The sequence below is a fragment of the Zonotrichia leucophrys genome, chromosome 9 (genome assembly GCF_028769735.1).
Source record: "Zonotrichia leucophrys gambelii isolate GWCS_2022_RI chromosome 9, RI_Zleu_2.0, whole genome shotgun sequence".
Taxonomy (NCBI): domain Eukaryota; kingdom Metazoa; phylum Chordata; class Aves; order Passeriformes; family Passerellidae; genus Zonotrichia; species Zonotrichia leucophrys.
The window spans coordinates 18,583,789-18,692,172 of NC_088179.1; the positions used below are offsets into that span (position 1 = coordinate 18,583,789).

The following is a 108,384-nucleotide window of genomic DNA, read 5'->3' on the forward strand; positions in this document are numbered from 1 at the left end:
CACACAAACATTGCCAACTCTTGTGATCAAAGAACATCAAAAGGCCTAACAGTTAAAAACAAACAAACCAGTCTAACTTAAAACCTGATTTCTATTTTTTGCCATGCTGTATATCCATTCAGGGCTTGGGGATTTTACTTTTTTTTTTTCCTTAAATCCACAGAAGTGCCAGGAGTCACAAGAAATCAAGAGTCTCACAAACCTCTCTATTCCCTATGCAGGGTCTTTCCAAGTAAAACACCAAATGTGAACACAAAGAGTGAGAGGCAGCATCAAAACACATTCTGTCTATTCCTCTCCAGTTCAGACAGGAATAAAGAAGCAAGAATCCACACAGTCACCAGATGTGAGAATATTTCTTTTTAATTTAAAACGGTTGCAACAACGTCATTCACAGCCTTTCTCATCTCAGACAAATACTCTCCAGAAAGTTAACAGTGCTTCAAGCAAACAACTCTGAATGGTGCAAAGTAAACCAGGACAGACACTTCCAGGATACAACAGTAAAACCACTGAAGACTGAGTAGAAATCAGACACCAATCTCAGCCATTGAGGGAGGAAGGGCGACAGGGAAAACAATAAAATGTCCAGTTACATATTTTGCATAGACTTCCAATGCATGAGAACAGCAAAGAGGATAAAAATGGCTGCTGCCAGGATGGAGAACAAAAGGAATCAGTTGGAGAGGTTTCTAAGGAAATCTAATGAGCTCTGGATGCATCCACATTCTGAATGTGTTCTGTGACCTGGTGGAGGCTGTCTGAATCTAGAACTGGGCTGATGTTGGTTTCACTTACACCAAAGTCAGTCAGAGGTAATGGCACTGAACCCAGTGGAGTTACAAGTGATTGGGAGTTCAGAAACATCTACTCTTATTTTAAAACTACAGGTCTAAATAAATTAATTTTTATCCTAATTATATTTTAGCTAGGAAGATTAAATAGGAGTTTGTGTCTACACGTGTTTTGGAGACAGGAGATTGTAACTCAGAATGAGGAGTCTACTGGATCCAGCATACCTCTAGGAATAAGAGAAGAGGAAATCAAGGAAAAGTTATTGAGTTTTTCTTCCTTCCTTTCTCCTAGCCTAAATGTACCATACAAAAAAGTAAAAATAAGTCTGAGAAATAAGAGCTTTATTTACTGCCAGGTCCTGGCTTGCTGTGATTCTCAGGTCAGATTGTCTCTAACAGCTCACAGTGATTTTTCTTCCCCCATTCTTTTTTGTCAGGCAGCTCCCAGCTCACGGAGCCCCCAGCACCCACAGGGAGTGTGCCCAGGCTGTGCCCTGGCATATTCAGCACATTCAGCCTGCAGCAGGCACAGCCTGGCAGATCAGTCATTCCCTCAGTACAGTCTGTTTCAGTGGGGCTTCTGCAATGCTGGAGTTTAAAAAAACCCAAAACTCCTCTGCCCCCCATTAGGCTGAGGAGTCAGGAGTTTTCATCCTGCTCCTCCAGGTTCTTGATGTTCTTCACACAAAACCCATCACAAAAGGGAGACAACTTAACCAGCCACATGAGAAAAGGAGGGAGGCCACTGTTTTGAGAGAGAATAAAGTAATTCCTCAAGCACCTGACTGAAGAACTTCTAATATATTTTTAACTGCTAAATTTTAGAAAACCTGCAATCCTTTCCTCTAAACTGCTCCCTGCACTCCTGACTAACTTTGGTTTGGGCAGGCAAAACACAAAAGGGATGAAATGAGAAGAACCCCAGGACCTGAGCTGCTCCAATTCACTCACCACAGCCAGCCAAGGGCCCTCCCCTTCCAGCCACCATTTCCAGTTTATCATTCTCCAAATGTTCCTCCTGAGCCCAGGCAGCTCCACAGCCATCACAGCTCTGGGATGCACCAAGCACTTTGCAAGATTCCAGCTCCATCCTTGACCCTGCAAGACCAGCCATGCTTCCAGTTGGGCAATGAACATGGGGGTTATTCAGCTGGCCTTTATTTACCCAATATTTCTAAATAAAAAAGGGAGCAGTCACCAGATCTTGTTGGTTTCTAAATAGCCCTTTAAGTTCATGAGGCAAGAGGAAGCTGTTGTGTTGAACCTCTTTGGAATATACATGGGAATTTCAAAAAAAGAATTAAAAATTAAAGGAGGGGAGAAAAAAAGGCTTTTTCTCCTTTTTCTACTGCCAGAATGAAGAAACACACATACATACAGAAGTTTTGCTCTTTCACTTTAAATAGAAGATGTATCACTGCATAATTTGCTGATCCCATTTTCAAACCTGTCACTTTCTGGTGAAGTCCTCAAATATCCAAAATCTGGAAGAAGCAAAGAAATAACTGGCAGCTTTTATTTCATCCAGAGCTGGTGGCTCAAAAAGCACAAGGCAGCTGAATGTCACAGGGGCCACCCATTAATGTGCCAGGACACTGCACTAATGTGTCCACAAGAGCCCTGAGAGCAGGGAGCTCTCCCAGCAAAGAGACACCTTTACACTCTACAGAATTATTGCACTGGAATTTCTCTCACAACCTTTTATGATCCAAACCTGATTAAAATCCTAATAGTGTATTTTGGCTCTATGTGTGGCTTTATGACCAGAGGGAGAATTATTTTTCCCCAGACAATGCAAAAACTAAAATTCCCTTCTCATAAACAGATGTTTAATTTGTGTTATCTTCTGTAGTGTGTAGCTGCCTGAATTTTGCTATTAAAACTTGCAGGCACTAACAGCAGAGAAAATGTAATGACATCTCTCTGGCTCTCCTGCACTCTGCAAAAAAAGTTGGGTTTTTGGGGGTTTTTTTGGGTTGGCTTTTTCACTGCTGCAATTTATTTTGAGGGCTTGGTAATATTGTACAAGGCAACTCCAGCAACAGCCTCTAAGCAGTGTCCAACACTGGGAACCTTTGGGTTATTTTTCCAGAATCATGAAAGGTTTTGCACTCACCATTGTAATTTTTCTAGAATTAGTGTTTTCAAATATAATTTTAAAACCCACATATGCATTCTCACCTGTGAAAAACACTTAAATAACACCATAAAAATTAAAAAAAAGACAGGAAAGGCCAGCCCCTGCCTACCCACCCCATCATCCCTGCCAGAGATATCAGACCCCTTTTAGAAGGTGTCTGTTGGAGAGATCAGATTATTGATGCATTTGCAAGTTTAAAGAAACTGAGAATATCAATTCAAGGGGGTTTTGTTGTGGTTTTTTTTTTTTGTTCCTGTTGGTTGTTGTTATTTTGGTTTGGTTTTTTAACGGAGGAAGAGAGGGGTAAATCAATAAATCAGAAAACTCACTAAGCAATTTCCCGCATTTAGATATGAAAGTCAATATTTAGGCAATCTTTAGCAGAAAGCAGGATTGCACTGCAATACTTTGTCAGGGAGTTGATTTCAGATGGAATATGAGTGGTCTAGATACAAATTTCCCTGACATAAATATAATGGGACATTAAACCCTTCTTTACCTCCTCCATATGAAAACAAAATTTAAATAACAGCCTTGCCTTTCCTGAGGGTGTGCATTTAATTTCATAGTCAGAAAGTCTGCTGCTTTTAGCCATCTGTAATCCTGAATCTGTTGGTAGAACTTACTAAATAAACATTCAAGTGAAGATGAAGAAACCTATGTCTGCAAAAACAAAATTTCTCTTTGGCAAAAAATGTACAGGGCACTGACAGGAGATTGCTCCTGTCTCCATCAGTCTCTTAGGCTTAAGCTGGAAAAGTCAAATCAAGATACTGTACCACAGAATTCCAACAGATACAACTTCAGCTGACTTTTCTCACTGCACTGAAAATAATCTCTGAGAAAGGACATTCTGCTCTGAAGAACAGCCACAAACCCCCTCCCTACAAATGATTTCTCGACATGATCTGGACTCTGGATGCAAACACAGGCTCCCAGTCACCAAGGACACAAAAATCTGTTTGTGCTCTTCAAAGGATGCACGGGCAGGACAGGCAGGAGCTGGGCTGAACTGTTTCTGCTCAACACTGAAGCTTCCATATTCTCCACACACTAGCTGCAAACTCCACCAGAAATCCACATGGCCTGCAAGGTGTATAAATTTAAAACAATGTCCTATACAGCACCTAATAGAAATCTTCCATCTAACACTTAAGGCGGCATCAAATGATTGTTTTTAAATACACTATAAACATCCCATGGTTTCCTTTGCTTTTTGGCAGTCCAAGGGTTAAGGGGTCTTTTGTTGGTTTTAGATTTTTATTGTAGGCTTTTTTTGGGCAGGTTAAAAAGGCTTATGGCTTCTTAAGGCCAGGTGATAGATTTGAGGCCTAACTTGGTATCCTGTGGTAAAAATAAATGTAGCCCAGGTCTTTGGGAGGTCGTTCTGAGGCACAGACTCTAAGGTCGTTGTAGATCACCCATCTGAAAGGAAAACAAGATTGATTACATTCCATGAGTCTAAAAATCACCACAGATTTATCAGAGACTTCTCAGACCCAAACCTCAACGAGTTTAAAATCTAAAATTAGGCATTGCAATGAGAACAAAGGATCAGAGGAACAGCTCAGAGTCAGGAATGGAAAAGGAGGAGGGATGTGCAGAGGAATGTGTAGTTACAGCTCAAATGAAGGAAAATCAGGGATTCCCAATGTCAAATAATGGGAGCATGTCAGAATCACAGCCAAGATCAGCACCACAGTACCAGCAGCACCAATATCAGCCCATGGTTCCATGGCTTTCTATTCATGGCAACAAAAGGAAGTTGGGAAGAGCTCAGACAAACTCAGCCAGATCCAGAACCAATGCCCCAAACTGAACAGAGATTTGGAATGGCCAGCACAGGAGAGCCAATGGTACATTTCACAGACATCAGTGGGATCAGAACTGACTCATCACATCTGTGACAATTTTCATTTTTTTGGTGGGAAGCCTACAAATGGTAACAGCCCATGTTGTCTGCCATGAGCATGCCCTGCTCTGTACAGATTCTTCAGATCAAATCAATTGAAATCAAACATTTGCTGATCCCATGTGTCTCCCCCAGCTGCACTCACCTTCCCTCCTTTCTGAGGTGACAAACGTAGTGGCCACTCATTGTGGATGTTCCCATGTGGCTGATGAACCCAAACAGCTCATACCCTGTTTTAAGAAATACAAATGGCACCCTAAGTATTTCACTGCAACCACTGCAAGATGACTCCAGGGGAAATGTTCTTTCTAATACTGGAGAAGCAGTTAAGCACTCCCAGCACAGACTCTGCAGCCCCAAACTCAGTTTCTGTTAACACTGCAGCATGTTCCCAACTTAACTAGTGGCTCAGATTCACTGTGAAACATCAAACCAATCCAAATCAAACCCACAGAGACCTGTGCACATACAGCAGGGCTGTGATCACAGCCCCTGCTAGGAAAGAAAACAGCAGATTCCTTCCCAGTTCACAGAGAGCACCACAGAAAGTGACAAGCAGGGAGTTCATTCTGCACACAAATTAGCTAGGTCCATATGTGTGATCACAGATCTCCTATAAATCAAAAACCACAGAAGTCTGTATTTCAGCATAGAAGAGGGGACAGGAAAGAAAGCTCTTCCTTTAACACAAGGACAATTTTTATGCTTAAAGTCTCTGGAGAGTTCAGCACTGGTTCTTGATGCCCACCCATGCATGCCATTCACCTGAATTATCACTAAAACTAAAAGGGTTCCTTCTTTCAGGGTATTGTATAAGGACATGGGCCTGGATTTTGCTGAAGAGGGCTTTCTGGAGCTATTTCACAGAATCATGTTTGTTATCACAACTTCAGGCATTCAGTAAAGGGTCTCAGTCTACAAAGGCTAAGTACCACAAAAAATAATTATTCCAAGTTTGGGGGTTTTCTTTAACTTAGCAATAAGCAATGTTTCCAATGTCTCCAAAATATTTAAAGTTGATATTTATAATTTTAATCTAACAGTAGCAACCACAGACACAAAAATCAAATTGCCTGGTAATTTTTTTCCTAGACCTTTACATTCAAGATCAGAAGTAGAAGTTCAGAACATACTACATTAGAACTCATCACTAAAGACCCTTCAAAAAACTTTCTGTGACATCCTTACCACCAGCACTGAGCTTTTGTACTCCAGTGCTGTGACACCTCCAGGAGGTTCTTCTCAACTTTGCCTGCTGTACATCAGCCCCATCTTGTGGTTTATTTAGCAGCAGTGTGACAGAGAATCTCAACCAAAAGAAAACAAAACACGCAGGACACCAACTGTACTTTGTGGTAGTATGAATAAGGAATTTGGTTGAAGGGATTATCAAACTGCCCAGCAGAGCACAGGAGGACAGAAACTCAGGTGGTCTGTAGCAGCAGTGTTGTCTTTAGGATGCTCAGCCTCTGAAGATTTAAATATTCTAGCTTTTCTTTGTCTTTTTTTCTTAAAGCAACAGAACAAAAAGTAAACCTAGGCCAAGAGAGACTTGTGTGCTCTAGTAGTAAAAAATTTTGGGCTCTGGTTATTCAGTGAGTCCAAGCAAAGAGTTTTCTGAGCAAACACAGCCCACAGAACTCAGTGGCCCACAGAGCTGTATCAGCCCCAGAAACAAGACTGCAAGTAAATTGCCTGGATTGTGCCCAAAGAACCCACAATAACTACTTTCAAAACAGAACACAGCTCTATGAACGGGGTGGGTGTGACACAACAGAATGGCAGCCAGGTCTAAGCTGAAGCAGGACTTACTTCCAGGGCCATCTTTGATCCTGGGTCCCTCTGACCCTGGCTCTGCAAGGATATTGGCATTGGCATTGTTCTCCATATCCATGGTGTCCAAAGCAGGGTCACTTTCTTCCTCAGGGTCAGGGTGGCTGAAGATCCACTCCAGTGCACGCTCCAAGTTGTTGTTCTACCAAACAATCAAAAGAGCAGCCTTTAATACACTCTAACATCACACTGTCACTCATCAGCCTTTGAACAGGGTAAGGATCATATTTACTGCATTTAAAAATTATAAGATACCTCCACCTCCGTGGAAAATAGTATTCAGCAAGCACTCTGCAAAAGCTTGACATATAGAAAAGAAATAATCCCACAATTAAGACCCACAGCCCCCTGCTCTTATCTTGCAGACACACACAGTGTCCAAGCATCCAGGTTATTTTTCAACAGGTTGTAAAAGCAGGTAAGTTTTCCTCACTTTACCATTCCACTGAAGTACACCAAGCACCTTTCCCACTCCAGAGAAGTCAGGCATCCCACACCTTGCCAGGATAGCTCCAGGCTCACCATCCATTAACTGGATATTTGCACATTTCAAAGGCATCTGAGCACCCACAAGCACAAAGCACAGAACATGAAACAAAGCCCCAGTGCTACCAATAACTCATGAACTCACTGTTGCCTTCAGCGCCTGAATTGCCACATTCCTCTGGAATCCCATGGAAATGATGATTGCAACCATCTCTTCAGGAGGCTGGTTATCTAATCCTACAGCTCCTAAAGCAGCTGCCCCACTGGAAGCAACTTCTCCAAATGCAGGTATGACCAATGGCTCAGCAAAGTCTGGAACAAACAAACAGTCATCAGTTCCTTCTTTTGCCTCACTTAACCAGGAAGTCAACAACAAACACGAACAAACAACACACAGGACCTCCTGAAATCAATGTAAGTTCATTTCACTGGCATCTAAATTCAGACTTAGATGTGTGGAAAGCCTTGAAAACAACAAAATGAATGTGCACTTTGCAAAATATCTAGGTGCATGTGCTCATACTGAGCAGATTGGAATAAGTCAGCACATTGCAGAAGTGAAACAACTGCAGGAAAGCAGCAAAGATTGGTATGGAAGCAATGATGGCATCAGGATAATAGACAACCCAGTGCACAGATGTAAAATGAACTTATTCAATATCTGAAAATGTCTGCTAAGCCCAAGTGAAACTCATTCCCCATTTACACAAGCAACACAAAAGCTCATGGTGAAGCGTGAACTCAACCAAATCTGGGGTTTCCTGGCAAGGGAGTTGTCAGTGCTGAATCATGAGTCCAAACTTTGCACAGATGAAACACAGGAAGTGGAGAACATCTAGCAGCCCTGTCCATCACCAGACAGCCCAAGTATGGCATGAATGCTCCAGCCTGAGCTAGAGAAGGCTGATATGGAAGGAAAGCATCCAGACCACAGGATTCTTTGTACTTACACTTGGTCACAGGTCAGCTTCCCCCTTAGCAGCACGGACCTAGCCAAAGGGTGGAAACAGAGCTGGCCCACACCAGTGGTGAGGACAGGACTTCTGGTGTAGCTTAGTTTGTTGTCTTCTTCTAGGCAGAGGACACCACATAATGGTCAAGATCTGCACATCCCAGGAGCAGCTTAGGAAAATTCACTCACACCTCCAGGTTTCCCAGGTGGGGAAGGGGGGGCCGTTGTTTCTCTGTCACACATTATAAAATTTCTACTGACTGCCAAAATCCACAACCAGGAGCTGAGTTTAACTTACAGCCTCCAGTGACTGACCTGGCTCTTCCATGTGTGCAATGATCCAGTTGAAAGCAACTTCAGCACCCAGGTTGCCTGTATAGTACACAGCCTTCCGACACGCCTCCAAAGGAAAGCCCATCTCTGCCAGCTGCATTACTGAAGACTCATCGATATCTAGGGCTGCAAGAAAGGACCTTCTAAAATATAAAAGTCTCATTTCATCCATTGCATGATATTTCTTATTGTTACTCACGGTGCCATATGTTAGAGTACAGACTGCTTGGATTTGGTTTAGTACTTCAATAAACCCACAGCCATCAGAAAACAGCCTTGTACAAAGCATTACAGTAGTTATTATGGACTTACTGATAATCTTTTGCCTCAGCAGGGACACAGATCCTCACACAAATCATTAAATATTGATGAATTTCTACAGGATTCTATTTCTTTTAAAACACCTCAGCACTGGATTTTAAGGGGTGAGGAAGTCAGGTGCTGAGCTCAGCTAGAGACAGCCAAAACCAAGCCCCTCTCAAAGGCAGGATCTTGCAGGTTAGAGAAATAGCAGCTGCCAGATGTGGCAGCCTCTGGATGACAGGGTCAGACAGCTTTATCTGAGATCAGAGTGCAGAGGGAGCCAGGATAAAGTGGCTGTGACCCCCAGGACTGCAAGATCCTCCTGAGGAGCAGCAGGCAGAGGAGCAGCTCATTTTCTGGCTATACCAACCCTCAAAGAGAGTCCTGCACACATGGAATAAACACTGAACAAGCACAGAAAACAGCTTTTATTTGGAAGCATGCAGGGCAATGCATCATGCATCATGTCTCCTCATGCATCTCTATGAGGAGACAGAAGCCATTAGCTGAGCAAAAGCAAAACAATTTTTAAGCAGTAGAAAAATGAGATACGTACACTCCACGAAATGGTTCATCATGTGATCTGAAAATTAACAATGGAAAAAAACAGGGAAAAGGCTAAGTAGATCCATATGGGTAAATATGGGTAAAACAATTCCATATTTTTAAAATCATAGAAATATTTGACCTCATGGAGACAGGGCAGTTTCATCCTTGTTTCCCTGATGTTTTTGCCATGAATTAGAGCAGGAATATTTCTGCTCAGTAATTGTTTTTCCCTAACTCAGTTCAGAGCAAAGTGTCACTGATACCATAAACCAGTAGGAAATAAAGCTAATGGCTGACTTAAGCAAGAATCTTTTTAAAAAAGCACCATCACCCATGCATTTACACTAAAACTAGGTCAGTCCATTCAGCAAGAGGGTAAGGAGGTACAGGCCTTTGTGAGGAACTTAGACAGATAAGGATGGAATTAAAACCTTTAGGGAATTGAAGTTTGTCATATCCTTGCTCTGCACACAATTTCAGGTACTAGCTTTCTTTCACATACATACAGTATGGTATTCTGCCACCATTATTATAAATCTCCAAGCAAATGGGGGCACTCATGTCATGAGAGCAGCTGCATTACTGGCTTCATATTAAATACTGAGGCACTCAAACTTCAGTCATCTGGAGAAAGTGCAGCCACCTGGGTCTAAGGTCACACCATAAAAACATGATTTTACTTGCTATAAACCATTTATTCTCCAGGGAAACCCAGGGAATAAAGAAGGAGGATATTTAATATTCTTGTTTCTGAATAAAAGAAACAGTATAAAAGTATTCAAGAAAAAAAAAAACAGCACAGCATTTTAATCACTTCTCTTTCTTTCTTCTCCACAAACATTATAATCAGCTGTTGGCCATCTTCTCCTGGAGATAGAGCTTTTTTAAATGGCAGCCCATATACATTCAGAGAAGAGGACTGTGCATGCAGGCACAGCAGCTAGGGTCGAACAATTCTTGTATTTTTAAAATGAGTAAAATTTAGAGTCTTAGCCTATGCCTGGAAAGCTGTTCTCTTAAGCTGTAGTCCTTTGTGTATTAAGTATTGCTGTGCTGTGCTGGACCTGGGAAGTTCACTTTACTCCAAGGGAGTCATGGGCATGCACTGACGGGTCTCTGGAGAGAGTCAAGGACAGCAACAGCAATTATCAAACCTTCTACGGAAAGGTGTCCCTATCCATAGCAAGGGGTTTAGAACTGGATGATCTTTAAGATCCCTTCCAACCCAAAAAACTCTGTGATTCTATAATAAATCCTCAAAACAGGAAAGCTGGAAGAACTAGAGCTGTCCAGTAGGGAGGAAAAAAGGCTGTGGGGTGTTGTAAGAATCTTCAATGGCAGAAGCACAGGGCTGGGTTTTTGTTCATAGCTCAAGAGAATCCCCATGTGGTAGAAGGAAAGGGGAATACAGGAGAGAGTAAGTCAGTAAATACCTTTTGGGTCATCAGGAATGACAATGGGAGGAGCAATGTCTGGGAGTTCCTCTTCTCCTGGCTGGAGCCCCCTGGCCCGAAGGTGAGTGATATCCAGGAAATCTGGCATGTCAATAGAAACATCTGCAAGAGCAGAGAAATGGGCTAAGCTTCTGCAGCCAGCAAAACGACCTTATGGTGCAACCTACCCCTTCAGAGAGGGGACTCTGGTACTCAAGGTACAGGAACAGCCAGGATTCTCCTTCTGAAAAGAGCTCTTTAAGAAATATGGAATGCCAAAGCACAATTTAACTAGCTCAGATGACGTGAAACTGTGTTTTAACTCCACAGACCTGATGGATTGGTTAGATTTGTTGTAAAAGGGAAAAAGATTCAATTAGGATCTTCACAGTACAAACATTACTTTAGTCAGGTGCACATCTTAATAATTATCTGGGATAGAAAGGTAAATAAAACAAGCACATACCAAGCTTTTTGGGTATCCAGTCAAGGCCAAAGGTGAATTTCTTTATCTGCACCACTAAGTACTCAGGAAAGGAAGCAAAGCGGGAAGTCCTGGGAAGGACAAGAAACAGAATTCATTGAAATCAGGCAACAGAATCCCCAGCAGCACAGATCCCAGTACCTCATGCACACTGAGATGAGCTACTGCTGGTTGATACCAAGGATCCAACCCTACAAGCATTTAAAGTTCAAGTTCTCAACAACCAGACTGAATCACTTCTTGGACTCTGACCATTGAGAACAATAAATTTCCTGCTCAGTTCATCATTACAACTCTTGCAAGGCTGGATCTGCACATCCCACTGATGAGCCCCAACACTAATGTGATGCCAGAGCTCACTGTGCATTTGTGTGTTTCTCTTTGCACCATGCCCAGGTAGCAAGACAAGCACAGAGCACAGTATTTAACAGGCAGCCAGACACATACTTACTTAACTCCAGCAGATTTTGCTTGAAGGGCACTGCTCCAGAAGTCCTCCACATTGCTGGGCTCAGAAAAGGCCTGCAGACAAGCACTAAATGGGATCTTGGCACGGACCAGCTCTGGCAGAGGTCTCCTTGCAGCTTCTGCTTCTCGCCTCTTCAGTTCATAGGCAATTAATTCATCTGAGAAATACACACAACACTAGAAGCTAATGAACATTGTCATGGTTATGTGCTCCTCATCAGGCTTATTTCTGCAAGTTTTAGAAATGCAAAAACCTACTTAGCAATAATAGTTTTGCATACTTTTAACTAGACATCAAATCTTTTTGTCTGCATTGGGGTCAGGAGCTACACTTACAGCCACATCTCTAAGGTTTCTGTTCATGGTAAAAACACAGAACTGGAAATACCAGGACACAGGCAATGAAAACTTGGCCATGACAGCCAGAATCCTGTGTGAACAGTAAGGCCACTCACCCACTTTATCAGAGCTCAATCTGAGTTGGAAAGTTATTGCTGTCTATCTGTGTCATCTGACTATTTAGACAGGCCAGGATTATGTATGATCTAGAAAATATCTTGACACTGGTAAGCTGAGCAGTGCCATATGGTAAATTCACAAACTAATCTGTCTTCTGAGTCATTACCTGGAAATAACATGTTCTTTTATAAGTGACAGAGTCATCACTGAAACTGATGAACAAAGAATGAAAAGTTCCCCTAAACTTCATGTCCAGTGCAAGGAGGTGCAGGCTAGGTAAAAGTCGGTAGAATTCTCTGCCTTGTGGTATTTCATAGCATCTCATCAAACAATCAAAATAGAACCTTCTGGTTTTAAAATACTTTAAATGTTCAGATTATGTAGGAAATCTGAGGCACATCTCCCTTCATGTTCCTGTGATGCCCTCTTCACTTCTACCTCAAGCATGCATTTAATATGTTATTCTGCAAGGCTCTTCATCACTGATGGTGCAGACTGCAGATGCAACCACATCTTGTCAGTGCCTTCCTCCTGCTCGCAAGTGTTCAAGCCTCCTTGGCCATTTTCTCCTTTAAAAACGAGGGTGCTTTTCACAGGTATGAGAAAAACACTCCTGCTTATTAAATAAACATGCAACACTTCATCGTCCTTGCCTCCTCCCCTAAAGCCCAGAACACCCAAATTGTGTATTTTAGATTTATAGATTACAAACTACCTTATACTCCTATTCTCTATTACCACATTAGATCTTATAATATTCTGCTAAAGAACAGAAAGCAGATCTGGGTTTTTGGTTGTTCTTTGTGAGTGTGTGTTTTTAAAAGATATTAATTAGCTGGTATGTTCAGTTCATTTTTATAATGAAGATGCTTTCACAAACTGTTTCACTGTCCAGGACGAAGGCGATTCAGGGCTGGTGGGGACCTCTGGGCACAAAGTGGCACATCCCTGGTCAAGCAGAGCAGTTTGCCCCGTTACCTTTGTTGGTGGCTGCCTCCATGGCCACGGGGAGCTGCATGATGTAGTCCACCCTGTGGGTGTAGCGCACCTTGCGGGACTGGCAGCACTGCGTGCGCTCCTCCACCAGGAACCGGAACACATCGCTGGGGTTCTCCGAGCCCACGGGGTTCCTCTGAAAGGAACAGCACACCAGGTCACTCCTGTGCCTCTTGCAACCCTGGCTGCTGAGGATTTCAGACTTGCTGTGCTGACAGACACTGACCCCCAAGGGAACACTGCATTTGACCTGAAGCCGTAGAGGAAACTTCCAAAATTGAGTGATAGAACTGAGATTATGAGTGTGTAGTTTGGATAGAAGAGTGCAATATCACATGGTAGAAAACACAGATTGTAAGGTTGTAGAATGTAGTAATATATATAAAGCAAAATGAAAGTTTTAAAGCAGAAGCCAGTCCTTTTTCTTTAACTTCTTCTTCACTTTCTTCTCCATAGGTTTAAGTAAGGTTTTAATTAGATTAAAAAGTCCGCATTGTGGAGCATGAGTAGTTAGTTATAAAAGAAAGTATGTTAGTAATAAGTTTAAAAGCTTATAACTTTAGTAAGTTATAAGCTTAAAAGTAAAAGTAATTTAGGTGTCATTTCTTAATTAGACAGTTTATCCTTAAAAAGCCTTGTGCAGAAAAAGATACAATTTCATTTTTACCTTGTTAGAGAGAAGTACTGTAAAAGTCACAACTTGTAAGACTATAATATAGGTAAGAACTAATAAACATCTGAGTCCAAACAAGAAATACCATCTCACAATTTAATCCCAATCTTAGCAGAGAAAGGAAACAAAAGAATCGACATGTGGTGATCACTAAAATGACCAGAAAATCCAAAGGCTGCTGGTTGTTTTAAGGCAAGCACGAAGACACTGATCACAATCACTGGACTGTGTGCAGAGCTCTGTCCCCTACAGAGAGAAAACCACCAAAACCCACAAATTCTGCACTCACAGCAGCATCTTTCTACACACAGAACTTGCAGGGTTTGTTCCTGAGAACATATAAGAACCTGACTGAGTCAAGGTGAGCAGAAGGTAAGAAGGTGCCAAGTTACAGTAAAGACAGCAAGCTCAGATAAATAACATGGAGCATCCTCTCAGCAAACAGAGTTGCTCCTACCACTCTGAATATGCACTGAAACAGAACGAGCAACTTGTAGTTCATTATCCAGATGGGAATGTCATGCAAATAATATACCTCCTCTTTGTTGTTCATGGTAATGCCTGTTATCAGGCAAGAAACAGAAAAGTCTCTTCTAACCACCCTATAATCAGTACATGCATTTAGGGATGTGGAACATTATGCATACAAATGTGAGTAACTTCATCTAGAGACTGAACACATGAATAAATAGCCTTGATTCTTGGGGAAAATGGGAAACGAGGGAGGAAGGGTAGACAAGAAATGCTTTACATCAGAACTGCATGTATTTGTAAATTCCTTTTCAGAAAGACAGCATTAAAATTCACAGTATGATTCCTTCACACACAGCACTGAGCTGGAGCTTGGTGGAACTAAAGCTTTATACAGAAATATTCCACTGACAAACAGCCACTCTGCTTTCAGCAGGGGAATCCTTCCTCCCATGATTCAGTAACATACAGCTGGGATTTGTACAACAGCTGGACAGGGTAATTAATTTGCTCCCAACAATTATATGAATTTGGAACAATAACAATAATGATCATAATACCCAATTCATCTATATTCTCTGGCACACTTCAATATGGTAAGCAGGAACAGCAGTTTAAAAGGTCACATATGTTTATGAATCTTTGTACATTGAAGCTTGACCTCTTTATATTTGTTAGCAGCACCACTGGCCCTGCTCATGGTCATGCAAGAGTCTGAAGCAAAGAAGAGGAAGAATTAAGGAAGCAAATGTTTCTAAAACAAAATACATTGTAATTGGTCCCACCTTCTACATATCTAAGGCTAAAAATAATACAACTAAAATACCAGCCACTCATGTAACAGTTTTGCCTTCATTGTCTAATATAACCAGAAAAAGAAGCAGCAATTCAGGTTTTCTCACCTCTACTAGATTTATTAGATGAAGGAAAAATTCCTGTGCATCTTGTTGTCTGTTAGAGGAAAATTCTGGGTGGCCTTTACTTATAAAAGCCTTGAACATTCGAGGAGATATTCCATTGTGTTGAGGCTAAATAAAAGAGAGAAAAACCATTTAAAAAGTGATTTTTATTCAATCATGAACCAAATATCAAAGTTATTCCACTAAATCTATCTATGGCCCATTTCTGGCACTGGAGGAATGATAGCTTCCATTTCATTATTTTTCCATTTTAATAAAAATGGGAAGGGTCCTGAAACAAGATTTGAGGGAATTTTAGAATATGTTTTATGGCTTAGTTCCTGCAGAACTCACTCTACCTGTCCTTTGGCAATTGGCATTTTAAAGAGATTACTGGAGGTTTTTAAAGGTTAGTAATTTTCAGAAAGGCTGAAAGCCTACATTGTTATATAACATTTGATATTGCTTTCAGAACCCTGTGCCAGAGCATTGAAGCACTTTGGTGTATCAGCTGGCAGCTTTCCTCAGGACAAAACCTTCCAGAGAGCTGTGCAGAACCAAGCAGAGAACATCTAATGTGTGCAGCATGCATTCCCAGGTGAGTTTTTAAGAGCAGACATGAATTTGCAATTTGCAGGTGATGGTCATGTTGAAAAACCATAACTTACTGCCTTTGGCCATTCAGTTACATCTGAGCAAACTGCCCTAAATTAGAAAACCTCTGGCTTCCAGGACAGTCCTGGTTTTGACTTTCTAATCCTTTATACCACTTTAAGAACCTCTCCAACCATTCCAGATCCTCAAGACAACTAGCACTAGCTATTATGCTTTTCAAATAACATTTTTGAACGGGTCAGAATCTATTACTGAGATTTGCCCTTACCTTCCATGAAACCAAATAATTTTTTGCACAATCCAAGCACAAGTATAACCTTTAGGAGCTCTCAGAGGCTGATAAAAACTCAGCCAACTTCATTCTTTACTACACTTGCACTGTTACATGAATTTAAAAATAGAAAAAGCAGCATGAAATGGAGGCCATATAAAATACTGGAAGAGAAATTTTTTTCTTTGCTTTACCAGGATGAAGTATTCCTAGACCCATTGAAATCAGAAGCAGATTCTCATTTTTAAATGCTTTTTTCAATTCTTGGCAGTAGACCACCAACAACATCAGGCTAAGATGATCCCTACAGGCTCCCATCAAGAGACAGAGTCTCTGTATTGCTTGGACAGAGAGATGCTCTGGGGATTTCTGGGTTATGTACTGCTTGAGTGTCCTCAACTGCCTTTCATCCAAACTGGGACTGGGGAGATAAGTGCATAAAGCAGCTCACATTGCAACTTCTTCCTGTGCCAGAAGCAGGAATGTGGCACACTGCTGTACAATGCTGTTTAATGCACTCAGTTTGGAATCAAGCCTTGTTTCCACCTATACACTTTGTACTCAGCCCCTCAAGCAGGAAGAAGAGGAGCATGCCATGAGTGACAGTCTGCAAAAAAAAGGATTGAATCTTGCAATCTCACCTCAAGGACAATAAAAGGGGGGAAAAAAATCTAAACTCAGAAGAAATGTTAAAGCTCAAAGCAGAAAATCAAGCCCTGGCTGATGACCCTTTAGGGTCTAAAGTGGGTCCAAGGAAAATGCTGCCATTTCCAGTCTAAACTTCTGTGGTGAAAAATTTCAACTCCACAGCACCACGAATATTTACTGAATACCTGGCATGCTTTCCCCATCAAGAGTTGCAAAACAGTTTAGCTAAATATAGATTGTGCTGGACCACTGCAGATCTCATATGAATGCTTTTACAGGCAACAACTCCCCAAAACTTTGGATGAATTTCAAAGGCTCAGAAAGACTGAGAACTTTGCATATAGAAGGGGAAAAAAATAAAGGAATAAAAGTTAAATGAATAATTGATATTATAGACACAAAGCAGAAGCACTTCAAAACATTTAAGGCCTAAAATGCTAAGCAAACAAAAGGGGAAAAAAAGCATCCTCAACCTGAAAAAAACATAGATTTTGATTCCAAGAGTGAAGGAATAGAGAAAATATCTATATCTGACTTTTTTCTGTAAATAAATCATCAATAAAACAAGCAAAAAAAGCTGTAAAAGCTGTTTCAAATTCTAATATATGCTCTGAATTGCTTGATAAGGATGCTTCATGCACGTAACTTCAGCTTCATTAAACTGAACTAATGAGCACAAGTACTGTTAAATGTCAGTAGAAGCCTACTGCAACCTGACAGAGTTTCATCCCATCTGTCATTAAAGAGTTCTCAATATCTCATCTAATAGTGGCTGCTGAGCTAAACAAGGAGATGCAGCTTTATTCCAAGGATTCAGATCCCTGAACTTCCAGCACAATATTTTCCAGTCACATCCTGGATGTGTTTAGGAAAGCAGGACAGTGAGTACACATAACTCAATGTATGGAGTTTGATGAAATCTGTCCCACTATTCCTTTGCCCCAGTGTTGATTAGCCTTGAACTTTATTTAATGGGAACAAGTAGGATTCATTTGCTGCTCCAAAACATTGAATTGCCACTGTACAAAGCAATTACTTGGAAGACACATGACTGCCAGGTCATGCAAACTACTCTGTACCAGATGCTCGGTCTGTCCAAAATCTTACTGGCATTCTGATTTCAGGAGAAATTCCTATGTCAATAATTGATAGATGAAGGTAGAGGAAAATATCTGTTTCTTTGGCAACCACCACCATCCCTCAGTGGCAGAAGCATGCATTACTCTTGTGGCTCTGCATGGCTCCTCCACCTCCAAAGCCCTCAGCACCACCTAACCTTGCATTACCTTCTCCTGAAATCAAGTGGAGTATTGTCAGACACTCCCTGCAAACAATTCTTTAGCTATTTATACTTTCAGTAATTTAAAGAGGGTTTAGAAGTTTGCTTCCAGGACTCTCTGCACAACATTGTTTTTGTTGTTGTTGTTCCTCAGAGAAGATAAACATTGGTTGCAAGTTGTGTGAACATTTGTACTCATCACTGGAGCAGCAGAGCACTTTATCAGCAGAACCAGGGCTTGCTTTGATGCACTGCACAAATAGTGCCTGACTAATTTATCCCTGACTTAGTAATCTTCACATTCCACCTTGCTAAGCATCCCATCCATGCTGGACCCACACGTGTTTCTCAAAGCCCAGCACCTGTTCCCTTTGCTCAGGATATCACTTTTACCTAGTTACCAGTGGCTGTACAAACTCAGGCAAATACCTTGTGTTCTTCTTTCATCACCTGCTCAATGAGCTCAGATTTCATGGGTGGCTTAGAGTATTGGCCTGAAAGGAGGCCGTGTCCCAGTTTAGCCCTGTAAGGAAGAAAGTGGAGGGGTGGAAACAAACATGTGAGAAAAACAGAAAATACTTACTTCAAGCTAAAAAAATGAAGCTTACTGCTTTTGACTCCTTGATGAACCATCATTACCATCATTGCAACTAAGTGGTCAAACCTCAATCTCCCTGTGCCATATCTCACTTCTGAGCCCATGAAAAGGTGTTCTTTTGCTCTGCCATTAAATCATTTAGCTCTATTTAACCTGACCAAGTAAATAACTGAGAAATGTCACTTACATCTGAGTATTGAAATCTTGGGTTGGATCAAGAGGGGAGTAGTCAAATATTCGTGGAAGGTTTCCCACATACCTGGGCAGCAAGAACAAAGCAGAAACATTCAAATATTGCAGCTTAATGATTCAATCTATCCTCAATGAGTGCTTCTGTCATGCAAAAATAATAGTAAAGAAATTAAGAAATGGATATGGAGATTTTACTTGGAAGCTTCCAGCTATAAAGAATATTGCTGTGTTGTTCATCTGGAATTTACATTCTATTCCTTACTCTTACAAAAACTGCAGGATGGTGTTGGTCAAAACCACAGAGCTGAGTTAAGGACTAGTGTACATTTTATTCCCAAGCAATGAAACCAAGTAAATTCAGGCTTGTAACAGGACAAAAATATGTAAAAAGAACATTTCTATTGAGTTTCACAAGATAAGCAATTCTGATAACACTGAGGGAAACATTGCTCTAGCCAGCCTATTGGAAAGTGAAGCACTCAGCAGCATTCTCTGAGCATTGGCTGCCCTTAAGCACAGCAAAAAACAGCCTGGGTAGGTATGGCCACGGTGCTGGTCCCTCTCTCATCAAAGATCTCCACTATTTTGATGACACTAAATCCCCCAGGTAACTCCCATGACCATGCTGTGGAAAATTATCTTCCCTAATAAAGTCCATTTTGATATTTTTCAACAGTGGAGGTAGAAGAGGTGGCACTTAATGAACCCACAGACTGTACTCCATATGGCTAACAAAGAAAATAAACACAAGTTTTGTCCCTCTTCCTCTCCAGAAGGCAATTTCTAACATGAAAACCTGGGGGGTTTTCCAAAATCTAAAAACTTCACTTCCAGCACATACACTAGTGCTGCTTTGGAAGGAAAGGGCACAGGCTTCTTTCTCTCCTTGGAGTGATGTGTTCAGCTTTGATCAGTCAGGAGTATTTCATATTTTTCTGTTGTGCTTTTGTCCTTTTAGTTATTCAGTGGAAGAATACATTTATACTATTCTTGCCGCTATTTATTTTTAATTTTAATTAAAATGTCCCTCTGATAGCTTCCCCCCTTAGCCAGACATGCATGCTACAGGTGCAGTGTTTTTCACTAGCATGGATCAATTTCAACATGTCTGTGCCAGTTTTTGGCACAAATCACACAGAATGACTCCTGGCATGGGCCAGTACAAAACCCTTAATGTGATACTGACGATGCCCAGGTAAGCAGAGATATGATCATCTGTACATAAAAAGCAGAGACTCAGACATCAAATATCCAAGGTGGCAAATGATTTCCCATCACTGATGTTGAGACAGTTCATTTTTAATTTGAAGGCAGCTTGGGTTTTACGTTCCAAACCAAAACAGCCACTAAATCCTATAAGCAGTCACTGGACTGACTGAAAGAGACCTGTTTGCAGGCAAGACAAAAATTAAACCACGATTTTTCTTAGAAAAACAACGAATTGATGAATGCAGCAGCTAGTGACCAGAGGTAGTTTGGAGCTACTTACGCTCGCTGGAACTCTGGGATGCTGAAAATGGCTTGCATGACAGCATTGAGGTAGCAGCTATTCCCCAGGTTCTTCATGCCAGTGTATCCTGGCCCATACATGGGCTTGAGTTTCACACCAGCTTCCTGAATCACTTCCCATTCTGAGACTCTTGGCTTTATGTCATTATCTCTTAGCCCGTTGTCTGTCTGAAAGCAACAAGATTTTCATCTTAGTCTCTTTAACTCCTGCCGTAATTATGCTGCTGCCAACTTTGTGAGCTATACTCCAAGAAATGAAGAGCCAAATCAATGGGCAAGGGGAGGCAAATCCTGCATGTAGGGGAAGATGAGGGTCACAAAGCCAGCAGTTTGTTCCTCCAATACACCTTTGCTCTTTAGCACAGCCACTGGCACTGAGTGCTCCCACTCATGACCCCAGTCCCAGCTGGGAGCTTCACTTCTCTCAGGCCTGTGACCTCAGCCTCAGCATCAAACACTGAATCTTTTCAGATTTCCTATTCCATTTGTAATGGTCAGGAAAAGCTGCTGCTGTAGAAGCTGCTGGTAACAAACAAACCACGTGAAAAGCAGCAGATCCAAGAACTCTTCCCTTCTTTCAAATGGTAAAAGCCAATAATTTGTGACACTGAAGTTTCTTCCCTTTACACTCAGCCTTCAGCCTGTAGGTGCAGGTCACCACAGTGTCATTTACTGCTGGCACTGCTCAAAGAATTGTACAGACCAAAGACCAGAGGTGAACCTTTGCAACAGCTAAGACTAGGTTTTCAAGGCTCCTGAGTAAAACAGTCTTTCCAGAATGATTTGGATAAAAGAAACTTTTTATCCATGACCCTGGCAAGGACATTAGTATACCAAAATCATTATTAGTGTCATGAAGACTTTTGAAAATACAGTTTAACTCTTCTCTATAATTTAAATTAATATAATTTTCTTACCACTTGGACAATGAAATACATTTAACCAGTAGCAGGATTTTTCCTTTTTAACATTTTCATGCTCTCCAGGTAATGATACTAGGTTATATGCTTGGGTTAAAAAAATAAAACCAAAAAACAACAAACCAAACCAAACAAAAAACCAATACAACCACAAAAACCACACCTGCCTTTATAAGCATATCCTATTCTGATTTCCCACACCATTTAAAGAGAACTGGAATCAACACCCACTAAACCACAAGTTATTAAAAGCACTTCTTTACTAATACAGATACACACAGAGAATCCTTTTTTTCCCCAGTCCCTTTGTAGCATGTCACACCTTTGACCATGCTGTTTTCTAGACTTGAGAGAATGTATTTTTCTCATTTTCTAATGTATTTATTGACAAAACCTAAACCGAAATTTACATAAATAACTTTCAGCCACCTTTTAACTTATCCATTGCTTAGCTTATTTTTGCTTATGAATTGTATCTGTTTACACGTTCAATAGGCTTTCCTTCACTCTAATTAAATGTTCCAGACATTTTTCTCTGATTCAATAGCGTTTTTCATCTTGAAGTCAAAGGGTACATCAGACAGAAAAAGTGAAAAATGTAAACTAAAGACCAAAAGGTACCTCTTTCAGAAGGCAATTTCTGTATTTGAGAGCAATGAATTTGAGTTTACTCAGAACTCTGACAGTAACCCCCAAATTAGCTGGCTGAACTTTACAAAACTGAATACTGTTGTAACAGTCTGAAGGAATCACAAATAAGCTACAGGTGTCATTCTTCTCCTGTTTCTCTCCCATCCCCAAGTGAACAAAGAAGTGAACAACAAGCTAAATAAAAGATGGATTTCCTACCACTTGCATCTGCAGCATATCAATTCCAAAGTGTGCCAAGTGTTTTGCTATATGTGGATCTAAGACCGGCTCCTCTTCATCAAAGGAATAGACATCTGCAAAAGCAGAGAGAAACCAGTGAGCCCCAGTATCAAATGTGATCCCTTCTCCTTGTTTACCAACACTGCATTCTCAGCACAGGGCTGCCCATACAAAATGCCTTGTTCATATTCCTTGTCCATATTGCATACATACAACGCCTTGTTCATATTCTCCAAGTTTGGTTCTGGCCAGCAGAGAAGTGCACAGACAAACACATAGCTCAGTAAATATCTTAACACAATCACCTCAAGCACTTCACCTCAAAAGAAATGATATGCCTCCACAGCATTAAAACCTAAAAACATTTATAGAGATTACAGTATTTCCTCTCCCCAAAATAAGCAATTTGTAGGGGATGCAAGGAACAGGGCATGCAAAGCCAGCCCACATTTTGAACATGACAACAAGAGATTATGAATTTTTGTAGAGCTACTAGATACAGACAGACCCACGAAAGCTGTGAGTATATCACACCAACTCACTGTTGGCAATAGAATTTTAATTTTTAGTACAGTTTAAGAAATTCTCTTTTGCCTTTTATACACAGAGATGCAGGAAGAACAGAGAAATTCTTTGTTAGAATAAGGAGGGGTTTTTTTTGATTACATACCACTGGACTGGACTTCCAAGATTAATCTAACCTTGTGGATAGGGAGAAAGGCTGATTTTCTGAGTGAGGTGTCTTGCTTTATGGTATGGGAAATTTAGATTTCAGTTCTCTATGACAGACCTTTATAGCCTTAAGGAAAAGCTCATAGACATTCTGGCAGGGCAAAGTTCAGATTGTGAAGGGAAGCAGCATGCCTAATGATGACATTTTCAATATGAAACCAAGTTTAGTAAATCCAAAAGAAGGACAAAAAAATGAGAGTAAAAACATTCTTTTTTAGAGTTTGCCCATCAAGTCCTATAATGCCACTGAGTTCAGAGCAGGTTTCACCTACACGAGCAAATAACAATAAAGCTGTAGGCATCATACAAAGCTAGAAGAGATGCACTGGTAAGACTTGAACATGCTTTCCATCTTTTCTCTGCTCAGGTCTCTACCTCTGTGGTCAATGACTGCTTTGGTGTCTCCTCACACCAAAATCCAGAACCCCTGTGCAACCTCCCTGCATTTCCCTCAGGCACGTTCCCTCCATGCCCAGCAGCTTCTCACAGTGACCCTGCTCTATAAGAACAGACCTAGGCTGGCAGAAAAAGCTTAGCCAGGAGAAAGGAAGAGAAGCAAGCTCAGGAGGAGATAGCAGGAGCACAGTGAAGGCTGTTCACAGCACAAATATCACTTCTGGAAGCTCCTCACCCCAGCCTCTCCTGGCAAGTGCAGACCCTGGCTCTGACTCAGCCCACCCCTTTAACAACAGGCAATGGTGTTTTTAACCCAAAAGACCTCTCCTTGAGGTCTGCTAGTACCAAACCCCCACTGAAATGATGACTGAAGGTTAGCCAAGAACTCAAACACTAACTTTAACATTGACCAGTCCTATGGAAGAACCCTCTGAGCAGGGAGCTGTGCTTTGAGCTGTGCTGCCAGCTGCTGACCAGCCAGCAGATGCCCCACTAACATTGGTGCCCATGACCTTTGTGGCATGTGCATGGCTGTGGCTGCTCATCTGCAGGAATTCCACTGTGTAGTAGCAAATGCACCCAGAAGACATGACTGTTCATCCACACACATGGCATCACAACGTTCCCATAGCATTCTGCTGAGGTCACAGCACAGCCAGAGGATCCCAGAAAGTTCAAACCCCTCATGGAGTGAGATTACACAGCAACAGAGCTTGGGTGACTGCCTGCAGTGTGGAAGTTTTTGATATTGCTTTCCCTCCGCTCTGGCAACTGCAGAGAGCAAATCACCTGGGGCTACTGGCCCAGAGCAGCAGGAATGGAGCACGAGACTAACATTATGCTCAAGCCCAGCTCATGCCTTAATTCAGTGCTTTCTGCTGTGTAGCTTCAATTCATGGGAAAAAGAATTCACTTGTTTCAAAAATCAAACCCAGGTGTGCAATGCTGTCATACCAGACTCGTAGAGGAGGAATGCAGACAAGTCAGCAGATGTGACACACAAGAACCTGGTGTCATTAGAGTGAGAAAGAGGAAAAAGGGAGGAGTGGAAGAGGGGAAAAAACCCACCAAGATAAATCTGAGACAGGCAACACAGAATATTAAACAGAGAAGAAGTCATAGAATATGTTGAGTTCGAAGGACCCATCAGTATCATCCAGTCCAACTCCTGACCCTGTGCAGGATGCACAAAGAATCCCACCACACACCTGAGAGTGATGTCCAAAAACATCTTGAACTCAGGCTTGCTGCTGTAACCAGTTCCTTGGGGAGATTTTTCCAGTACCCAACCATCCCCAGGGTGGAAAACTTTTTCCTGATAATAGTATTTTCCTGATAATAGTCTTTATGATTCTTATTATTTTAAGAAAATAAAAATGTCAATGCTACTTGACTTCATTCTCTTCCACAGCTCAAGATTTACACCTGTTCTGACTGTTCAGACATCTCTCCTTCCTATTTAGATGGTAACAGGCAATGGTAATATTGTCCCTAAAGAAAGAAGTGGCACAGGATATCCCCAAAAATATCTGACAACTGCTAAGATCAGCATCCACAAAGCAGCTCCTTCAAGCACTGATCACAAGGGGTTTGCCACTGCCAGTGCCCAATTCCATGCTCCAATCCATTCCAAACAAGCAACCTCACAGTGACTGGAAATAAAATCCAGTGGCACTGTCAGAGAGGCAGCAGGCAGCACAGCCTGCCCAGTGCTCAGCCTACTGAGGAAAACAACATTTATGACTCCCTGGTGGATCCTGTCCAAGGTACACGCGTGGGGGAGAAGCTTGGTTCAGTGTCTGCCCTGATCCCAGATGTGTCTGCTGACAGAGTGCTACAAAATGGGGCTAACCTCAGGAACCTTTCACAGCACAGATTTCTCAGGGCAAGACAAAGAGCTCTCCTCTGTGTACACATGGGGTGAGTGTCAGTGCAACAGTGGCACCACCTCCTTCTCCTTCCTACTGCTGTGAAAAAGGAATAAATTATGTCAGGACAGTGCTTATTAGTCCTGTACCATCACCCCTTCACCTTTAACCCAGGGAAGCAAAACCAGACAGATTTTGTGTCACCATCAGCCACAGAGCCTCTTTCCTGAAGCTCATCCATCACCCAGCCCCATTGAGGGGTTATGAGTACTACAGAAATACAGATCAGAGACAGAATAATTACTGAGAAGGAACAAGGAAGGTTGGGGGAGGGAAGACTTTTCTATAGGGAAACCAAGTAAACATCATCCAGAAGAACAAAGGTCTGTGGAGAACAGCTGGTGCCTCTCATTCAGAGGGAAGGATGACAGCCTGTCCTTTGTTATCCCAAAGGCCACATAAGAGAGGAAGCAGCTGATCAGTGGGAGGCAGAAGGACAGAAGCCATAAGGAAACAAGTATTGCTGCTAAAGATGGGAAAGCAAAGAAAAAATTCTGAAAAAAAACCCACTACAGAATATCCTGTTTGTTTTGTAGATGCAGTTGAAAGCTACAGCTGGGCAAATCCTAAACACCTTCAATAACTGAGAGATTTGGAGAGAAATCATCCAAGGCCAGGCTCATGCAAGGAAATAAGATTCCATCTGGGAAAGAAAAAAAAATGGTTTTTGCTTAGTGTTTTTGTGGCACAGCTGGTTGAATCTGACTACAGTTGCCTTTCCTCAACACTGAATAGGAGTTAGAAAAGCTCTTAACTGATGCTTGTTAAAAAAATGGGCTGCTCTAAACAGCAATTTTTCATCTCTGTAGTCATAAGCACTAAAGCCAAAATATAATCATGCTATGTGTTCTTCCATTTTTACTTCTCCATGCAGCTGCAACAAAAGATCTCTTTGCTTATGACTCTTTCAGCTCCTCATGTTTTTATTCCATCTAATCCTCACACACCATAATCCCCTCTGCAGCAACACTGCAGAACATCACACTTGGAGAATAAGCAAACAAGGATACAGATACAGCTTTTTTCCCCTCTCAAGATCATCACACATTTTCCAAACGAGCATCACAGCAGCCCCATGAAGATGAGTGTTCATTAGACTGTTTCAGCAACATTTTGTTCAACAAGGAAAAAGAAGAGTTTCCACTATGATTAAAAAACCCATACATGCTGTTACAAACAGACTTTTAAATTTAAAAAGCTCATTACCCTGCTGTTGTTTCTTTGTTACAAAAAAAAATGAACCATTTGTCCTAGGAAGTGTAGCAGAACTAACAAATATTGTTTCTCCAGAGTCTGTTTCAGACTAACACTATTTTTATGTTATTAGCCTAGTATTATGCAAATACTCCAAAAATATTTATAGAAAATATAAAATGAGCAGATAAAGCAGGTATGGGCTTTCTCAGAATGGAGTGTGTGTCACTCCCCTCAACCCCGATCAACATTCACAGACTCACAGAGTTTCCTTCCATATTGCAAATCAGTGGCAACTCCGACATCGGTGAGGGAGAGAGAATGATGCATCTGATTCCATGGATATCAGAAGGCTAATTAATTACTTTATTATACTATATTATTCTATACATTTAAAACTGAATATGCCAAGCACTCAACCCTGCACACACCTCACAGAATCTCGTGATTGTCACCCAACAGTCCCAACTCACACACACACACTCTTGGCCCTGATAGGCCAAGGAAACAAAACACCATCACTTTGGGTAAACAATCTCAATATTGCATTCTGTTTTTGCACAAACACAGGCACAGCAAATGATAAGAATTGTGTTTTCTTTCTCTGAGGTTCAGAGAATGTGAATCCCAGAAATATTCTTGGGAAGATGTGCTACACTTCCACACTCAAACACTTGCACTGAAGCACAAACCCAGCGGGTAACAGACACACGCAGTCAGCCTCACGCACGGGAGGCACCTCATGTCAGAACAAGCACCGTGCTCACCTGCTCCATCAGGAGTGATGGTGCCCAGCTTCACAGCCAGGGGATAGCCCGTGTCCCTGTAGTGCTCCACGGCGTGCCCGTTGCCCCCGCTGCCATCGAAGAACCACTTCCCGCAGAGCACGGAGCCGTCGCTCAGGTTCAGCCACAGGTTCTCCCGCAGGTCACACCTGGAGCACTTCCAACCACTGCCACACACAACAGGGAGAAACAGCAGCAGTCTATAAGGCAGCAGCCAGCTCTGTATCTCCCATGATGGCAGGTCAAACCAACCCACACACCCAGCCCAGAGTCACACAAGGGAACTGTGGACTGAGTTCCTGCCTTTAGTTCAGCTACCCTGGACTGAATTAGAGAGCCTACAGTGAACAAACCTTGTTGCCCTCACCTGGGGGGAATTCTAACACCATTGTCTAACTGTACAAGTGTTTTAGCATGTTTAGATGCCTGCAGCTCTTCTTCCCAGGAGTCAGGTTCCTGTTTCCTGTAGGGTGATTTTGCACTGAGCAGTGCATCACAAGCTATCGTCACCTGGAAGACAAATGGATGTCAGTCAAAGCCTGACACGACTCAGTGACTGGACAGAACCTGGCATTCAGCCTATTGCTAACCACATACAGAACTGCTTATCAGTAGGACTATTTATATACTCAAATATGCATCTAATCTTCTAGACTGTCGTCATTATTTTAGCAGCAGAGTAAGCATGTGTGCTATGTGAGCTTCCCTAGGACAAGCTGGCACCATAATAAGGGAAGAAATATAGGAGATAGAAGAAACAAATGTAAAGATTACTTTTTTAAATTACTGAGACTCTATTATATCTGGTAAAGAATAATATTTATGTCCAAACAAGCACTGCACATAAGAAAACAAGGCACCATCTTGACAAAAACAGAAACAGGAGACAATTCCAATGACCACTTCCACACACCCACTGACCAGTGCTGGTAGCTCTTCTATGTTGGGTAATGAGATTTCATAGTGATCAGGAAAGATAACAAGTTTTGCTTCATCCTCATATTCAAAGTCATCACTGTTGAGATCACTGCTTATCTCCAGATCTGGAAAACAAGATGGGCAATGTTAGGAGATTGTCCCATGATCGAGGCTCCAAAACTGTGACAGGGGTACCACCACAAATACTGCTTGCCTGCCATCAGCCAGTGGTTTCTCTAGCTAGAAATATTTGTGAAAGCCTGATCTAAACTGAAATCTCACCATCCTTCAAGAGAATGTTCTGAAGACCAAAATCTCCACTTAATGCCATCCCCAGTCACAGATATAGTTGGTTTGGCCTCTCTGCAAGCAGTGCACTGTTGCAGACATTGCATTCTGCAAAGCAGCAAACAAAACTCTGCTCCTTTTGAACAAAATCAGGGTGCCATACTGCTGTGCCTTCTATCCAGAAATGCTATAAAGCATGGAGGCCAGGTTGCACTGCACATGCCCAAACTGCAGAGGACAAATAAAAAGAGCACCCCATATTTTCCAGATCACAGACCCATCTGAAACGTGCTGTGGCTCCCATCCATCTTGGACCTGTGGCCTTTCCTCCCAGAAAGATGTCCATGGCTGGAAGTACTCCTGTGTCTCATCCAAAGTCTCAAATAGCTACACCATGTACAGTAACACCAACAATATCCCTCTCTTGCTTACTCCACCCCTTAATCAGGGTAACTATCTGTTTAAAAAGCACTCATTAGCTACTAAAGCTTTCCTTTGAAGATCAAGCCTTCCACAGTGTTTGTGTACATTTTCCTTATAGTGTAAGAATGACTTCTTTTCTTAAACATGAGCCTTGAGCAAGCAACATTAGCCAATGTTTGCCCATAAATATGTGGACCCATAGAAAAGCAGGAGGGTATATTGGGAATTAAATGGCTAGTGTTTGTATCTCTAGCTGCATGAAAAAATATAAATTAATTATCAAATAGTGACAAGACTGAGTAAAACCTTGTTCTGTTCTTCCCAGGACAAATGAAAAATGGAAAACCAAACATGCACATGTCAGAAGTTTTGCAAGATTTGACTGCAAGAATTGCCCAGGCAACAATGGGATTTTCTGGATCCTTCTCCCACTGGACATGTGGGATCCACTGTATTCTGATGTACCAGTCACTGATAGAATAAGGCCCACCCAAAAAAAGAGATGTGTGAGCAGTAGCCAAAGCTGGCTCTTAATTCCTCCCTAGTACAAGCAGATGCTTAATGAGTCACTCGATCCTAAACGAGCATTGGCAGCAACCACTGCACCCTGGGAATGCCTGAAATCTCAAATGTATGTTTGGGACAGAGGTGAGGATGACAGAAGCCAGATTCAGAAAACTGAGCTCCCAGAGAGCAGTAACAGACTGAGCAACCCAAATGATAAAACAAGTATCAAAATATATTTTAGCTTGACCTGGAAAGAACAGCTCTTGAGAGGAACATCAACTCTTGGCTCACCTGCTGCACCAGCAGTCCTGAGGTGACAGCACCCACTGTCAGTGACTTCCAGCACCATGAACTCCCTCTCACCAGCAACCAAAAAAAGCCCTTTTTCATCAGCTCACCACAGACACAAAAGTAAGAACATTGTCTCACACTGAAAGCATGACATTTTTAGAGAACATATTAATTCATTACTAATTCCCCAAATCACACCATTTTCATAATGATCCCTCACTTTACTCCAGGCTTCTTTCTCAGTTTGTATTACAGCTTGATACAAGAGTGAATCTCCACAGCTGCAGTTTTAACAGCTCAGTGGAACAAGGAAACTGAGGATCTCCAAACTGATGGTGCATACAGCAACGCATCTCAGGGGATTTTCATTTAATGCCAGAAATGAGATGGTGGCCAGCACAACAATGCCAAAAGTACTGACCACCTCCTAAACGGGAGAGAGGTTCCTCAGAGAGGATAAAAGCTCAGGTTTGGAGGCAATGAACTGTGGTCACACAGTGCCTCAGCCACCAGAGGGAACCTGGCACCAGCTCACAGCGGCCAGCGGGCTCTGGGGACTGTGTGACACCCACTGATCTTCACTGCCTTGTGCTCTGGATATGAACTTAAAGCACCTGCAAGCCCCTTATAGAAACAGCAATGATATGGTTGCCTGTGTTCAAAATTCAGACACACACTGCAGCTCCTCTGCCCAGCCAGACAGCAGCCAAACAGCAGAGACTCAGCGCTGCTGGCCTGACCTGCATCTGAACCAGTGATCCAGGCATGAAAGACAGAGGATCCTATTAGCAATCATCTGCAGTCATCTAAGGACTTCCCATGCTCAGCAGCACCAGCCTCCTGTGGCAACGGGAAGGGAAGGGAATTTCCTTTTTACTGCTCAGGCTTCAGGCCATTCATACCAGCAGAAAAGCAGAAAAGATGTCCCATCAGCATGGGACTCTTTCTGCCTGACACACCAATATGGCAGCACCCACTTGTTATTTTAAAGGATGCACAAAGCTTCATAACAGTCCTAGAAACACCATGAGTTTCTCAGGGTGCACGTCCAGCACACAAGAGTGGAGTGGACTTCTAAGGTCACAGACTGAAATCCCTCCATATAAAGAAGGTGACCATATAAACTAATTCCTTTCAGGGACACTCAGAGGGACCCCTTTATGATGTCACCTGAAAACACCCAGATCACCACTCATATATTTAAATCTTGGCTTGAGAGACATAGCTGATAAGTCTGGTAAGAAATTGTACCTGCATTATATTTTCTGTGTCTGTGCAAGGGCCAGCAAGGCTAAGAAAGCATGAGGGCAGAAACAAAAAAAAGCAGATGACTGTGACTTTAGAAGGCAATGGAGCCCACACTAAATGTGGACAGAATTTGACCCTGAAGCCACTGGGCATCATGTGCAGTCTGCAGGTAGTTTCTAGTGCAGAATTTTAGGGAGGACTAGGAGTAAGTACAGGAAAGAGGAGTAGGGTGAAATCTGCTTGCAAAAGGAGCATATTTGATTAAAAATTACCACTAAAGACACTGAAAAGCATGAACTTTCAAGCACTATACTTCATCCAAAGTTGTTTCTTGATCAAGGATGATCTTCCAAGATGCACTGTGAGTAGAAGGCAAATAAAAGGACTTTACTCAGTTCTGAGACTGAGCCACAAGACAGCCAGCCAGTCTGTAATCCTTCCAAGGAGTGACAGCTTGATGGTCAAGGCCCACAGGACACTGTTTCCCTTCCAGTGGAGTAACACCTTTCTGGTGCCTGCTGAGAGCCTCAGCTCAGCTCTTTGGCCACCAAAACCAAACATCCACAGATTGTGAGTGCTGTGCTGGGAGGGCAGGCAAAGCAAAGCAGCAGACACCTCAAAGCAGAGGCTCAACTGGCACTGATATTTTGGGTGAGTGGTCAGTAGAGTAAATTTACTGCACCTCACAAGGCATCACTGAGCGACGGTGAGAATGTGCTGCTGCTGAACTGACTGAAAACAGCAGCTGGGAGAGACACTACTGTAATGTAAACCAACCCAGCAGAGGGGAAGAGGAGGAGTGGATGTGTCCAGATCAGATTTAGACAAGTTACCAACTGACTGCACTAATAATAGGGGCATAAAAGACTCCAGACAGGACCCCCAAAGAGGATTTCCTGCGCATGTGGATGTGTCTGTGTGCGTGTGAAAGGGAATGCAAACGTGAAAATTGAATGAGGGTGTTGACTAGCAAGTCTACAACTGATTTTGAAACCCTAGAAAGACATCTTAGGAATCTGGGCTAGATCCTGCTCTTGCTGAAAGCAATAGACAAATTCGTATTGACTTGGGAAACCTGGGTCTTTAAATCAAATTATTTCTTCCTGCCTCTAAATAATAGCGAATTGCAACAGCAGCACTTTGCAAACTATAAGCTACTCACTTAATTTGTTTTCAGGCATTTGTTGTTTTACTCAGTTAATTTTTTTTTAATATTAGCTTCATCAGATGAATTATAAAACAGAAGAATTTTTTTTTTCCAGTCATAACATTTTCCTTTGCAGAAAAATGAAAAGTGAAACTTTCTACAAGGATCATTTGGCTGATTCACTACTTGTAAAGAACATTCAAATTGCTTGCAACATCTCCTAAGCTTTTTTATATTGTTCCTATTGCTAGGTAAGACCTCATCCCTTGCATTTCTAGGATAGTCATATGTTAAGCAAGCAAAATTAAACCATAAAAATTCAAATTCAGAACTGTTTTTGACAGCAGCATTAGCCTGTGTTAATCTAGTCTAATTTTCACAGTTCTACCCAAACCAGCAAGCTATTAAGAATCTGTTAGTGTAAGTATCTGCTCACCATCCTGTACTCAATTCAAGCATACATGGCAAAGCTAAAAAGCAACAACCAATCAGTACTGCTGCTGCTGCAGGGGAATATGCACTATTTTACTGGGCTAAATTGCAGAAATATTGTCAGTGCTTAAGTTCCCCTACATCCCAAGTTTTCATTCACAGATACAGATACTCTATTTCTGCTTACTCACATAAATGTAAACTTTAACCACTCATGGTAAAAGCCCTCTTCAGAAGCTCTCCAAACAAAAACATCCTTACTGCAAACAGGGTTCTGCTCCTGGGAGAGACAAAGTGAAGCTGTGGTCAAATCCAGACAGCCACTCTTAAGAGTGGTCTTTACACTTGGAAACAGTAGTCATGAGTCCATCCTCTGCCATCAGCAGGGAGGTGCCATCCAGGAAAAGCTCAGCAAGTTCACAAGTTCTCCCAGACTCTCCAAGTGGAAGTTTTCCTTTCCAAGGTGTCCTGAGACCCGCTGAGTGTCACAGATACTCTCCCCTGCAGCAATCACAGATCTGCTGACAGAGCTGTTCATCTGAGGACTTCAAAACACTTTTAATTGATGGTCTGAGTTAGTCCTGACTTTGCTCAAAACAGAGCTGCCAGAGCTTGCTGCAGTGGCAGATGATGCTCTGGTAACCAATCTGAGACAGGACATCTGTCTAGGGAGAAGTTTTATGACAGTCACTCTGCCAGCTCTGTATAGTCAGGAGTCCAGGCTCTGGCATGGACCAACAGATGCTCAGGAGGAGGGAACCAGAATCAGGCAAAAATGGGGTGATTCCTCCCCCAATGCAGAGTTCAAATATCTGCCTGAGGTGTTTTGTTTGCTGGGGGGAGGGGGAATGGTGTTTGCTGGTTGGTTTTGGAGAAGGAAATAGGGGGAGATACTGTGTGTAGATGCAGTTTTGCTACTCAAAAGACAGGTTTGCTTTATAAATATGATATGATTTGATATAAATGATAGAGAACAAAATGTAAAGTGTTGCTTTACTGGTGTTCCACTTAAATCTGCCACTGCTGCTGACAACTGAGCTGACATTTCAGAGAACCATTCACCTCATCTCTCTCTCAGAACCACCTCTCTGAGCAGCAACAGCAACTGGGACCACATCCCTGTGCACACACACTCCAAGCACCTCTCTTGTACTCTTTGCATCTTTCAACTGCTTCATCTATTGTTTAGTTAATCAGTAACACCTTAAAAATCACTTTTAGATTTAACTCTAGGTAATTTTAAATCAACCAGAAAACTCTTTTTCTTCAGTTTTCAATCCCTTTCCAGACTATTTACATTGCATTATTCTTCATAATTACAACATTCTGAAAGACTCTGCTGGTAACTCTTGGGATAATATGTTCAGGGGGACTCTGCTGGTAATTATGGTAAAAATTGGACCTCCAATCCCTTCAGCACAAGAATCTTTCCCCTAATTTGGCTACCTCTTTTGACCAGAAGCTCATAAGGATGATCACAGTACACCCTATTGACTGAGTTTTTCTTATCCACACAAAAGGCACTAAGACAGACAGTCTGCTTTAAATATCACCCCAAATTCCCTGAAATACTGTACAGTCTGAGCTGAAGCTGTCATGTCCACACTGTCTAGCAACACCTAAACCAGCCAGATTAAAGGCAGTTCATACATTTCAATAAACAATGCTGTTATGCTTCCTGATGACACAGAATACTCACAGCCAACACCCTTCAGCCTTCTCCAAAGAAAACCAAACCAAAACATGCCCAGAACCTGATGCACATGTGCAAGGCACACACATTTTGCTGTGAATCTTCCCATGTTTAGGGAAAGATAAATATTGCAGCTGACTGGCCCAAGCAGCCTGTGTTTCTATTGCATTTACTAGATAGCAGCAGTGCTAGAAAGTAATCAGTGAGCATCCAAAAGATGTTTTCCTAATACTAAGGAGATTGAAAAGGGTTTAGTATCTTTAATAGTTTTACATCAAAGAGGATTATAACAAGCAATGTAACAAATGCCCAAACTGGATTGACTTTGTACACAAAGCTTAAAGCTCTGGGCCTTCAGGGAGTTATTGATAGATATGTAGGAACAGAGGGATGCTGGAGCTAGGCACTGATCCTTGTCTGATTTTGTCTGCCAGGGCAAGCCCTACCTGGCAGGTCACATACCTGGTGTGATAAATACAGCCAGGATAAATTCACCATGGGCCAGCAATGTGCCCTTGTGTGCTCTAAGAAGGCCAGAGTATCCTGGGGGCATTAAGAACAGTGTGGCCAACAGATCAAAGGGAGATCATCCTCCTCCTCTGCTCTGCCCTGGTGGGGCTGCACTTGGAGTATTCCATCAGTTCTGGGCTCCCCAGCCCAAGGAAGACAGGGAATGCAGAGGGTCCAGTGGGGGGCTGCAAAGATAATTAGGGGACTGAAGCATCTCTCTGATGGGGACAAGCTGGGCCTGTTCAGCCTGGAAAAGAGACTGAGAGGGGATCTTATCAGGGCACAGAACATCTTCAGGGCAGCTGTCAAGAAGATGGAGCCGGATTCTCTCCAGCAGTGCCCAGTGACAGGACAAGCCACTGAAATATGGGAAGTTACATCTAAATATGAAAAAAATCTTCCTTACTTTGAGGGTGACAGAGCACTGGAACAGGCTGCCAGGAGAGCTCATGGGGTGTCCTTCTCTGGAGATATTAAAATATGCCTGGATAGGATTGTGTGCAGCCTGTTCTACATGAACCTGCTCCAGCAGGGGATTGGACATGATGATCTCCAGAGGTCCCTTCCAACCCCAACAATTCTGTGACAGTGCCCAAGGTCACAAGGAGAAAGACAGAATTAAAACAACTTGTTTAGATGAGATGAGCAGTTCTGAACCAATGAAAAATATGTTGGATTAGGAGATAAGACACCAAATTTTGCTAACCACCTCTGCTGGTGTCACATGTGAAATTATCAAATCAGCTACCTCTCTGTGCTTTTGTTTCCTCAGCTGTGAACAAGGACAGGAATAATTCTTTGCCCTTTGCTTTAAGCATGGCCAAAACCAGCAACATCTGCTGATCCAAAGAAGTGGACACAATGCCTTTGGAAGCATGGAAGTACTGTCCCAGGAACAGAGCAGACCTGACACCAGTTCACTCCCAGCCAGCAGGGGCTGCAATGAAGGCTGCAGTGGAACAATAGACCAGATGAGACACATTTTCAAAAGTGCATTTGATTCCAGAAGTGCTGGATGAAATGGTGGTAGATCCATGTCCTAAACCCACCCCAGTGAAACTGCACTGCCCTCAGGAGCTCCCTTGGAACTGCTGCTCAGGACCTGCTCAGAGGGAACAAAATGCTCATGCACAAGGGTGGAATTTGAGGATTTCAACGTGGCACATCAGAGACCCTCTGCTGGTACCCTTTGTGCTGGCACACCTCGGTGACAGGAACCTTCAGGTGTATGCAGAAGATCAGCAAGAACAAAATTTCAATGTGCTTTTGTACTTTGTATTTACACTCACATCGCTAACACTGTGCAACCACTGCTGCACTGCAGACAGCTTTGTTTCTGAACCAATTATTCTGTAAGCATCCAGTGACAAAGATTTTTCAATATAAACTGGCAGTAAATGGCATTCAGAGCAGCATCTGTGATGTAATAGTCTCTTCCTACAAGTTTAACTTTTTTATTACACATTTTCAGTCTTTTTTCTATCTCAGCCCTCCTTGCAAGACTTACTTACATTAACAACAACAATTTAATCAATCACAATCTGAAAAGACCTCTTAGGGACACGTTCCACAGATCAAAGCAATTCCAGCAGAAGGTCACTCTATTGTTTCTCCTTAGCCATAAGAGCTGGCAATTGTAAAGAAAACATTTCACCTTTTCGTTACCTGAAGAAAAATTCACTATTAATACAGAGACAATAAATAATAGATGAATTGGAGAAACACCACAAGCTGTAGAAGAGAGAATCCAGGCTTTTCATCACATTCTCCTCATCCATATTTATGAGTCCCTCAGGTTTTCTGGGTAATCTGAATAAATGGATTTTGGATGATATGGGCATGGTAAGAAAACTGCTTTCCATGAAGCAAGGGAATAGAACTGTGGACATAACAGAATTAGAGATGCTCATAGTGTATGTGCAGTTGTATTCATTACAGGAGAGACCACAACACCACTGAAGAACATTTACCTGTGTAACAAGTTAAAAATGGTAACAACCCTTCCTATGACCAGCTGCTGAGCAGGACAGAGCCACACTGAGGCCCTAATAAATCTAAACATTAAGTATGGGCCAACATTCTAATAAAAGAGTGCTTTTTGGAAATTCCTCAGAGAGAGAATGAACAGAATTAGTAAAAAAGTGCCTTTCAAAGCCTAGGCTATTTTAGAATAGTTGAGGATGTATTTTACATTAAAATGTTTCATGTATATACACACCTTTCAGTATGCACCCCAATGGTTAAGAATTACTCATTTGCCTGGAAAACCTTTAAAATCCAGAACCAGAAGCTAAAAAGAAAACCAAAACAAACAGCAGGAAATGAAAACCCAAAAGGAGCCCCAGAGCCAGACACAATGGTGGGCAGAACCCAAGTCCACATGCAGACAGGGTCAGAAAAGGACTGTGTGAAAGCAGCTGCTCACAATACCTAAAAATAGCTTAGCATTCCTCCTTTTTGGTAAAGCTCCACCAGATGCTCCTGGTACCTTCTGGAAAGAGAGAAAGAAACAATTAAAAATCCATCAATGAGACAAGAGTAAATCTGCATCAACCCCTCCCACCAAACCCCAGCCCCTGGTGAGCAGGGCTGTAAATGCTCTTTGCTCTCCTCTGACTCTGGCACTCAGCAGTGCCCAGGACACCCATGGACAGAGGGAGCCTCCACCTGAGTCCTTCACTCTTGCCTTGCTGGCATTGATCAGAGCGTGTCCCACAGCCACCAGGGGTGGCAGCTCTTCTGTCACCAAGGCAGAGACACCCAGCACCTCTCAAACCTCTCTCTAGATCCCCAACAGTATTTCTTAGCGACTAAAGCTGAGTTAGAGAGAAGACAAGGTGATTATCTGCAAAAAGGATTCAACCCTTCACAACTGATTCCAGTAGGACCACTTTGCTTTCATCTGTTAGTTAGGTTCATTTTCTTCTATCCAGAAAAAAATGCCTTTTCCATCAGGATCTACACCTGCTTCCATTAATCCAAATTACCACCATGTTTTCTAAATACTAGAAAGTATGGAGGAAATTCGACAACACTCAAGCAATTGCTTACTGGGAGATTTGATTGTATTTTTTTAATTTAAGCACCATTGCAGAAAACAGTAACTTCCAAATGAGTTTAAGTTTCACTACTTTTCCAGTTCAGAACATCTCAGACTACAAGGGAAAACACAACTAACTGAGGAAATGTCAAAGCCAGTGCACTCACTCCTTAAAGCTGTTTATTAAACAGCACCATTAAATCAAATTAAATCAAAAAAGCCTCTGTGGCTACTTGGTGCCAACATGATGCATGATGTAGTGTGTAATGTTAGTGTAACTGGCAAGGTTGTTAGGCAACTTTTTTTTTTGTTAATAATAATATTGGGATACAACAGGTGGAGAGAAAGCAGCCAAGAACCTGTCAGCCCACAGGGAAAGTTCATGCTTGCCTCTGCCCCTTCACAGGCAAAAGGGTCACATATTTTGGGTGGTTCCCTTCACCATGTAAACTAAAGCTTTGGCCTCAGCAAACTGCTTTAATCATCAGTGGGTCTTATACATCATAGGAAAATTTTCCATTCTTAGAAAGAGCAGATGCTGACAAACACCCCTTGGCTGCATTTAAGAACAGAATCCATTATCCACATAGAAAAGCCCTAGGGAAAAGTCAGGGTTGCAACTCCAGCAGTTCAAATAAAAATAAAAATTCCTCAATGAACTGAAAAAAGCATGCAGAATATTTCTTTCTGTAATGCTACTGGAATTTAACAAGTGGGAAAGAAGTAGCCAGGAATCTATTTTAAATGTATTTTAAATCTTTTTTAAAAAGCAGCAGCAAGAAACAACATAACCCAATTGCAAATACATTATGAATAAATTACACATTCTCCAAGGACTATATTTCCAGAACCAAAAAAAATGTTTTTTCCAAAACTGGGAAACTCCAGTCAAATTCTGACATCACCAAGTGTGATATTGTGAAAGTTATGAAGACTAGAGATTGCAAAGAGAAAGAATTCACATGGAATACTTATATTTAACTCAGGCTGACAATGATTTCAGCTTGATTTTTCCAAATAAAAATACATCAGAATCAAAGCTGCTCAATACTCCTGAAACACCCACAACCTGACAGTCTTTTTCTTACCTTGTCAGAAATCACTGAAAACATTCTCCATTCACAAATCCTTCTTTTTCTAACAGAAGTGACACACCCAACAAATGGGAGTGACATAAGGCATCAGCAGTGACACTAAATTCCATTTGTGATGCTCCTTGGACAAGGTGACAGTGCAGCCTGTTCTGCTGTCTCTCACTTTTTGTAACACCATCATCCCTGGATAGCATCCAGAAACCTCTCCCTGCAGGAAATCTTTGTGCTTCTCTGCCCAGGGATTTCAACAGGGCTGAGGTATCACTACAGCACCAAGCTGAAGCTCTGCCTGGAAATGAACAGCAGCCAGGCAGTTGTATAAAGTCATGCACTACACAGAGGCTGATTTAAAAATCCTGATGAATGTAATACTGTGGAAAAGGAAAAATAAAAATCAATTTCCTTTATTCAGCTAAGAATTTTACCAGGGGTGCTCCATAACTTGTGCCCATCTCTGATGATTCAGCAGAGGCCTCTGGTGCTGAGCTGCCATGGGCAGATGCTCCAGCTCCACTTGAGCCAGCAGGCTGAAGATGTGACCCTTATTTTCTAATTGAATTGTGACAAGATACACAAATGACATTTATTCCAAACATCTTGGGAAGCAACCCGGGATTTCTGCAGCAATGCAGTGCATTCTGCAAGGATGATGCCAAGGGAACCACAGGCAGGAATAGCAGCCTCACTATAAGAATCTTAAGATAGCACATCCAATGCCTTTGGCTTTACTGTATCCTACACCATTAAAAGCTTGGCTATCAAAACCACAATGCAGCATGTGCCAGACACTTCATAAAACACTTGATGTTTCACATTGCTCAAAGGAAAACATGGATAGCACTTAAGAAGCAAATAGTCATGGCAAAAAAAAGAAATCCACAGCTAATATATGAGGAATCCTGGCTATGAGCCCTATTAGATGATGCAATATTCACCTGCACTGTGTAGCCAAACCCTGTTTCCTGCCACATGACCCAGAGAACCAGTGTGTTGCCACCTTCCAGCACAGAGCCAGCCCCTCTGCTGCATCATGATTCACCCAGAGAAAAACAGGAACCACTGAACTTCTTCAGTCAAAGGGATTTGCAACACCAAACAACAGTTGGGATATTTGTTTCTCCATTTTGGGGTTCTTCAGCCTAATCTTTATCAGGAATGGAATTTTTGAGGTCTCATTTTAACCCCAGTTTACCTGAATTTACGGAAGAATGTTATGTACAAGGAAAGCTGACAGGATTTTTGCCCACCTGTCTCTAGATAGCATCTTTCAGGAGTGTTAAATTCAGTCAGGAGAACCACTGCTAAAACCAGAGTAGGCTCTGCAAAAACTCAGTTAGCAGAGTGAAGGAAAATGTTTGTATTGCCCTTAGAAGGAAAGGCAATTCTAAAGTATAACAAACATCATTTACCATCTCATCCTGGAAGATATGCAATCCACCTCACTGGAATTCTGATAAAATATGAACACTCCTCTCCTGGCAATAAGGTAAGTGGTCGGGGCACTTTGTGTAACTCAAGGCCTTCATCACCCAGGGGAAGCATTGCTGGAGAGTGAGAAACGAGGACTCTAACCCACTCCAAGCAGCTCTTTTAAGCCCTCCAACTTGCCAACAGAGACAGAGCTTATGGGAGAATGAGCTATAAGCAAACACAGTGCCTTCCTTATAGCTCAGGTCAGAAGTAATTAAGAATCTTTTAAAGATGCCAGACAAACCACAGACAAGCAGAGGTTATACAGCACAGGCTATAAGTGATTGCTGATATGCAGTAATGGTATGGAAGAGCAGTGAACATGAGGCTGTATGTGCACACTCATCTGTGGGGAAAGGCTAAATGAGGGCCAGTGTTGTCTCTAGAATCCAGCATTAATTTAAGCTAAGCTTAAGATCCCAGACCAGGTCAAAGTTTAACTGTACAGGAATCTTAGGCTACAAAAGGAGTCCTTTCACCCTGAGATGAAACCTCACATGAAAAACAGAAATCAGCAGCTTCCAGCCAAATCGGAGCCAAATCCAGTAATTGTACACTGGAAAGGCAGGTTTCAGAAAATATTTAGCTATGTAAAATGTGCACATAACATGCTGACAATATGTATGTGATATACAGAAATTAGAAGTGAAAAACATCAGTGGAAGTCAGGAAGGAATTGCCTTTAAGGTCTGACTCTTTAGGGCTTTTGATTCATCTCAGAACTGAAGCTGTAGGATTGGTTGAGATCCAAGCCCCTGGATTTGATATCCAGCCCCAAATGTGAACGTGTGCATTTCAGTCAGCCAGGACTTGGTGTGTGCCTGAAATGCATTGCCCAGATGAGCACAAGAGCCAGGAGCAGTGCTGGGGTGGCTCCTGGGCAGGCACAGGTCTCACCTGTCTCAGGTGCCGTTTCAGGTGCAGGTACACACACTGGCCCGTTTTCCGGTAATGTCGCTCGATGTGCTCCCTTCCAAATCCCAGAAACGTGTTCATGCACACGTAGAGGCCTCCTTCTGAGTCCTGCAAGGAATGGCACAAACACTTACAGCAGGGAACGACCCAGCACAAAGAAAAAACCCCCAAGAATTGCAAACCCTTTCTGTTATCAGGCAAACACCTTAAATATGGCTTTCATAGCATATTATGGTGTTCACACTATCAGTTCTCTAAGAAACTTCCCCATCACATCACATATCATAACACATATCCCACAGCCTATAGAAACTTTTGAAATTAGTTACTTTGCAACTACAGATTAGTGAGTGTCCAAATTGGAACTCTAGAAGTCAGTCTTGAAAAATTCCACTTGATTGCTCAACCCACAGAGGTTCATAGGCTCAGAAATTTGTAAAGCATAGAAATAAGCATAAGCATTTCTTTGAAATAGCAGAATTTCTTGCGGGCATTTGATTGCAAGAACATCATTCCAAACCTGAAGCACAGCAGAGTTCATGGTCCAGGGACTCTGCCACAACTTCTACAATTGATCACAATTTTGTCTGAGAAAAAAGATCTCAAGCGACCTCACAGCCCTTAAAACTGGCTAACAGAAACTTGACAAATGTTTTGTGTGCATTCTTCAGTATTGATCAGGGAACCTCTCCATTCATGCAATACAGAGCTTGGAGACAAGGGCATTACAAAGGGAATATGAAGATTTATATATACTCCTAGTGCTGATCACAAATGCTGACATTTCAATAATGTAAGCTGGCACCACTTTTTGCTCTCCTTAAAACTGATGCTGGCTGTTACCAGAGTCTTGCTCAATTTTAGCACCACTCTAGGATCTCTCCTACATCAGACTGCCAGGAGGACTTTCAGTCATCTGCTCATTGGTGTTGGATCAATTTTTCCAAGCCCTCTAACATGTATTGTTTTGAGTAGGTGGTGCAGAACAAAGATTGAGCCTTTCAGAAGCTCTGTGACCTTCCTTCTATTGTAAGCGTGTTTGTGTCGTTGCACAGCACAGAACATCTTGTGCTAAATTCCCCAAAGAACAACATGAACTACACTCCTTCATAGGCACCTCAGAAGTAAATGATAAATATATATATGAAAGTAAGGATCATTATCTCCAGAAGCAAATCATATTAGACACATACATGCTGCCTGCTCTTCTATCCTGCATTCCAAATCCTTCTGCATTACTTCTTTCTGTGAGAAAGTCATGGATGTGTCCTCTACAAGAGGATCCTAGAGGTACCCAGTCTAAATAAAAACATACAGTGTTGTCACTCTAGGATCTCAGGAACTTTGTTTGAAGTTTTGTTTTCTTGGAGATCATTCTCTCACTTTCTGGAAGGAATCCAAGAGACCACTGAACCGTTTCTGAGGCAGCCTATGACAACAATCTGACACTTTCAGTATAGGAGCTAAATGTAGAGTCTGAGTAAGTTGGTTGTGGTTACTAACAAAACAGATGTTTCTCCAAGAGGGCACAGGCAGAGTGTTCTCTCCCACAGCTTGGAAAGAAGTGGACAGGCTGTTCAAAAGCTCAAAAGGTCAAAGTAAAACAGAAGCCTGTGTGAAAAAGACATCTTTGTAGATGGCTGAGTAAAGGATTAGACCCCTGTTTGGTGCTCAGAAAACACTTGACTGTGATCTAAGACAAACATTGTGCTGGTTAATTTAACCCCACTGAGCAGACAAAAAGTTCTGGAAGGAATGATACTTTACATCGTCTGTGGCATGTAAATCTTTGTATTTGACAACATTTCAGATGTGTGTGAAAGTTTATGCTGGAGGAAGGCAGCTTATCTGAAGTACTGGAGACACTATTCTACACCAGAAAAGCATAACCTCTCCTGATAGACAAAGCCAGGAACTTCAGCTGGGTATTTTCCCTCCTCATTCTTGCTTGAGGATGCAGCAGACATCTAGCGTGAAGTTCAGGATAAAGCAATGTATAAACATTCTCTTCCCTTATCACTCCAGTCTAAAGGCACTGTTGGGGCAGAAGCTTGTACTTGGTCAAGCTCCACCACTGCCCAGAAGACCATTCAAGAGCAGATCAGCCTTCCCACCTTCTAAGCAGAAGGAAAAAGGATTGCTCCTCACTGCATTTCTGCCTGTTCTTTGCTGCCAAGGTGCTCATGGCATGCCAGGTGCTTCATTCAGAGAGGGAAACATACAGCTCACCTCATTCTGCACTGCTCGTGGCACCAGACACCAACAGCTTCCAAACACCCCCAACCTGATCAGGGCTGAACTAATGACCTCCATCCCATTACCAGCCCTCACCAACCATTTAGATCCCTCAGAGAAATTTAGGGTTTAGCAATTTCAGCTCCTGCTGTGGCTCAGACAACAATGACTTCGTACAAACATGAGGGCTGTGGTGATCTCCTAATGTGGCAAAGAGCTGCAGACTCAGGGACAGTGTCTCATGCACAGGTGTTTGCTTTAGATCCTCTGGAACAATGGCAAATTTGCTAAGACAATATCACAGAAGAGAGCGAAATGGCACCTGGAGTCTCCACCAGTCTCCATGAATGAAAAGGTGATCCATCCTGTCATATATAAAATAAAATGTACCAATTATGAGGCAGGATCACTGTCTTTGCGTACTCTATCGTGGTTTCCATTAGAGTGTTTCCTACAAAATTCATGCCCATACAGAACTGCTACAGGCTCTGCTCAGGGTGTCTGTTCACCAGGAATCACCATAAATTAATCTGGCTGTGGTCACAAGAGTCTTGCTTGTATAACTACAATCCAACATTTAATATATTTGAAAAGTTACAGGACCATCCCTAACATACACCCATTGCACTGGATCCCACAATAGTCTAACTAAATTACACATATTTTATTTCAGGACAGGCTGAAAAAGAACAACAGATGTTTTGGCACTTAATATTCATCTCGACAACAAATAATAATTTACAATGAAGAGTAAAAAGAAAAACTTCTCTCTGTCATGTACCAGTACTACCTACATTGAAACAAGGAGAAAAAAACCCACCAGCAAACCCAGACAACCAGCTGAACACAACAGGACAAAGAGATGGCTCCAGCAAACAAAAAGTTCATTTTTAAGTTTCCACTGCAGTAAAGGTAGTTACTTCTAGGGTGATGGCACCAACACAAAAAATGTGTGCTAAGGCCAAGAATATATCTAGTCACATTCAAAAGAAATGTGGGATATGAACAGTGGTGTGAAAACTGCCCTCTGTCACCCAAAGGTGACAGGAAAGTAATGGTGACTAAAAGAAAGCATCAGGTAAATTAGGCATCCAGTAAAAAAAGGATCAGAGGGAGATGCAGAATAAGGAATGGAAGGACAGTGACATATGCAAACATTGAAGTCAAAATGCACACAAGCAGTGAAGAGGAGCCAGGTACTACTGGAACTGGTGAGAGATGAGAGATGGGAAGAGAAGAGCTGGGTTGGGCAGAGAAAGAAATGACAAAGGATGTGGAAGTAGGAAATAAACTACAGCACCCAGTGATTGGACTGTTAACTTGAAGTGCAAAAGAAATCCTTCCCCTGCTCTTCCTTTACAAAAGCACTGTAAAGCACTGGATATTTCACCAGAAGCAAATTCACAATTGCTTTACAAAGATTCCTGGTACTTCTGTTGTAGCTCCTGAATGGACACATGAACAAGGCCAACCCAGTACAGCACTTAGAACATTTCCTGGGAAGAAAAAAGCTGTATGGGCCAGTCAGCCACTAAACCAAACCCAAATCTCCACTCCAAGAGGTGCATGGACTGCCCACACCCACCTATAAATCACAGCTGGGCTCCAGAGCAGTGCTATGAATTCCAAAGCAGTGTCTTGGACAAGTGACACGCACAGGCAGGATCAAAGCTTCACAGTTAGTGAGCAAATACAAAGGCAAAACCAATGCTGGGCCAGGAGTACTTCTAACCTGCAGCCAGGAATAGAGAACTTTCCACCCATCCCTCCCCACTGTTTGGGGCAGCTTATCCAGGTGAGGCTGTGTGAGCCCCTGGCAGGGGTGTCTGAGACCCACCAGGGCTGAGTGCCAAGCTCCAGCCCAGTTCTGCAGCCCAGCAGTGCCACCTGAGATGTGGGGATGTGCTTTGTGCAGAACCCTGGCTGTACAGCTCTGCTGGTCACAATAACACTGCTGTGCTTCCAGAACAGAAAAGCTGGGGAGAAGAGTTGAGAGGAAAACTGATGGTTCCACAGCAGAGCTCCAACATTCATCTGCATCTCTGTATTTATCCTCTGACACTCTGGGTACCTCAGAATTCAGGTCTCTCTGCTATCCAAAATATTCCTGTCCAGCACCACTCTGGGTAACAGGATGGTCAGTGACACATAAAGAGGAAAGGGCTAGTAAGATCCAAATTTAAATCAACTCCAAGGAAATGCACAATGCACACACACACTGGTTGTTCTCCCAAGCACCATAGTTATTTCTCATGTGTGAGCCACTGCAGGCACAACTTCTGCTGATGTTACCACTCACCAACTTCAGAAGAGCAGTGAGTTAACTGATGTGAACAATCTGAGTGTCCTGGTGCACTTCCAGCCAGCAAAACACCTGCCCACATGACAGCTTTGGCATGTCCCTGTCAAGCAGCAGTACCACACTGCTCTGACTCTTCAGGTGATCACCCACCACCCAGCAATTGATTGCCTCACTAACTGGAGGCCATTTTGCAGCTAGGCCAAAATCCTCATCTGGAGTACTCTGTCTTGGTGTGTTCAGTCCCCTTGTTTCTCTGCTGCTCTCATTCCATCAACAGAAACAAGATCCAAGCCTACCCCTCACAGACAGGGGCCTCAGTGACTTCCTGATTCTCCTCAAGGAATATTGACCAAAGGAGCTGCCAGACAGGAGGTGCTTATTTCTAGAATGTTTTATGCAACACGATCACCAATATCCCTTACACACTCCAGTCTCTCAAGGATTTCAGTCTCAACTGCACAACCAACAGCAGAGCATCAGCTCAGCTCAGACTTTGGGAATTGTCCCAACATAACCATTACAGAGTTCCCAAGCCACAAAAATGAAGTCAGCAAGATTCACAAAGGAAGCTGTTGTCAGCAGCAAGGTTTTCCAGCAGAGCAAAGCCAAACTTTCAGCTGCTCAAACAAACACAGTCCTGCACTCCACAGAGCCAGCCTGCCTGGTGCTGTCACCATGTCAGGCTCATGGGCTGTGCTGGGGCTGTCACCAATGCCCTTCGTGGGGAAGGTTTCAGGGCACAGCCACGTGCAGCATCCATAGGTCACATTAAGCCACTTTTATGCTCCAGTTTGTATCAATTTTCCAGCTGTTGTCTCTCCCCCAGATGTGTCACTCTCACAGCCAGTGACAGGAATGGAGAGAATGGCATGGAGCTGTCTCAGGGGAGGTTTGGGGTGGATATTAGGAAAAGGTTTTTCATCCAGAGGGTGGTTGGACACTGGAACAGATACCCAGAGAAGTCACAGCGCCAAGCCTGACAGAGCTGAAGAAGTGCTTGGACACAGTGGGATTGCTGGGGTGTCCTATGCAGGGCCAGGAGCTGCACTCAATGATCCTCATGGGTCTTGTCCAACTCAGCATATTCTATGACTCTACAATTCTGTGATAAATGAAAGGATGAGAGGTTTTTGAGACCAGGATCACATTAAAAGGCAGAATTTCCAAAGCTGAGTATTATCCTTCTAAAAAAAATAATGGTACAACAAAAGATTATTTAATGCAACCTTCATATTGTCTGCATTCTACTGAACACAAGTCAGGCTCATCCATCAAAAGAGGAAGAGACATCACAGTGGAAAAAATAGGAGAGAAGAAACCTACAGCACAGTGCTGGAGAGGTGGAAAAAGTCACCAGGAGGCATGACTGCACCTCAGATCTGAATAATAAGAGGGGCAGGACTTTGTCAGCCAAGTTGCAGGGAGGTGGTTGGCTCCCATAGCTGCTGGGTCAGACCCTGGAGGAAGCAATACTCAACACTAGGCCAGGTTTGTGCTTTGTAGGCAGCCTGCCTTCCCTTCTTAATTCCTGTAAAAGGAGTGGCTAACTGGAGTAGGAGCCCTCACCAGAGAAACACAGTTTTTCTAGAAGACATCAAAAAATCTCAAAAAGTAATTAAAATGTAAAACATAAATGGTATATTTTCTCATTTTATAAGCCAAGCACACTAAAAAAGTGTCACTAGGTCTCTTAAAGAAATTTGCCTCCTACTCCTGCCAACTTTCCAGGGACCAACCCCAGTATGTTCCACTGGAAGTAGGCCAAATCTAAAGACATTAATTTCTCATCTGTTTATATTTCCAACAATACCACCTTTCTGACAAGATCACCACGATACAGTTAATCCACGTGGAACAAACACACTAAATAGCCACTTGTACTTCCAGCTCTCACTTCTGAAGTCTCCCAGCTAATGACTCTCACTGTAGCACAAAGGTGACATTGTTCTCAGATCTTCATCCAAGGAAGATTTACACCTCATGGAGAAGGAACCTCAACCAGTTTTGAGAACAATCAGTGAAGCTGCCTCTATCCACTGGAAGATGCACTACTCAAACCCAGGGAAGATGACACAACTGATAGAGGGACAAACAGGGCTGCAAAAAGCAAAAAGTTTTGGAAGTAGAAGAGGGAACTATTCACTCTCAGCACCTCATTTTCCTTGGCACCCCCTGGCAGGAAAAAACTCTGATTTTGACCATTCCACTCTGCTTGGTCCTTGCAAATTTGCTGCAGCATCTTTCTCTACATTAATAACATTACTCTGTACCCCAACACTCCCAGGTCTGATGGTTTTCAGTGTATTTTTAAGATCACAAAAATCTCTGCAGGAAAAGGATTAATATACACTTAACACAGCTAAAGACTGTAGACTGACTGTTGACTGTAGAGCTGCTGCCTGGCCACGTATGACATGACATGCTGAAGTTAAACTGTAGCAAGGAGCATATTTTAAAGTGGCAAAATGAGAAAATGTGAGGAAATACTGAGAAAAAACAAGATAAATACTGAGGAAATACAAGAGAAAAAACTTCCTCCAGCAAAAAAGCAATCCGGAATTTTAGCATGGCTAACAAAACCAAGAGTGGGGTTTTTTTAAATTCTTGAACATTGTAACAGGACCAACAGTGTTATACCTTAAGAGGAACGTATCTCAAGAGGAAGAGGCTCACTCAGGCAATACATTGATAACCTACGAAAGTAAGTCACAAAATCAACCTACTACAAAATATAAACATCTCTCTTCAGCCAAGAAACAACCTGTGTGTATCCTTTCACTTTCCTTCTGAATGAAATACTGCAAGAACACAGCTTTGCTATTTCAATTTGTAAATTACGGTGTTTTATCCAAGAAAGCACACATTACATATGCCCCTTAGAATCTCCAGCCTACAAACAATATCCAAGTACCTATTAGATTATATGGAATTTAAAATAAAATCTGAGGCAAATCTTTCACTCAGCTAAGCAGAGGAGTGGTATGGGCTGAAAAGCTGTGGGAAACAACAGGAACTGAGACTGCTTTTATTCTCACTGGTACTGCCAAGTCTTTTGCCCAGTGAATGCCCATAACACAATTTAAACAAGAAGTTTTTACATTGGAGGGTAATGTTTTCCTAAATCTGAACTCTCTTCCAGATAATACCAAAAGTATGAAAATTGTTTTAGTTAAAAAAATAATCATACATGCTGCTTTCCACTCCTTTTGCTACTTTTATCCATAGTTTCTGTTAAGTTTGCCTCAAATGTTTTATGTTTTGTTCAAACATATTGTTTAGCTAAACACAGCTTTTTCTGTGTTCAGTTGAGGCTTGTTGCAGGGGTGGTGATTGATTGTTTTTCACTCTGCAGCAGTATTTTACATCCCTCCCTACCTGTTAACAGAAATTTTTATAAACCATAATATCGAAGAAGCCTGAAAGTGTTACTAAAAACATCAACCATGTGTTCACCCAAGCAGAAATCTGAAGGAAAGAATGTGGTGTATTGATTTTCCCCCGCCAAAACCTCCTTAAGTATATAATGCAATTATCGCCTCTGCGGTGGAGTCCGATTTGGCAGTTCTAATCAGCCCAGCTCCCAGTACAGTCAGGGCTGCTGGGTGACACTTGAGATCTGAAGAGTGTGGGTAAAAATAACCTCTGTTCAACAAGACATGACGAACACCAGACAGCTGAGTCACCTTTAAAATCAAGCCTGATTTTCTGTATTAAAAGGAATTATCAAAAAGAGGGGGAATTATCAAAAAAAAAGGGAATGAAGAAATCAAAGAATGCCCCTGAAAGGTATCTTTTAATGAACAATCTGTACTGCAATGTGCTTCCTTCTGATTGCTGCCACTGACATTAACATCAACATATAGTCCTCAATCACCTTTGGGAAACCTCAGTTTCCTGTGGAGAAGCAACTTTTAATAAAATTTTCAACCTCTTTTGATAAAGTCTAATTTCTAAGCACCTGTTTCTTACAAAGCACTGCCCATTTCTGAAGGCTTCCAGTATTAGTAGTGAAGTTTAAAACTGAGTCAGGCCCCAGATCTGCCATGGAACACATGCAATCTGTGGATGCTGGTGGAAATAACACCAGAGAAAGTTTACTGCACATGAAACATTCACCTAACAGCAAACGAACCAAGCTGGTGGGGAAATACTACAAGTCCATTGAAGTTCAGTGATGTAACTGAAACCCTTGGGGAGAAAGTGTTTCAGGGCAACTTTCACGCTGATTTTCAGGATGAGCCTTCACCTTGGAAGGTTTCTCTGAAAATTTTGAATAGAACGAGCACAGAGGCAGTAGGAAAGCAAAATAATTGACATCTGCTCGCCAAAATAAACCAAGGAGAAGGCCATTACTCTCCCTTTTCAACTAGCTCGGTGTGAAAGCAAAAGCAGCGCTCCGGGTGGAGCAGACAGACCGCGACAAGCAGAGCAAGCAGCGAAGCTTCCCCAAAACCACAAAATCCCCGTGTCCAAGCAACCACTTCAGAGCGCCTCGGAGGGAAATAAACAAACAAACGCAGGAAGGACGATGTGCGGGAGCGGCGCGACCCCGGGCCGGCAGCAGCGGCGGGCTCGGGCCCGCGGCAGGTGGAGGGAGGGCCGGGGGCGGCTCGGCCGCCTGAGGGGAGGCAGCGGCCCGGGGAGCGTGCGAGGGGCTGCGGCGGGGAGGGGAAGGGGCCGCGGCGGCAGCCGGGGGTGGATCGCTGCACTCACGGGCGAGTCGTAGGAGAAGGCACATTCCGTCTTGAAGACCCGGTCCCCTGACTTGGGCACCCGGATCGTGGGCATGTAGGGGACGAGCAGCTCGCCCAGGTCCCCGGCGGCCATCGGCGCATCGCCGCCGCGGAAGAGCGCGGCCCGCTGCATCCTCCTTCCCTCCCTTCCCTTCCCTCCCGGCTGCCCTCCCGCCCTCGCTCCCGGCCGCCCGCCCTCCCTGCCGAGCCGCTCTGCGCGGGCGATGGAGGCGGCGGGCAGCCGGGCCCGGGGCAGGGCGGCGGCGGGAGCCGGGCCCGAGGGAGGGCAGGGGGAGGGAAGATGCTATTTTTAATCCAATGGCAGCGGCGGCGGCACCAGCTGCGGCGGCGGCACTCGGGGGTCCCGGTGGGGGCGGGCGAGGGGCAGGGCAGCGGGGCGGGATCGCCGCCGGGGCCCCGCGTCTCACCGAAAACCTTCGCTCCCAGCGGGGCGGCACGGAGGTTTGGCGCCTGGTGTGACCGGGTAGCCCGGGGAAGGTTTCCCTCTCACCGGTAACACTCTTTTATACGCTCTGTTATTTATTTTTAAGCTTTTAAAGACTACATAAATATATCTATATATATAGATGTAGATATAGATATATAGATCTATATATGTGTATGTATGTGTATATAGATATACATATATGTGTGTGCATATATATATATGTGTGTGTGTGTGTTATATATATCTGTGTATGTATATACGTTTGTATAAAATCCTCACAGTAAAAAAAATCCTCCTCTGTATTTTCATTCTCAGCCCCTCATTGCGGTACAGGTGGCTCTGGCAGGTCCCACCAGTGCTGACAGCTGGGATGTCCCCACCTTCCAGAACAGGTCGGTGTGGGAATGCCCAGCCTGGGATGCCCAAAGAGCCTGTGGCAGTGCCAGGAGCTAGCCCCCAATTTCATGGCTTCAGGGGCAGTGCCTTTACCTTAAAATGCCCTTTTTTGCCCTTTTCTGGGTTTCTCTCTGCTCTTCACTTTGAAAGAATAATGTCAGAGAAGAGAGAAATAAGAGTGATCTTTGTAGGGAAAAAAAATATTGCTGCTGTTTTCAAGCAGTAGCTAAGAACACCACATATGCCTGGCAGCAACAGCATTAAAGAAATGATCAGTCCATGTAAAATGAAGATGCATAGAGCAGATGAATTGCCTTCCACCCATCATCCACAATATATCCAAGGACTCATTGATCACTTCCAAGGATGTGACCTTTGCTAGAACCACCTTTTACCTCAAAATTAAAATTTTCAAAAGGTGGTTCTAGGAAAATCTCAAAAACAGAATAGAAAAATGTTTGTACCCAGCTATGAGCAGGCTGTGAGGATGAGCAGGGTAGCACAGTGTTCTCAGCGATTTTCACTACTGAAAAATCCAGTGTTGGGAACAATGTGAAACACTGCAGGCAGAATGTGATGTCCATGGAGACTTGCTGAAAAACAGACATTACATCAGACTTGTGAGCATCACTGGATGCTGGATAGAAAACACTAATGCAGGGTCAGACAGGTTTATTTTACCTGAGGAGACTTTGTGCTCTTTTAATGGCTTCTCTTATTAATAACTCAGCATTTATAAACAATGAGAGCCATAAGACATATGAGCCATCTAACCTGAAAGACTGATTCTATCAGAAAGGCAAGCAAAGCACTGATAGAAAATCAATGTCTTTCTAATGTCTGGCAGTGCCAGGAAATAGCAAACAAGGCAGGTTTTGCTTAAAATAGTCCATGCAGTCTTGCCTAATATAAAAAAAAATAGAGTTTTAAGTTTCAAATCACTAGATGATATGGGTTTAGTTTGGGCTTATTTCCTTTTAAAAGTGAGGATTTTGAACATGGACAGATAATTTAGAGTCACAAACTGTAAGAGGCACTTTCCATCACTCGAGAAATTTAGAAGAGTACCATGGCCTGTAGACCCTGAGGAAACACATCCCTCTAGTGGCAAAAACTTGCCAGGTGATGAGAGAACTCTGTATTCCCTAAGGAGTTGCCAGAAGTGGTGTGGAAGAACAGCTGAACAGTTCTGAAAATGCATGGCAGGTATGTGTGACAGTACTTTTCCTACTTAGTTCATCTCCCACCAATTACCTGACACAAAGCACTGAGAAAGAAAAACCTTTAGCTTCTTGTATCTTTCACTTAAAACTATAAACACTAGAAATCACAAAATGAAAACTAGTATTACAACTTGTTTCATGTACATATGTTCTGAAGGAAAGGAGTGATTGTTGGCAATTGACACAAAGCATTTTCACTGATGAACAGCTTGAACAGCTGTATGAGTTAACTGCCACACAGTTTCTTTCAAGGTACTGGAATCAACACAAACACTGTTTATTCATTTCCATCAGCAAACAGCAGGATGTCTGTTCCACAGCACAGTCACAATTTGTCAGTATGCACTGAAGACCTTGCACACTGCTCAAAAATTGTTTAATTATCAGGTGTGGCTTTCATAGAATTGTCAACAAGATTTTTGTCAGGCGTTTCATAATGGTACCAAGGCCCATCTCCCCGGTGTCTCATCAGTCTGCGTGCCTCCAGCTCCAGCAGCCTAAAAAAAAGGCAATAGACACCCTAAGCATGAAGTTTGTTAATATTGAGCATTTCTGACAAAGCAATAATTTTAGCATCAATGGTTTATAAATATTGCTAAAGCATAGGTAGGTCCAAAATATGAAGGGTTCAGCTAAGACACAAGCTATCAAATCTTTTAATTTTGGTTTTTTTTCAGCAAGTCATTCTACAAAGGAGTAATAAAAATACTGGCAGTATTTTATTATTATTATATTTTACCATAGGTTCTTCTCTAAGAACATTGGAGCGTTATTAGGGGCAAAAAAAGCTCCATTTGCTGATTCAGGAAGACAAAGACAGAGCTACACCTTTATAAATACCAAGTGTTTTGAAGACCCCCCTGCCCTTGGATTGTTCTGGTAACCTGAATCCTGAGAGGGCAGCGATAGCAGATCCTGTGACTCCCACTCTGGCAGCAGCCAGGGCAGGCAGCACCCAGGGGACACATGAAAGCACTTTATGTCTGCATCCAGCTCAGTATGTCATGCAAAATCAAAGAGTCAGCTCCAGTATGGATGAGGATTTTAACCCCCCCAACTACAGAGCATACCTCAGCTCAGATTTCCTCACTTCCACAGCAAGCAGGGCCATGTCCTTCTCATAGTTCTTCTCAGGGGGGTCAAGTACATAACGAGCTATCCAGCGGGTTATGGGGTGCTGGAAAACACAACAGCAGAGATTGTCTGAGCAATTTCCAAACAGAAATGTCACCTTGTGTATCCACAGTCCTGAAAAGATGGCATGGACACCACGAGTGCTGCCATTCAAATCATGACAGTGAAGTTACAAACATGCACAACTACTTGTGAGATCACAACCCTTAAAAGTCTTTTGCAATCCTTAATGCCAAGATAACCTGCAGATGACTGTTCTGTAGCAAAATTAACATTTAATGAAGATATAATTTATTTTCTTTCTTTTAAAGTTCCTTAAACTGCCACAGTAATCACAGAAGTAGACTCCAAATCTTACTGTAATCAGCAACATTTCAAAATTTTGCTTCCACATAGAGGGCATTTCACTAGGAACAGAAGTTTAAATGAGTTGAAACAGTCACAATAGTATTGCTGAATTCAATTATTTCCTATCAGAAACAAAACAGTGCTTGCAGCAAGAAGCCAGGGACTAATTTTAAAAAAATACAATTAAATTGAAACCATACAACCTTGAGTTTGTGACTATAAAAATCTTAAATTCTAGATTCAAAAGTGTGTGTGATATGGGACTTGAAAACAAAAGAAAGAAATGTCACTTTAAACTCCAGTTTCTTAAGACACTGTAGGAAAAAAATAAAGACAAAATCTGCATGGTATGAATGCAGAAGACTTTTCTTAATATTTAGGAATATTATAGAAAAATTCTTGGCATACAGTTTCAGCAGTTTACTGCATCCAGAGCATTTGCATCTGCTTGTGTCATTAAAAAGATTTCCTACAGCCTTTTACATGTTCCATAAAGCCACAAAAAAGTTTACCAAAATCAGAACTGCACTATTTGAATTTTACTGCACTGACAGACATCATACTCCATTCATTTTACTCCCAAAAGTATCTTCAAGAGAAAGGCTGTCCATAACATGCCCACCCTTTCACATGTTCCACTCACTTTGTGGTATTCCCAGTGCTCTGGAACATAACCTTCAGGAATCTCTGCAAGTTCAGCTTCACCTGACAAGGAAAGGAGGGAAAGAATATTTAACTCTGTGATTATTTTCCAAAGCCACCTTATATTCTGCTTTTCAGATAAGGAAAAGATCTTATGCCACATAGAGAGTACTAAATCCCTCAGTGTGAGCTCTACTCAGAAAAATTGAACTTGCAATTTTTGCAGACACATCACACTGCAAGTATCTACTCACAGATTTTTAAGTACACACCAAAAGGGTAAAATTAGCAGCTATACAGAAGAAACAACTTGGATCAAGTCCACAGAAATACCCTTTAAAGTACAGGAGCTGAAAGCATGGACTTTTCCTGATTTCTCTATTAAATTAATTACATATCATTACAGCAGGAGATTTAACACATGTATTGCCAAGCAGAATTTTGGCATCTTTGCTAGATAAAAAGCCAGAGTTGCAGTCTTGTTAAAGCAAGTTACTAAACTTCACTGATGTTTGAAAGACTGCTAGAAGAGAGAATGGTTTTTTGGTTTTTTAAATGTAAGAAACTTTTTTTAAAAAGCAACAACTAAAGCAAATATACTGGCAACATTTTCTATGTACTTATACAATGTTTAGGCCTATTCCATGGCCTTCCAAAGAAAGAGCCCTAAAAGAGTGCTTTTTCTCTATCTAGCATGCTTAATTCCCATTTAATAACTTTGACTGTGCTTAGCCTGACAGAGCACTCACCAACGAAGAGGTTGATGTATGTTAAGAGCACAGCCACTGGTATTCCCGTCAGGAATAAATAGTATCTCTGTAGAGGGGATAAAAACAGTCAGTGTGGGAAACTCAGAACCCTGGAAAAATTTACATGAGATCTGAAAACATCTGAAAACAGTGGAACAGCCAATAACTCTGAGATTTGCATTCTAGGCTGGAAAGGGATATTGTGTGTAAACACTGCTGATTGCAATGAGTTCATTAATGAACAGAACACACAAAAGTGATGCTGTTCAGGTCAGTTCCCATCTCCCAGTGAGGTCAGCCTGTGCAGCAGCAAGCAGCAACACCTCCCTGAAATCCCTCAGCATCTTGGCATGGCTGGCTCCAGCTGCAATCAGCACTGACAGCAAAGCAAGAACCCAACACCAGTGCAGCCACTGTGGGCTCTGTAGCTGAGGAAGGCAGAGAAATGAGTCCTGATCACAAGAGGGGAGTTGTATAAAATCAGCTCTTGCTGCTTATAAAAGGATTTATCCAAAACCTGACTTTGGAGGGGTCAAACTCAGGTCAGGCTTCCTAAATCTCACCTCTGTTGTTAGTGGTGTAGATAAGTGAAGGCAAATCCTGCAGAAGAGTAACTGATATGTTTCAAAAAGCAGGATGAAGCAAAAAGCACTTGTGGGTCATGCCTATATGAACACAGACATGTAATATAAGAATGCTACTGCAGCAGTAATTTAAGTACCTATCACAGCCTTTGCTACACAGCCAGTCTTTGAACTTCATCTGGCCCTGATTTTACAGCATATGACCAAAAAATTCTTAAAGAGGACCTGAAATTCTTGTTTATGTAAATAGTGCCAGCCACATTTTAGATAGTATCGCATAAACAACACAGGAAATTGTATTTTAGACACTCTTACACCATTTGCAAATGATGTGCTACACTGAATGCAATAATACATTTGATTTTTAACTCACCAACAAGCTCAGAAATCGAGAATCATAAAAACTTGTTGCCTTGATGATAAACATTCTCTTCCCATGGTCACCACTGTGTCGTACAGGAACTGAAAATTGAACCAGAGTATTATGGTTTTGTACCCCATTGGTGCTTGTGCCAGGACAAGGTCAAACATACGTGGGGAACGGAAAATAGAAAGAAGAGTGTACAACAGCAGCTGAGTCTTGTGCAGCTCGCCTGAAGTAATTTCGTATTTTGTTAGCATTAACCTATTTTTCTTCTAACTATAGGTAGAGGTCTATGCCCACCTGTAAGCACAGACACGTGAATCAGTGAATGTCACCACACAGGGCCGAGTAAATGGACAACTACAATGCCAGGAGGGTCGGCCTCCCGCCCGTTTCCATCCACTTTTCCCCCAAACCCGGTAGTTTTCCATAGGAACGGGGACACAACGGGGACCTGCTCAGCCCCCGGCGCTCCCGCGGCCTCCGGGAGGGCACCTCTGTCCCGCTCCGCAAGGTCACCGGGTCCCCGCCGCCCCCGCCCCGCCGCTCCCCCGCCGGGGCCGTACCGAGGGTGCCGGGGAGGCGGGGGCCGATCCCAGTGATCCCGGTGGTCCCGGTGATGCCCGCGGTGCCGGCGCTGCCCGCCCGCCGCGCCGCCCAGGCCGCGGCCGCCCGCAGCACCCGGCTCATGGCCGCCATGGCTGGGACTGGCACGGGGCGGAGCCGGCAGCGCCGCTTCCCGCCGCGGGGTGAAGCCGGCGGCCGCCATCATGGGAAAGGGCAAAGCCTTCCCAGTGCGCCCCGCCATAGAGGTGAAGCCGCGCGGGCGCCATATTGGAAAAGGGCAGAGCTTTCCCTAGGCTCCATGTAGCGCTGGAGAGCGCGGGTGAGGCCGGGCAGGCGCCATGTTGGGAAAGGGCAGCTCCCGCCCCCTGCCCCCGGCGCGGTGGGAGGACGCGGGGCGATGGCGGCTGCCGCGGCCATGGCCGCGCTGGGCCGGAGCCTCACGGCCGCGCTCCGCCTGCCCCGGGCTCGGCCGGCACTCCCCGGGTACGCACCGCGCCGGGCGGGCTCGGGCTCGGGCTCGGGCACGGAGGGGCGGGCGCGGTTCCCGGGAGGAAGGAGAGACCGTGGCGGGAGGCGGGTGTCCGTGTGTCCCGGTGTCCGTATGTCCCGGCTCCACCAGCCTGAGCGCTGCAGTGCTGTGTATGGCGGCAGGCAGCGTGTGAGGGCAGCACCAAGCGGCTCCCTGGGCCTGTGGAACCTGCGGCCATTGTGCTGGTGGGTTTGTGCTTTGCCGGGTGTCCCACGGGGGATGAGGGCGTGGATTCTCCCCCTCTGGAGCCACCCAAACCCACCCGGACGGCCCTGTGTCACCTTCTCCAGGTGACCCTGCTTTGGCAGAGGTGTTGCACTGCATGATCTCCGGAGGTTCTTTCCAATGCTAAAAGTTCTGTGTGCCTATGATGTATTCTTGTACAGCATAGCTCAGATTTATTCCTTAATTTTTAATTGCTTATTATCTCTAAGTATAGAAAATTGAAAATTAGATGAGATGAGGGGGAGGAGAAAACACCAATATGACATCTTTGTGACTAACCAAAACTCTGCTTTTTCCCCACATGCCGTGATCTGTCTGTACGACCTGTGCTTTTGTAATTGAAACATTCTCATTTAGCAGAATATTATTTTTCCTATCATACATAGTTTTCCTTCTAACTTTTATGCAGCATGGCACTCAATCTGTACCACAAGAACCTACCAAAAAATGAGACCCTCCATCAGGTGAAGTTCCTGCACACAACTGTGTCTCGGAGAGGTCTGGAGGAGTTTTTTGATGATCCAGGAAACTGGGGGGAAAAAAGTGTAAAGTCTGGTGAGTTATATTTAGCATTTCTGATATTGATCTTTGAGCTGAAATCTGACCTGGTTTTTTTTTTGCATTATAGGGAGCATTCATAGCTACACTTATTTATCTATGTATATATACATACATCCACTTGTGCATCTTGATGCCTGTTAATTTTTGCTGTGTGTATTCAGTGTTTATGAAAGAAAATGGCAATTGTGCAGCAAAATGTTTTGCTGTAAATCCTCTGCCTTGTTCTGAAGTGAGAGTATATCCCAGAAGAGATGTGCTTTGATGAAATATAAGTATTATGGAAGAAAACTAGTTCAGTGTCAAGATTCATCCGACAGCTTTTTGCGTTTCCAGCCTTTTACAAGTGCAAATAAAAACTATTTATAATTGCCTTTTTGAATTGTATTTTAAATGCAAAGCTGAATATCCTCAAGGATGGCTGTCCAAGCAGTAGCATTTTAAAAGTGGTCTTTATACTGTTGTGTCAGCTGAGCCTGATAGAAGCAATTTTTATTTTCCAGAATAAGAGAACTTGGTTTCATTAAATTAAGGGTGGATTTTTATCTTTTACAGGGGATTCATGGAATATAAAGCAGCTAAGGGGCAAGAGTAGTGAAGACTTGCACAAACTTTGGTAAGTAAGTTTTAGTGAAGAAGCTTCTCTTCTTTCAGAGCGGCTCTGCACATCAATAAAATGTGGCTGGTGAACTCATGATGCAGTAGCTTTAGTCTGGCACAGAGCTCTGCAGGCTCCAGCCAGCTTTGGCCTTGGAGCAGCCCTGGTGCTGGCCCTGCTCAGAGCACAGAAGCTGCACTGCAGGTGGCTGTGGGACAGCTGTGTCTAGTTCAGAGGGCTCAGGTTTTGTACAAAACCCTCTGGGGTTGAGTGGGACCCTCTTGGTTGTCAGTGCCTTCTGGTGGGTGGGCACTTCATTCCATCAGGGTGCTCAGGCCTGCATTTATTCTGATTTTGGAAGTTTCTGAAGCTGGATTAAGTTCAGGCTGAACTTAATCATTACTGTGAACAGCTTCTTCCTTGCTTTGTCTTTTCCTGTGTACATGTGAGAAGAATCTGGCTCTGTCCAAGTAGTGGAAGACTTAGTGTTAAACTCTTCCCTCCTAAGCCCTCTTTATTCCAGACTAAGTAAAACTGTCTCCCTCATTCTCCTCTTTGTTTCATTATATGAAGGCAGCAGGATTTGGGGTGACAGATAGAAAGTGAATAACTGCTTAGCTATCCCAAAGTGATTATTGCATTTCTGTGCTTTCTGCTCCAGGTATGTCCTGCTGAAAGAAAGGAACATGCTCTTAACTCTAGAGCAGGAATCCAAACGACAGCGCAAGCCCATGCCAAGCCCAGAGCGCTTAGAAAAGGTAACTTTCTCATCATACATAAAAACTGTAACTCTTAAGTAAAACTGCTGAAAGATCAAGTGTTTGTAAACCTGTTAAAGACCTTTTTCTTAAAATTATTCCCCTGATTTTAGTGTATGCACTGACTGCTGAAGTCATAATTTGGTCAAGGCAGCTTTCTCAGTGTCCAGTGGGCATTGCTGTAACCAGACTCCAGTGAAAACTAAAATAATCAACAACCACTACAAACCATAAGCAAATCTTCTGTTTGCTTCTCCTGCTGCCATCTGACCCCTGCTTCAGAGCTTCCTACACTTCTGCATCAGCATTGGATCTGGTTTATGCTTTACCCAGCTGGTCTTTAATCAAGTATCACACTGTCACTTATTTCATATCTGTCCTGCTGTCAAATTAGACTTTTGAATTCCTTACTGTTCTAGTACACAGGCCCTGCTGAAAGAGAACTCATGTTCAAACTCCAACATGCCTTACCTTTGTTTTCCCTTTAAATTTTGTCTTTTGAGATCTTTTAAATTTTCAGCATTGTTTTTTGTTGGTGCATCCTGAAACTTTTTTACCATTTCCAGGTAGAAACGTCTATGAAAAATATAGATTTGGTTGTCAGAGAAAGAGAAATTGCTTTGAGGCTTTTACAGACGGGCCATGAAAAGCCAGTCCCTGGCGAGTGGAGACACGACTTCCTGGGACGCACCTTCTGGTATGGAAATCCTTCTTTTTAATGTCTGAGTTTTTCTTGTGGTGTCTCTCTCTCAGAAAATCCTTATCTAATCAAGGAAGGATGCATAGACTGTACAGAACACAGGAGACATAGTAACAAACCAAGCCAGCAAGAGCTGGAAAAAAAAATACAAATTCTGCCATCTGCCAGACCACTTTATCTTGAAACCAAGAGAAACTGGTAAAATCCTAGAATTAAGACAAAATGTACATTCTGTAATCATTTTTGATCTGTCTCCAACAGGTACAGTTACAAGGAATGGCCAATACCATGGCACTTGAACAAAAAACACAAAAAGAAGAGATTCTATTACTTACCTCATGTGAATCACTTCATCAGGTAAAAAGATTATTTTGACATTGAAAGTTATCTTCTCTGTTTGTGTCCTTATTCCACTTTAAAAGGAAAAAATAGCTGTAATCTTTCACTTTTCAGTTACTAGACTGAAAATTAGGCTTTTTAAAATACAGTTTGCTCTGTTTCTTTTTTTCTGTTCCCACCTTAGTTAATAAGGTACATGGTTATGCAGCAGCAGTGTAAAAGTAACTTGAAGTACAGAATATCAAAAATCCTCCCAGAGGCTGAACTTCTGTAGAATTCAGAAGCAGAGTAAAGATATTACTCTGCAGGCTTTTTTACTTAGCAGAAGCAAATGAATACTGAAGTTGTTAATCACTGAGAGCCTCTATCTGATTGGGGGGGGCTCATTAAAGTGGTCTCAGGCTGGCTGGAAATGAACCACACCAACTGCTCTGTTTCAGACTCAGACTTGAAAAAGCCTTACGGAAAAGGGCAAGGCAGCAAAGCCTGGAGAGGACGAGGAGGAAGGTCCTGGAAAGGAAGTTCCCTGACGTTGCTGTGAAATCCCAGAGCCAGTAGCAGGCTGCAAGAGCACTGCAAGCAACTGGTCAAGTGTCTGTGGAACATGAATCATGTTCTGGAACCACAAACAACTCCACTGAGCATTCCAGAGAGTCTCCATCTTTTTTTTTTGTTTTTAATACAACATTTGACTTTAATTAAACTTGTGATCTGGAATTAAAAAGCAGCTTTGGTACCTAACTCAAATCATCTGATCTCTCTGTTTGCAGGAACAAATGTTGTGTTAGCCAGCTGTTCCAAGAGTGAGAGATACATTAGAACAGTGAAGAGCAGCCATGGAGTGCCAGCTGACAGTAACAAGTGTAGGGGTAACATTTACCTGGTTTAGTTTAACAAATGTGCATTAAAACCAGACAGAAACATGAAAGCATCTGAATAGCTCACATATGAGCTATTTTCCTGAATATTTTCCCTGAGTTACAGGTAAGCTATGCAAGGTGTATTTGCTCTCTGCATAAAGGCACTGGTAACTGGGCTCTTTGGTCTGCTATGAGGAATTTTTTCCACTGCTTTAAGTCTGGCTTCTTAGAAAGTATGAAATACTCAGCATGGGAACTTCTAATACAGTTGTCCTACCTTGATTTCTGACAATTCAAACACTTGTATAATGCTTTTTGGCACAGTGTAAAATGTTTGAAAGAAGGCTGCAATGTCTTCTATGAAATTGAAGCAGGTAGTGCTGTTGCTCTCAGTTGATGAAACACCTTCACCTTTCACTTCAGGAAGGCTTTGTAACTCCACATGTGGTCACCTGGAAATCTAGATTAAAGTCACAAATAGCATTCTTTCAGGAAGCAAATGTGCTTAGCAGTATAATCTGGTAAAACACTGCAAGGGAACCAGTACTGTTTCCTGTATCTATCTCCAGCATTTGGACCTTCACCTTCTCTGCATCACACAAAATTCTCACTGCTTAAACTCAGAATCTTTAGTGTGAGAAAACCTCCAGCAGTGTTTTACTCTCCCTGTGCTGCTGGAATATTAGCAGATATTACTACTGTACTACAATTCTTTTAAGAGATACAGAAGATAAAAGGTGATTTGGCATAATCAAATCTAAGCATGCCACAGAAGGAAAGCTTAAAAACAGCACCCACTGCAGTGCACTGAGGCAGCAGCTCAGTTATGTTCCATGTTCCACCTGAATGGAAGCTGGACTGACTCTTTTTCTTCCACAATGACAACAGCTGGTGACTTTGCAGTTTGCCTCATTTTGCAAGAGAAATATGGTTTGTCAATAGCTTTGAAAACCTGATCAAGTGACTTTGTCTAAAGAGCAACTCAAGATTCTCATAAGACAAAAGCAGATTGGTTTGATAAATTACTTTATTATTTGGAGGTAATGTGAAACTTTTCAAATAGAGGCCTCATAATTATTTACCCACAAGATCTTTTAGGATACAAAAATGTAGCAGTACTGTTTATTTTTTTTTTTTAGATCAGTTAAATGCTATTTGGTTTTCCACAGCTTTTGAGATAAGGAGCAAAACTTCATTATGTCCCAAAACAGATCACCACACCATTGTAAATTAAGCTTAAAAGCAACATTGAGCTGTGTCTTGACAGCCAATTCCTGCTGAAAGAAAGTCATCCCCATTGCTGTGACCCTGAGTGCAGCTTCCCCCTGCAAACACAGGCACTTACAGACCCTGCTGGGAGGCACAGGGGGAGCCACACCAGGGGCTCCCTGCAGAGGGTCAGCCACGCACTGAAAGCTTCTGACTGCTCCCAGTCCTGGAGAGGCAATTCTTTGTCTCAATTCCCCTGTCCTGAACAGGCTTTGCTTCTCACCAACATCACAAAGGCATTAAATACATTCTTACACATCAGGTGGAAAGCATTGCTTGCTTACTGAAATGAAAATGCTCCGTAATAAAAAAAATTAACAAACCAGTGCTTAATATAACATTCACTCCATGGAATGTAACACTTCTGTGATACAGTAAAAGTTTACACTAAAATAGATTGCTGAATACAAACTTTCAACTTTTAAAACAGCAGAGTAACTTTCTCTGCAAGTACTCACAAGCTTGCTCAAATATAAAAGACCAAATTTTATTTTTTAAGAGAAAAATAAGAGCAATTTAAGGCCAAAGTACCAGCAAGGAAGACTAGTATGTGAAAATAGACAAGAAATTAGACAAGAAATAATTAATAAATAAGCACAGGCATTTGCAAGGTTATGCCTCTATCTATTAGCTAACCTGTAAAGCTGTTCCCAGGAAAAGATACTAGAGAAAATAGACATTTATACAAAATTATAAAATGCTTGTAACAGGAATTATTGCTTTACAAGGGACATAAACATCCTTTTTCTATTATAGTACCAATTAGGTCTCTGAAAATTTCTAACTTTGTTAAAATGGAACTTGAATTATGCAAAAAACCCAATATAAACTTCCTACAAAAAGGAGTCCATCCCATTCCTGAGTATGCTAAAGCTATAAAACAGAAGGAGCACCGAGCAGGCAGCAGTTTTCACAGTAAAGAGGTCTAAGGACATTTTCTTTCTACACACTGTTTCCCTCCTTCTTCATATTCTTGTTTAGAAATCCACATCTGCTGGAAAGTACCCTAGAAAAATAAAGAAACAAAAGCAACACACAATGAAAAAATATCAGAACACAATGATAGTTAATTGAAACATGATTAGCTTTTCCTAGGAGGGAGAACAAGCAAGTCCTTACATTAAATTAAGTATTAGGACTTGACTGCTTAACTGTCTCTTCCTTGAGTTTTATTGCTAAAGGATTAAACTCAAGACAGGAAGGGCAGCACCAAATGCTGATTCCAGTCTCCCTTTCCCATGATGATAAATTAACCCCCAAAAAGCATTTCAGTGCTCAGTAACTTGTAGAATTAACCTCAGGAATATGATGCAGAAACAGGTTTGCTGCTTTCATGGTCTACTAGATACAGTCTAGAGAAAGTACATATATTTCAAGGTTTTACCTTGCCACTACAAACGGGAGAGCATGGCAGGATATGTTGTCACTGGAAACACTCACACCTCTTTTTAAAACAGATTCTCTTTCCCTTACCATGAGGATAGCCAAGGTTATGATTCCATAGCACAGACTCTGCAATGCACAGATGTCTGGTGGCAGTGCTGTTCAGCACAGCAATGCAGTAACACAGCTTTACTAACCAAAGAAGCCAGAATGGAGCCCCCAATCCACGAGCTGAACCTCCTCTCCACAGTGGTGTTGTTGGCTATCAACTTCAGGCGCATGCTCTGCACAGAAAGGGAGCAAATGTCACACAAATGGAAGCTGGTGACCTTCAGGGACAAGCAGCACAAGGAACCTGCTGTCTATACCAATATCAGCTGAAAAAGGTCCATTTTAGTACATCTGCAATACTGCTCATCTGCCCTGCATTTACAATTCAAAACAGCCACAGTGGAACAGGAAATATGGTTTTTACCTTGTGATCCAACAGCAAATGGTTAAGGCAAGGAATGGGCAGGTGGAGAGCAATAATATCACAGTGTACAGTGTCATCTCCAACTCTGCACTGGGACTAAAATGACTTATATTGCTAGACTAAAGTCATCTAGTCTTATTTGGATCCATTCATTCCTTTTGCTTTCCAAATGCCTTAGAGCAATAAAATCTTTGAATTTCAAATGGGCTCCTCCTCAGCTATTATAAGCAGTGAATACATTTCTCAGTTTCTGCTAACATTCATCATTTCAGAGTTGTCCCAAGCAGAACATTTTTGTTTGAATACTAAAATTCAAGAAATATCATAATCTGTATCTACTCTCAGATGCAAGGTATCAATACTTTCTTCGACATCAAGTGATGAAAACAATATATAAGTATGTTACTCAGACAAAACCTGGTGATTTAGGTTGTCTGCAGAATCAAGGAAAAACAATTGCCACAACAAAGTGACCTCAGGCAGAATGACTGAATGTGCCCCAAGTTAGTCAGCAACACTTCAAAAGAGAGATCATCAAGAGAAATACTGGCTTGGGGACAATTAGAGAACTTAGGATCACAATATGAGAGCAAGAGTGGAGCAGTAAAATACTCAAGGAATACTGGAGTTTATTCTGTATGAAACTCCTCAAGAATTCTTTCTTTTCTTTAGAGAGGGAGGTTTCTTAACCCTGCAGAAATCTATTCATCTGTCAGGTTCCTAAGAATATCAAAGCCACAATATCCTTGTGTGCTTGTGTGGCAGAAAAGTAAAATGTTAAGCACTCAATGCAATAATGGAAAGTGTTGTTTTACCGGTGGGGTTTTCTGGGACAGCTCCCTGTTCAATCTGTCTGTGAAACTCTGTATTAGAGTGTTTCCTCCTGCTACAATCACACTGCCATAGAGACCCTAAAAAGAGAAAAAAAAAAACAAACCTGGAGCTTTAACTTGGAAATCATTCTGAAAACAGCTCTTCCTCACAATAGAGAGGGGTGGCATGAGAATGTATAGTCAACAACAACAATATATTACTTGATGCCAACAGTATTACCTTCCCAATTCAATTTATTATTTAATCAGTTAAAATATTGCAAGGCAGCTTAATATTAAACTATAAAAGGAAGGCAGAAGCCGTATGTTCTACATGATTTCACTGAACAATTTCTGATCTCAACCTGCAGATCTCCCCTATATGCAAATTGTTGAGTTTTTTACAGCTGAATGCAACCTCTAAAGAAAACCCTGCAGCCCTGCAGCAGTTTTCTATCTCACTACTGCTGCAGTTGTTGAACACACACCATGGCCCAGCCCACTAAGCCCTCCTCACACACTGGTTAACAGGAAAAAATTGTTGAAAGAACTCTCATGCAATCTGTATCAAATTGACACCTGAGAAAAACAGCACATTAATTTTAAAAATAATGTTTTCCTTTAGAACTTCTCCTCTTTATAAATTCCATGTATATTCTAAACACAACGATGCCTAAAAATCTGACGGTAACACTCCAAGTTAGAAACATCAATGCTTATCTGAAGCCAGTCCAATCCAAATTATGCAGTGCCAGCCACAAAATCTGTGCATCAGATTTTTATATATGGATAGAAACAGTAAGTAAAAGGTCCTGATTTAGCATTTTGTAAGACAGAACACTAATGGTACATATCCCTATATAGAAATACATAATACTTACCAAATTATTCTAACATATTTATCATTATCCTAGGAAATCTCTTCACTGTTACTGTTCTAGTCCCAAAAACATGCACAGAAATATCTATGCCTTAAAATACAGCCTGGCTGAGTGGCACTTACCGGCCTGATATCTATATCACACATTCCAACGCTTGTTGTGACAACGTGGCTCACACCCAGCATCGTGTTACCAGATAAACCCTGCAGGGAAAATTAGGAATCTGCACATCACTGCTTCAAGAGAGCAAGGCATAGAAAAGCCCTGAATGAGATGAATTTTACAAGTGTTACTGGAGAGGGAGCTAAGCATTTTGTTAGGGAAGGAACAAAAATATCCCTATTTTTCCAGTCAGCTCATCACCACCCAGTTTGAACATTTCATCCTTCCAGGCAAATTCTACCCCCAGGAGAACCCCACAGTGCAAATACATCCAAATCACAGGATTAAAAACATTATACCAAAGAAAGCCATGTGATAGCCCAGTCATTCAGAGCCTTCCAATCTCAGCTATCACAGTGGTTTTACCTTTACATTGGAAGGGTCAAACAATCCCTCGGGAATTTTCAGACGCTCAGCACCAAAGTCACAGTTGTAGCCATTGGGGAACTCATAATGAACTGTTGGCATCTGTGCTGCTACCCTGGAGCATCAGACAGACAGCAACACATTAAAGTGCTCTCTAAACAGGATATCAAGTTATCTAAGCAGTGTTATAAACTACAGTTCCAATGGGAATACTGTGATTCATAAGACTTACACTTCCAATAATATTTATTATGATCTCATCTTGGAATATTCAACAAAAAACTATCACCTGGGTATATGCAGTACGCCTACTTTCATAAATCATCCATTTTTAGATAAAACCTTCTGCCATAACAAAACCAGCCAACAGCAGTGAACAGGCTGAGCACCAGACACACAACTGGTAACAGATTTTACAAGAAAGAAAAAAGTAACATACTGTTCATCATAGGTTGAATCTGATACTTGGAGGACAGAAGCCTGGAAGTCCTGAATGACACACTGTGGAGTTCAAAATAACATGAATTTATATTAGTTATAATCTTCACTTTTATAAAATTTATAGAATCGGTACTAACTTTTCAAAGATTTTTCTCATTCTTCAAGAGAAAATGATGATATACTTGTGAACAAAACTTATTTATGGAACACTCAGGGAGGTGAGAGCAGGAGGCAGAACCTACTTACATTACACATGTAGTTGTGCCAAGACCTGGTGACCTGGGGCAACTTCTCTTTTCTCTTCCAATTTGCTGGTGACCCCTCACGTACTGCCTCCTGAGATTGTAGGGGACAAAGTCATCAGGTAAACATTGAAGCCTCTCCCCAAGACATCACTTACTAAATAAAGTTATTTTCCCACCTTTGAAGCAATCATATATGGAGGAATGATCTCTACGTTCATTTCCTGAAACAACTCCCGGCATTGCATAGTGATAAAGTCTCCTGCAAGTGGAGATTTTACAATACCTGGAAAGCAAAGAGGGGATCCAAAATAAAAACAAAACCAACTTAACCTGGAAAGTATCCAAATCATGAACATGCTCTCCCAACTATTTGTCAGTGAACACTATTAGGGTTTTTTGCCTTTTTAAGGGGGCACAGAGATGTAAAAGCAGTAACAAAACTGTGCAAGCAGAATGAAAGTTCACACCTTGCTGAAGTACATATCCATCATGCACTGGAATAGCAGTGGTGTGTGTCGCTCCACTATCCAAGATGAGACCTGTAGATCTCCCATTAGCAAAACTAGTCAAAGGGATTAAGGAAAACATTGTAATTTTTACTTTAGAAAAAAACCCTGCTGCCATACAATTAAATCATAACTAGGAATGAGGACTCCAACATGTTATTCCTTGCCTCTACAGAGGGATTTGTAATTTTCCACAGTGTACCATCTTTCTGTGAAGTGCACAATCTCACAGAGAGAGCAGCATTGAACTTCCATCTGTGAACTAACTCGGGCTTTGGAGGCACAAGGGTGAGACTTTGTGCCACTCCTATGCAGCAAGCTCTGAGTACATCCAACTCATTTAGACTCAAAGCTGGAAACATATTATTAGTTAAAATAATTACAAATATTCTTCCTAAGGCTATGAAAGTGTCAAGCTCTAATTACTGTATTTAGCAATGTGGACACCACCATTTCAGGTCTGTAATGTTCTTACCCATAGTATACAATGGAAAAAAAAATACAATAAAATAAGACTATGACCCCGAGGACAGAGTCAGATTGGGAGAACTTCAAAAATGAGATCTAATGCCTTAAAGTACATAAGATGCATTTGTTTACTTCCTCCCTGGATCTTTATGGAAAAAATCAATTTTAAGAAAGCTAGGCAGGCTGTTATACTTGGAATTGCCTGGAAAAAGTTTACCATAATTTCCTGGGGGGAAGAAAATAAAACCAAGCAGTGAAACATTTGAAAGGATACGCTGTCAGAACAGCAGTTTTACACAAGAAAAAGGCCGGGATGTTGTAGTGTTCAAACATCAATTCCGTCAGTTTCTCACGCTTTGCCCTGGTATTCCACTAAAAAATAATAAACCCAAACCACAAGGAAGTGACCAAAAGGAAGCTGTGTTTGCACACTAATAGACTGCTAACACAATAAAGAAGTTATTAAAAAAACTCCAGCCACAGTTTCCAATCATACCAAAATTCTACATAAATGTATTTCTAGTAATTTACTTCTTCAGAACGTTTTTCATTCCATTTATACCACAACACATCAATGTTTATCTGTCACACAAAAGTGCTGCACACCTTTCATGTTACATTACATTTCTACATTTCTGCAGCTCTTTCAGTGTCAGGCTCCCAGAGAACTCTCTAAAGCAAGCACCCTGCCTTTTACAAGGGAGAAGATACATGAAGGAACTTGCCCAGTGGGAAGAAAAATAAATCCAGACTTTCCAGTTCCCAAAGTACCTTTAGCTGTGATTAAGCCAGGATATAACTGAAATATTCAGCACATTGCTGAAAATGTGAAGTTTTTTCCAAGCCAATACAAGAAAGTAAGATGAGGTTTTTAAGGAGAATTTCAATGGGAATGTCTCTATTCAGACACCCACTGAGCCATCAAACAGCCACTGCAAACTCATCCACACTCCACAAGCTGTGATTCAACACAAGGGAACAATGAAATTCAACAAAATCCTTTTCATAAGGTTTTCTTAAAGAAAGGCATCACTTGTGTATGGCATGTCTACCTTTTCTACTCTGACTTCAAGATCTGCCTTCAAATGCTGAGCATTTTAAAAAGACAGAAACCTTGTCCAGATTTTCCCAGAAATTTGTATTCATCCACTTCAGCTGCCTTACAGGACAACTTACAGAAACAAAGACAGAAAAATTTAAACTTCTCCATTACAAATATTATTCTGTGTCACTTAATGTTACTTGTAAAGTTAAATGAAGCAAGATTTTTTTTATGACTTTTTATTAAGTGTAACTTAATATATAAGACATCCAAACATCTTTTTTCTTTTTATTCTAGGCAGTAAAATTTCTTTTTTTAACTTTTGGCTTCTTTTCAGTAAGTGAAAAACAATAGCATATTGTAAATACTTTCTAATATAACTCATACAAACTATTTCAAATTGAGGGTTTTCCAGAAGCTGTCCAAGTATTGTAAAATTGTCACTTCTGTAGCTAAGTTTTAGCACTTGTCACCTACAAGCCACTGCCAGACTTATCCAGGACTAATGTTTACAGAGCTATCAAAAAGACTTATCAAAATGCACAGCTGCTTTTACTCACTGGTGCTTCAGACATAAGGACAGGATGCAAACTTGCTTCAGATTTAATATGCATCTTGTAAGTGTGATCCAAAATTGCCTGGAAACTATCCCAGTCTTCAACTATAACAACATTGAGACAAACAGGTTAGTTACTTCTAACTTTTGTTTCATTTCATAAACACATAAATGCTTTCCAATTTAGTTTTTTGCACAGAGCTCTTCAATCAAAAGCTGTCCTCAGCAGACACACACCTCCTCTAACAGATCTAGAGAATTCTCTTCCTCCACAACCATCATGACTTCAACAATTATGCTGAAAGCCCACTAACAGTGAAAACCAACCACATCTCCATGCAATTTGTAAAGCAGGAGTTCTGTTCTTACAGCCTCTGCTGCTGTACATAACATCTGTCAACACAACCATAACTTGCTGTGGCCTGGCAATGCTATTTTTTTAAAATCAGGTAGAAAAAGACAAGAGCACCATACTCATTCCATTTTTTAGAGGTGAAATGGCTTCCATATTCTCCCTTGGAACTCTCAGGGCATTAGTGTCTATGTAGTAGGTTGGGCCCCCTTGTTTGCCCTTGTCACCATCTATCTCCATCAGAGTGCTGCCATTGTCCCTTTCCAGCACCACACCAATGGCTGTTGGAAAATCCACCTGCAAGGCAAGAGGCAAGCAGCACATAAGGATTAGCAATGTTCTGCAAGTTGGTGTTTTTCTCATAAATTCACAAGTTTCTTTATACAACAGAGTCAGAACAAACCCTAATGTATTTGGAAGGGTTGTAACTCGCAAAGACTTTTTAAGGCATAAATTCATGTTGAATTTCCATCGAGGCACAGATTCTCTCACCTTTGGGCAGTCCTCGCCTGCATAGCCTGCTCTCACTGTGTACGAGCCAATGTCAAAAACCAGAGCCCCAACTTCATCTGAAAAGATTGTTAATAAAGAATGGTTATCACACTCTTCTGCAACTCTAACCTTTTCCTGCCCACTGCCTGCTTTAATGGGAAAGCAAGACAAGCAAACCAAGGGATCTTTTACAAAGTAGTGACAAACTTCTCTATTCAGAACTCCCGCTACCAGAGAGCAGTTGGAAAACTGCAGACAGGCTTTAACTGCGGTATTGCAATCCCTCCATCTGGCGTAAGGAAGAGAACTTCAGTAGAAGAGGGAAAACGTAGTAGCAGCTAAACGGATCGCGAGATAAAACTTTCAAGAAGTTCTAATTTAACAGCCACACGAAGCCAGGCGAGCGCAGAGCCCCCGCGGGTGATGAGGATGAGGAAGGTGGGACTGAAAACATCAACCGTGTGAGGGAAGGGGTCAGAGCGCCCATCCCTACGGGCCCGATCCCTGCACATCCTAAAGGAAACCTGTGGGAAAGGATCGGATGTCACAGGGGGTGTGCACAGGGGCTCGGGGGAACCACACCCGGCTCCCAAAGTGCGGGGATCTTCTCCGGACCTTGGCACGGCGGATCCTGCCCAAGGCCGCGGTGCGAGCGGTCCCCGGCGGAGGCACCTCGGGGCCGCCAAGGACATAAACAGCATAAACAACATAAACAAGGCCCGCCGCCTCTTCCTCCTCCTCCTCACGCGTGGGACACGGAGGGGCCGCGGCAGCGCCGGGCCGGGCTGAGGGAGGCGGGAAGCGCCCGCCGGGGCCGCACGCGCCGCCTCGCGGGGCGGGGGAGGGGAGGGCGGCGCCGGACTCACCTCCCCCGTACACGCCGCCGCTCATGGCTGCCGCTGGGCCCGGCCCCGCCGTCCGCCGTGCCCGCGCCGCGCCGCCCGGCCCCACTCCCCGCCTGCCCCGGTGTCCGCGGGCCCCGCGCTCCCCGCCCGCTCCTCTCGCCGCCGACCCAGCAACAAAAGCGCCCCGGCCACGCTCCCCGCCCGCGGCGCGGCCCGACCCGCAGCGCCGTCCCCCGCCCGCCAATGGCAGCGCCGCGCGGGCAGAACCGGCCAATCGCGGCCAGTGGGAGGCGGGGCCTTGCCGCGGACAGCCAATCCTGAAGCCGGAAGCGGAGGGCGGGCAGGCGAGGGAGTGCAGGGCGGGGGGGCGGTGTAAGGGGAGCGGCGGCGGGAGGGGACGGGGAGAGCGCCGAGGAGGCGGGGGGTGAGAGGAGCGGGGCAGGTGAGCTGGGGACCGTGAGAGGAATCACAGAATGGTTCAGGCGGGAAGGAACCACAGTGGATCCTCTGGTCGCACTTCCCAGCGCCAGCAGGGTCGTCCCAGAGCACGTGGCACAGGATTGTCCAGACGGTTCTGGGGTATCTCCAATAAGGGCGACTCCACATCTTCTGTGGGCAATCCGTTCTAGTGAGCGGTCATTGCACATGAAAATTCTCATATTTGGGTGGAACTTCCTGTACATCAGTTTCTGCCCGGTGTCTCTTGTTCTGTTACTCAGTGCCACTTGAGAAGGGCCTGATCCATCCTTTGCTGACATTGTTGAGCTCACCTCCTCCCGAGCTCACCTCTGCTCCCTCAGCTTCTCATTTAACACTCCAGTCCCTTCTTCATCCTCTGCTAAGGAGCTCCAGGAGCTCCCTGTCCTCTTGTATGGAGCCCAGAACTGGACATGGGGGAGGCTGCCGGCTTTGCTGGAGTGGGGACAGTTGGCTTGTGGATCCTGAGGGCTCGCAGGCTGAACTTGCTGCCACATGAGGAGTGAGCATCGGCACTGTGGAAAGGAGCCACTGCTCCTGGCCCTCCCCAATTCCACCTGACAGGAGGCTGTAACCTGGTGGGATCAGCCTCTTCTAGGAGGACCAGAGGATATAATCTCAAACTGTGCCAGGCACAGGTTGAACTCGATGATCTCAGAGATCTTTTCCAACGTAACTGATTCTGTGATTAATTCCTCTGCTGTCACTGCTCTGTTGGGCTCTTCCACTGAAATAAAAAGCTTTTGAAGCCTGTCTTGATAACCCTGCCTCGTGTGGTTCCTTTCTTGCTTGGGGCAGAGCCCTTGGTCCCCGGGGCTGGTGTGTCTCGAGCTGGGCAGTTCAGCTGCCAGTTTTCCAGCTGAACTTGTAGTTAGGATTTCACATCGCCTTGTTTGGTGTCAGAGCGCCCAGCCAAAGCTGGTGTTCAGCCAGGACAGCCAGGGATGGGTAACTGTAAAGCTGCAGGAATTAAGGAAAACAAAAGAAAGACCTCAGGCCTAACCAGCAGTTAACTAAAATTTTTACTGGAGAACAAGGGAATTGACTTAAAGAGCAAGTGTTCCTGGTGTGCAACTTTTTGAATTTTTATGTGAGGTGGGTGTTTTTGGAGGGGATGGGAAGCTGTGTGTTCTTTTAAAGTTTACCTAAGATATGTAGTTTATTTTTGTAATACTGTAGCAAGGATCTTCAAGTAATTAGATTTAGCCTGCTTAATACAATATTTCACTTATTACATTTAGATTTGACTATAAAGTTTTGGATAGCATAATGAGAAATCTTAATAGCACCTAATTATTGGACTATAAATGATAAAAAGAAGTGCTTCTTGTATTTTCACCATGAAGGAAAAATTAATGGTGTGAGCTTGCTCTGTCTTACTTGGATAGGGAGTTCAGAACTTCCTAGAAAACTTGAAGGTTTTTTCCTAACCTGTGACCTTAAGTACAGTCCTATGTACCTGTGTGAGTGAAATTATGTTAGCTTGATCACAAGCCTCCTAAGAGATGGGGCTGCACTTAATCTGTTACGTTGGCTGGTGAACAGCAATCCCCTTTTAGGGGGAGGGTGTCAAAACATAGGAAAAGTAATAAAATCCAACAGTTCCAAGGGACAACCACTTGAGTTGGGTTTTTTAAGCACAGTTATGACAGTACAAGGAGGTTATTTGATTTACCAACTCTCAAGGGCAAGGAACTTAGTTTGAGACACGGTTTGAGTCTCTGTTTCTTTAAGGAGCAAACGTCATAATTTTATCATGCAATTAAGAAATTCTTTTATAATTTATTGTACAATACAGCTACAACATAGAGATGCTAGCATTGTAAAGATAAATCCTGCTGTTTCATTAACTATACATCCTAAAGCCAGTGCACCTTCATTTTGTATTATGAAATATTTTCAAGTGAGTATGTTATCATGATTTCCAGTATGTGGCACTAATACTCAAGGCATAGTTCTTTGAGGAGGAGGAATGAATTGCAGATGGGAAAAGCAGTTCAGAAAATTTGGAATTACCATGCCAGAGGTTCTTCATTTAGCTCCTTCTTGTGCTTTATTTTGCAGTGATGATTCCTTGTATTCATGTGACAAGTGACACTTTAAGCCAGACACTGCTCTCTGCACAGCAGCTGCTTGTGACTGATCTGCAAGAGAGGAACCAACACAGCATTGTGCTGCTTTAGTTTTCTTCAACACAAGAACATGCCCTGGAAATCATGTTGGCATCTAGAAGCCTCAGGGTTTGATAGCCATAAGGAACAAAGACAAATCCATGCAATTCACAAGAAGTCTGGAGTATAAGGGGAAGGAAATATAGACTGAAAACCCTCTAGGTCCCTCTTTTGTCTTCCTTGTACTGTTCCAGGTGTTTCCATCAGTGGAAAGTGGGCAGAGCATCATCACTGTAGTTTGACAAGGCTCTGCAGTGACTTTGCTTTGCAGCAGGTGGATAACCCAACACTGTTCCATGCACAAGAGAAATGGACTTGAGGCATCTGTTTTTAGCAGTCTGAGTTACAGGGTTACACATTTCAGATTGTTTCAGTGAACTCCTGCACATCATCCTATGTTTGCATAAGAGCAGGTGAAATCTGTAATTTTGCTACCACTTTCCATAATGAGCCCAAATATTTAGGGCCTTTTAATAATTTTTGCTTAGTTTCATCAGAAGCAAGGATTATAAAATCAAGGCAGATAGGAGCAATAACAGTATTTTATCTAGGTCCCCTTATTGGTTCAACTAGCCATAATATTGTGGCAGGAGTTGTGGATGCAGGTGTGACACAAACCATGGGAATATCATATACTGATGTACTGTATCTGACATTATATTGTAATCCTAGAGCCAGACACTGGCATAAATTGTCCATGGCAATAACGAGAAGAACCATTTAAAAGTGAGGCATGAACCAAGGCATCAAATTATGGTGCTAACTTATAGGCAAAAATTAATTCCCTCAGTGATAATCTGGAGAAACAGAAGTTTCCTAATTATTGCTTTGAGATTTTTAAGGCTTCATTGTTTCAAGCAAGTTCATTCACCTTTTTGGTGGCATAAAGCAATGTAGAAAGTAATGTACATGTCAAGCCAAAACTGAACAGAGTGATTTTTTGTTTCTCAACAAGCAGCACTTCCCCATGGGGTGGCTGATGGCCTGTTGCTTTTGAGCTGTGCCACACAACTGCCAGCCAGTCTCTAGGCTGCAGTGCCAGCAGACTGCCTGGGACAATGGCTTATTCATCATGTCTGGGTCCCTCCTTGTTTCTTCATTGCAAAATGCATGTTAAATGTTTTATTTTTCCTATTTTCAGATGAGGTCTTAAATGTTTATGTGAACTAGGAAAGCCTCTGTAGATGAAAAAGCAAAATAATAATTAATAGTTATTCACTCAATAGCTTTGTATCACCTCTTAGCTTTCCACTTTCTTTGCTAAAGTACTTGGGTGCTTTGTCAATTTAAATACTCCCCTTCCTCAGGGAGGCTGAATATCATTCTCCTGCAGAAAATGAGCAAGAACAGAAATTAAGTGCTGAGCCTCACTAAGGAGCCTCAACACTGGCACAAGGACTTTTAGGTTCTTCTCTCAGACTGAAGTCCAAGCACTGAATTCTGTTTCATATAAAATGGACACACCTTAAACTTGGATGACCACTGTAGAGGCTGTTTGATTCTTAGCAATTGAAAATTCTGAGGAAAGGAGACGTGTCTGGAATCTCTCTGTGACTCCAGCAAGGCAGTCCTGAGGCTGTATGTTCCAGAATCTTCTTTTGGAGCTGGTGTGTTTTAATGGTTCTGCAAAAGAGCCATGACTCACCCTTATTGTAGAACATGACTGAAGGAAGAGGTGATGGTGCTTGCCATTAATGCACAGTCAACTTTCCCTCACCAATGGATGGCCTGACTCAGTTTCAGCAGAGAGCATGCTGAGCTTCCATCTGACTGCCTGGAGTGATGGTGACTAGGACATGCTGCAGAATAGGGGGGAAACCATGTAATAACGGAACTACTTTATAGTTCTGTTCTGTAAGAGGTTCCTGGGAAACCACATTACAGGCCTCCAGACCCTTTCATTGTTTAGATCAGGCAGAGTGAGGAGTCACAGAGCCAGATTTGATCAGCACTGTACAGCAATGCTTGCCTGGACCTGGTTCTGAGGTAATTGGTCCTCTGGGCTGAGCTGGCCCTGGCCAGAACTGAAGTGTGCCTGTACTGCCCTTCTCAAATGAGTCTCTTGTGCACATATGTCTCACTTGGCTCAGCCCTGTCAGAACTCTCTGTTTCAGGCTTACTGCTTGCTCTGCAGTCGCTTTGGATTCTTGCAGGGCTTATTTTCTTGGCAGCTGGGCCAACCCTGACCTGGCTCAGTACCTCTCATCTGCAGAAACAAAGCTCCTTACAGCTGGGAACCAGCTCAGCCTGACAAACAGAAGATCTTTGTGTCACCTGAGCCCTGCCATTAAAGAGGACATTGATCCCCTGCACTCCCCACTGTGGCAGTGGCAATGTGGGTGTGGGAGCAGAGCAGGTAGCATGGAGCACTGATCTGCCTCCTGGCCAGATGCAGCATGGCAAGGTGCACATCCCTGCTCCTGCTTTCCAGGAGCTGCTGCCTTGCCTTACCTCAGGAGCATTTTCAAATTGTGGTGCTGTCTGGAGACCCTGTGGGTGAAATGGGGCAGTGTGGGGAGCAGAGCTGTAGGGGTGTGCTCAGCACTGACCCTGCAGACCTGGTGACATGTTTTGTGCCACCATTCAGTCTGGAATCTTGGTCTGGTTTACTTTAAAAAGCTGTTTGCATTTGGCATCAGGAAATGTTTGTTGTGCAGGGGAGGTGTTGGTGTAGCCACATTTGTCCTGTGTGCTCTGCCACCAGGAGAGGGCACAGGCAAAGCCTGTCCCTGGATTGCAGGGACATTGGCAATCCACAAAGTGCTGCAGGGTTTGGAACACAAGTGAGAGCAGCATTATTTCTGCTGGGCTTCAAAAACCAAAGTATTGGCTTGGGGGTTTAGATTTATGTATTACTGTATCATCAAATAGATATTTATATTGTTGTAAACTAAATTATTAAACAGCAGTGAGGAAAAACAGCAGTGTATTTGCTAGATGGGCATGTCCCTTTTTTCTTGAATTCATTCATGTCATTACTGTGACAAGTAGGTACTCTGTCATCCCAAATGAGCATGTAGAGCAATGCAGTTGCATTGCAGCAAGAAGTCTGATAAGAAAAGGGTTTGTATCTATTAAGAATTACCAGTTTATAGAGGGATGTTTCAGATTGCAGTGCTTTATCTGAATATTCACAAAAGATCTATCGTAGGGCAGTCGTGCTACAGCTGTTCAAAAGTGTCAGCTGCTGAATTACAGCCTCAACACACATCTGCATTATTATGCTCCATTTTAAAAAGTATTGGGATGGTATATATAATATCTTTGCATTTGTTATGTTTATTGTTTGATGATTTGCTTTAACAGATAAGTTCATTACATATTTTATGCCTAATGTAAGAATCCTGACTTTTATATAACATGCACATTTGTAATCCCTTTGTCTTCTGCTTATGTGGTTATCTTGGAGACTGATTCTTCTCTCTCACCACACTGACACAATGTCTTTTATTTCAGTACAGCAAAACTGTGTGCATCAGGCTCAAGACATCTTCCTTGCAAGTGAAATGGAGAGCAATGAGTGCTTCCAAGTGTTATCAGAAAAAGATGTGGTACAGTGGAGAACCTGATCAGATCTGCTGATGATGGATTTTCCTTGAGTCCTGATATGTCAGCTTACATGGGTGGGTACTCTTCATTATTTACTCCTTTATATGAGAATTAGGTGTGGCATAGAGAATCCTGGCTAGGAGAGTAGTCAGGGATGTTCTTTCTCACAGGCCATAAACAGCATATAAAAGCACCAATCCATGAAAATCTTGGTATTTTGTATTTATTAATTGCTTGATTTCTTTGACCAATCAAGGAAAATAGAGATGGAAAACAGTCTAGCACTGTGGGATGCTTACAATAGGGAGAATTGATGTAAGCAAGTCTCAGGTATTTTTAAACCAGTGTTTTAGGAAACTGGGCTCATGCTACCTTTTTGATTGCTTCCACAGATGATAAGGTTGCAGCATAAGCTGCATTATATTAGCAGGCAACAGATCATCCATGTAGAACACAGACTGCATGAGTATCTTTATCCTAGTAAAAGCTTTGATCAGAAATTTTTGCTTTTTTGAGACACACAAAAGAATCTAAACATGGAACAAAACTGGAGGAAGCCAGGCCTTTTAAGCTGCATTTCCCAGAAGCTGCTTATTTTCAATGTCTTGTTTAGATGTGCCTTAATCAAAGCTGCAGACACAGTTTCTCTACGTGTGTACAAGTGCTCTTAGGCTCACCAGTGGCAGCACAGGGAGAGCCAGTGCCGGGCACCTCAGATCTGCTGCTCACTGTGAGTTGCAGTCCAAGCTGTGAGGATCCTGAGGCTGCAGCACCTCCCAGGACTGTGGTTTGGTTGGCTGGGTTGGCCAATCTGAACCAGCAGCCCTGAGAGAGAGTCAGCAAAGACTCTGCAGGTGTCACCTGCACAGGTGACCTTGCCCCTGTGCTGTGTTGGGATGATGGGACTTGCTGTTGTCCCCTCTGGTCAGAACTGCCCCAGTGTTCCTGCCCCAGCATTCCCCCTCACAGTGATTGTCACCCACTGGAGTATTTTAGCACAGGGTTTATGGGGTCAGCAGAGGTGGGTCTGGGTCACTAAGGTGCTGGATGACCAATGCAGGAACTGGGAAAAATATGGAGTCATCCTGCACTTGGATGGATCTGTGTTAAAATGCAGACTCTGTCCATGGATTTGATTAAAATAGGGTAGTGAAGGATACTGCTTTACAGCAGTGTGTTCCTGTTCAGATGTTTGCATTTTCTGAAAGTTAGTACTTGCTATTCCTTCATTTATCTCACTGAATTTCACTGTAATAATGTTCCCAGATAAAGCTACATTGTGGGAAAGCCAGAGAATGCTAAAAGGCTGTAATTTCTCCTCCTAAGGAATGTTGTTATCTTTCAGCATGAACACCCTTGACATCAGCTGGTCTTGCTGCAATATTGCTAATGGAGAAGTGCAAGGACACTAATAATGGGTTTGGCATCATCTGGCAAGGCACACGTGTGTCCTTCTTCTGGAAGGACAGAGAAGGAAAAAGAATATATTGTCCTTACTCAACAGGGTATTGTTCAGAATCATATCTATAGCCTGGGAAACAAACATCAGCATTCTCCCCTTTGATGTTTACATGACATGACAGTGTAAGGGCTTCTGGAGAGATAATATGTTCTGATAGATTTGGGATTTTTTTCTGTAACTCTGTGGCATAAAGGACATCGAGCCTGCTAAGCCTCAGCTATTTTTTTTTTCCAGCTAAAAACCAGACTGGAGTAGACACACCTAAGAGAAAAGACAGAATTTGGAAAGCATGGAGAAGGTGTGATTGTCCTTTACACCAGGTCACTACGGGCATAGTTAAGTGAATGGATTCTGCTACAGGATGCATTTCACAATCATTTAAACAGTTGAGCCAGAAAAATGCTGAAAACTTTTAATTCCCCCTCATTTGAGTGAGCTGATCCTTTTCTGTGATGAATCACTTAAAATCAGTAATAATTTACTTACAGAGTGATTCCTGTTTCCAGTCTTTTTTAACATACTGATGAATTTTTAATTTAATTTGCTAATGTGTTGGCAAATTATACCAGTGTATAGAAAGGGTCCTTTAAGGACTAGCAACCCTTTTTTCATTTGTGCCTCTTCCTAAGACTCCATTAAAAACTCTTTTTTCTTCCCCATGTCCCCCCTCATTGGCTGGATTTGTCCCTGTTGTGCTGCCCAGAACATTCACGAGTCAATCTCACAAGCTCAGACAAAGGCAAGTTGACAGGCTGGATATGATCTGAAAATATGAATGTTTTGTTAAGACCATAAAACACAGAAATCTCTGTGCAATCTGTGTTGCAAAAACACACACAGTTTTTGTATATTTCAATACTTTTGGTCTCACATCTACTAACATTTCATGTTATATATGTCCATGACAGACCACATTTGTTCTTACAAAAGCAACTTTGGGAACACCAATGGTAGGAGTTTGGTTTGGTTTTGGTAATGAGTGAAATGTTGGTGGGAAGTTTGTTGTTGTATCTCAATTTCTGCAAATTGTAATTGTAAAAAAATGAGAAGCTTAGATTTGGCTCATCAAGGTGAAGATTTATGGGAACATAGAGCTTTCATTGGCCCTGCACAAATGGCTAAACTTTGCTTTCTGTGGTTTCTAAACACAAAGTAATCCTTGTCCTCCTGTCAGGAAAAAGATGTAATATCAGAGGTAATGTTACGCTGAGATTTCTCTTTGCTCAGACCGAGATATTTGTCAATTAAAACCCAGCAGAACATTTGCTAGTATGATGTTGCCAGAGTTTAAATAATTAAAAATGAGTTGTCTTCAGCAAATAAATAAAGTACACCTAATGGAGCATTATGGAATATCCTTTCTGTTCATTACTTCTTTGGTCATAAAACTCAGGCACTTCCAAGGGCTCATTCAGGCTTTTTGGAAAATTGTCATGATACAAGTGTAACACCTCCTTCCTGATTGCAATGGAGTAGTAGCTTTGGAAAATAATAACAATCTGAATTGCAATGAGTGCTAATTTTTACTCCATAAAACTGTAACTAATTGAATTTAGGCAGCCAGGAACAGAAATATCCTTGTGGAAGCTGCTGGGTACTTCCATTTCAATTCAGGTTTGGAGTTCAGAGTTCAAATACATCTAATGTGTTTTCATCAGTTCAACAGGAAACTCAGTTGTCATGGTAGAGCCATTTCCATCCAACTTTTACATAATAGCTAAGTGGTTAGAGCAGCCACCTCACCTCACTTACTTCTTAGTTCTTATTTCAGAGAATTGTGCCCCTTCCTTTAGGCTATGAAATTATCTGAGTGCTAATGCTCTCCAGTATGCTCTTGGAAAGTTGTTTTTTGCACATTTAGGAATGCAGAAATCTGAGGGCTAAAGAAGAGCGAGGGGAAGGATGCCTGATTCTGGATTGTAATTGGTAACACATTCATGCAGGGGTGGAAGATGCTTTTCTTGGGTTTTGTACCCAGAATTCCTTCAGTTTTACTGAATTGTAGAGTGATGCAGATGCTAAACAATCTCAAAGCAGATTTCCTTTTTATCTTACTTGTGCTTTTAAAATCTAATTGTGGAAGAAGTAACCACACCCAAATTCATCTTGCTGTGTGACAGACAGCTCACAGTATGATCAAATTCACTGTAACTATTCAGTGCAAAAATAGCAAAATGCTTTTTATTTTGTCCCCTGGTGTTTGGCTAGAGCTACATCTTCTTTAGGCACAATTATCAGTAACACTGAATACAATGGCTAATGTTTTAATGACATAAACATGGGAACTCTTGTACAATTTGTACAAATGAATTGTTAGGGAAAAATGAGGGTATGAGACATAAAGGGAATAAATATAATAATGGGTAACTTTATGTAGCAGCAAATAAGGTGAAAAGGAGTAATGAAAAATACATCCACCCTTGTCTGAATATGACTGTGAACTATTTTAGTGGGAAATTTAAACAGAATTGAAAAAATAAAAGAGAATAAACTCAGTGTCTGAATTATTAAAATAATCAACCCCCAATTTGCTTCAATTAAATACTTAGAGATGCTCCCAATGTTTTGATTAAGAAAAAAATTAGAAAGTTTCTTATTCACCTCAGCAGGCAGCTCTGCAAAATGGAAGGTCCCTGTGCTCCTCTGAAGCCATTTAATGCATATGTGAGCATGGATTCCCAGAACTATCTATAATGCATATAGTGCTTTCTTCTCTCAGTGGCTTTTTTTTCCCACTCTCTTTACGTCATTTGCCATTTGTGAGGGTTGCCAGGGTAATGACCAATCATCCCTGGAGAGATGCCTGCTAGTAAGGACAACATAGGCTTTCTCTTTTTTGGTATTCTGCAGTATGTATTTGAGAGCTGTTCTAGCATCGAGATTGCAGAACTTTTGTTTAGTTAGCAGGGAGGGAAAGTTTACAGAGTATGAAATAACAGCTCACAACTATTGAGGTAAGTGAGGAATTTTCTATTTTATTAACTGTCCTGTCTGGATTTATTCAAAGCATTGAGCATCATTACTTTATTTTGTTGTTTTCGTTGTTGTTATACATGTAGCTGACCTTGAAATTAGAGAGGTTTTGCCTAATGTGAACAATGAAATCTTAGTATTGCTGCATATACAGGAGGGCAGGATTTTATTCTCATTGCAATTATGAACCCCGCAGCCTCTCTCAGCACTGCAATCACCATATACATCCACTCATCCCCAAAATATTTTCAGAAGAATTCATTAAAAATAAGAAACCCACAGAGTGTTGTTATGCAGATTTCAGAGCATGAAGTGTGGTTGCCTCTCAGGCAAATGGGAAGTTCTGGATACTCTTCATTGTGCTGTATGTGTGTATTAGGCCACATCAGCTGGGAACTGAAAATCCAGAAAGGAGTCCTGTCCCATAGGGTGCTGAAGATGTTGAACTCCTGTTCGTTTTTCAGTGTTGTCTGTTGAATAGCCACTTGCAGGCTCGCAGGTGACTCTTTGCTCAGCTGTGGACAATGAGAAAACAGAGCTTTCAGGCTGCAAACCTTTTTCCTGGCACTGGGATCAGTAGTGTAAGCTGGTGGTGGTCATTGCCTCACAGAACGGGCCCAGATTTTGTTGTTTTGCATGAGAGGGCACCGAAACAATACATGAGAAAGGAGGCAAAGAAAAAAAATCTATTCAGATGTTCCCGGTGACCTCAGAAGTTCCTGTGAAGTGTTTATGTGTAATCTGGTTGTGAGGGATGTGACTGAAGTGGTTGGTTTGGGGTGGTTTCATTTGGTTTTTGTTGTTGCTGTTTTAAATGACCCCCTTTAGAATTCCTCTGGCGCAGTTCCTTGTTTGTGTGATGGCTTCCTGGGAGAGAAGGACAATTGATGAGGTGGTTGTATTGTTTTTCTGTGGAATTGCCAATATATCAAAGTTCAAATTAGTAACTGTCTCGTCAGAATTACTGTTTGCTGCTTAATGTATGTGCACCTACACATGTGCTTCACATCCTGGCAATCTCACCTGTCCTGATAAGCATGGTGTATATAAACCAGAATAAAGCATATATTTATTTTACTCTATTTTCTGCTTACTGCACATATATAAAGAGTGTCATTTTGGCTCACACTTTTCCCCAGTAGAAAAATATATTGGGGCACTTAATTTAGCATATTAAATTCCAGTTGCTAAATCTTAGGTGTTGCTATGTGTTCAGATATGTTTGTGATAGCTTTGCATTATCAAAACAACTGGAGCGCAGCAGTGAGTCTGGATGTGTGTATGTGAGAGAGAGAAGAGAATTCAGAGTGACAATTTTAAAAGTCTGAGATGAAAATGATCTTTTCATCAGGCTGTGGAGAAAATATGTTTGTTGAGAAAGTTACCCCTTTGTAAAAATTGTTGCTGTTTTTTGACATCTGTGTGCTGGGTATCACTTTTAAGCAGTTTAGGATATAAATAATATTAAATGCTTGCACTGTAGAGGAAAAAATCAGTAAGTTCAAAGAAAATGTATTGTTATCTAATGTTTATCAGCATTCCATATGATTCCATTATTTATAGTAATCTGGGAAGCAGAGCCTCAAAATAATAGTTTTGTATTATTCTAGGTGGTGTCTTTTGACAGAGAAATAACATGATGACATTTAGATAAGGCAGGTAATTAGGAAAGTAGGTTTTCAAATTAGAGATTCAGAGGTAAACCTTCCTGGAGAAGATGGTGGGTAACAAGCCTCAGTCTTTATTTTTCTGTCCACCTTTTCCCTGTCTATCTGCTTCACCACCTCTCTTTCCAACTTGAAAATGCTCCATAGCTATATTGTGCAGAGAATAACTGCCAGTAAATCAGGCAAGGTATCTGTGGCCTTGAGGAGAGGAATAATTAACAGCAGAAACTGATCCACTGACAAAAAGTCAGGCTTCAGACCAGGATGGGAAAGAATGGCACAGGCTGCAAACCAAGGAGATGCTCATGAAAGAAGGGATGTGTCAGGATGGCAAAAGAGAAGCCAGAAGGAGAAATCTCTTCAGGAGAGACTGAGACAGAGTGGATAAGTTCAAGAATGTCTAAAAACATTGAGTAGACCAAACTCATCCCTTGAGAAACAGAAGGTGAATAGTCATTGAGGAACAATAGTTGCTAAACACAGTGTATGACAAAGCAAATCACTGTTGATAACAGGATTGGTGCTATCTCTGCTCTCGACAGCTCAGCCTGAACTGTGGCCCTTGCTGTTGGAGGTCAGTTCTTCTGACCTGATGGATTATTTTATCTGGTAGACATCATCACTCCATGATCTGGAATAGGTTACATTGTTTGTTGGTTGGTTTGTAGGTTTTTTTAATGAGCAGTATCTCTCTGGATCTATATGTCACAGGAATACTGTGAGTTTTAATTTGTTACTGTAGTGGTTAATGAGAACATCAGATGAAAAATTTACTAATTCATTTTTATCAAACCAAAGCCTTATGGTTTTGCATTTTATTATCACTGTTTGGAATCCAGGTTCTTATTTCATTACCTGGGCCTGACTGTCCACTGCTACGAGTAAGCACAGCTCTGTTGCTTCTGGGATCTGGTGATGTAACTCCAAAACTGGTATGAAATCATGGTCTGTGTGTTTTCAGAGCATTAGAGAATAATTTAATTGCATGAAGTTAGTTGAAGTGGCCCCAGAAGGCACAGAATAGTTGCAATGTAAATGTCTTGTTTTAAACTGTCAGTTAGTGGCATTTTTGAAAAAGAGTGGTGAAAATGTGCTTCATATCCAAAACTGCAATTCAGGAACACAACAAAGGCATGCAGAAGGAAAGTTACTGCTGCTTGCCCAGCAATATGCATGGTTAGGAAAGGCTGAAACTTGGAAAGTGTTACAGCATTTCAATGTGTCTTTTAAAGTGTGTGCTAAGGTTCACTTTGAGCAAGTACTGAGAGAGAAAATGTCTTGTGGTTTAAAACAGAAGTGGTTGATAGAAGATGGGCATTTTAGAGCACTTTACTAAAAGCTTCCAATTTATCATTTTAGTCCTATTTTCAAAGCATTTAACTTGAGTTTCATTGCACATCCACAGGCTCTAAGTTTCAGAGAGATGCTTTTGAACATTACATCACTTATTGCTGAATTGTTCTGTAGCTGCTGTGTGATTACAGGCGAGTCCATTAAACACTTCAGGGCTTGTTTCCTCCCCTGTGTAAACTGGGATCACCAGCATTTACTTTATAAAACTATGGGTGTTCCACTTATTCTTTCTGTAGTGTTTTGAGTAGCCATGTTGTTCAAGGCCTAGTTACTTAGACATGCAAAGTGCTGCAGCACACAGCCCTCTGAGACCCCCCAGTTCATCCTGGTTTTCTGTTGTAGTTACAAGGTCAAGTTGAAATAATCCCCATGATTATAAGAGCTTGTATGAAAAAAACTTTCCTGGAGAGCAACATCTGTTATCTGGTGGTAATAGAAATTCAAAGGAGCTCTTTGGGAGGAGAATTCAGTCTGTCTCACATGAAGAGGATGACTCAGTAATTCACATTGGGAAAGAGAAACATTCTGCAGGCCTCCCAAATGTGATTCTGGAGACTCATTGCATGCATTATTGTGTGCTTTTGTGAAGCTCCTGACACAGAGCAATGTGAATGGCTTCTGGCAGCCACAGCCCTGTCTCCAGCAGCAGCAGAGATCCTAAACCACCCTCAGTGCCAGGGCTGCACACAAACCCTCCTTCCCTGCCACTCCTCAAAGCAGCACATGTAGCTCTCATTTCTCCCAGCTGGGATAAAGCAGAGCTAGGGTGTGACAGCAAAGGACATTATGAACTGTTCTGTCCATGGCAGGACTCACCACACACCTACCCATTTACTGGCAAGTAATTAACAGCTCTGGATACAGCTTGGGCTCACTTGGTCAGAGAAATTGTATTCCTCCCATGGGCTCTGGGCACACACATCAAATTCCATGAGGATTTAATTTTATTTACCATTTCACCTAAAACTTGACCCAAATTCAGCCCCCATCTATACAACTGCCCTTGCTGCTTGATGCCTTCAGGTGAAAGCAGCCTCATATTCTCAGCTGGATAAATGAACTGGTGACCCCACTCGTGCCCTGGTGTGCCTGCCCCAGCCCTCCCTGTCTGCTCCACACAGGTTCTGAGCATCACTGCCCTGCACAGATGAAAGTACTCAGAGATTCCATGGAGTAACATTATGTAAAAAGCTCAGGACCTGAAATATTTACAGCTTAATTGACTGCAATTCCTATTGACTTCCATGGGTGTTTTATTCAGTTAGGGGCTGCAGAATTTACATCACTGCCTCTGGCTTACATCATTGCAAATATTATTGATGCTTATAAAGCTTTTGGGGATCTTTCAGGCTTTTAGTCCACAAAGTGACTAATGTGAAAGTCTTGCTCAGGGGTTAGATGGGTATTTATATCCATCTCATCTTTCATTTACTTATTCCTGAGTCTCTCTGTGTTATTCCTTTGGGAATGCTCATATAAAATCTGCAATTTAACAAAGAGGCAGAAAGCAGAATTGTCTCAATAGAGCAAGATTCAAGTTTCACTTTGAAGATTAGAAGTGCACCTTTCTTATTTTCTTGCCTGAAAGGTAAAAGTGAATCTGATTGATTTTAATCTCATGAAACGATGGAATTAAGGCACAGTAAATTTAGAATGAATCTTGAGGAAAATTAACAGTTTCCCAGGAGTGAGCATGAATACAGGGACTGGAATTTAAAACTATGCAGCACCAGAAATTCTGACAAAAAGAACTAACTCAAACTGGTGAGAAGGATCGGGGTGGCTTGAAAGAATTTTTACCTTTCCAATCTTCATGTGCTACAAACCAATGTTGGAGTTCTATGTGAGTAGCACTAGCAGGCCCTGTGTAGCTTAATTGTGACCTCTCAGCCTCTGACTGCAGTAGGAATATGGATAATACAGAAATCCTTATGCTGGCTCTGTGTTAGGCCTGGAGAGAAAAGGGATTCAGCTTCTCCTCCTTTTCATTCAGCGCTTTGGGGGAAAGTGATGAGTAAACCATTTCACATGTACTGTGTGCAATCGCATTTCATACCTCTTTTTATCCAGAAACAGCAATGAAACATCTATAAATATGTATAATTTATATATTTTTATATTTTTATACTCCTATATATATGTGTATGTGTGTATATGTAAGTAAATGAAAACAAAAGATGGTACAAGCAGTTTTAGGATGCATGGTAGAAATCTGATTGCATTTCAGACAATATTCTTACTACAGACCTTCCCAGAAAATTCTGCAGGAAGAGCTAGGAAAGGTCACACATATATAACATGCATTGTTTTAGGTCTGTTTTAGCAAAATTGGAGAAATGCATCCATGGCAAAATGGATACAATTCCCAGGTAGAACACTGACTTTCTTTAATTCTGTCATGGTATGTGAAGTGAAATTGGACATAAAAATAAAGGGAGCCTCCTTATAGAAGGCTTTTTTTTTTGCAGCAGAGAACACAATAAATGTTATCTGTCAGGGAAAGAAGCAGGCTATTTAAATTCAGGCAGCACAGCATCTTCAGTTGGAAGGTCTATTTTTAACTTCAGATGTAGCTTAATTTAGAAACTGAGCAGTCCAAGTCCCTTTTTTTTCTCCCACTTCTCCGACTGGAGATTTTTTATAATGATTGTAGATACCCTTGTGTGATGATGCTGAATAGAATGAGAAATATATTATCCTGAGCTTCAAGGTCATGAAAATGCACATCTGAACAAAGCAGCTTTGTGGCAATATCGGCATACACGTGTAAACACAGAGACCAGATGAGATCAATGCACTGTTTTCTAAGCACAAGGGCCACTTTGGCAATTTGCCACGAGGTTGCATAGAATTTTCATATCCATTTATGCAAGATCTTACCCCGCTCTGTATTATTTTGTGTAGGAAGTGCTGTAATTGCATATAGTCCTATACAATGTGTGATAAAGAGAGTGTAAATTCCAGTGGTTTCTAAGGCAGAAATATTTATGAGAAATCTGGCAGTGATTTCCTGCATTGATTTTTCTGAGCCAGCTTCTTGTATTTGGCTTTGTTTGCAAGTTAATCACAAGAATTGAGGAGCTCATTTCGTTATAGAAGATATTCAGAATTAAGAATTGCAGATTTGACTCTATTAAGTGATTACAGGCTTTTTAATATATTCAGATTCAGAATATGAAAAAATCCTCTCACAAATGGAAGTACTTCCAAGATGGCTTGTTGCAAACACTCCTCTTGCATAATTGCATACTCTATGTCACTCAGCATTCCTCGGGTGAATTGCAGTAGCATTTCAGCATGAAGCTCAATTCAAGCTGCATTTTGCAGTTTACCTGTTCAAGCTCAGCCAGGAGAGATTCTGAAAGCTCTTCCAGTTGCATAACAATAGCAGGGAGTGGAGAGACATGTGCCATTGCGACAGAAATGATGGGTTATTAATAAGCTGGATGTGACATGGGAAAGTTGGCTCTATTTCTGAGCACAGTGGCACCTTCACCATTAACTCCTGAGCACGCACAACTTTGTACTGAAATTTTGCTTGAAGGGTTGAGCATTTGTGCACGTACAGAAAAGAGAAATTTTTCTGTAGTCACCTAAAATCCTGCAATTATATGTGAAAGCTTCTGCTGCCATTTATTCTTTAACTTATGACAGCTAAAATTAGAGGCTTTCATTCCATTGTTTTTATACACCGGGTAGTGTGATGTAATGTAGAAAGAACATCATAAAACAAGTTAGAAATGTAGAGTTGTAATCATGAATGTTCAATGGAGGCTAAAAGGAAATGTCATTTAGAAGCCGGACTACTTCTGAATTGCCTACTTTGGATAGGGATTCTTTCATCTTCCCCTGAAACATTTGTTTTGAGGAATGCTCCTTTCCCTGGCTGTGTTCTGTGTGGAGGGAATCTGGGAGTTAGCACAGAAGCTGTTAGAGCCATTAGACCCTGCTGTGGGGTTTCCTCAATTCTCTGCTGGCCACACAAACCTGAATCAAGGCTGAATTTAGTCTCTGGGAGGCATTTTAGTGGTGCTATCAGACCAGGAAATTCACAGTGTGACGCACAGTTTGGATTGGGAATGTGAATTCACAGCCCTATCTTAAAGAGGCTTTTCTTTATAGTAAAGCAGATATATTGCAGCAGCATTTGCTGACGTGTTTCAGCTTTCAAAAAAGAATGTGTTTTTCTCATCAGAGACTTGATCCGAGCCTTGTAGCAAAAGAAGCATTCAGCACATGCACTTTCTTGTTTTAGGTATGTTGGTATGCTGTCAAGAGGCAGGATTCGGTTTGCCTGTTAAAGAAATTTAAAAAAAGACTAAAAGCCATCCAAAAGGAGCAGGGGGGTTGTCAAGAAAAAGCTAAATTGAGGGCAATATTTTTGGTCTTACAGAAGTACAGGGTATACTCAAAATAAATTTCTGAATGGCTTTATAAAATCTAATCAGCTTGACAGTAAAACTGTCCATTTGTATCTGCTTTGTTTTTATTCAGTTTGGAGTACAGAGGAAAACTGGTGTGAGAGCAAATAGTAATTCTATTTTCAGGCATTCAGACTCTTAAATAGCAAGTATCTTTGAAGAAATATGGTAACACAGATGATGAGGTAGGTTTAAAGCAAAACTTGGATTTGTCACAGAGCAGCACTAAAGTACTCAGTGACATAAAGGAGGGTGTAGCGAGGTGGGTGTTGGTCTCTTATCCCAAATAATAAGTGATAATAAAAGAGGAAATGGCCTCAAAGTGCACCAGGGGAGGTTTAAACTGGATATTTGGAAGAGTTTCTTCATGGGAAGGATTGTCACATCCTGGCACAGGTGCCCAGGGCAATGGATGAGTCACCCACCAGCCCCGGATGTGTTTAAAGGATGTGGAGATGTGGCACCTGGGGACATGGGTTAGTGGTGGACTTGGCAGTGAGAAGTTGGACTCAATGATTTTAGAGATTTTTTCCAACCTAAAAGATAATAATTAGTTTTTATTTAGTACTTTTCATACACAGATCTCAATGTGTTTTATAATGAAGGTCAATCACATGCATAATGTACTGACTCTTTCCATAAGAATTTTGTTATATTGTTTCTGTTCAAAAAATCCACTCTTCTGTGTCACTTGTTACAGAAAAATGTATCAATGTGTTCTATGCCCACAAGTCACAGTAGGAAGGACAAGTAGTGGACTGGAGTTTTTATTAATCAGTGTGCTGTCTTCTCAGAAATGGGAAGTGATTTTATCAAAGTGTGACAAATTACAAGTAAATAAATTGATATTCAGGTGAAATCCAGGAGACTAACAGTCACTGTGTGTCTATAAAAATGCAGTGTGCTATTCCTGTAAAAGGATTTCCACGAATCAGGATGAAGGAATCCACAAACCTACGTAGGCATTGTCATCCCATGCTCTTTCATCTTGGAGGAGATGGTCACAGACACAGAACTAAAAATATTCACATTTGAGAGCGCATGCTTGCGAGAGGGGATCAAAGGCTGAGCTGCTGTTTAGGCATGCAAACACCCAGAAGTGTCAGGGCAGGAAGAGTGTGGTTGAACCAGTTACTGCTCTGATAAAATCTGCTGCTTCAGCTTCAGCCAGATTGGTGATGGTGACAGAGATGGGTGCAGGGGCTCGGGGAAGGAGATGTGAAAGGTGATTCCTATTGCCCGACCTTGCACGCCTGACACAGGTGCCTAAATGGGGAAGGCAGTTTTTCCTGGACTACTGAAAGATTAAATACAGAGGATGATATTTCAGAAATTCAGAGTCCACAAGTGTGGCTTCTGCTCTGAAGCACCTCTGGAGGAGCCAGACACCCCTCAGTGATTTTGGGGAAACTTGGGTGAAATGCCTGCCCTGAGCCCCTGGGCTGGTGTTTAACATAGCCCCAGCAGCGACACTGCAAAGGCAACTTTGTACCCAAACTGACAATGTTCTTTCCTTGGGAAGCTTCCTTTTTCCCCTCAGGCTTCTCTTTCTCGTCTTTATATGACACACAGACCTCGTGTGGGGAGGCTGAATCACTTGTCTGAAGGACAGAGCTGATCTTAGGTCTGTGCATGGCACTTCGAACCGAGTCAGAGACCCTCCTCTATGTTCCTACCTAGACAGGGAGGTTATTTCTCTAATCAGGGTTAACTTTCATAAAAGCCCCTGGCAAAATCATAACTTGTGTTGTTTAGTTCAGTAACATCCTTGAAAAACAGAGCAACGTTCATAGCCAAACCAAGAGCAATAGCTTTTGTGCCACATCTGATTTAATAAGAAAGCAGTATTTTCACTTGGAAAGGAAGGTATGGAAAATTTGGCTTTTCATTAAAACAAATAGCTTTTTTAACTAAAAAAGCCAATTTTTAAAATTTAGTTTTAAAAATACAGTTTTCAATTTAATTGCTGAAAATTTTGCATCCAGGGCCTAGCTTTGGAAGTTCTTTGCAGCTGACTTGCAGCACTATTAACACTTCTCATGTTTCTCTGTTGCACTTGTCTTGTTTAATACCAGACAAGGAGCCGTGTGGGTGACAGCTCTATACCAACAAACCCTAACAGACAGATGCTATGATTTGATCCTGATATTCACTCTATGTTTTACTTAGTGCTACAACCAGGAATTTAAAATGTAAGCACTGGCTTTTTTCCTGTGTGTTTGTCCATAAAAAATCCTCACCTGGTGTAACATAATAGTAATAGGAAGCTATTTTTAGACCACATGAAGCAAGGGAACAATGACAATAATATGGTTCATGGTACAAGAAAGCTGACATTGGCTGACATTCATCACCAGATCTTGCATCAGCATCCACCATCCCTAAATAAAGCAGTAAGAAGAAACTTCCTCCTCATATTAAGAGGCCCTTTACAGAGACGAGATCCAGTCGAGCTGATAATGTCACCAGGAAGTGTGGGCAGTATTTACAATCTGGGTGACAAGGTAAATACTCGCTCCTGGAGGCAGCTGGGGCGGCAGGGGCACCTCCTGTGCCTGAGCCCTGGTGAGGTGCCAGGGGGAATCCCAGAGCCAGGCAAATCCAAGGAAGAGCAGAGAGCTCTCCTGAGCAATCTTGGGAGTGGCCAGGAATGCTTGGGTTTGAATTTGGAAGTGGAGCTGGTGAACACAAGAACTGTGAGCTGGCTAAAGTTCTATTCCAAAGAAAGTGGCAAGGCTGGAGAAATGTTGCTAGTGGTGTTTCCCTGGTCTATTTAACATATTCACCAGTGTGGCGAGGTGAAATTCCTGGGCTAGACACATTGGGAGGCATTGCCAATGTTGAGGAAGACGGAGTTGATGTTCAGAAAGGATTAGGATAACATTTTTTACCAGCTTGCTGGTGATGTCATATAAATAAGTGTCATACTGTACAAACCAGATCTCTGGGTTCAATAGTAACCTCACCTGTCACCTGGGGCTTTGTGAACTGGAAGTAGCAGAGGTGGGAATGAACCTGAGTGCCCTTATCTGTGGAAGGATGAATGTGATAAAACGTTGGAATATAATGGGATAGAACACATAATGCAGTCCTGGAAGGTGAGAGGTTTTTAACAATCTGAAGGAAACATTGGTACCATCTTACAAGGAGTGTTAACTTCTCTGGAGTTCTATAGTTGGGTGTAGCTATTTTCAGAAAAATTAACTTCAATGTGAGAGGTGTAAAGTAGAGCTCTATGATAAGCAAGGGAATGGAGCTTCATCTTTTGAAGGGAAATTTGAAATGCCTCATGTACCAACCAAATGGAGGTTTCTAGCGTGATGAATCATTAAATACACTGGAAGCAAACACCGGTGAGTGGAAAGGTTCAGTGTCCATGATCACTGAGGCCTCTCTGCTGAGAGCACTAACAAAGCTGGGCTGCCATTCATTGCCTGTCCTGCAGCTTTCTTTGTGATGTGTATAGTGAACTGGTGTTAATTCCAAAAGTGCACAAAGCTTTTGCATGTAACACTGACAGGAGGATGGCCAGCAAGGCTGTGCTTTTATTATTAGTACTGCACAAATTATGCAGCAGTCTCAAAAAAAGCCATTTTCAAATCTTTTCTGCAGATTACTTACGAGAGGAAGAGATTTGTTTAAGTGAGATGAGCTTGCTGCAGTGTGGTGTGTCGGAGCTGGGCTGTGGGGAGCCAGCCCTGGCCCTGCCTGGGGAGCCAGCTCGGAGTGCTGAGCTCTGGCTCTGGCTGGGAGCGCTCCGTGGGTGCGGGCGTGCTGACATCACCGCCCCGAGGGTGGCAGCTATTAGCTGCTAGGAATAGTTACAGCAAACACCGAATAGAAAAATCAAATGTCTGCTTCAACCACCAGTGCACGGGCAGGCAAGGAGCTTGGGCTCAGCTGAGGGGTGTTCTGTCCCAATGCAGGGGCAGCAGCATTGGGCATCGCCCCAGTGCAGGTGATGCTTTAGGATTTGGGAGCTGGGAGAGCCCGCAGAGACAAGTTCATCCCTGGTGTAATTCCAGAACTGTCATGGTAAGTGAGCTGTTTATGTTTATTTCCCACTGTTTAGGTTATCTGGTCTGGGTGATCTGTGTTTTGCAGTCCTTACTGTAACTGTGGGATTCAAGAGAACCATGTCAGTGTTACTGCCAGTATAATCTCAGCTCTTTTAAAAAATAAAACACAATAAAGCAATACTAATTTTGCAAAATGAAGTGTTCAAGGTTAAGAAATCATGTACAGTAAAAACTACATGTGGACATAGATGGTGCCTCCAGTCTCCAAGTTCAGGCAAGTATCCTGCTCATCCTGTGGTTTGGGGCTATTTGGCATAAATGTTACAACCTTTAGGCCTTGATTACAGATTTATGAGCTAAGGCAGACTTGAAGACAGAGGTCACATTTTCAGGTTTTACTTACTTCCAGAAGTAATGCAAACTTCTGTTTAATGTTTCTGTGGTTTTAATAATGTGTTTCAGATATTAAACTGTTCCAAATTAAGGTTGATCTAATTAAAAGAAAGCACATATAAATACAGAAGCAATATAAGGTGAAAGTTAAGATTAACACAGGGCTGGGTGTCTCGCTCCTTTTGAAAATCTCATCTTGGTTTTTTTAAACTAATTAGGCCATGCACAGAAATGTTCAACTAGGTCTACCAATGCTCTTAGGAGATCTTCTAACCTGAGCTACTCCTAACAATATTTCTTACACTTCTTAACTTCCTGTATAAAGGCAGGCAGGAGTAGAAATATAAAGCTGTGACTGTCCCAGAGAAGCACCAGAGATTCTCATTACAAGTTACAAACTGGCCTGAAGCTCCTTGGCCCGAGTGCAATCTTTGTACTCACCCCTTTTTACCTACCCACACTGGCTTCACGGTGACTCAAAGCCAACAGAAATCAATTGTAATTATCCCTGGTCCCTTTAGCAGGGAGGACAAGCTGTTCTCCCTCCAAATCTGGCACCCTGGCCCCAGCCTCCCTGGTCTGCAGCCAGGGCACAGCAAAACCCGCAGGTGCTGCAGAGCCTGCATCCCGTGTGAGGCAGCCCCAGGGGGAATGAGGAGCCTGAGGGATGCGCTGCTGCAGGATGTCACAGGGTGCTAATGAAGCAACAGATCCATTATTACAGCATTTAGCCATTTTGCAAGATCCAATTACAGCAACTTTGTGAAGTATAAAATAGTTTGATTTTACCCTGTGCTTAGCCTGAAAAAGACAATGTCTCTAAAAGATGCTGCCGTCCTATCGTTATTTCCGTGTGCTGATTCATCTGTGTTCAGATTTGTTTAGAACTAAGATTTGATTCTGTCTTGTTGCTTATCAGTTTTTTTGTAAATCTGTTTGATAATTGTTATGGGTATAGATGAAGAATCCCTGGGTATTCTGCTTGCAGGGTGTGCCATGTAAAGTAGAAGTTTTTCTTGCAGATCAGAAGGCAGGACTGACGTAGGAATTGTTGTCTAAAATTACCTTGTCTCTGTTATGTAGGAATTCAGACAGTGATTGTGATAGTCCCTTTTGTCCTATAAAAATGAGAATTTATGACTCAAAAGGTGCTATGCTGCCAGTCAGAAAATTTTTCCATTATACTGAATCTTATTTTTAATGGTATAATATCCTGTTCTTTTAGGTGCAAGTGTGGTGTTTTGAATGCAAACTGATTTGCAGTCATTTTCTTCAGCCTGAGAAACAGGTACCAAAAAAAAAAAAAAGATAAATAAGATGTAAGAAATTCTATATACAGTGTTAGTGTCCAGAGGGGTAAAATACAATATAATAATAATAAAAATAGAGGAATATTTCCTCATTCCAAGGATTTGTGAATTTCATTTTTTTTTTAGGAAGAGGACTATGTTTAGGTGACTCTTACCTGAAGGAACAGCACCTCTAAAGAGAATTATAATAAGAAATAGAAAGACAGGGAAGCTTTTATGAAATAAAGTGCATATGGCTCTTAGCATGTGGCCAACTTCTTGTTTAGAAAGATTTCCTGCTGCATTCATTTTTCCTTGCTGTTTCCCCCGAGGGCTGAACGTCGCTGTCTCCTGCAGACAATGCAGCAACGCCCTGGTTTTGTGCTGCTGAATGATTTTTACATTCACAAGCTGTTGCAGTGTTCCAGAGCATTGCATTGTTCTAGCATGGATTTATCTGAATTTCCTCATAAAAGGATGATTCTCTCTGCTCTGGGGGATGCCACCAGGGATAAAGGCTCATGCAGTAGCACAAACAGCTGAGATCTTGTGCCAGACTTTGTGCCTGCTTGATGCTTTCCCTGATGGCCTTGACACTGATTTTAATGGCAGTAGGGGAAAATAGCCTTTGCAAAACGTGATTTTCTGTTGGAATGCTGGCAAAGGGGTGCTGATGTGGCATAAACCTCTGTAGGTGGTGGCACTGTCTCCTATGTTCTGTTTTCAAGGTTGAGTACAGAGGTGTACAAAACACTCCCAGCAAGAGGCAGAAGTGCCTGAGCCTTGTGGCCTCTGCCTTCAGCTGAGCAGTCAGACCCCTGTCCTTTGCTTTTTTGTGTGCAAATGGACCTGCCATGCATGGAAATGATCTCAGCTGAAATTGAAGCAGTTAGAAAACAAAACTGGGTACATGTCTGTGAATGGATCTACTTGATTTTTGTAGAAATATAAGAATGGTGGATCTAAATAATCAACAGAATTAGGGTAAAAGTCTTTGTAAAACACCTGTGGGAGTACATATTAATCAGTTTTACATGTCCCAAACTCTATCCCATTGAAATGGTGAACAATTCAACAAAATATATTTCTGGAATGTGCTTAGATGCAATAGCAGGAAGCTGAGTCCAGATAGAGTCAGGCTGGAAATGAGGCATGTGTCCATTGGAGTGGGTCACTGGCATATCTGCAGAAGAAACGTGATGCTTCACATGCACAGCAAGCTGAAGGTTTGTCCACATAAGACTTCACTCATGTAATCCAAATTAATATCTGCAAGTTAAGGGATCTGATGCACAAACTTCTCAGGGAATGCATTTGGCTGTTGCTGTAAAATGCCAGACTTAGAGATCAGAATAATTTCTCTGGCTGGAAAATCCACTGATCTGTAGCAATACCTCTGTTCTGTATGTGCACAGCAGACAGAGAGTAAAAAAAGGTTTTCAGTCTACTGCAGAATAAAATATTAATGGTCCTGTCTCACCACAAAATTTCACAAAATTATATAGTTCGATCGTGTCAAACCTTGGCTCATCACCAGCACTACCATAAAATTTCCATAAAATTTGCCATAAAATTTCTGACATCAGAAGAGGGACACCTGTATTAAAGTGAAATTTGAAGATTCTCTAATATCCAAGTTTGTGAGATGGAGTGCTTATCCACAGCAATCATGTTGTCAGCAGTGCTGTTTGTTGGAATTAAGGCTGCAGATTGGGTCTGGTCGTTGATGCTGATCTCAACTCACACGTAGGGCACAAAGTGAATACATTACATTTCCTAACATGCCCGGCCAGAATCCTCTGATGCAAACACCAAAGCTGAACTAAATGGGAGCAGGCAGCTCTCAGCCTCAGGTGCCAGGCCATTAGAAATTCCAGGTTCCTAAATGTAAATGTGGTATAGATATCCAAGCTGAAAGGTGTCTCAAAAATACAGCCAAAGATTTACATTACTCTGACAACACACTGGAATCAGCTATTACTGCTGACACTGAGCCAAACCCAGCAAAGGAGGCTTTTGATGTATTTCAAGAAACAAGTTTAGTGTCCTGTAACTACATCTGTCACCACCATCCTCTCAGAAAAAGCCCCTGAGAAGGCTGTTTTTGTTTTTTAATCGTTAACTCTGCACTGCTGTGCCTTCCTTCCTCTCTAAGCTTCCCTTTTGTGCAGATGAAACCTGGTGATGCAGTGTTTGCCTATAGGCGCCCTTTTTCCTGCAAACACAGAAAACCTTGAAGAACAAATAAACTGTTTAAGTTGCTGATCCTGCATGTTTGCAAATTCACTGGGAGATTTGGCTCACATGTAAGGACACAAGGATCCGGCTCCTAGGGAATAAACGTCAAAGAACATGCAAAGAAAAGCCTTGGTAGGCACTGGGACTGTAAGAACAAAGAGTGCTTCCAAACTGCAGTAGTAAAAACCACTGGGAAAAGTGGGATAGTCTGACAGAAGCAGTAAGAATGATGGTTCTGAGTCAGGCACTGAATCAGGGAAAAAAAAAAACACAAGAAAAGAAAAAAGAAAAAGAAAGAGGCTTGATCTAAGTGATTAAAGCCACTTATATTCCTGGAAATGAATTATTTCCTCTTTATGAGAAAAAGGAAAAAAGACAAAGAGGTTAAGAATGTAATTACATATAGCAGAAAGAATGATATGGCAATTTCTGTCTCCCAGGCTTACATTCAGGGTACAGACCAAAACTCTGATACAGGGCCTGACTTCTGCAGTGTCTCAGCAGCCTTGCCTGCACTGCCTATTTACTTTTCAGCACTTCCTCTCAGAGGCTTTCTTTTAGCCCATGTCCTCTGCAGGCTCTCAGAGGAAGCTCTGGGTATTATTCTGTGTCCAGAATAAACAGAAAGCACAGCACTGTCTTCTGTGCATAATCCCTCTGCTTCCCCTGTGGATTTACAAATGCAGCATGGTCACAGAAATAGCTGTGCCCGGAGGTCCCTCAGCACTGGGGACTTGGTTCCCTGCTTTGTCAGGGACTTCAGGTGGCATCATTTACTGCCATCATTGACTGCTCACCTTGGGACCCCAAGGAGGTGCCAAAGCCTGTGAACTATCTCCCCTCTTTCCCATCCCAAAATATTTTCATTCCATCTATCTCTGCCTGGACACAGAGTGCCTGAACACCGTGGCAGGGGTGTTCTCAAGGCACACTGATGCTTTGCCCAGTCATTTGCCCAGTCAGAGCCTCCTCCCACGGGTGTGAGCAGCGTGCCCACGAAGGAAGATGAGCAGGGACTGCATGATGTCCTTCAGAAGATGGATGGGAGTGAGAGGGAACATGGTTTTGTGAGCTGTGCTTCAGGGCCTTGCTCATCAGTTGCATGACATTGCTGCATTTGTTCCCCAGTGTTTACAAACAGAATTAAATCAAGGTTGTAAACCAGAAAACTCTATTCATGTGCTTTGTAGATTGATGACAGACAGCATAAAATGTTTAAAAAGAGATCAGCTGCAATTAGTCTTTAAAGAACCACATCACCAATGTGAAAATGACAACCAAGATTTCAAATAGTTAACCTCCTTCTGTCCTATATGCTCACTGTCTTTTTGTGTTGTGTAGTTTGATTTTTTGTTTGCAGTTTTGGGGTTTTTTTAATGTATGGAAGCTGTTTGGATATAAATATACTAAGATTCAGTTATTCCTAAAATTTTATCATTTGATGACAAAAATCCATTTGCTCATGAATGCATTGAAGTTGCTGCACTGAGCATATCCAGACTCTGCCACTCATCAGAGAGGGGCTCAGTCATTCTTAATTGGCTGAAGGGTAGAAAAGGAGTGGGGCAACTTCCTACAGACTTGCTTCTGGCTCTGCTGGTATAAAGCCTTGAAGCAGATGATGCTCTTATATCACCAGGTTAAATTAAGATTATAAAAACAACCCCAAAAGTTTTATGGAGTTGCAAACATAATTTTCTTATTATCCCAAAGAAAGTTTGTTTCTCGCCAGTTCCCTTGAGAGAAGAGTTAAAAATTGCCCTTTTATGGGAAGACAACTGCCCAAAAAATCCCCAGAAAAAGCAATCTGAGCCTGGGCAGGGCTGGCTGGAGCCCAGGCAGTGGGACTGGGACTGGTGAGCCTCAGAAACAAAACTGTGCAGCAGAAGCTGCTGCAGAGCTGCCCTGGCAGGTGCTGCTTGGCCTGAGGGGCTCCAAGGTAAAGCAAAGTGAACAGGAATGAAAGAAAAAAAAAAGGCAGGGGAACAGTGGGAAAGGAAATATTCTTTACTTGGAATGCTGGAAAGATCAAACCCCTTTGCACTGGTGCAGGATTTTGAAGGATGTTTTGCCTTGGGCCCTGACTCTCCCCCAGCCAGTTTAAGTCACCAGTTTGATACACGGTGATGCCAATAACACCAACTCCCTGCTTCCCTCCTCACACTTTTCTGTTTCTCTGTTTTTCGCCAAACTTTTTTCAGTTTTTTCACACATTTCTGCTGGGTTCTTGCTCCTTAGCACAGGGGTGAACCAACACTGCTAAAACACCATCTGTTCTGTGCCAAGGGACCAGCTACCACTGCAGCCACCTCACTAAATCACATTACAGCCCTCAGTCCAATGACATTTGTACAGATCTCCAGCTCTCTACTATTTGCCACTGATCAGGGTGGTCTGAAGATAATCATGCAGGGACATTACCCCATTCCTGCCTCTGCTACTCATTTCTGCAGTGCACACACAAGCCAGCATGGCCTGACTTCTCCAATTCCTCTTGCTATATTTATTTGTGTTTCTTTTAGCAGAAATAATTGAGGGATCAATGAGGTTACTGTGCCAGGTCTATTGCTCAACTCTCCACTTCCCTGTTGCAGTGGGATCTTGCAGGAAACTTGAAGATATCCAAAGAGCAGCCAAACCTCTTCTCATGCTTGCCCTGAGAAGCTTACCCTGCCTCTGTAATAGGCACTGTTGAACATGATTGAGCCTTAAAAGATTAAATATCTTTTTGTTACATCCCAGTGGAGATAATGATCGTCCATATTAGCATTACTGAGTGCTCATTTGTTCTTTATGTTTTAACATTGCAAAAACAAATAGGTAAAGTTTCTTCCCTGTTACAGGTGCTTGAAAGTGCAATGAATTTCATTAAATGAATGGAATTATTTACGATTCTAATCAATGGAACTGCAGAATCTAACCAGCTACCCTAAAACCATTGTATTTATTTCTAAGATTCAAAATCTTTTATTAATAATTTAAAAAATTGTAGGGAATATCCTGTTACATTGACCTTGAAAATGCTGTTAAACATAGTAAATACAAAACATTTGCTTCCTGAAATGGAATGATAAAATGCTCAGTCACTCAGAGCTTCACATGGAAATCATCAGGAAAACAGCTCCTGTTCTAAATGGAGCTGTCAAACTGACAGGTTGCAAAAGAAACCTATTCCCAGCTATTCAGTAGTAACAAAAGATCAAGATGATCCAGTTTCATCAGACCATCAAAGAGGGAGACTTGAATTTGTTGAATTCAAATCAGTTTTCTCTGTTTGCTCACTTAGGCTGGTCCTAACTGCAGGATTTAAGAAATTCGTAATAAACTGAGCTGTTACTCATTCCAAGAGCATCAAATAGCTGTCAATTATCAGGTGGCAGAGACTTGAATAAAAATGCAATTGCCTTTTTTGAGAACTACTTTGGGTTGATCACAGCCACTTTGACGTAAGATTCTCTGCATGTGCAATTAGCAACTCATTCTGGCAGTTTCCTTATGGGAATTTTTCCAGGGATATTTGATGCAAATGTCTCTGAGAATCAGCTGTGGATGCATTGTGAGCATCGTTTAGAAATCTTTTCTGGAAAAAACACCTCCGTGTCTGCTATAGCTTCAACAAGAATGTACAGCTTTATCCATTCCTAACCCTTTGTCCCTGTCCAGATTTCAGCTCCACCACTCTACCCCAGCCTTTTTGTCTTTGGATCAGTGAAACCTTGGGGTTTTTCCACTTGCTTGGTAATGTATTTGCCAACATACTTGGGGCTTCTTTGCAAAGGTGCAACTGCTGATTGACATTCAGCATGGGCAGGCAGAGCAGGCCAAGGAAAGAAGCACCAAGCCAGGAAGGAACAAAAACCTTTCAATCTTGAGTTCTTATTCCAAGTGCCTTTGAATCAGCAGCTCTGGGCCCATCCCAGCTCCTGAAGGAATGCCAGTTCAGAGCCGTGAGTGAATCAGGTGTGTGCGGGGGCGACTGCTTCCCTGTCATCTGTCAGAAGCCTCATTTTTAAAGTGCCTCTTCTTTTGCTGAGTTACAGGGCCTTGAATGGCTCAGAGGAGCTGGGAATGGCTCACACAGGATTTTTGTCCTGTTGCCCAGTGCAACCCAGCCCAGGAGAGACCAGGAGCTGTTCCCGTGTCAGCAGAGCCTGATGGATGGTGTGAGCTGTGCCTCGGCCCGGCTCCAGCCGCAGCAGCACCACAAAAGCCAGCACTGCCCTTGTCCCCAAGTGACTCTGTCACAGGCCAGGGCTGTTTAGGGGCAGGGCAGAGCTGAGGCTCTGGGGGAGCAGTTCCTCCTGCCTCACATCCTCCCCTGTGCTCACAGGGGGAACTCCAGCCTGCAGAGCTGTCAGGGTGATGCCTTCCGCAGCACTGGGATGACACACAGTGAAAACAGGCTGGCAGAGGAACAGAAATCAGGAGCATCTTGGGTTAGGAGCACAGATAACTTCTGGTAAAAAAATACACACAAGAGCATGAATGGTTTCATTCAGAGTTTTGGACCAAAGCCTTCTGTGTATGAGGAGATTCATTAGCACATCATTAGCTCTCATGCATTAAAATGGAAATTATTTCTTTATTGTAATATCTGATTTTATTTTATAATGTTTTTGCTATTTCTTTTTTGCAGTTTGCTTGTTTAGTTTCTTGTACTGGTCATTTTCATTGTGCTTATATTTAATTTCACTCCTTTTTTGCTCGCTTGTTCTTCCATCTGAAAAGCTCACGTGTGGGTAACTTGCTCAGCAGCAAGGATAGAAGGAAACAGGTGGGCAAGCAATCTGAATTCTGATCTTGGCTCTGCCACTGGTTGCTTGACAAGCTGTTTACACCATTCTATGCTTTACTTTCCCAGAGAAAGAGATTCATAGTTGAAGAACAGTTGACAAAAAAGAACTGTGCAACTACTTATGCTATTTACTGAAGGAAAACACACGTAAAACCAGGTATTTTATTCCATGTGTTCCTTAAAATTTCTATCAGTTAAACCCAGTAAGCATCTGTTCTTCATTTTCCTTTCTGAATTAGTTCTAAATGTTGAGTCACTGTGATTGATGCCCACATCCAAACCACCACAGACATCTTGGCCTTCAACCTGCAGGAAATCCCAAATGCTCTGGATACTTCAGCCCATTTAACAGGTGTGATGTGCAAGTAGCAAATTCCAGTGGCTACTGAGACACAGCTACAGCGCAGACCTGCACTGGCTCTGCAGAGGGTATGAACAGCTCTCTCCTTAAACTTTAATGTTCTCTCTATTCCCTCCCTCCCCAGTTTAATTTGGATGAAGTGCTCACCAGCAGGGCACAGTGGTTTGTTAAGGGCACAGTTGTTACATAACTTTATATTACTTACAGCTCTATAAAAGTGTTGCAGATAACACCAGAGACAGTGTCATTGCTCTGCCTTGCTCCTCCTGCATCATAAATTCACAACTGAATCCCTTTTCCCTCAGGAATGCCTGGGGTCAGAGCAGCACTGTAGATACTGATGGAGCTAAAGAGACAGCAGCAGCGTTTTGCTGCTCTCCCTGCTGACCTGGAATCCCAGCCTCTCCTACCAGATTTCCTGATTCATGACCATAAAACTCTTCAGGTACCAAAAGTTTTGTAAGTTAAATGGCAAAACTTCAAAACTATAAGCTTGAGTACCAGTGCTGACAGCTTGGTGTGAGCTCAGCCTCAGTGTCCAGGGAAAGAGAAAATCCATCTGTAATTATTCTGAATGCAACGCTTGACTGCAGTGAGTATTTCTTGTCACACTGCACCCGAGGGTTAGCTTAGATCCCAAAAGTGAATTTGTGAGTTTTACTGTAACGCAACCTCCACTCACAGAGTTAAATTCTTGGTTCATTTTACTGATCTTCACCGAAGCATTTGCCAGTGTGGCACCTGGGAGCTGGTGCTCTGCAGCCTGCAGGAAGCTGCCAGGAACTGTGCTCAGGGGGACAGTGCTGAGGTTATGTGCTGCAGGGCTTCGGATGTGAATGTGCTTGTGGGTGGCACTCTGTGGATACACACACTGAAAAATATTACACCTGTGATTTCCTAAGATTGGGTAGCAGTGGAATGCAAGAATCTTTCATTAAAAATGTGAAAAGCAGCTTGGCTTTGTTGTGATTAGAAAGTGGCTCATATTTGTAAGAATTTCTAAAGGTAATGAATATTCCTGATCATGCTTATTCAGTTGGCTTCCTGTCTTGTTCCATGAAAAGGCCAAACAATTTCTGAACAGATTGAACAAAATAATACTTCTTTAATACTCCTTTCTTCCTAATTCCACACTTTTACTACCCATGTCAGTTACTGAATGCTTTGTTAAGCTCCTTTCATGACTACTCATTTTCTCTTTTGTCTGCACTCATTACACTTTATACCTGGCACACAACTTTAATGTACATAATACTCTTCATTGGTTGAGGAAGTAACTGAAAACTCACAAAAAGTGATCACTTGCTGTTCTCTGGGCAGCACATTAGTCCTTGTTTGCTCCCTGCTGCACACCCTGTGAAATTCTGGGGGGTGAGGATTAGGTTTGGTATATTGTAAAGTAAGTGTAGTTTCCAAAGCAGGATGTGGAAAACCCCATGCTCAGAATAGGTGGGAGAAGACCTACTCGGCTGAAAAGGACTGGGAGATTTTTCAAACTGAGAGTTAAAAAGGGATCTTCGTTGTTTCTGCCCCTCCCATCTGCTGTTCTCTGCAGCTGAAAATGGGGCAGAAAGCCAACATTGTGACATTTGAGCAGACAGCACTTTATGGAAGTGTCTATTTCCATTCCCCACCCATGGTGGAAAGGAGCCTTCTCCCCGGCCAGGGCGAGCAAAGGCGCTGCCAGAGGTACAGCTGATGTGAGGCTTCTTTCCCTGAGACTGGCGTTTGGAGGCAGGCTCTTACATTTCTCTGTGTAGGTTTTAAATAAGATTCCCCTTCCTCTGCTTGCTTACTCCTCTCCCCCTCCAGAAGGAATCAGAGGATTTCTGAAACCCACTGAGGAGTTTTCTCAGCCCTCACGTGCCATCCTTGCGAGTGGGCTGGGCTGCAGCAGCCGAGAACTGCAGAAGCACCGTGACTGAGAAGAGCTCTGCCTTTGCCTCACCGAGTCATCTCAGACAGCAGTGAAATACCCTCTGAATTACAGCAGTGAAATACCCCCTGAATTATATCAGTGAAATACCCTCTGAATTCCAGCAGTGGATCCCCTGTGAATTATATCAATGAAATACCCTGCAAATTATGTCAGTGAAATACCCTGCAAATTCCAGCAAGCACGTGAAACCCACACTGATCCCAGTGTCAAACTGATCTTAGATGGGAGCACTACAGATCAAATGTCTTTTTCAGCCCCTTTGATTTTCTTTTACAATGAGCACTTTCAGTGGTTCCACGAGTATCCTTTATCATTTTATCTGAAAGAAATTCAAATATATTCAGAAATACATGCATATATATAGGCTGCACGTAAAGCATCTATCCATGTATCCCCACTCCCCTTTCTTCTATTTAAATAGTGTTCAGTGATTGTTCAGTTCTCCTAAAAGGATGAGTCACTGCAGCTGAACAATGATCCAGCTGTGTAGCTTGATAAATTATTTTACTGGACCTCAAAAAGTAAATAGACTGACATCCACTATGATTATTTTTTGTGCTTACATTATTTTTCCTTAATTTTTAATTTGAATTAAATATTAGAAAATTAGCATGAGGCTATAAAAGGAACTGCTGGATTGGCAGCCCTAGAAATTGAGGTTCCCTGTTTCTTGGTAGCACAGGGACACTCAAAACACAGCAAAGACATTCTTCTCTACCTGCCCCATTAATCAGTGATCCTGGAGCAGAGCTGGTGGTGAGCAGCCAGTGCAGTGCCTCACACATTCCTTCCAGGAATTCTAGAGACATGGAAACAACATGAACTGAACTGCCACCTCAGATGCTTTCCATGTGGAGCATCACCTGGTGTGCAGGGAGATCAGCCCTGCCTGGTGCTGTGAAAGGCCACTCTGCAGCAGCTGTGGGGTGACAGAAGAGCAGTGGGAGAGAAGAGGATCTGTCCCACCCCAGCTGTGCCCTGAGAAAGCAGAGGGGTCTGCAAGGAAGGAGTGAATGCCAGACTCCAGTGAGAGTAAAACCAGGAGATTGAAGATAAAGCAGGAAAACCTTTGCTGTCATATTTAGAAATGAACTGAGGAAGGGATGTCTGAAGGAGGATATGTTTTCCATCATGTACATAGAATATAAAGATAATATGTGTAATCCTGCTTAACAGAGCCATTAAATCAGTAAATTAAGTGAACTTTTAAGTCTCATGGTCTCCATAAGGTTTGAATAAAATGAAGTGAGATTGCTCACTTATTAATAAGGGGTTAAGTGCCATTTTAGTTCCTAGATCTGGAAAGAGAGATGCAAAGTGAGGGAGAAGGGATGTAGATTAGCACATCTCCCCTGAAGAGCTGCAGACTGCAGTGGCAGAAGAGCTGTCAGACATTAACAAAGAAAGAGGATAAAGCAAAGGCAGTGGTGCAACTGTGGGGAGAACAGTGACACAAACAACCCTGAAGGAAACCAGCCTTGCCACTGCAGAGGAAGTGGACTGTCCCTTCGACAAATGTATTCTGAAGTCTGAATGAGCAGTTTATTTTTTTCTTTTGTTTTCCTGAAGTCAGCCAAAGGGGTTGTGTGATTCAGTCTCACCAGTGCAGGGGATTCCCTCTGGATCTGTGTCTCTTAGCTATGGGTTGGGTTTTTTTAACTTTGACTTGTCTCCTGAGCAAACATGACACCTCCAGTGTTTTGGGAAGCAATGAGATAATGGGCTAATGAAATGTGGGGGCTTTATGGTACAGGCAAAGTACCAGGCTGACAGTGAACCCTACATTTCTCTGGAACCAAGAAAAGACATGCAGAGACTCTGGTGGTATTTTTAGTCATTTTGATTATACATGTCCCTGTCCATCTTTGTGCCTTTCAGCCTCAGCCCTGCTGAGACTGGGAAGTTTTTTAGAAAATGTCTCATTGCTTCCTCTTACCCCCTCACTGATCTAACACATTGTTCCACAAATTTCCATCCAAAGGTGTTTAGGGCGCTGCTGGAGCTGTCCTGGCTGAGGTTTGCAGTTCCAGCTGAATCAGCACAATCTCCAAACAGGTTCCCCTCCTCTACCTTCCCTTCGGAGGTGTTTCAGACTCACTGGGCAGGAATCCAAGCACCACAGGCCTGCAGTAGCATTTAATCTAGCAGAAACCAAAGTTGCTGTGTTGGCTGTAGTAGCTCATAATTCAAAGGGAACATGTTAGAGAAACTGATCTGGATATTGATTTTAAAAACTAATCTGGCACTGTGTCCCAAGATTTCTCTTTCACTGCAGAACAAATTGATGCCTTATATAAATTCTAAAATAATACAAAGCATATTGCAGAACTGGCATAAGAATGGCTCCATTAGGGGTAGCTCTGATTTTGCAGGGTGGGGTTTGGCATGTGAAACCAGTGATCAGAAGCTGAACTGGATAAAAGCTGGTGGCAAAACACTGCCAGCAGGAGAACTGGGGATTTCTATTTCATTAGGAATTTGTAACTTCATCTACTAAATGACTGACTCACTGGGAGTGAGATGAGCTTTATAAGAAGGGGCATTGCTGTAATTTGTGCTGGTTGGTCCAAGACAGGATATTGCTGTTTGCCCTGGACCACCACAGCCAGATCAGTGCCACCCCTGCAGGATGAGCTCCCCTTGGAGAACCCTGCCCTGTGGGCTTCATTTTCACTGCCTGCAACTGAAGATTCTTCCCTGTCTCCCAAATGAGTCATAAGGATAAATTATGTAATTTTAAATGTTTCGTTAGCACGGGAAGGACAAAACCTGATAATTGAATGATATGTTACTACCCAAACATCATCTGAACTTTTCTAGGGATTTCCTTGCTGTTATTTTCCAGAGCTATTTGAAAACAGAAGTGAAATGGTGTGCTCATTCTGGGATGGTATCTTGTCAGTAACCACTCCTCAGGGTTCTGAAGATTGTATTAGGAAGAATGTAAGAGAACAAGCATATTTTAAGGGAGATCCTTGCACCATTTTCTCCCCTTTATAAAAATTTAAGTTACTTATGTGGTGATACAGTGACTCTGAGACAAGTGTATTTTCCTCAAATATGGTCCAACAAAATCAAACCCGTTCCTTGTTGATTTTTGCTGTGTGATCACTCATTAAATGCAAAATAAACACATTGCTGAATGGCAGCTGTCCTTTGGATAAATGGAAGACAGATGTATTGCAGCACAGGGAAGCACAACACAGACTTTGCAACCAGGACAGAGCTATTAAAATCATAGGCTTGAGTCAGTTAGGGAATGTGCATGTTTTTTAAGGCTGATTTAGGGTAAGCAATGAGCTGTTTCATTACAGTATGTACTGTATGTTCCAGCACGTGCTGTCACTAACACTGAGCCATGTATCAGTAACACACTAATAGCTCAAAGACTGCTTTACTCACAGAGGTTTTGCTGCTCATGGAAAATATTTTGCAAAAATTTGACAGTTTGTGTTGTTGAGGGTGTGGCAGAGCCGTGCTGAGGAGATGGAAGGTGCAAGTGTGCAATGGTTGGTGCTGGGGGCTGAGCAGGGCTGCCCTAGGGCTGTGCTGAGGCTTCTGCACAGGTGTCCCTGTGCCACCAGGGTCAGGG

General features: G+C 42.4%; 4 protein-coding genes across 7 annotated transcripts; 1 reads left to right on the forward strand and 3 right to left on the reverse strand.

Moving 5' to 3' along the window:
* Positions 1-347: 347 nt before the first annotated feature.
* USP13 (ubiquitin specific peptidase 13) lies at positions 348-50,658 on the reverse strand. Of its 2 annotated transcripts, XM_064721158.1 has the most exons (21): positions 50,349-50,658; positions 41,081-41,206; positions 37,010-37,070; positions 28,044-28,165; positions 27,490-27,632; positions 27,105-27,289; positions 22,067-22,161; positions 20,278-20,465; positions 18,784-18,855; positions 18,428-18,521; positions 15,189-15,314; positions 13,125-13,278; positions 11,671-11,845; positions 11,202-11,290; positions 10,736-10,858; positions 9,310-9,336; positions 8,433-8,576; positions 7,311-7,477; positions 6,659-6,821; positions 4,992-5,076; positions 348-4,359 (listed from the first exon to the last, which is right to left on the reverse strand). In XM_064721158.1, exons 1-21 carry the CDS (start codon positions 50,499-50,501, stop codon positions 4,266-4,268), a joined length of 2,586 nt encoding a protein of 861 aa, XP_064577228.1. In that variant the 5' UTR covers positions 50,502-50,658; the 3' UTR covers positions 348-4,265. The 2 variants fall into 2 exon arrangements, with proteins under 2 accessions (XP_064577228.1, XP_064577229.1); XM_064721159.1 differs by lacking the exon at positions 9,310-9,336.
* Positions 50,659-52,688: 2,030 nt separating this feature from the next.
* Positions 52,689-56,985, reverse strand: NDUFB5 (NADH:ubiquinone oxidoreductase subunit B5). Its single transcript, XM_064720967.1, has 6 exons — positions 56,823-56,985; positions 56,266-56,354; positions 55,309-55,375; positions 54,561-54,622; positions 53,506-53,612; positions 52,689-52,932 (listed from the first exon to the last, which is right to left on the reverse strand). Exons 1-6 carry the CDS (start codon positions 56,953-56,955, stop codon positions 52,812-52,814), a joined length of 579 nt encoding a protein of 192 aa, XP_064577037.1. The 5' UTR covers positions 56,956-56,985; the 3' UTR covers positions 52,689-52,811.
* A 169-nt stretch (positions 56,986-57,154) lies between these two features.
* Positions 57,155-61,274, forward strand: MRPL47 (mitochondrial ribosomal protein L47). 2 transcript variants are annotated; one of them, XM_064721070.1, is made up of 7 exons: positions 57,155-57,306; positions 57,987-58,132; positions 58,691-58,751; positions 59,395-59,491; positions 60,058-60,188; positions 60,453-60,548; positions 60,971-61,274. In XM_064721070.1, the coding sequence occupies exons 1-7, from the start codon at positions 57,221-57,223 to the stop codon at positions 61,086-61,088; spliced, it is 735 nt and encodes a 244-aa protein (XP_064577140.1). In that variant the 5' UTR covers positions 57,155-57,220; the 3' UTR covers positions 61,089-61,274. The 2 variants fall into 2 exon arrangements, with proteins under 2 accessions (XP_064577140.1, XP_064577139.1); XM_064721069.1 differs by lacking the exon at positions 57,155-57,306 and adding an exon at positions 57,388-57,537 and having other exon boundaries at positions 60,971-61,222.
* A 1,134-nt stretch (positions 61,275-62,408) lies between these two features.
* ACTL6A (actin like 6A) lies at positions 62,409-71,897 on the reverse strand. 2 transcript variants are annotated; one of them, XM_064720813.1, is made up of 14 exons: positions 71,707-71,897; positions 70,841-70,917; positions 70,471-70,645; positions 70,001-70,101; positions 68,673-68,770; positions 67,892-67,986; positions 67,601-67,707; positions 67,426-67,515; positions 67,178-67,239; positions 66,739-66,853; positions 66,333-66,413; positions 65,333-65,428; positions 64,240-64,326; positions 62,409-63,665 (listed from the first exon to the last, which is right to left on the reverse strand). In XM_064720813.1, the coding sequence occupies exons 1-14, from the start codon at positions 71,729-71,731 to the stop codon at positions 63,585-63,587; spliced, it is 1,290 nt and encodes a 429-aa protein (XP_064576883.1). In that variant the 5' UTR covers positions 71,732-71,897; the 3' UTR covers positions 62,409-63,584. The 2 variants fall into 2 exon arrangements, with proteins under 2 accessions (XP_064576883.1, XP_064576884.1); XM_064720814.1 differs by lacking the exon at positions 71,707-71,897 and adding an exon at positions 71,456-71,622.
* Between the last annotated feature and the right edge of the window lie 36,487 nt (positions 71,898-108,384).

Coding starts and splice junctions, on each gene's coding strand:
- NDUFB5 (XM_064720967.1), bottom strand. CDS start 56,955: ATGGCGGCCATGAGCCGGGTGCTGCGGGCGGCCGCGGCCTGGGCGGCG. Junction 56,355..56,822: donor CCGCCTCCCCGGCACCCTCG/GTACGGCCCCGG, acceptor TTCAATTTTCAG/TTCCTGTACGACACAGTGGT. Junction 52,933..53,505: donor GTGAGGAAATCTGAGCTGAG/GTATGCTCTGTA, acceptor CCTTTTTTTTAG/GCTGCTGGAGCTGGAGGCAC.
- ACTL6A (XM_064720813.1), bottom strand. CDS start 71,731: ATGAGCGGCGGCGTGTACGGGGGAG. Junction 66,854..67,177: donor GATTCAACCTATGATGAACA/GTATGTTACTTT, acceptor CTGATGCTCCAG/GGTAGCAGCACAGATGCCAA. Junction 66,414..66,738: donor TTGACCCTTCCAATGTAAAG/GTAAAACCACTG, acceptor TTTTCCCTGCAG/GGTTTATCTGGTAACACGAT.
- USP13 (XM_064721158.1), bottom strand. CDS start 50,501: ATGCAGCGGGCCGCGCTCTTCCGCGGCGGCGATGCGCCGATGGCCGCC. Junction 27,290..27,489: donor GGTGTTAGAATTCCCCCCAG/GTGAGGGCAACA, acceptor TGTGTGTGGCAG/TGGTTGGAAGTGCTCCAGGT. Junction 11,846..13,124: donor GGAGGCAGCCACCAACAAAG/GTAACGGGGCAA, acceptor TGTATTTCTCAG/ATGAATTAATTGCCTATGAA.
- MRPL47 (XM_064721069.1), top strand. CDS start 57,425: ATGTCCCGGCTCCACCAGCCTGAGCGCTGCAGTGCTGTGTATGGCGGC. Junction 57,538..57,986: donor AACCTGCGGCCATTGTGCTG/GTGGGTTTGTGC, acceptor ACTTTTATGCAG/CATGGCACTCAATCTGTACC. Junction 59,492..60,057: donor GCCCAGAGCGCTTAGAAAAG/GTAACTTTCTCA, acceptor TACCATTTCCAG/GTAGAAACGTCTATGAAAAA.